Source organism: Pithys albifrons, chromosome 19 (genome assembly GCF_047495875.1).
Source record: "Pithys albifrons albifrons isolate INPA30051 chromosome 19, PitAlb_v1, whole genome shotgun sequence".
Taxonomy (NCBI): Eukaryota; Metazoa; Chordata; class Aves; order Passeriformes; family Thamnophilidae; genus Pithys; species Pithys albifrons.
Window position 1 is genome coordinate 7,649,074 of NC_092476.1, and position 139,257 is coordinate 7,788,330.

At 48.7% G+C, this 139,257-nt stretch overlaps 6 protein-coding genes across 14 annotated transcripts in view; 3 read left to right on the forward strand and 3 right to left on the reverse strand.

Annotated features, from left to right (window-relative positions):
• Nucleotides 1–608: 608 nt before the first annotated feature.
• On the reverse strand, nt 609–30,387 carry MXRA7 (matrix remodeling associated 7). 3 transcript variants are annotated; one of them, XM_071573815.1, is made up of 6 exons: nt 29,764–30,387; nt 22,760–22,855; nt 20,531–20,591; nt 16,557–16,656; nt 14,377–14,457; nt 5,726–7,441 (listed from the first exon to the last, which is right to left on the reverse strand). In XM_071573815.1, the coding sequence occupies exons 1-5, from the start codon at nt 30,235–30,237 to the stop codon at nt 14,424–14,426; spliced, it is 765 nt and encodes a 254-aa protein (XP_071429916.1). In that variant the 5' UTR covers nt 30,238–30,387; the 3' UTR covers nt 5,726–7,441; nt 14,377–14,423. The 3 variants fall into 3 exon arrangements, with proteins under 3 accessions (XP_071429914.1, XP_071429916.1, XP_071429915.1); XM_071573813.1 differs by lacking the exons at nt 5,726–7,441; nt 14,377–14,457 and adding an exon at nt 609–2,732; XM_071573814.1 differs by lacking the exon at nt 14,377–14,457 and having other exon boundaries at nt 29,764–30,385.
• A 4,285-nt stretch (nt 30,388–34,672) lies between these two features.
• Nucleotides 34,673–50,924, reverse strand: JMJD6 (jumonji domain containing 6, arginine demethylase and lysine hydroxylase). 2 transcript variants are annotated; one of them, XM_071573915.1, is made up of 7 exons: nt 50,680–50,924; nt 49,520–49,908; nt 46,468–46,754; nt 45,003–45,138; nt 44,746–44,884; nt 43,996–44,123; nt 34,673–34,862 (listed from the first exon to the last, which is right to left on the reverse strand). In XM_071573915.1, exons 1-7 carry the CDS (start codon nt 50,806–50,808, stop codon nt 34,676–34,678), a joined length of 1,395 nt encoding a protein of 464 aa, XP_071430016.1. In that variant the 5' UTR covers nt 50,809–50,924; the 3' UTR covers nt 34,673–34,675. The 2 variants fall into 2 exon arrangements, with proteins under 2 accessions (XP_071430016.1, XP_071430017.1); XM_071573916.1 differs by lacking the exon at nt 34,673–34,862 and adding an exon at nt 36,914–42,371 and having other exon boundaries at nt 50,680–50,922.
• Nucleotides 50,925–51,016: 92 nt separating this feature from the next.
• On the forward strand, nt 51,017–52,965 carry METTL23 (methyltransferase 23, arginine). The gene is made up of 5 exons (XM_071573917.1): nt 51,017–51,489; nt 51,569–51,673; nt 51,750–51,987; nt 52,238–52,322; nt 52,634–52,965. The coding sequence occupies exons 1-5, from the start codon at nt 51,412–51,414 to the stop codon at nt 52,833–52,835; spliced, it is 708 nt and encodes a 235-aa protein (XP_071430018.1). The 5' UTR covers nt 51,017–51,411; the 3' UTR covers nt 52,836–52,965.
• Nucleotides 52,966–53,696: 731 nt separating this feature from the next.
• SRSF2 (serine and arginine rich splicing factor 2) lies at nt 53,697–57,854 on the reverse strand. 5 transcript variants are annotated; one of them, XR_011699431.1, is made up of 4 exons: nt 57,614–57,851; nt 57,078–57,486; nt 55,390–56,152; nt 53,697–54,734 (listed from the first exon to the last, which is right to left on the reverse strand). XR_011699431.1 is itself a non-coding variant. In XM_071573919.1 (4 exons), the coding sequence occupies exons 2-3, from the start codon at nt 57,437–57,439 to the stop codon at nt 55,849–55,851; spliced, it is 666 nt and encodes a 221-aa protein (XP_071430020.1). In that variant the 5' UTR covers nt 57,440–57,486; nt 57,614–57,854; the 3' UTR covers nt 53,697–55,493; nt 55,842–55,848. The 5 variants fall into 5 exon arrangements, 3 of the variants coding, with proteins under 3 accessions (XP_071430020.1, XP_071430021.1, XP_071430019.1); XR_011699432.1 differs by having other exon boundaries at nt 53,697–54,129; nt 54,625–56,152; XM_071573919.1 differs by having other exon boundaries at nt 53,697–55,493; nt 55,842–56,152; nt 57,614–57,854.
• Nucleotides 57,855–60,048: 2,194 nt separating this feature from the next.
• On the forward strand, nt 60,049–77,366 carry MFSD11 (major facilitator superfamily domain containing 11). Its single transcript, XM_071573506.1, has 14 exons — nt 60,049–60,247; nt 60,450–60,620; nt 62,127–62,182; nt 63,200–63,307; nt 63,730–63,809; nt 63,907–64,003; nt 65,453–65,511; nt 67,715–67,856; nt 68,671–68,711; nt 69,792–69,857; nt 71,658–71,783; nt 72,624–72,798; nt 73,776–73,911; nt 74,374–77,366. The coding sequence occupies exons 2-14, from the start codon at nt 60,525–60,527 to the stop codon at nt 74,539–74,541; spliced, it is 1,350 nt and encodes a 449-aa protein (XP_071429607.1). The 5' UTR covers nt 60,049–60,247; nt 60,450–60,524; the 3' UTR covers nt 74,542–77,366.
• A 23,251-nt stretch (nt 77,367–100,617) lies between these two features.
• The window catches only part of MGAT5B (alpha-1,6-mannosylglycoprotein 6-beta-N-acetylglucosaminyltransferase B), a 64,354-nt gene continuing 25,714 nt past the window's right edge, over nt 100,618–139,257 (forward strand). For both annotated transcript variants that reach the window (XM_071573502.1, XM_071573503.1), the window contains exons 1-6: nt 100,618–100,831; nt 106,853–106,965; nt 124,786–124,930; nt 136,174–136,286; nt 137,273–137,346; nt 138,803–138,973. In XM_071573502.1, the coding sequence (XP_071429603.1) occupies nt 100,764–100,831; nt 106,853–106,965; nt 124,786–124,930; nt 136,174–136,286; nt 137,273–137,346; nt 138,803–138,973 (684 nt within the window). In that variant the 5' untranslated portion in view covers nt 100,618–100,763. The remainder of the gene's footprint in view (nt 100,832–106,852; nt 106,966–124,785; nt 124,931–136,173; nt 136,287–137,272; nt 137,347–138,802; nt 138,974–139,257) is intronic.

Here is a 139,257-nt window from a genome sequence, read left to right on the forward strand (position 1 = left end):
ACTGCTGCCATCCCCTCACAGGGCTTTACAGTGCTGCTGTCCCCTCATGGGGACTCTTCACTGCTGCCACCCCCTTATGGGGACCCTCCGGTGCCACCGTCCCCTCATGGGAATCCCCCAGTGCCACCGCCCCCCATGGGATCCCCCCAGTGCCACCATTTCCTCATGGAACCCCCCAGTGCCACCGCCCCCTCATGGGACCCCCCCAGTGTCACCACCCCCTCATGGAACCCCCCAGTGCCACCACCCCCTCATGGGACCCCCCCACCAGTGCCACCACCCCCTCATGGGACCCCCCCACCAGTGCCACCACCCCCTCATGGGAGGTGGGCAGAACTAGATGGTTTTTAAGGTCCCTCCAAACCCAAACCATCTGTAATTTTATCATTCTGTGATTCCTGAAAGGACAATACCCACAGGAGAAGATGCTGCTGCAGCAGCTGGTGAAATTCCCCATGTAAAGGGGAGATCCCACCATAGGAACTGGTGAAATTTCTTGCATAAATATTGAGCTCCGAAGCTGCCCAGCCATGTCTGGATGTCCCCCATGGCTGCAGGTCCCCCTGAGCAGCACGAACCCACCACCCTCACAGACTCACAGGGACGTGTCCAGCAGGCTCCTCTTTATTACAGCCTTGCCAATGCACATAGAGAAAATGTACCGTACAAACCCCACGGGCTTCACATCTGGATACCCCTTCATTTCATGTCTTGGGCAGAGGCTTTCTTACTTATCTTCATTTCTTTCTTAAATTCAAGACAGATCATTCACCACTGTCCTGTCATCAACAGGATCTAAAATTTTGGTGACACTGCTCAGAACTGGTATGGGCAGGACAGGTTGAATTCCAGCTGCTCTGCCTTAATGCAGCATTATCATTACTGGCATAATGTGAAGCTGAGGAGTTTGAGGAATTTTTTTGTTTATTCCCAAGAAATGTTTCTATTCAAAAAAGACGCAAACATAACAAACACAAAAATATTTTGGAAATAAACTGTAAAGTCTACAAGGCAAAGACTGAAAATCAACTAAACCTTAACTCTTTGGTTGCTTTCACAAAGAGCTTTGGTAAAGATCCTACTTTCAGTTTTGAACTAGGGAAAGGTCCCATAAACAAACATTCTGCATTTCTCCCTTTGCACAGCTCGACAAAGGAAATTGTGTCTTAGGGACACAGCAAGCCAGCCATGTGATGTTTCACATTTTCCCTTTTCCCACTGAATTCATTCACGTTGAATAAGAAGAGGTAATTTTCAGACACAAAATTTAGATTAAGTGATGACTGGTAGGAAAACTACTTGATCTCATTACAAATATACCATGACCTAAGTGAAAACGATTAGAAGATAAAATTCTTAGAAGTCTAATAGTCTGTTGTTATGGAATGTGCTGTAGTGGGAGACAGTGACCAGATAATGAGATATTAGGTTTCTCAGACTCAAAAGGATTACATAAAATAAAGCAAACCTAATCTTTTAAGAGATCATTCCCTAAAACTGGGTCAAAAAAATGTTGCCTTCCTTTGTCAGCAGTTATTAAAACTGAGAAAATCCTTCCTGATAAGAAAGTATTTAACAGGATTTCATAGAAGAGATAACCACATCAGAAGACATTTAGCTATAATTAGGAATGCTCATTGATTTACTCTATTCAAACCACCAGAAGCTGGTCAAGACTGTTCAAAATACTTGATAAACTCACAGAGACTTCCTAAGTATGTAGTTTCCCACATAATTTTCTATTAGAGAAGCAGGATCTGAGGGGGACACAATCACCCTGGTAATAAAGCCAGCCACCTTTCTGTGCTCATTTTTTACCAGTGTCAGGAGGTGAAGAGGTGTTTGTGTTTCCAGGTTGAAGTTTGAAGCTGCTTCCCCAGGCGTGAAGATGAACTCAACGAGGTCAGACGGAACCGACTGCGATTTGTTTGAGAAAACCAGCATGAAGGAGGATGAAGAGTTCCTTCCAAGGAGATGAGAATGGCAACACTCCCCTATTCAGAATACTAATACCTTGCCTTTGGCTGTTTGCTTTCTAACTGTAGCATTGGAAACCTCTCTGCCAAGAGAGGTTGTACAGTCTCCATCTGTGGAGGTTTTCAAGACCCAACAGGATAAAACCCTGAGTAACCCACCTTGGTCTCATAACTGATGTTGCCTTGAGCAGGAGGCTGGACTACAGACGTCCTTAGAACCCTTCCAACCTGAGTTATTCTATGATTCTACTATTTTCATCCATTTTAAATCTAATATCTTTGGCTTTCTTGAGATATCAAACTGATAAAGACTAGGCTTGAAAGTTCATTTGCATAAAGCATGGCCAGAAAAAAGTTGTGAGTTTAACTGCTTTGTATGACTGAGACATGTGACCTGGCCAGAAAGAGGTAAAAATCTCTGCATGAGATGAAAATATTGTGAGATCTCTTAAAAAAAAAAAGATAAAAAGGATGAGGAATTACAAGTCCTTTGAAATACGTATCACAGGCCTGTATGTGTTTGCAAAACAAACTGGACTGCAAAATAACTACTGAGACAGGTTTAAAGCATTACAGCCTCCTGCGTCCTGCATAATAAGGGCCGAGATAGCTTTTGGGCACAGCCTCTGCTTGCTGCAAGGTTATATATCGTACAGTCTAAGCTGCTCCTTCATGTCTCCTTCAGACATCTCTCCAAACGTGTCACTTTTTTCCTTCATCAGCCTGAAGATGGCAGCCAGCTGCTCTCTCTGAACCCTGTCAAGAAGAAAAGGAGAAGTAGGAATAGCCAGAAGACACTTGGAGCCAGAACAGCATGGTCAAATGAAACACGGAGCCAAATGCAGGTCACTGTACAAGCCTTAGTGGATTCAGGAAATCTGCCCTTGTGAGATAAGACAGAGACAGCCTCTGGTTCTCCTTCCTCCCCTTTCCCATCTTCTCCTATCATCCTGCATGTCTCTGCAGTTCTTTAAATATGGAGATAAACCAGACTGCTTTAACACCAGCTTTGGAGTTCCTCAGGGCTTATCTGTGCTCAAAGTTTCAAGATAACTCGACATGTGGAATTTCTTAAGACCAACATGTCCCAATTTAGCAGACTCCATAATGAACCTGGATCAAGATTCAACAGCACAGTGTCCTTTCATTCTGTAATGAGAGTATGTAGATACAGAGTAATTCAGGAATAGATATTAAATTTAAATGTATATCCCACCTTAAAACTAGAAACCAGACTACCTCTCAGCGTGGACACACTTTAATCAGCCAGTGGAAGATAAAATCACAGATAGGAATTTGCTTTGATTCAAGTTTGTCTGCCAGTGTCAAATAGAGAGATGGACCCAGGTGGCCAGTCCAGCAATGAGGGCATCCCTGTGTGGGCAGAGGCTGACCGACCAGTGGATCCCCCAGCTCAGATTTCCATAGCAGATGATTAACACCCTTCTCCCCATAACAAAGGAAATCCTAATTTCCCCCTACCTTGAAGCAGTTAGGCATTGTACACAAAGATTGGTGTCTGTGGCAGGGCTTTTATTTGGGGAAGCTTTATAGGAGGGCTTATATAGATCATACACCTACTGGTCATCATTCAGGGATACAGGAGAGTGGGCAGCACAGGAGTGTCATTTGCTCATAAGTAACTCATGAACTGATGTAACTGTCTACAAAATCCTCTTCTGGGTCAAAATGAACATGCATGTGGGTCCAGGCAGAGTGGGCTGTGGTGCTGGACTCCTACCTGACTGTATTGCCCAGCACATCTCACATCCGACTCTCTGTGAGATTAAAAGAACTAATGAGGTTATGGTGCTTTATGGCTGTAACAGGGGAGAAGCTTTCTATTGCTTTCTGTTACTTTAAGGCTCATTTTGTTTCTGCATGAGTGTGGGGCCAGGATTCAGTGACAGCTCAGGGCACAGATTTGCCACAATCCCAACTCCTCCTGCTTGTTTAGCATCTTTAGACCTCCTGTGGGCTAGAAAGACAGAATCTGGCTTTTACTTCCACATGATCACCCTGTCAAGAGTCCTCTTTCCTGCCACAGCCAGTTTCCCACGTAGGACTTTAAACCATTTAATTAATCCGTTTAAATACACGTCACTGGATAACCTGGAGTAGTCTTCCTGCAGGGCCTATGTGGACAAGCTGTCAGCTGTTCCAGTAACAGGAGGGGTAGCAATAACTATTGAGATGCAAACCCAGGACACAGTCTTTGCTGGAAAGAAAGGACAGCATCAACCCATCAGCAGCAACCACCTCATGAACAAGATCAGTGGAAGGAGGCAGTCAGGAGCAAGCAGAGGAACCTTTTTCATGTGCTGAGCTCCTGCTCTGCATTTTCCCCTCTCCTGGGCTGAGCCCCAGCAGAAGCAGAAACAGCAGCCTGTCCTCTCAGCACTGCTGAAGCAAACAGGGCGGGAAAAAAGCAGATCCTGGCTAAAGCAAGCTCATTTGCCAATTCTTTTCTATTGCAATTAAAAGGCAGTGGTCCTGAGGCCAAACATATCCCAATAATGATGTGGGATCTTTCAGTTATGAAAGCCTGAACTTGTCTGTCTCTTCTGTAATGGTTTGTGCTCACATGAAGAGCATCCAACTACCCTTTCCAGATGAGAGGGAGGGAATCAGGGTCATTAGTGATCAATATTTTATTTTAGATCACCGCTGGGCACCAGAGGGCACGTTGCCAGTCTGGTGTGGAGAAATTCAATACACAGCTTGGCCTCCTGTGTCTGCAATGCACATCAGCTGGGAGTGCTCCACACAGGTCTGCATCCCTCACTCCTTGTTTCACAGACATTAATGCTGCTGAAACCTCCCCAAACGCCTGTTTCCTTGTCTCCAAAAGCAGGATCACAGACAATATTCACTCTATTTTCTTTAACCACAACATCAATGCATTTTGGCTCTCCCCTCAACTTGAATTATCATGACTGTGCATTTGAAAAACAGAAAAAAGAGCTGTTACTGCTGTTACTTCTCAGTGCTACATAATCTACAACAAAGGGACAGCAAAACAAAGATAAAGAGAGAAAAGAGTCTGGGAAGGAAGAGTAAGGCATCACAAACATGAAACTGTGTTCAAAGAGGAGCTTCTATCAAAGGTGAACTTGCAAAACAACTTTGTAGTGCTCCAGGTTGGTTGTGTTTGGGTTTTTTATGAGTTCAGATCAAACCTACCATGTTCACAAGCAAAATCATCCTTTCTTCCCATAAGTGCTGCCCTCAAAACAACTGGGATTCAGGAAGTCAAACAGGATTTTACTTATTGCTGACAAAATAATTAATTAAGGATTTTCAAAGCAGCCTAATTCCTCTTGATAGGAAATTGAATGTGCACACTTATCTCCCCTTGGGCTCTTTTTAAACATTTCAGCCCAAGACTTTTACAATTAACTTGAGGTTTGGAGCAGTGAGCTGTAGGTATGTTAGAGAACTCCATTTCAAGAACTGCTTGGCACTCGTGTCCACAGCAGCTGAAATCCTGGGCAGAGCTCTGCACTGGGAATTGCCCTACAGAGAAACAAGACCAGGATGCTGTGTTGCTTCAGCAGAAATAAGGTTATATCCCTGATTTTCCTCCCATCTGACTCTATTGTTAAGGCAGCCAATGGAATCATTTATGTGGTAAAAGGCATAGGAGACCAGAATGTACCCCTAACCTAAAATCCAGATTTGCAACACAAATCTCTTGAGAAAGAAGTTACAGGCTGGTGAAGGCAGGGAGAACAGGCACAAACCAAATAAACTATTCAAAGGTTTATTGGACGAAACAAAGGCAATTTTTACAGATTCAAGCCACTAGAATTACAGTCCTTTGTATAAGAGCCACCATCAGATACAAAACAAACAAAAGTAAAAAATACCCAGACAGCCATTTGAGTTGAAGAAATAGTTGGACTTGCTGCCACTAGCAAAAATCTGGACTCAACGATAGACTTTGCTGGATGTACATATTGCCATGTAACTTAAACACAACGTATATAAGGCATTCTTTGCATAGTTGGGTGCTCGGGACACAGTCAGCCAGCCAGCACCAAGGGGAGACAGCGGCTGTACCAGCGGGATGTTGAAGCAGAGGGTCCAGATGTGCCTAAATTCATATGCAAACCACTGAACACGCTTGCAGTTGTCGGCTGGGAAGGGGCCACCCAGCCTCTTCTAAAGCTGAAGCCTCCTGCTGTTCTTTAAATGAGCCCTTTTATTAAGAGTCTGCCAACCCCAGGCGCTGGAAAGGACAACTGTGTACAAGGTTTCAAGTATTGTCTGCATAGGAATTAAAAAGGGAGCAAAAAAAGCAGCCTGTTGAGTTTCTGATATGTTTGCAGCATTAGCCAAGGGGTCATCATCCGGCAGTGAAAGAGAAACTTTGAGGGACACATCCCCACCCAGCCTGCTGTTTCTACATCATCACTTGAGGAACTCAGACCCTCTTCTGTGTCTCGCAAAGCAGCTGGGTTTGATTTAAAACCTGCCATATCTGAACCAGGAATATGTGCCCAGCCAAATTCATCTGCTGTATGTGACAGCGCTGAGGGGCTCTGGCTCCCATGGACAAGCCACAGGACTACCAAGAGAAGAGGATACTGGAACAGCAAGCAGGCAAGGAATGGGGAATGTGCCTCTCCCAGGACCCCCACTATCTCATCCTGAGCCAGAGGGAACCCCTGATGCCATAGCTACATCTTTGGGTCTCTCCTCTTGGGAACGGGAGTAGTGAAAAGTGAGGATCCAGATTATTTACAGCAGCCAAAGTGTGGTCTCCTAAACCTCCGCCACAAGCAGAACAGCTAAACTAGCAATCTTCATCACTTCTTGAGTCTCCAGTCCACCTACAGAATCAGCTCTCTGCTAAAATAACTACAGAAGCAAAATTCAAGTCAGTCCAGTCTGCCATACCTCACTTGGACTGCACTTTGTCCTTCCACCCCTCAGAGTAAAGCAGCTTTGTACAACATTTGAAATCACAGGGACTTCCCACCCCCTAGAAATAAAGAGGAGTTTGCCCCCAGGACAGAACAACTTGAGAGACTGGTACAAAGTCCAGGCAGGTCTGGGAGAAGGGTTATGGTTTGTCCACCCAAGGAAAGGGACAACACAGATTTCATGGCCTAATATATGGTAACAAACACAATGGACTCGCTGCATATTTAGTGTTCACTTTGGGTTCTGTTTGGGGGAGAGGGAGGAAGGTTCATCCCAGCCTCCAAACACAACTCAAGTCACTGCTTGGGCCCAACCCCAGTCCATGGAGCCACACAACAGGATCTCCTCAAACGTGACACCACAGGAGTTTTTGAAGAACTCAACTTCAGACCAAGAGGGGATCCCAAGTTTTGAGGGTTTATGGATTTCTCTTATGGGTGTGTTTTGGTTGGTTTTGGTATTTCTCTCAAGCCTTTAAGGATGCCAAGGGATGCCTTTAGGAGGAGGCTAGGGACAACTTCATATAGTCTTCAGGTCTGCAAAGAGAAACAGGGAGAGAAATCATTTCAGTAATTTCACCCCTCAGGTTGGTTCATTATTATTCACATAAATGAGCAGGGGGTACACTCAGTGTGTGTGTGTGTGTGTGTGTGTGTGTGTGTGTGTGTGTGTGTGTGTGTGTGTGTGTGTGTTGGGGGGAAAGCAAGGCAACTTCCCCCTTCAGGGCAGAACAAGCCACTGTTTGCAAACCTCATGCCTCTAAGAAGGGCTTTGCTTCAAAGTCAACTGCAGCAGGATAGTCAAAACCTGACTGGAAGTGTAAATCCTCTTGTCTGGCACCAATCTAAGCTACAGCCCTTCTGACCTACTAAGGAGAGCTGGAGAAGCCAAACTAATTGGAAGCTTTCATTAACTCCAGGGGTTATTGCCTCACCGTCTTGTGCAGAGCCTCCCTGGGCTCCTGGCACCCTTGTCCAGCCCAGATTCCTCTTCCCACCTGCGGTCAGACGAGCTGGGAATGAGTACCAGTTTCTCAAGGCAGTGTCAACCCTTCTTCATCTTGCTACAGATGTGTCTGTTCAAGGGAAGGAGGTAAAAACCCCAGACCCTCTGCAGGTCATGAGGCTTCTTTTTGATGGGAAGCTTTCCCAGTGTCCCAGGGAAGGAGGATAAGTTGATTAAATGTGTTTTATGTACAGGGACATCCAGGCACCCCCTCAAGATCTTGCAGCATGGTCTCAGCTTGAACCTCCTAAGACACTCTGGAGTACAGACATTCTGCCCTTACTGCCCCAGTGTCTGTCATAAATCAACATAAAACACCTGACACTCTGTGGACAGAGACCTGCACTGAGGTGGAGGGAAGCTACAACACACGTGACCTGGGACCCTAGAAACACACACAGATGCCCTCCAGCCTAATTCCTCCTGAATTCAAGAGGGTTCATTGTAACACCTAAACCCCATTTAAAAGGTTCCTACTCCCTCTAGACACAGAGCGAAGGCAACTAACAGCCTCATTTCTTCCTTTGCCTCCTGCCAAACCTCTCCTTCTCCAGCAGCCTTGCCAGTGCAGCCAGTGACCCGGATCCTGGGTGGGAGATCCCGACTGAAGCACCATGTGGGACTGGGGTTACTCGAGCAACGTTGCGGAGGTTCGGTGGCCGGAGCATCAGGACAAAGAAAGGAAATTCTCCACGGTGGATAATCGCTCTGCGGGATACGTGGTGCTGAGGATCGGATCATCCCGCTCAGGTCACGCAAGCATAATCAGATTTCATGTGTGAGGGCATAAGCTTGTTTCCATGGGAGCCCAGGAGGGGAGGTCCCCTCCAGCATGCCACAATCTGGAGCAGGGAGGGATGGAGGACCACAGTCTCAGTAGTAGCCCCTCACAGGGATGCTCACCTCCAGGACAGGGCCAGGCTGACAGCTGAGCTGAGAAGACCTCAAAACAAGCATGAGCTTAATGGAGGATGTCTATCAGAGCCATAAATTCCCATCTGCACAACAGAGTTACCCCTTTATGCTCCTGGAGCAAGCTGTGAGAGGAGTTAGACTTAAGAGTGTGAGGCAGTCCCTCACTGGGACACTGGGGCCATACAACCCCCCAGGCTGAGAAGTTCTGACACTGCTGCCACAGAACCTGAAAGTCTCAATTAGCTTGGGACGGAGGCTCTGAGATTTGAGCTACTGCCTATCCTTGGCTCTTCCATTCCGTTCTCCTTGGATCAGCATGCTTTCCCCCAGGAGCACATCAATCAAATCAGGTTAGGGTCTTTTGCCAGAAGATGTATCCTTTCTTCAGGTATAGATTATCCAAATATCTCTGCTCTGGCCCAAGCTAGAGCCAAGTCACTGAATCATATGATTTGTCAGCTGGACATGGATCTGTGCAAGGAAGAGCTGCAGAACAAGGAGCCCAGACAAAAGCAGGTTCTGGAATATGAGGGTGGCTCAGGGATTGAAGGCCTCAAAGACCATGGTTTTCCCTGAAGCATGGAAACCGTGTGTCCTTCTGGTGGCATCAAAAGCATTCCCCACACTCCAGCTCAGCCATGGCATTGGCATGAGGATTCTTGCTTTTGAGAGCAGACAGCACCCCAGCACTGACAAACTGGAGGAGGACTGATGGCATTCCTGTGTGCATTTAACTCTTGTGTGCAAATGTCTGTAGCAGGTCAGGAAATCCTGTAGCCCCCTCCATAGAATATCGTTTTCTTAAGGAGTCCTGAGTCACTCCAAGAAGATCCCAGAGCATCTTGCTGTAACCACCACTGGTGTGTGCCCTTTTCAGGAAGTTTCACTCAGAAAGATGATTTTCAGAAGAATGGAGCATTCCCAGCTCCTTTCCCTGGCTCAGCTTGTCAGGACCATCAGTTGTCAGAAATTCTGGTAAGGAGGGCAGATAGCAATCCAGACTCTTCTCACTCCAAACAAACGATTGACCCTTGAGGATCAAGATCAAAGTGAAGGAAGACCCTGACTGCTGGGCAGACCTGGCCATGGGTAGTCAAGCTCTCCCCAGGCAGTTCACTCCCATCTCACTGCTGGGGTTAGTCCCATCATTGCTGTCCCTGTTTCTTCACCATGGGGACACCTACCATCTCATTTCTGATAGTGACCATAACCCAGTCTTCTCTAGGATTGAGGTATTGCAGGAACAATATGAGGAATGACATACTAAATCTAAGCTTTCCTGGTGGTCCCAAAAACGTGGATCAGTTGCTTCAGCCAATCAGTAAAACACAGAGAGAGAGAATTTAAATGCCGAACAGGGAGACAGGGTTTAGAAAAGAGAAGAACAGGAGACTGAGACGTACCAAAGGGAGCTTCTATCAACACAAATCTGGTATTCCTCCAGTGGGACAGAGAAGTTGAAAGGTGAACCTGACTTTGGGAAATACCTCAGGAACATCAGGCAGGCAGTTGGGGCTGCCAGAGCTGGTGTGACCAGGGAGCACAAGTCCCATAGCCAGTAGGACAGGGCTGGAGAGAAGTCAGTGGGGTCAGGGGCTGAGTCACCCCCTGAGCAGACCTTGCTCAACACAATTTCAAGGCAGAAGCCTCCCACATTTTCCAACCACAGCAGCAATATCCAGAGGCCAGAGCACAGCCAGGAAGGTGGCTCAGCCTCCAGCCAGCTCAGCCAAGAGGCCATGACCACCTCCATCAGTTGTGTGCCCATTCCCTTGCAACACTCCTGACCTGCCCAGCTGATACCAGAGCAGTGGGAAAAGCCATGGATGGGCCAGCCTGCACTTTCCTCCATTGCTCAGTGCTTGTGCTCCAGCTCACTGCCTACCAGTTTGCTCCCAGCCAGGTGTGATCCCCCAGTTCCCCACAGCCCTCGGTCTCTCCTGGCTGCAGGGGAGCTGCAGGGGAGGCAGAGCCAGGCTCCCAGTGAATTAGCAGGCAGAGAATGGCCAGCTGTCCATGCTGCACAGGGTTAAGCAGAAGCAGATGAAGACAAATTGTGAGCGCTGGGTGAGGGAGACACAGAGAAGCAGCCACAAGCTACAACAATTCAGGACCCGAGCCAGAAGTAAACACCCAGGAGCTCAAGCAGAGTTGCTGTCTGAACTGAAATCTCATGCCAAGGCAGGATCAGAGACTCACACTCTGCAAAGCCTATGGGAGAGTTTGCAAAAGTTTCCTCTCTAGGACAGGAGAGGAGGAGAAGAAGAAGGGGCTTCCTGGTCTCCCTTTCCCTGGCTTTCTGAGGGAGGCATCCTGAGTTGCTCAGTTTTTAAAACTACTGGGGATTCATGATTCAATCATGACTATTAATAGGGCCAGAACTGCAGTCCACTGACTTCTTGTAGGTCAGAGGACATTTTCCCTGGGTATATGCTGTAGGCAGGGAAGAGCACCAGGCCACCAGTAGACTCTCTCCTCATACATGTGGAATCTGGGACTTATGGAGGAAGTGTCAGAGTAGGGAGAACTTAGCAGGGACCCCCAAGCACAGAATGTCCCTTCCTATAACAGGCAGATGGGAGGAAAATGCCTCTTGCACTGGGTGTTTTGTGGCTGAAAACAGCCTTGCCCATGGTGGGGGCCATCCCTGTGGCTGGTGGCTGCAGTGAAGCAGTGGCCAGCCTGACCTGCAGAGTCCCACAGCCCTGGGCTCTGCTGTCCTTTGCTGCTGCTCCTCTTCCCTCAGCCCAGGATGACTATCGTGCTGCAGAAGATGAGAAGCAAACAAATAATACCCCCCCCCAAAAGCCCAAACTTACCAGCTTCCCTCATCCAAAAGAAGCACCATGCTGAACAGGACAGAACAGGACAGCAAAACCACTGGGTGGGGGGAAGGTTAGCAAAAGAGAAGGGAGGAGAGGCCCAGATTCCATGCCATGCAGAGAGGGGAGCAAGCAAGCATGCCAGGGTTATGTGATGGCAATGCAGGGGGTGGACAGGGACAGATGCCAACAGACAGCTCTCATGAAATGCAACCTCCACCCTGTCCACCCACTTATTTTTGGAGGGCCAGTAGTGGAGATGTTTGAAATAGGTCAAGGCCTGTCCACACAGTCATTAAACCCCTGCAGCTGCTTCCTGTCCTTGTGTGCTCCAGAGTTGTCATCACCAGCATTGTCTCATTCAAAACTGAACTTCAGCACGGCTGTCTCTCAAGCCACAGCTGCATTCCCACTTTGATCCAGGATGTGTGGCAGAGCAGGGAATGGTTTCTCCCCTCTGCCATTCCCTGGCCAGCGTCTACCCAGGGTCTGCCTTGCTGGGACTCCAGGATCCAAGCCCAGTTTTATTCAGTGCCTTGTAACCAAGAGGCACTCCGAATGCAGCTGGGGAGGAGACGGGTTTCCGTTGCTAAACTACCACCAAGAAAAGGGATGAGCGTGAGATTTACAGCCATCCAATTCCCCATGCACGAATTCCAATTTGTGGTTCAGCCCCAGGCTTAAACCTAGTTTGTATTCATGCAGTGTCACCTCAACTCATCCATGGCTGACCAGGAGGTGAGAGTGGAGGACTGAGAGGCAGGAGGAGAGATTGCACCTAGAATGGGTCACCTGGCTGTGGGAACTGAGCCCATTAACCAGGGAAACTGGGCAGCCATCCCTACCTTCTCCTTGCTGTTAGAGAGACTGACTGTGGTCTGGGGGGATCACCTGCTCCATCCATGAGTGCACCTGCCAACAGCAGAGCATCTCTGAGCAGTTTGGTGCCATTCACTCAATTGATCTGCAAGGGTGCCCTAGCCAAGGCCCCATGGGGCAACTTCTGGCTCTTCACTCCCACTTCTCCCTCGATCCCAGACAAGACAGAGGATAGAGAGGTGAGACATTTCCACAGCCTCTCAGTTGGGGTCTGCTCTCCTTTCTCCAGCCAACACACCTAGTGAAGAGTGACAAGGACAGAGCACAGATTGGTCAAACCCTCAGCACCACCGAGGCCAATAAGGGCTTGGCTGGCACCTGCTCTGCCTTGTGGAAAGAGAGAACTGAAAGCAGAGACCCGAGGGGATGGATTCCCCTGATTGTTCTCTCTTTTACTATGAGGGGAGCCTTCTTGCAGATGTCAAGGCTCAGCAGAGTCCTGACCATATTCTATTCTAATGCAAAAAAAACCCCCACTAACCTCTTTGAACCTTAAGGAAGGTTTAAAGAGCAGCTGGTGAGACCACTCCAGTCTATCCATAAGAGTCAGGCCCTGAAGGCACACTGGGGAGCCCTTTCTCTTGTTCCTCTTGCACATGAGGTGCCCAGCCAGGACAGCAATACTGAACAGCCAGCATTCAGGGCTGTGTCTCACACCTACAATCTCAGCCCTGTCTGAGCAGGGGCAGCTGCACCACCACGACTCACATTTCCTGAACTAGAGCTTTGTACCATGGCAGCTACAATTGGCCACAGATGGCCAAAAGCCTCAGGTGCAGAAGAAAAAGTTTAGGGAAATACACTGTGCTGCCTTGACCAAGGGCTGCATCCTTCCCCTGCACTCTCCCCCTTCCTGCCCAGACTGTTTTTCTCCCCTGGGGGAGCAAAGGCTACGTGCTTCTGTTCCAGAAGTACTGGTGACCCACCAGGTGTGATCAAGCACAGCCACCACCCCAGCAACGTATTTGCCAACTGGATTTACTGTTCTCCTCCCTTACTGAGCACTCCCTTTATTTTTTAAGACTGAAGTCACCAGAAGCAGGAAGTTGCATCACTCAGTAAAGGTCACATTCCTACCCCTTTTAGTCCAGATTTAGCACCAGTTTGAAACCACAAGTGAATACCAGGGAGGACAACCACAACTTCTGCAGGGATGCAGGTTAAAACAGAAGTGGTTTTTTTGGCCAAATCTATTGCATGTCTATTCTCTCCTGTCTGAAGTCCCATAGCTCCTCTTGGAACAGGCAAGGGATACTTTCAGTGGCATCTCCAAAAACAAGGGGTCCCAAAATTCAGACTTGTGGTCTACTGATCAACACAACAAGTAGCCTCAAGGGAATCTGGGAGTCCCACTTGCATTTTTTGAATGTTGCTTACAAGATGCTTCACATGGGTCCATGAGAAACCTGGAGGAGTAGAAGGGCTAAAAGCAAACACTAAGCCTGTCTCAGCTCTGGTAGCACATATCAGGACTAACTACCCACTCAGCAGCCCAAATTTTCCAAATCAGTAAAAAGAAGTGGTTGTGGGATACCCAACTTCAGGCATCCAAGACGGAAGAGATGATCATCCCAGTGTGAGAGCCCTCACTCTCCCTGGAGTGCTCATGGAAAGTGAGATGGAAGCAGCAAGGAGCAGACTCATTAAACTGTTGTGAGGAGGGAAGGAGAGGGATGTGGAGGGAAGTGGGACAGGCAATCAACTGCAGCTCAGAAACAAACCCTCCCTGGAAATAAAACCAAAACAAAAACAAACCTAAAAAACCAAAAACCAAAACAGCAACCAAAAACCAACACGTGAGCAGATGTTATCAGTGGTACCACTACTTCTAAGTAGCAGCATGTCCTTACCAAAAAGATTTGCAAGAATGTTTGTGGCCGAGGACCTAAGGTACTTGCTACAGAGATGTGAGATCAGAGGTCAGCTCAATCCTGCAACACAAAGGCGGCAAATCTGGGTCACAGCAGGTCAGCAGCATGGTCAGGGTGCATGGAGTGGGGGATAGGGATGGAAGGACAAGGAGAAAGGATGCAGGACAAGGCTGAGCCACTGCGCTCAGCTCGCCCAGGAGCTTACCTGGCAGCAGCCCTGCCCCCTTGCACCACCTGCGAGGCCTGCAATGAAAAGCTGCTGATGCCGCAGTGAAGATTTGAGGGGGGGAAAAGTAAGCCAGCAACAAAGCAAGACAAAAAAAATTCACAAAGCTGCCTTAAAGAAATGAACAACACAAATATGGAAGAGAAGAAAATAAAGGAGCAGTAGGAAAAACACATCTGCCAATGGCCCTCAGTGGGGAAAGCTGTTGAGAGCCTTCAAAGGACCCAAAGCCCAAGCACTGTCCATCAGTTCTAGGTGTATTGTCCTGCCCCGGGATTGCTCCAGACAGAAGCAGTGATTCCTGGGAGCTGCCATGTGCCCAGGACAGGTCCATCACCCCCTGGAGCCTGTTCTACAGTCCCAAGCACAAAACTCCCATCCCAATGTTGTCCATAGACAATGTCCTCTCAGTGTCCCCAGGTGACAGCAGAGGCATTTGATGCCACAGAGGAACCAGCCCAAGGACCTGCAGGACTTCTGGCCCTGAAAACCTGAGCTGCCATTGCTCAGCTGGTTTGGACAGAGCTGCTGGTGCAAAGGGTTTGAATTTTCCAGCTTCAGGTATGCTTTTCCACTAGTGTTTAGTAGGATCCTGAAAAGCAATTCCCATTTTGCCCCATAGGTATCTCTGACATTCACTCAGTTCATTCCACCACCACCCTACCCAGATGAAAACTGCAGTGACACTCACAGCCCTGCTCAGTGTTTTACAGGGTGAGGACTTCAGGCACTATAGAGATATAACAAAAGGAAGAAAACAAACATTTTTTCCTGATGTCACCAATGCAGAATCATTTCTGCTGCTGACCCCAGAGCAGGGCAGGTATCTGGATTTACTCTGCCTACCAGAATGCCCTGCAAAACACCAAGGAAATAAACCTCAGCCAGCCCAGGTGCTGGCACCACAAAGATAGTTCCAAAGGCCCTCAAGGCAAGGCAGGACATGCCTGAGCCAAGGGCAAGGTGTGACCCCCTCATCTTTGCATTCAAGTTTCAGCTTGGTTATTTACACCATGCCAGCTGTGGTGGTACTTAGACCACAATATGACAGGCAAGGGGTGACAAATGCCCTTAAATCATTCTGGGAGGAGAATTGGGTCCCACAGCCCTTGGGACAGCAATGGAGAGAACACCATCTCTCAGGCTTCTCGAGCCACCACTGGGAAATCAGTTCCTTGGAGTTCACCCATGAGGGAAGGGGTGTGAGCTGCAGACACCTGTAAGGGAGCAGCCTGCTACAGAGACTTCAGCTGTGGGGTTATTCCCTTGTATAGGCTGGGCAATCTTGAGCCAGAAAGCTTGTTTTCTGTAACAAGACAGGTTTTCCTTTCTTCATGCAGGGCTCAGGGGGACAGTCCAGGAAAAAGTGCGAGATGGGCAATCCTTCATCTCTACCAGGCCCACTACATGGCAAATCCCCACCACTTACAGCTGCGGAGACAGCCCTGGGTATGGACACTTCTAGTGTCAGCCCCATCTCAGTGATCTCTAAAGCCTCACACTCACTCACTCTGCTACGGTATTTCTGAGCTATGCCCATGTCCTTGGTTTGGAGACCATGTACGGGGCAAAGGGAGGGAAAGAAGCTACAGATCAGGTCCTCAAGAGATATATATCAACAGAGTACTTATGGGTTTAGGAGAACTACACCAGGTGCATCAGCTGGAAAATTCGGTCTAAGCATCTAGGGAAGGAGTTTGAATGGCTCCAAAGGTATATAGGGTCATGGTCTCTCCATCTCCTAAATCAATGTGACTTTATTTGTTCTCGTGTCTTCCTGGGATGGGAGAGGTCTGGAACACCAGTGCAATGTCATGGTGGGACTGAGGCTACTGGGGCAGTGTGGGGGAGAGAGGTCTGAGCACACCCATATTCTCCAAGGGCATGTCAACCTCATGGGCTCGGGCAAAAAGAAAAAGGAAACTCAACTTACCTTTGTTCTTCTTCGAGTTCCTCTTTGGACATCATTGACTTGTACTGGTTTCCCCTCAGCTTTCCAGGACTGTATTTAAAAGAGAAGGTCTCATCTGCAGCTGGAGAGGGGAGACAAAGAAGAGCAAGAGATCTGTGAACCAGAGACCTCCCGAGAGCCACAATCAACATCAGTGGGGTTGTTCCCTCAGGATGCTTTCTGACCTCTGCTCCTGCACCCCAAAGGCCATGGGCACCCCAACACACTTCCTGAGTCAGCTCCAGACTCCAGAAAGCCTGAGCAGTGTCAGGGAAGCAGTGGGGATTGCAGAGGAGAGCTAAGGTGCTGCTGGCCAGAGGATGGCAGGAGTCCCAACTGCAGCCAGCACTGGAAACAGCCAGGACTGCTGCGAGCAACCAGCCTGCTTAGAAGCAGATCCAAGTAAATCCTACAGCACAGGAACCATATGCTATTGTTCTCCCTGGATTCAAAGCCTTGCAGGCCCATCTTGGCTTATCAAGACATGCTAATCCTGCCCTGATTAACTCCTGGCATTTTCCACTTCTCCTCTCCAGGCTTGCATTCCTCCTCCCTCCCTCCCTCTCCTGTCCAGGGGCCCTTTCCCATACTTGGGGCTCATGGATGGTGCCACGAAGAGCTGTACCAGGCCACATAGCCCAGCAGCTCCCTGCAGCCCTTGACAAAGCTGGTGAAGAAGGGAGATGTCACATGGCAAATCCTAGGACTGCAAACAGCACTGAGCCAGGGCAGCCCCAGGAGCACCAACACAGCTGGGTCCAAGGGCCTCTCTCACCAGCTAAAAACCTGAAGAAGAAACCAAGATTTCCTTCTCCAGGCCTGGATGCTCTCCCACCCAGCTCGCCAGCCTCAGCCCTGTGCTAATTAGAGCACCAAAGCTCACAGACTCTGAGCCAAAGCCGATCCTTTCCCAATCGGATTTTGCTCGAGCACTATTTGCTTTTAAAAACCTCTCCCCTGCTTTATCTTCCTACAGATGGGAGAAAACAACAGGAGGGGAGGTCAATCCAAAAGGCGGCCCAGGAGGAGCAGCTGCTTTGGGTTATCGGTTATCCATGGGCTGCTTATCCAAGAGCCTTTATCTCTCAAGGACTGCAGGACTCAGCTGCTTCACGTCGAGCCATCCAGCATTGCTGTTTCCACATCCACCCCAAAACATCTGCTGCTTCTCCCAACCCTTGGAGCCCTGGGAATACTTCCAAGGGGTGCACAAAAGGAAGATGTCACTCTGTCATCTGCATGGCCCTGAAGAATTGCACATTATGCACAAATCAGGTGTCAAGGATGATACGTCCCAGTGCCAGCAGGACCCCAAAAGTGGTGAAACTCCCCTGATTTCAGTAGCAGGAGAGAAATCCCCAACTTGTGCACAACCATGGATGCATCCTCTGCCCCCAGTCACTTAGGAAGCCCCTTCCAATCCTCTCTACTGCTACTGTGGCCACCACATTCATGACAGTTCTTCCTCCTCCACTTGCCCAAATGAAAAGCATCTCACAGCCTCCTCCCTTCCTCACCCAGAAGGATTCAGCATCAGCAGCTTGCCTGCTACTTGCCAATAAATACTGCCCTTAAGGATTTTTCTCCCTGATCAACTGCTTGATTTAGGCACTTCTCCAACCTCAAGCACATGCACACATTCAGCTGCTGACAGACCTTGGGGACTGCCATGTAAAAGGCAAGTCAGAGCCTCATTCTGCAGGTGAGGAAACCAGAGATCTCAGAAACAAGCAGTGCTAACATCCACATTTCCTCACTTCTTTACAACTCCATGTTCCTGATCTTGGGGAGCTTCCCTGGCAAGTCCTGGTGTCTTCCTGCTCAGGTACTGATCTGGAGTGTTTCTCTAACCCCAAAATGCCATCAGAGCTCCCAGGGGAACAATGAGGCAAAGCCTTTTCTACCATCATCACAAATGTCCTAACACAGGCAGCCCAATGCTCTGGTCCTACAGCCCCAAACATTCAGCTCGGCCATATCCCACTTCCCCCTGTGGGGAAACCCTCCCCATGGGCAGACAAACAAACTTGGCCAGATGGAAACAAGCAGTAATGCTGCAGCTTATCAGCCCCTTGGATGGCCATAAAAGTGCATGGAAAGAAAATTCAGCTGGCTGCTGCTTTGGGAGATATTAGAAAAAGGAAAAAAAGAGGGTGTAACATCCTGTTCCTTACCCTGGTGCAGAGCAGGAGCCATTCTGTTACCTTTGTATAGCTCGCATGATTTCAAGGACAATTAAGATCATTTCCCTCATGTGGTACTGTGCCAAGTAAACTGAGATTAGGGATTTTGCCTGGCCCAAAGAGGGCAGTTTAGTTGCCACCTCACCAGAAAGTAACAAGGGAAGCAGAGGAGCTCCCCATCTCCCTGCCCACACAGTGTCATTTAAAAAGGAGCCAGTTTGTGGCTCTGGAAAGCTCTGGCTGTTTTTTGAGCTCAGGAACTTTCTTTGCAGATGGAAAACAAACTTCAGGAAATGCTCAGAATAAGGGGAGGCTGGGTTTTCATGTAGACAGTGAAAACACTACAGAAATAGGAGGTGACCTACTTACTCAGAGCCATCTATGAGTTCATATTAAAGAAAACATTTGTCTTTCATTTCTGCCCTCACGCTGCCAGTGCTGTGACCCTGAGCTGGCAGGGTGAGAGCAGCCCCAAGAGTGCACCTCTCCTCTGAACATGCTTGCTCTGTGTTCCAGATGTGCTCCCTGCCAGCTCCCTGCCCAAAGGAGGGGAAGCTGCTCCAGTGGCTTTAGTCACCACAGCAGCATCCCAGGCTGGTCACAGACTGCCTGCATGATCCCCACAAGCCCAAGGGGAATCTCTGCTCGTGGGCTCACCAGGTGGCAGCTCAGTGGCTTGAGCAGGACCAGGACCAAGCTGGGGACAGTGAAGGAAGGAGAGAGGCTGATCCCAGAAAAGCCAGGGCACTGCTGCTATTCCCAGCTGCATCCCACCTGCCTCCTCATCCACTCAGCCATTGCTTTGCCCAGTTCCATTATGAACCATTTCCAAAACAGTGTGATTAATTCGGGAGAGGAGTTGGTGGCTGTCTGCAGGAGATGCTTGGGGAGGATACTGGGCTAGCCTGGACTCACAGCCAGGGGACTGTCATCTCCTGACCCCAAGTTACAGCCTCTTCAGGATCGTGTGCCGTAGTGCCAGAGCAGCCCTGAAACAGAGTGAACCCAAGGAGACAGAGCCCAGCAGAGCAGCATTACTGAGCATCCATTTGGCACGATAAATCCATCATTCCTCAAAGCAGATCTCCTGCAGCCCCATGTGGTAATATTCCCAATCACCAGCGCTGCAAGGAAGCCTAACAGGATGGAGTAAGTGTATTTTGGGAACCCTGTCTCCAAAGGCGCTTCCCCCACCTTGCAGGAATGGCACCTGGATTACAATTTGATTCTCTGTGGCATTAGGAATAATCCTCCCGAGCTGGGGGATTGCCACACAGCACTTTAAAATGGCCAAGCAGAAAGTGGGGCAGGGAAGGGGAAACACATCAAGCTCTGTTGCTGCCCCAGCTGGCCCCAACCATGCTGAGCCTGGACTCCTGGGGACATCCCAGCACCTCCAGGCCTGCTCAGGAGAGCAGAGTCCCCTTCAGACACACATTCTTGCTTGGCACCATCTGTTTCATTTTCTTAGGAGTGCAGCAGTTGCCACCCCAATTAGTCAATTAATCATTTTCCAATCAACTAATTGGCTAATCAGTTAAACATGGCTCTGACTAAAGCCCCTGGAGATTGTCCTGGATGTGAGCAAGGAGCTTTTGGGGCAGCTGCATCATGAAGCTACCCCATGGCAAACAGTCCAAGGGCATTTTGGGAAGCAAACAGGGGCAGGAATTTCTTCTACATTTCCTGGAGGAAGGAGACCATCCCAAAGCACTTGGGGCTTCAGACTGGTTTGTACCCTCCCTGCAGGGTGCTGGCTTGCTTGGCACTCACCATCCTCATCCTCTGGCTCTCTCACCACCAGCTTCTCGTTTTCTGAGTCCACCTCTTCCTCCTGGAGGAATAAAAACAGAGCAGCCATGAGGACAAAGTGCTGTGCTAAATAACTGTGCTTGCTCGAGGCACCAGAGCCCTCAGGGCTGGGAAGCAGAGCCTGGAGCTCCTGTGTGAGGGCTGGGAACCCCTTTCCTGCTTCCTCCATGAACAGGCCAAAAGGATGCTTGCTAATGAGCAAGGTCGTTAGTCTGCTATCCTCTCACTAATCAGTCAGGGGTCTGGCCCACCCAAAGCTGCAAACTGCAAGTGTCTCCTCATAATCAAGGGAATATTAAAGTTTTTAAGAAGAACCTGCTATCTCTGCATCTTCAGGCATGTGAAGAGGACTGACCCATGAGCCACAGGGACTTCTGTGTGCGCCCAGGCCAGGCTTGGACAGACTGTCCCAGAGCTAGGAAGGGTCCCCTGCCAAAGCCACCTTACAGCCATGGGCCAAACAGCTGCTCCAAAGCACAGGACCACTTGCCAGTCAGGACCAGTGGTCAGAGTCAGCACTGGGGATTTGTGCTGGGACCCCTCCAGAAGCCCTCCCAGCCTTGCCTGGCAGGAACCCCCAGAGGCAGCAGGGGCTCCTGCCCATGGACCCCCAGCCCCTACTCCTCCAAGAGGTGCCCACCCACACACACTGTGGTGGCACCAGATGAGAGTTGATCCCTAGAGCACAGACAGGAGAAGCAACAGCATATTTTGGGGTTTTGGTTTTGTTGTTGTTGACATTGTTTGTTTGTTTGGGTTTTTTTTAATTCAAAGCCATTTTGGAAGTTTTGGGGTTGCCTCCTACAAGCTTTATCAAGCCCAGATTCCTTTCCCTTGCAGAAAGTCATGCAAACTGCAAGCAGGGAGGGAGATGAGCATTCCTATTCTTGACATAAGTCAAGGACACATGGCAGAGTCTCTCCATACGTGACTTCCTCCTGCAGGGCACAGTGCCTCCAGCTGCCAACCCCTGTGAGCTGAGCCCAGGGGTCACCAGCACCCTGGGGCACCTTCTCCTGCATCCTCCTGGCCCCGTGCATCACATGGACTGGCATACAAAGGGCAAAGCACATGGGAGAGAGGGGAAAGGAGCATAAAGGGAGGCTGTTGAGCCACCATGTTATCAAGGGAAAAGTTGGGGTGAAGGAGACCCAAGGAAAACAAAGTCCATCCAAGAAGGACTAGGCACAGAGCTGAGAACCGGCTTTGGATGAGCTGCTGGTGTATGGCCCCAGCCCAGAACTAGGTTAGTTTGTCATCGGGGAGGAATGTGAATTATTCACAGCCATTTGGCTTCTTCTTGCCACTGTTCCCCAGAAGGAGATGTCACTGAGACCCCCGCCCACTGCAGCCACTGCTATTTTGGGCCACACTTCCAAACATGGGCACTTCCTGCTGGACACATGGACTTGTCCTGAGGATGGCTGGGGAGGTACCCAAAGGAGTGGCCTCAGGGAGTGTGAAGGGAAGGAATGCTCAGCCCTGGTGACTCAGCCACAAGGCCAGGGCAGCAGTTCCCCATCACATCTGTGAGCCAGGACACCCCCAGGGACACCTTTCAGGAGCCAACACAAGAAGGGAGATTTTAGCCAATTCCTTTCCTCAGCATTAGGAACTGAGCATTTCTGAGCGTTTAACAACGGAGGCAGGCAGGAAATTTGGGTGCCAAACCTCCAAGGGAGGAAAATATCTCTGCTCCAGCATAGAGAAAGAAACATTTGACGGGAGCAGAGAGGGGACAGCCAGGGAAGCAAGGCTGGCAGGTGACAGCAACATGCTGTGGCCATCTGGGAACCCCCTGCTCATGGCAGCCAGGAAGGAGATTTCTACAGCACAACATTTTTCTGCTTGGTTGGCTCAGAGGCAGATGCCAGCACCTCCCTTCCCCCCTGCCATGGCTCCAGCCTCAAGATCCCTGTCCCATTGTCATGCCAGAGCCACTCATTCCTGCAGCCATCACTGCCTCCCTGCCAGAGTCCCTGCAGCTGTCTCAGCATGACCCCACTGACTGACCTTCCCTCTCTGGGGCAAGTCAGTGCTTCCTCCACCTCTGAGAAACGCAGTAGGCAAGTTTAGCCCTCCCTATCCCCATAGCCACTGCCACCCTGGGACAATATTCCACCCCTGCAGGGACACTGGCACACTGTTTGCTGTGCCACCCTCCCCAGGCTGGATCTCCATCCCACGCACCTCTGCATGGCTGGGAAGTGTTGAGTGGCCACGCACATCCTCTGCTTGTCCTGTGTGCCCGAGGTTGGATCCAGGTGAGGCACCCAATGGTGGTATCTAGAAAAAGGCAAAAGGTTTGAGCACAAACACCCTTGAGCCCTCCCCATGCTCAACCAACCAGCTCTGGCAGCATCAGCACATGGGGACAAATCTCTGGATGCAGCCAGTAACCCATCTTGCCCCTATGCCTGAGCCTGTGCTGCCTCTGATCCATGTGCCAAGCCATGACATAGCTGTTGGAGTGAGGAACACTGTGCCTAGCCCTAGAGTTGCTCTCTGCAGCAGCCCCAGCCTGTGGGACTGGAACCAGTGCAAGGAGCCATGAGTGAGAGGGAGCAGCACTGCCAGTGTCAGGCTCGGCTGTCTGTGTGTCCTGGCAGGGCTGGGAGCAGCTTCCTGGGATGCTGATGCAGCAGACAGGACTAGCAGGAGAGGAGAGAAGAACACAGCATGTTCAGACTGTTAATGCTTGCAGGGCCTGCTCTGCCAGCTGAGTTCTCCATAATATCCCCTTGAAACACTCCCATCCCCCTGCAATCCTGGAGATGGAGCTTCCCACCCTCTCAGCCCCACACTGGCTTTGGGTGGCCCCCGCCCCTGTGCAAAGCCTGCCTTCCTCTGCCCAAACGCTTCTCAGCTGAGCCTTTTCCTGCTGCGCCAGGAGAGCGGCCATGGAGGCAGATCTGTGTGGGCAGAGAGCAGGGACATCGTGTCCATTGGCCTTGCAGGGAAATGCCAGCACTGGGCTGGGAGCAGCCTCTGGGCTGGCTGGAAAAATGGTCCACAGGGACAAAGCCCCTCCTTGAGCTGGGCTGTGCCCACAGCCCTTGCCAGACAGAGAGGAGGGGAGAGCCCTCCCTGCCTGGAGCATCCCATCACCTCCAGGGAACCCGCCCCCAATTTCAACGCTCCTCAGTCCTTCCGTGGCCAGTGGGTGCTGCTGTCCCAGCTCCCACACAGCCATGGGCAAGAACAGCTGAGCTGGGAGTTGCAGTGTCCCAGACGTGGATGCTCTGGGAGCCAAAAAATGGAAGGGAAAGGTGTTACGACAACACTGAGACTTGACAACCACACAGGACACCATGGAACCGCAGGCAATACTCTTCTACTGAAAGCACAGCCGAGGGGGAATGCAGGAAGAGTGTTTCTAGAGGTGGGGAGTGAGGGAGGTGTGGATCAGGGCCAGATGGCAACCGGAGCTGCTGGAGGAGAAGGGACCTGAGTGCTCCAGCCAACAGCCCACAAGCCAACATCTCTCCACGGTGCACGCTGACCACAAAAGTCTCCCCGCGGAAAAGAGGGGAAAAAAAAGGTGAGAAGCAGCACAACAGGGAGGCCGCGCACGTCATTATCTGGGAGCATCTGGAGGAGACTTGACAGGGCCGCCCCGTCCAGCTGCTGCGGCAAACAAAGATCTCATTGCCGCCGGCACCGGCGAGGGGACACGTTCGGCGACAGCTGCGCGGCCCCGGGGCTGGGAACGCTCCCTGCCTGCTCCTGCTTGCGGCTGGAGGGACCCAGCCCACTCCACAGCACATCCCGTGCCCGCTGACTGAATCGCACCTCTGCACAGCTTACAGAAAAGCCCAGGGTTAAAATCCAGCAAGTCATCTACCTTAAATAACAAAGCAGCGATCCATCTGCCTTGGCTTTTGGCAGCTCTTGGCTGCAGAGCCGAAGTGTTTGTTGGATCACCACAAATGTGCTTTGCCCTTTAGCTCATGGCCACGAGCGAGACGCCCACGCATGAAGCTGAATCTGTCAGTGGGGGCTTTGGACCAAAGCAGTGAGGACAAAACCTTCAGGGCTGTTTTGGACACACCACCGACCACAGACAACCCTGAGTCTCCCAGGGGAAGACAGATCAGATAGAGGAGCTTGGCACCACGTCCCCAAAATCTGCCCACATGGCTCTGCCACCACCAACCCCTCTCCCAGCCCTACAGGAGATGGAAGCCAAGCTCCCCATTGCAGCATCATCTGGTTTTCAGCTCATTTCTGGCCATTTCCTCCCCACTTCCTCCATCCCCAGCACAAACCCCTCTGAGCAACACGCTTCCCTTCTCAGAAAGGACATGAGGAGGCTGTGGGGCTGGTGTGTCCCTTTCCGTATTCAAAGGGACAGCCCTGGCACCCATGGGCAGGTCAGGGACCAATAAGTGCCCTGCTCCATCTTCAGGAAAAGGGAAGATCCTAGGCTGCAAAGAAGGAGAAAATTATCTTGGATTGGGCTCCTGGGCCCTGTGTGTTGCCATTTATGGCTGCACTTTGTGCTCCAAGCCTGATGCAAGACATTGCAAGACAGAAAGAAAGCAGACAAGAGAGAGCCAGCCAGAAACAGAAAAGCCAGGAGAAAAGGGGAAGAAAGAAGACTTTAAAAAAAGACTAAATAATAATGTTGGGCAGAGTTTAGCAAAGCAAAAGCAGCAGCTATGTAAGCAGCTCCCCTTCACCTCACCACTGGGGCTCTCCAACCTCTCGCTGGCCAGAGAAGCAGCTGCTACAGAATGAGAGCAGTTTTCCAGCCCTGGCAATGGTCCTGCCAGCTCCGGGGTGCCTGGCAGAGATGTGCCTCACATGGAGATGGCGCTTTGCAGGTCTGACCCCCACCCCCAAAGCGTGGGAGCATCTGCCCCTGCCCTGTCCCTGTCACTGTTACTGGCAAGGACAAGCCACAGAGTGGACAGAGCATTGCCAAAGTTCCAGGACCATACAGCCCTCAGAGAGGGATCTGATGAGGAAAACAATGCCATGTCCCACGGTGGGGTGAGGAGTCCCAGCCACACACTCGGACATCCCTTGCTGCCCAGATGAGGCAGATGGCATCCTTGAGAGCAGGGGTAAGAAAAGCAAGCCCTCACTTGGAAGGCTGACCTGGCAGCTGTTCATATGAATAGGCGCTCAGAAGGCAAAGGGACCTTGTGGCTTCTGCTCCAGCCGTGCCCCAACCCTGGCCCTGCTCCCAGGGCTGTACCAGCCCAGAAGGAACTGGGCAGCAGCCAGACCTTCTGCACCTGGGTAGGGGACACAACAGAGCCCCACTGCCATGGTGCCCCACAGCATGTCCCAGCACCAACCCTGTGCTCCAGCCCCATGGCACAACATGTGCTCAGGCTCCCTGAGGGGTGACACATGTCCTGTCTCACTTCCCAATTTCCAGCCACTGCAAGAGATGATGCATTCATCATTGGCACAAACTGCTCTGGGTGAGACCTGAGCACAAGGGAGGGATCAGGGGTCTGGCTGGGGAGCCCCACATTCCCCTGGCAAGGGCCTGTGCTGCTGCCAGGGCTGTGACAAAGGGGAGCACATCATTGTATCCCTTCCCAGTGCACTGTGGGGCTATGGAGCTCCTGACCTAGCCCACTGGCAGTGAATACACAGCCTACACAGATGCCAATTAAAGCCAGACTTAATTAGACACTCTCTCCCCTCCGGCACAGGGAAGAAAGCCAGGAGGTATAAGAGGGGGAGACGCTGACTTTTTAAATGTAAAGAGGGTTCCTGCTGGGAGCTGGGTGGTTTGTGCTGCCTAGAGTGCCCAGAGGGCACTGGGAGCCCCAGGAAGGCACAGATTGGGAGGGTGGGGAGCACAAGGGAAAGGTGCCAGGAACTTGGCAGAAGAGACAGATGATGCAGCCTTTGTGCCTTTGCTGTCCAGGTGACAGCCCTGCACAGCTGCCCCACTCAGGGTTTGCAGTACCCCTCTCCGGCTGTCACCCACTTGACCCTGCTCTGTTTGAAGCCCCAGTTAACCCTTGGCAAACCAGACAGGCTGCCGTGCCCAGCAGAGCCTGGCACCGCCTGTTCACCCTCCTCATCTCCAGAACATTCCAGCCAGGATGGCATCCCAGCAGTGGCTGTGGACCACCACTGAAAACCCCGCCTTGTCCCTGCCACCTGCCATTTCCAGGACAGAATTACTCATTAGAGAACTGAAGTTTCTGACGTTTCTCACAAGGACCACGCTCCGCAGCTCCAGAGACGCTGCAGTTCCCACCCAACAGCTTTTCATTAGGGGATTGCTTTGACAGCACTGCCTCATCTGTTAACAAGCTGGAGATGGGGATGAGAACAGACAACGACAGACTAATTAACTTTTTTCCAGTGATGGGAGCCAGCAGAGACAAGGGGAACCACTATTAGCAGTTAATGAAAACAAGGACTCCTTTCCCTGCTCTGCCACTGCTTCATTTTGTAGCCCTGGGCATGGTGCTGCAATGGTTTGGTCTCTACAGAGGGGCAAGGGAAGCTTCAACCCACACTGATTGCACCAGCCTTGCAGGAGAAGGGAGCAGAAGGGAGGCTGTGCCTCACAGCTGCCCCAGTAGATACTGGTTTGCACTGACAGGGAGAAGGGAAAGAAAGATGCAGAGGGATGCACAGCTCCAGCCAGTCATTGAACACACCGAGGCTGCTCTCCCTGAGCAGGTTCATCCATCAGCATTTTGGTTGAGTGGTTAATGGCTGCAGTGAATCTGAAGCAGCACAGCACAGTACGTGCTGAGCAAACAGGAGGGAGAGAAAATAAGGAATGAAAATAAGGAAAGAGAGCGCTCTGAGTGCCGAGCACAGCCCTCTGCTTGCTGATGTACTGACCAGCCCTGAGTCTGCAGCAGCCCCAGCACTGCTGGGAACCCACAGCCAGGTCTGGGAGACTCGTCTGCTGAGTCACATCAGGGGACCGCAGCCCTCAGCCCAGCCAAGGTGGGTTGGACAGGGCACAATTCCACCAGCAGCCCCATGCAAAGAACTCCCTGCTCTGCCCAGGGCCAGTCCTGTCCCTCCCTGCAATACCTGCTGGGCTTGGGCCTGAGTAGTGCTGGAGGAGGAGGAAGGGGATGAAGCAATTTTGAGGATCTTTGTAGGAGCAAAACCAGGGAACTCAGGGAGACTCTGCAGAGGTGCGGATAGTCCCCTCCACTCTGCCCATAGGACCAGCCCCTGGATCAGCACCTGGGCTTACACATGTGTGGTGCCTGCTGGAAACACACGTACTCCCTTCACTGTGCCACCCAGCCCCATGGGACGGCCAGCCCGGCCCAGCCTGCAAACAGCAGTCCTGGCAGCTGTGGGATCATGCACAGGGCAGAGCTCCCAAACACTTCCTCAGCAGTGAGAAGCATTCCTCCCGCTTCTCACTGCTGTTTTTCCCAAAGGAAAAAGGATGCTCATGCCCAGGGTGACTTGTCCTGCCTTGCTCCTACAGTGAGGTAACCATTACCCAAAAGGAAACCTCTCAGGCCACTCCAGGACCATACTCATCTCCAGTGCCCCCTTTGCTGTAGGAGGGGCTGAGGGCAGTGAGGAGACCCCAGTCACCCAGAGCCCAGCCATGGTTCTGGAGGACACAAGACTCCCTGATCCTTCAGTAAGGACTCACTTCCAGACATGCTAAGCCCTGTCAACTGCACCTGTGCTGAGCAGGGATAAGGGAGCTGAGCCCTCCTCTGAAGGCAAGCAAAGCTGCAGTGCTTGTTGAAACCAATCAGGACTGAAGGGCAGCCAGAGGGGAGAAGAACATTCCTGAGACTTTAGCTAGCAAGGCAGCAGAGGAACCCGTGAGCTCTGGCAGCACTGGATAAGGCCACCCATCCCTATGGGTGCTGCAGTGACCAGAGAGCAGTCCAAGCTTGGTGGCCAGCTTTGGTGCTGAGCTGGCCCAGCCAGGAGCTGGCTAACAGTGGCCCAAGAGCTCTCCAGAGATCCCAGTACTCAAAGGCAACAATAAATCACGTAACAGAGAAACAGATGTGGCTTCCAGAAGCCCGGGATGAGGGAGAGGGCTGCTTGAGAGCTGTAGCCATGGTCAAGGGGTGCCAGGAAGGGGAGAAGGAGAGCTCTGAGGCTCAGAAACCACCAGGGAAAGTGAGGAAGAGCACAGGGAAGCAGAGCCACGTCCTAGCCCTAAGAGCCGGTCAGGGCTTACCCCTGGGTGTTGAGGAGCATCACAGTACAGAGCAGGGTGTGCAGCCCCTGGGGCCTGCCCAAGGCCATCCAGTGAGTCAGTGGAGATGCTTTCCAAGGCGAGGGCTGTCTGCGCACTGCCCCGCAGCCTGGATACAGTTGCTGAGGATTACAAATGCTGCTAATAATAGCCAGGAGGCTCTTGGGCCTCAGGCCTCTGCTCCCTGGCTGAAACATGCTACTGGCACACGGCTGAGGCATCACTTCTGGATTCCTGAGCCACCCCACCACTCAATTGCCTCCACTGGGACAAGGGGCCATGTGGGAGAAAGCACCAAGGCAGGGAGTTCAGGCACCTTGGAGTGTCATCGAGTGCCACCCAAGCTGAAGCAACCCCAACAAGAGCAGAACAAGATCTCCCCATAGACACTGGGTTGCCCTTTTATTTTTAAACCAGATCCGGTGCTGGAACAGGATTTACCGTGCGTTTCTAGGCATCACCGCCCCCACCAGCCCCCCCAGTTCAGCCAGGGGTCAGACCTTGGGGCCAGCATCCTGCTGGGGCTGGGAGGGAGTGAGGCGGTCCCTTTCCTGGGGCAGACAAGGACAGCCAGCCAGGGACAGCGTAAGGAACCCGGCGCTGGCACGGGGACAGTTTGCTGTAACCCACAGAAAGGGGATGCGGACAGGAAGAATAAACACATGCACATTCCCCAGCACCTGGATAAGCTCTTGGGGGAAGGAAAAGACACCCAGGGGTTAGATGCGCAGACAGGAGAGGCTCACACTCTCTTCACTGAAATCTTCACTATCTTGATTATTTTTAGGAGCATTCCTTGAAGGGTCGGGGTGGGAAGGAGCCAGAAACATCCCCCCCGCAAACCTCTGCCGTCCTCGGTGACAACGGGCTTGTCCCCAGCCGAAAACAAAACCTGGGTTTTGCCGGGACCTCTCTTGTTTCAAGGGAAAGCCCCTCGCGCGTTGCTCCGGCGGGGGGTGGTGGCGGGGATACCGACTGCGGGGATCCCGGGGGAGAGTCCGCGGGGAGCCGGCCCTACCTTGCTCTCCGCATCCTCTCGGTGACCGGGCTGCCGGGGCTCTGCGGGCGGCTGCCGGGGCTCTGGGGACGGCTGCCGACGTTCTGGGGACGGCTGCCGACGTTCTGGAGGCGCCTGCTGGGGTTCTGGAGGCGGCTGCCGGGGGATGCTCTCCGCCGCCGCGGGGCTGGGCTCGGCCGCAGGGCCCGGCTCCGCCGCCTCCCGCTGCTCGGCGACCCCCTCCTTCTCCTGCTCGCCCGCCCCGACCTCCTCTACCGGCACCCGGCTCCCCTCGTCCTCCGGCCCCTCGGCCGCCTCCGCCGCTTCGTCCCCGGGGCCGCCCTCCCGGGCCGGCTCTGCCGCGGACTCCCGCGGCCGTTCCGCTGCCCGCTCCCCGCCGCCTCCCCGCAGCCTCACGAAGACGGAGGCGAGGACCAGTGCCAGGACGGTGAAGAGCAGCGGGACGGCCAGGTACAAGTCCACGGCCAGGTCCATCCTGCCGTGCCGCCGAAGCCCGCCCGACCCGACTGCGCGGCCGCGGGGGGTGCGCGGGCAGCGCTGGGCCGGCGGCGGGGCTGGGCCGGCTCTCGGACGGCTCTGCCCGGCGTCATCCACCGGCCCTGCCCACCGCCCCGGCCCCCCCGGCCCCGGCCCCCACCTCCTGCACCGCCAGAGCCAGCCCTCGCTCCGCGCTCCCCTCCCGCCGGGGATGCGCACCCGCATCCATCCGCTCCCAGGGGTGGGATTTGGGAAGGGGGCACGGGCAGAGGAAGGCTTGAAGGGCAAGCAGCGCAGCTCTGCCTCATCCGAGCGTCCAGCTTGGGACAGGGGGATCTTTCGTAAGACACTGTCCTGTATCCACAAAGTCATTTCCAGACCGGTCAGCAGTGTCTTGTATCCTAGAATCATTTAGTTTGGGAAACACCTCTAGGATCACCGTGTCCGCCGTTAACCCAGCGCTGCCATGTTCAGCACTAAACATGTCCCCAGGTGCCACATCCACACGTTTTTGAACACATCCAGGGATGGTGACTCCACCACTGCCCCGCGCAGTTCCTGACCCCTTTCTAGCAGTGAAGAATTTGTACCTAATATCCAACCTAAACCTCCCCTGGCACAACTTGAGGACATTTTCTCTTCTTCTGCCTCATTAATGAATCCCATTCATAACCATTTGACTTGGGAGAAGGTGTCCGCCCCCCGGGATGCTCCCTGAGGGCTGATAGGCACCCACAGCTTGGGGAGCTTTGTTCGGGCTGGGGTGTTAACTGGCCTCTGGGTAGTGTTTAATGGCCATTTGCACCTTGTTAGCCCTTGGCTGGGTAGTGAGGGGGCTGGCAGGGCCAGGAAGGCTGTCCTGACTCCCCTGGGTGAGAAGCATCTGGCAGCACATCCATGCCAAGCTTTAGAGCATCACTTCGCCTTCCCCAGGAGCTGCAAGTAATATCAGTGGTTCATCTGTGCCATAAACTGCTGTCTCACCCACCAGGTAAGTGGGTGCTGGGAGCAGCTGGGCTGCCAGAGCCTCCCCCGGGGCATCTTGCTGCTGGGGGGTCTGGAAAACATGAGGCTCAAAAATCGGGATGTGCCCAAAACCTACCACAAGCTGGCAAAGAGACTGGCCAAGAGGTTGTCAGGTCCTCCCAGACTCTGCCACCAAGGATTTCCTGCCTCTCAAGACTGCTGGGAGGATTAGCCAACCTTTTACAAAGCAGGCTGAAATTAGAAGGCCTAAGCTATTCCTGCCAGGGCAAAACCAGCACGGAGCTTTCTCCCAGCTGCATGCAAGGGGAGCAGACATGGGAATTCACCCCCAAAGTTTCCTCCAGGGAAAAGGCTTTGGGAATATTGCCAGAAGAGAGGTTTTTTATTGACTGTCTGAAGACAAAACACAAAGATGGGATTAAATGGGAAGGGTGGGAGGAAGGAAGTGAGGCCATGATCCTCAGTGTGTTTGTCTTTATTGGTAATCCTATCAGGCAGGCAATCGTTTGCGTATGGATAATTGTATTCTTAGTAACAACCAACCATGGTACTTATCTCCCCTTGTCCCGCAGAGCTTTCCATTCCTTGGGTCCTGATCGTCAGAGCTGCTCTAGAGCTCAGCCAAAACACCAAGAGATTGGCAGCATCACAGCACTGTTTGGTTCAGCAGCTTTTTTTGATGTATATTCGGTCTCTTCTTCCTGCTTGTCCAAATCCCAGTAACCATGAATGCATCATTCCAAATTCAGTGCATCACTTGCTTTCAGAGGCTTCCCAAGTCCTCTAGCTCATGGCTAGAGACAGAACCAGGGTGGGGAAACTCCAGGGACAGGTCCTTGTTCCTGTGTTCATGTGGACTGTCAGTCTTGGGCACAAAGAGGAATTTTGGGTGACACTGACAGAAAGTAGCTACTGTGAGCTGCTGGTAGGGTGACTTGGGGTGTTTTGGCCTTACGCACTGTTCACATTTCCAGCTGTCACAGTGCCCTCGATTGCAGTCAACATCCAGGACACCTCCTGCTCTTTCTCCCTGGCAATATAAATTTTCCATGGCTTTTGGCTGAAAGTGTATTGGAGGGTGTTTGCCTGCTCAGGAATGCAGCAGCATGTGGCTTGCATTAACCCAGCATGGAGCAAGGAGCAAGGAGCACTTCAGCAAGCTCCCTCCCAAGCAGGATTTATCACTGCCTTAAAACAAGAGACACTGACCCCAACAGCTTTTCCTGAGGTTGGGATCCCTGACAGGGGAACCAGCAGGGTCCTCAGAAATGCTCATTAGTGGCTTCTGGACCTGCAGTGATTCACTATCAAGTTGCTGGAACCTGCCAAACTCACAGGAGCTGTGAGAACTGCAGGGTTTGGATGTCTCTGAAAAACAACACTCCTGGTCTTGAGAGCAACAGCCAGGAGCAGCAAGGACACATCTGCCAGAACAGCTGCTCTGACAGAGCCTCCTGCAGTGATGAGGTGACAGGATCTGCAACATCCAGACCTGGAGTGAGACTTTGAGTCCCCTGCGGAATGTGATCTGATAGGGATGATCCCCCAGGCAGAAACTGGTCTCAGCAGGCGCCGGGTGATGTCAGCGTGTTCGCTCCGTGGCTGTCCAGAGGGAACTGGATGGAGTAAACTTGGCCTGGCCTCTGGCCAAGGCTCCCACTGGGAGCCACAGAAGATATCTGTAGGGTTCCCCTATCAACTTACAAGGCACGATTAACGCCTCCTGCATGCTCCGGGACAGAAGGGAATAGATTCACATTCCAGGTCAGCCAGGCAGACTCCCAGCCAGAGATCTCTGCCATGGGCCTGTCCTTTGGCTCTGGGAGAGACGAGCACGGAACCTGCTGGAGAGGGGGGACCTCGGGATTGGCGATCCCTTGGACACAGCACTGCCAGCCCAGCGCCATTCCCATCCCAGGGTCGGGCCGAACCCGGCGCGGGGTAGCAGCAGGAGCACGCTGCCCTCTCTTGGGAGGAGAACCGCCCTGCAGCGCCCGCCGGGCCGGGTACGGTCCCCGAGAGCCTCAGGTGGGCAAGGAATGGCTGGGAATGGTCCCCGAGGGCCTCAGGTGGGCAGGGAATGGCTGGGAATGGTCCCTGAGGGCCTCAGGTGGGCAGGGAATGGCTGGGAATGGTCCCCGAGGGTCTCAGGTGGGCAGGGAATGGCTGGGAATGGTCCCCGAGAGCCCCAAGCCCTCACAGAAGCGCCTTTCACAGCTCCAGGCCACAGTGAGCAGAGCCAAAGGCTGGGAGCAGCTGAAGAGTTTTACCAACACACACAAAGAGGGATTCAGGAGAGCTGCGGCGACAACTGCTCCGGGAAACATCCCCGGCAGATGCTGCGCTGCAAACCTGCCTGCGAGAGGCACTGAGTGGGGCTGGCTCCTGCTGCACCGCTCCCGGGATCCGGGGATAACGTGAGAGCAGCCGGGAGGGCCTCCCGAGGCCCAGAGAAGAGCTGATTCACCGCACCACACGATCGGAGCCTCCGGCAGTCAGTGAACTGCACAGGCACGCCCTGTCCCGAGGTCCTCTGCATCCCTCCCATCCAAAGCAAGAAGTCACTGGGCTCCAGTACCCCTCTCTCCACCACAGGTGTAACCCAAGCATGGCTCTACAAGACCCTGTGCAGTGAGGTGAGCAGATATTTGCTGCTTTCCGGTGGGGAAAGGCACTTTTGTGTGTTCTCAGATCCTCCAAGAACCCATTTTTCCTCACATAAAGGTAGAGCACAAACCAGTCTTACAACTGGTCCAAACTCAGATTATTTCCACAAGCACTAGTCATGCTCCCAAGTGACTGACACCATTCTTTCCCTGCCAAGATCACAGTCCTCTCAGAGAAGCTAACCCAGGAAATGCCCCTGTACTCACTGTTCTTCAGCTGACACAGGCTTGGAGGTCACTCACCTACCTGGCTGGCTGCTCGTTTGCCTTTTGACACCTGGCTGTGTGCTGGCTCTGAGGCTGCAGTGGGGCTCAGGTTCAATCCGTGAGTGGCACAGCTCAGCTCACCAGGAGCTCTGAGCCAGCACAGGGGTGGGGATGGCTCCCACCAAATGGAGTGATCCTACCCAAGCTCCTGTGAGTACTTGTTTCTAGTCTTCCCCTAAGCTTCTGTCACTAGACCCTGTTCCAGGTCACCCAACACAGCTGAAGAACTGTAAAACCAGTTAACATGATGTGCCTTTATGTGTCTTGAAGAAAAAAACATGCTGCAACTTTTAGTTCATCATGTTAAAACTCATTTTCCAGTCTAATCCCTGAGCCAGAGCAGGCTCCAAGTTGCTGTTGAGGGTCTTTTGAACCAGCTGTACAACTGGCCTTGCCCTTGACAGCAAGTTGATACAAACCGATATTCCTGACAGTGAACCAAAAGCTCCTGGATACTGGCAGCCATTCCAGCCCCAGCTGCAGCAGAACAGCTGAGAAATGACACAGCCTTGGGTCTAAACAAAGCAGTGCTGCATCAGAAAAGCAATTCCGAAATTCTTCTCCAGCCCTGGTATGCCTTTCCCTGTTAGCACAGCTGGGACACAGTGGGACCAGCTGCTGCTGCTCCAGCTGCCCTGATCCTCCTCCTCCAGGCAGGATGCACAGATTTGCTGCGGTGGCAGCCCCCAGTTCCAGGTCCTCCTGTTCAAACAGAGGACACACAGTTACAGGCATCACACAGACGTGGGAGCCACCAAGTCTCAGAGAAGGAGGGACAGGGAATGATTATTTCCCTCTGAACACATTGCCAATCATCTCTACCTGCCTTGATTCACACTTCTCTGGAACCAGAGGAGGTGCAGCCCCACAGAGGAACCTTTATGTGCCTTGAAGAAAAAAACATGCTGCAACTGTTAGTTCAACCCCAGCCTTAAACATGCAGCTGCTTAGTGCTGTGCCTGACACTCCAGTGGGAACACAGCCCTATCTGTGACTTGCCTTCCAACTGCCACAGAAGAAAAAGCAGGAGTCGTTTGCTTCTGCATTGAACTGGAGGAAAGGAGCAAGAACTTTGGCAATCCAGCCCTGTCCTGTCAGCTGCCCAGCAGTAACTGAAGTATCACTACATTGTCCTCCTTGTTGAAATGAGATTGCAACTGTCACAATAAGGAAGATGTGTACATAAATCAAGAGGAATAAAAATCAATCAAGTCCTGATTGCAAAGCCACAAAGGCACTGAAGAAGGTACCAGAAGCACCTGCAAATTACGAAGAACAACAGGATTATCTTGAAGCACCCAAAACTGCCTCTCTCAGGACTGAAGAGCAGGAGAGATGGGTTATAAAAGCATTTCTACCACGGCTCTACATGGCTTCCAGCCACCACAACTCACACCATTTTCTGGAATTGGGCCTTGTCAAATGTCAAGCACAGACACGCTTGGAGCACCCACATGGAGAGCAGGGGCTCTTTGATAACTGTGACTGCTGGGCCCCATTGAGCAGGGAAGGTGAGCAGGGCATGGGGAGAGCAGCTAAAGGGCAGCTGGAAGGGAGAAAAAAATTGGTTTTATAGGTGGCAGTGAACAAGAAGAATGTTTCCAGCAGTGTCTGGGAAGGGGAGGAAAGAGGTTTGTTATGTGGAAATGAGCAAACTGCCTGTCTGCTGCCACAAAGCCATTTACTCTTTGAGGTGTTTCATTCTACAAATGTATTGCTATAAATATTTCAAAAGCCTCCAGGCTGCTGTCCCACACTGCGTTCCAGCTTATTTACCTACAGTTACCAGTTTCAACAAAGCTCACTAGCAGAATATACAAGTTTTTCCACTTTCCCAATCCTTGTTCCACCTCACAGGCAGATCCACTCGGGCAGCTCTGGCAAACCCCCAGGTATGGGGAGGAAGTCAGTCAGCTCTGCTTGGAGTCCAGCCCTTGCACAGCCTTTCTGCACTGTGTGCAGAAACCATCATAGAATGGTTTGGGTTGGAAAGGACCTTAAGACCATCTCATTCCAAGCCCCTGCCATGGGCCAGGACACCTTCCACTAAACCAGATTGTTTCAAGCCCCATCTAACCTGGCTTTGGACACTTACAGGGATGGGGCAGCCACAGCTTCTCTGGCCAACCTGGGCCTGGGACTCACCACTCTCAAACCCAAGAATTTCCTGCTAACATCTAACCTAAACCTATTCTCTTTCAGCTTGAAGCTGTTCCCTCTTGTCCTGGCTCTCTAGGGCTTTGTAAAGTTTCTCTTCACCTTTCTTGTAGCTCCCTTCAGGCTGCTATTAGGCCACCCCAAAGCCTTCTCTTCTGGAGGAACAAACCCACTTCATTCAGCCTTTCCTCATACAAGTGCTCCACCCCTCTGATCAACCTGGTGGCCCTCCAAAAGCAGCACAACACCTGGAAGATGAATCCCCCCCCTCTTGCCAGTGTGAGGTGGCACCAGAAACACAACACAAAAGTGTCTGTAATACAGACTGGGGAGGGCAGGGCAGGGGCAAAGAGCAGGTTGTGCAGTCTGGTAACAAATCTACCCACACAAACCTTCTCCCAAAGCCACCACAGCCCCAGAAGCTTCCAAACCACCCCCCAGCACAGACATGAATCCCAAAGAGCTGAGCAAGTCCCCCACGGCTGGGACCTGAACACATTCAGCACACTGTGAGAAATACACTTTGGGAAACACAGGTACACACCTGTAGGGTTTTTCCAGATCATGATATGGAAAGAAGTGACTAGTTGACAGGATAATGCAAAATAATTGATTTTATTTAAAATAAAAAGCAAAAACACAATCATCCAAACAAGACAAGTATCCCAGCTCTGCTGGATGGGTGATAAAAGCAGCTAAGGGCAGTGGCAGGGCTTGGAGCTGACAGTGGGACTGCCACATGAATGGATAACACTTTCCTTCCCCCTCTTTGCAAGGGGGATGCCAAAAACCTCCCGTAACAATGAGCCCACACAGGCATTTCAGATCAGATTCAGCCAACAGTCTTGCTTCCAGCCCCACAATGGCTGGGGATTCAGGGAGGAGAAGGGTCAGGGTTAATTATGAAAGAGGTTTCTGTCTTTCTTCTAAACATTTGGAGAGGTTTAATGTAACTGAGAAGACAAACTGGAGCCAGGACACAGGAGCTGGAAACGAGAGGAAGGTCTGCCAGAGCTTCCTCAGTGTCACCTGCTCCCACACTTGTGCAGGGAACAGGTGCCAGGACTGGAGCCTCCTGTTCCTATCTGTGGTTCCTATGGAGTGTTTGGTCATTCCTCCTGAACTGTCGCAGTCTGTGTTGGTCACCAGACCCAAAAGCAGGGCCAGAGCTCCCAAATCCCTTCACTTCTCCCAAAGCAGGCAGGACGAAGGTCACAGTCCAAACCCAGCCCAAGGCTCTCAGCCCATCCCCAGGGAACAGGGCAGCCCCCAAAGCCCAGAGGGCTGAGGCAGAGCTGTGCTGCTGCTCTGGGGCTCAAGGAAACGAGGGGCCCACAGGGCCTGGGTGCTGGACCAGCTGCATCCAGGGGCTCTCCAGGACACATAAACAGAGGGGTTGGAACAACAGATGTGGATGCCCCAAGAAGCACAAACCTGGAGAAGTGAGAGCACAAACCCCACTGTCCCCAGCCAGCCTCCCACAAGCACAGAGCTAGGCACAAAGGGAGCATGGTTTTTAACTTTGTTCCTCACTTATCCAGCCTGGAATGAGGGCCTGGGAAGCACCAGCTTTCCCCCTTCCCATAAGGCCAGTGAGGCTGACTCCCTGATGAGACAGAATTTAATCTAGTCCTATTTAAAAACAAATCCTGATCTAACAGACCCTGCTGTTTAGAGCAGGCCATGAAACAGCAACAGTTCAACCCTGGTGAAAACAAAATGCCTTGTTCTGCTACAGTTTATGTACCACACAGCAATTCTGGAAGGGCCACCACAGAACACCACGTGGCCAAGAGTGCTGAACATCCCCATGTTTTCTGCTACAAAAAGCTACCTCAAGGCTTTTAAAGTCTCAGGTTGCTCTGGATGAATGGAACAGTTTTTGTGGGTGGATGACTTCAAAGCAACTTACACAGTAATTACAGTTCAGCCTCACAACACCCCTGTGAGGCAGGGATTTTCCTCACTACTCAAAGACAGAATCTCATCAATTTGGCCAAGGCAAAAGCCGTAAGTGGAAGAACTGGAGATCCCAAAGTGCTGATTCCCAGGTAGCCTGAACAGCTACTGTTTCACAGCAGGAAATGCCCTGTGGAGCACTCAGGATAGTGTTGCTGTATCACAATGCCTGCAGTCCATTGCAAACACGCTGCTTTTCTGTGAGGGGTGTCAAACCAACACAGGCTTCATCTGGAATTGGTTTATTTCACACCATGGAAGAATGCTCTGCACTCTGATCTTCCCACTGTGCTTCTGGAGGCAGAGGTGTGGCTTTCCCAGCAGTGCAGAGGCTTTCACACACACGTAAGATTTTATGACTGCAAAACTGAATCACACATGCCAAATGCAATTGCACCTCACTGAGGTACTGCCCACCCACCACAGAGGGCAGGGGACAGCTCTCCAAGGACTCCCCTCACCATGACAGAGCTGATCCTTGTAAGCCTTTGCCTCTCCAGGCCCCACATTCTTCCAAAAGGCAGCAGCTGCAGCCTGCTCTGAGAAGACACACATGGATTGTGAAGGCTCCCAGGCTGTCCAGCCTTGGCCATTAATGCCAGGAGTTTGAAAGTTGTTTTTTCATTTTAAATGAAGTAATCTTGTGGAAGAATGTGCACAGTCTACAAGAGCAGTGCTCTCTTATGTCTGGTCATCACAGGAAATTTGGGAATCTGGACAGCTCAAGTGTACCAAAAAACTTCCCTCTCTCCATTTCCCCAGCACCACGCTACTCCTACCCAGCTGGCACAGAAGAGTCAAAAACAGAGATCCTGACAAACATATTTAGGATTCCCTTGTACAACAGGATATGGCCATTTCTCCAAGAAGGAAGGGAGTGTTTAAATAGGATGAGACAAGGTTAAAAAAAAAGATTAAAAAACCCAGACAAGCAATGTTCTAGGTTCCATCTGACCCAACATGTAAGAAAGTCACAGCTGAGGTTGCTGATCTGCTCTTTAATCAGTGCCTGGGCATTACTGCATGTTTACAACACACACAGCACTTCTGCTGTCAAGTTTCCCAATGAAGTGAGATCCTTTAACCACCTCCTAGGGCTCAGGAGGGCAGCCTGGAAGCAGCTCAACTCAGGCAGCTTCTGCCCATGCTGTTCAGATTTCCTGGCAGCCCTCCTTGAGCCAGACAGGCACACCACTGACACCACCAGCACAACCCCGTGCTAAAAAACCAAACCAGCAGCTCCAACAGATCCCTTGGGGATGAGAGCTCTACCTGGCATAATACAAATGCACCTACAGAGACTTAAGCAACACATTGCATAAAACAACAATACACCCCCCTCCCAGTCCTTTAAAATTGGCACTGCAAGTTTCAAAAACATCTGAACCCATAACCTCAAATAAAAACCATTTAGGGATGTGAACTGCCCACAGCCCTAGAACTGCTTGGTATCTAAAACCCAGCAACTGTTGTGATCAGCAGCTGCCTTGTGCTAAACATCACACCTGCAGGATTGTAATTACTGGCAAATGCTGACCTTTTCTCCACAGTTTTTGTTGTGCAAGAAACTCCAGGATTCTCCTGCTCCATCGAGTTTCCTATCACAAGGTGCTAGTGCAGCTTTGCTACCTGTTGTAACAGACACAGAGCAAAAGTAAATGGGCTGGTGCTGGTTAAGCTGTTGCACCTCAGGTGTGTGCATGGAGCATGCAGATTAAGACCACAGAAGGTGCTTCAGGTTGGTGGCCTCCTCTGCTGAAGATGCTTCAGTGTTTGGAGCATTAATCTTCTCTTGGAAAGATGAAAAAGGAAGGTGTGTGCCCAGTGGAAGCAAGGCCAGGTGACAAGGGAAGGACACAGAGATGCTGCTCATCACTGTAGGGAGAAAAATTGTGTGGCCAAAGCTCAGCTGGAGTTGAAGCTGCCAGAAATGTGGGGGACAATAAAAAGTTTTTTCACATACATTAATGGCAAAAAGCAGTGTAGAAATAAATTGGCCTGTTCCAGGATAAGGATGGGCACCTCACAAACAAGGCAGAGGTGCTAAATGCTTTCATTGCCTCTGTCTTCAATACAGATGGTGGGCCACGGGAGTCTCAGTGCCCTGAGCTGCAAGACAAGGATGCCTGAATGATGAACTACAAGTTGACCCTGAATTTATGCAGGATCTGCTGCTCCAGCTGGATCCCTACAAATCTCTGGGGCTTGAAGGGATTCATCCCAGAATCCTCATGGAGCTCTGATGTCATCACACCACCTCTTTGATGATTTTTGAGCAGTCCTGGGAATCCAGAGAGGTCCTGGCTGACTGGGAGCTGGTGAACATTGGCCCAGTTTTCTAGAAGGGCAAGCAGGAAGACTCTGGAAACTACAGGCCTGTCAGTCTCACTTCAGTGCCTGGTAAAGGTATGGAGATTATTCTGGGAGGTATTGAAAAACTTGAAAGACAATGCAGTCACTGGTCACAGCCAGCACAGCTTCAGGAGAGGAACGTCCTGCTTGTCAAACCCAATTTCCTTGTATGACAAGGTAACCCACCTGTTTGATCAAGGGAAGTAGATGGCATCTTTTTGGACTTCAGCAAACCTTTTGATACTGTCTCTCCCAGGATCCTTCTGGACAAACTTCATTAACAACCTGGACACAGGACTCAACGGAATACCAAGCAAATTTGCTGATTACACCAGACCTTGACAAATCAGAGGGCTGGGCAGTCGCCAACCATATGAAGTTTAACAAGGGAAACTGTTGGATTCTGCAACTGGGATGGAGCAACCCTGGATGTGTGTAGAGATGGGGAATGAGAGACTGGAAAACAGTGCCAGGTAAGGGATTTGAGGGTCCTGGTGGACAGCAAGTTGGACATGAGCCAGCTGTGCCCTGGCAGCCAGGAGGGCTGACCATGGCCTGGGGGGCATCAGGACCAACATCACCAGCAGGGTGAGGGGACTGTCCCTCTCTGCTCTGCACTGGGGCAGCCTCACCTGCAATACTGGGGCATTTGGGGGCACCACAATATAAAAAAGACATTAAGCTGTTAAAGAGCATTCAAAGGAGGGCCGTGAGGATGGGAAAGGGTCTGCAGGGGAAGTCTTATGAGGAGCAGCTGAAGTCACTTGGTTTGTTCAGCCTGGGGGAGACCTCACTGGAGTCTTCAACATCCTCCTGAGGGGCAGCAGAGGAGCAGGCACCAAGGTCTTCACTCTCATGACCAGTTACAGGACTCGAGGAAACAACTGGAGCTGAGTCAATGGAGGTTTAGATTGGATATCAGAAACACGTTTTTCACCCAGAGGGTGGCTGAGCACTGAAACAGGCTCTCCAGGGAAGTGGTCACAGAACCAAGCCTGTCTGTGTTCAAGAAGCATTTGGACAATACCCTCAGGCACATGGTGTGACTCTTGGGGTGTCTGTGCAGAGCAGGAGTTGGACTCCATGATCCTGATGGGTCCTTTCCAACACAGCATATTCTATGATTCTGAGACCCGCAGTCAGAAGCACCAGCCCCAACAGCAATGTTCTCCTGCAGCAGGGTAAGATCCAAGACCCATTTTCCACAGCTCAGTTCTAGCAAAAGCTAATTTCTTTCTTCTTCTTCTTCCTGAAATTCTGGTGCAAGATCCTCTGGATGTTCCCACAGGCTGACAGGGCTGGTGTTCCTTTCCTCAAGTGTACAGGACAACATGTAAACATATGACAGTGTCAAAGCAAGGCAGGTTTTTATTTACCTGCTGGTTTTAAAAAGAGTTCTTTAAAAACTGACCGTTGTCTTCCTTGCCAGTTGCATGACCCATTAAATACTTGGCATGTCCTTACCCACAGCTGGGTTATAGTGCACTCACCCGGGGCGCAGAGGGGACAGAGCATTGCACGAGGACGGAGTCGGGGCATTCCCCTACAGCTACTCAGGAGCCAACCTTGGACAGCACATAACGAAGACAGATGTCTGGATCGAGGAAGAGTGACAGAAACGTAAGGACTGTGAGAAACAGAAGCAGGAGGGGGCAGAACAGAGCTGGCTGGCTGCTAATGGAGCTTCCATCGGGTGCTGTTATCTCTCAGGGGTAGCTGCGGCCTCCACAAGATTCCCTAATCCTGTCAAAAAAAGGTACAACTGCCTTTGAGCATTCCCCTCGTATCAGGGCACGAGATCGCAGCATGCAGATTAATGTCAGGCTTATTTCTTCCTCCAGAATTGTACAAGCAGGGTAAGATTTCATGTTTGGCAGCATTTCTATCAACTAATCCATCACACAGCTGGAACAGAACGCCCACCCACCCTCACAGACTGAAACAGTCAACATACAGGTGGAAGAACAGTGAAACCCAGAAAGCAAATGTTCAAGACAAGGTGCTAATTTTTAATATTTAAGGTACTCATTTCAAAATTTTACTGCAAACAATTTAAAAATGCATGGAATTTTCAGAACAACAGATCTGCATCTGTGATCTGCCTTTTTAGTTTTTTTTCCCTAAACCAGGGTCTGCATTGAGGTTTGTTCTCTCCTGCTGCTCACCCCCTGCCTGAAGTCACACTGGCAGCTGAAATGGGATTTGACAATGCTGGAACAAACAAACTGTGAAAACCTCCAGGGCAAAATAAGCAGTCAGTACAGTTCTCCCCAACATTTAACGATCCTCTGTACTTGCAATTCACTTGTATTCAGTTATGAGCAACTCCTGAAAACAAGAGACAAGTACAGGAGCACAGTCTTCAGGCAGTACCCTACACCAGGAATTCAGGCATAATGCTGGGAGTGTGGAATTCCTCAGGTAAATTACTGCTGCACACCTTCTTTAGCAGGCCACACAGTAAGTCACCACAACACTTGCATCCATGCCAAACCTGCAGCATCCAACAGCTCAGGAACTCGCCAGCCCCCTATTGCAGGCAGGCAGCCAATCCAGCAACCAAGCCACAAGGAATTTGCTTAAGAATTTTGGCAAGCCTCTGCTATATGAGAAAAATGCTTAATTCAGCAGAGAATGTTTTAAGTTCCTCCCTGCAGTATACCCCCAGATTCCCAGTGTCCCACTGTTTTTAACTTGGCAAGTCCAGAGAACTGCCTTCCTCAGCAAATTTACCCTGAGCATATCTGTTCTTGGTTCTGCAATATTAATGCTCCCTCCTTCCAGACTGACTGAAACTTGCTCTTTATTTATTTATTTATTTATTTATTTGCAATATAGACACAGACATTTGGAATTTGGAGTGAGTTTTGCTTTTAACAGATAAAACAGTGGATCAAATTGAAAGAATCCAGGCAACAATAAGAAAAAATGTACAACTACTTGAAGGTTTTCTGATTAAACAAAGCATCGAAATCTGAGTCCTGCCTGACCATTCCTCAGGTTTAACTGTTCACAATTCATTTGTGCTCTCTGAAGTGCACAGTTAAAACATTCGACCTCTCAGTTCATTAAGCAAGAATAAAATCAAATCCTTTCCTCTATTAAAAGAGACAACTAGGAAAAGTAATAAACTGTTTATTAAATAACCCCCCGTATTTTTAAAAAATAAAAAGAATCTTAGTTTTCCATTTGGAGCAATTAAAATAACTCATGGAGGGAGGATATCACCACTGGCCAACTGTTTTTGTCCTGTAAGGAATCCCTGGCTCTCCATCCCTCTGTCCTGAGGAATCACCTATCTGAAGTCTGCCAGCTCCACCTCGCATTGTCTTGTGCTTGTTTAAGAACAAGAGATGCCATCGGTCACCTGGAGGAGCTGCGCTCTTTGCTCACACAGTCGTCCTGGGACGTTGTGTCCCCGTTCCCCATCATGCTGCACGTCCTCCGCTTTTTCCTCCGGTGCATCATCCCCTCTGTCTCAGAGCCAGAGTCACACTGAGGAGTGAAAACATCAAACCAGAATTCAGAAGAATCTTGTGAACTGTTTGTGCCGTGGAATTCTCCACATGAGCTACCTCAGCAACCCTGAATAATCCATGTTCAAAGAACATGTTATTTCAGGTTAGACACATGGAAGAAATTTCAAATTAAGTGCTTAGAAATGAGGAACAGGAATGTTCTTAGATTTCATCACTGACTAAAGCTGACCTGGGGCTCCTAGAAGGACCTTATCTTCCTAGAGCAGGCTCAGTGGCTTCTGAAGGACTCAGGTGCCTAGAAGAGTCCCCTGGCATTACTGAGCAGTTCTGGATTTTGTTCCCCCTCCCCATTTTTAGAACATTCATTTTACACAAGCATGTCTTAGCTAAATGAGTGACAGATTCATGTGTAATATAGACATAGATCAAACAAACCAAATTCATTTGGCAATGCAGAGAGGCTGCAGCAAACAGAACCTGCTGAGACCACAGGCTCTTCCACCACATACATTTGTTTGCCTGCTTTCCATTAATTTCCTTCGTAAGACATGAACATTAGGATTAGGACACAGGATAAGGAATGGAAAAAGCAAAGTAACTGCAGAATATGGATCACCTACTGCAGTAAAAGGCATTACCTCTGAATCAGAGTCTGAGGAGCTGGAACTTGAGGAACTGGAAGAATCGCTAGAACTGTCGGAGGCAATACCAGTAGATTCCTGCAGGTCAACTGAATCAGCCAAGGCTGCCAAATCAGGGTGTTCCTGCTTTAGGATCCTAAATACAGTTGAAATTTCAGGATTAGCCTTTGAACTGTAACAACTCTGTGTAAATGAGTGTTTTTAGGGGTTGTTTTAAATAGACAATGGGAAAAGAAATCTACTGAATCTCTTACCTGTACCATTTCCGTGACAGTTTGGGTCTCCCTCTTACTGTCTTGTGCCACACCACAGGGAAGTTGGTGCAGCTGGCAAAGTTTTGTGTGATGGCAATAGTCGTGTCAAGATTGAGAACAACGTGCCACCAGCCACCTAAAACACAACACGAATGACCATTGCTGGCTACATTGCAAGAGAGCAAGTTCAACAACAGACAAGGACAGTTTTCTCATAGCACAAGTGGAAACTGGACATCATGTCCCAAACCCAGGTGAGTTTGCCAACATGTCATCTTTCCTCAGGTTAATTTCAGCTTTCACTCTTTAAGCTTGACAGTTCTGGTTACAGAAGGCTGCTCCATGCTCTGACCAAACTACCCAGCTCACAAAAAGATCTGACTCAACAGCAACACACTGGCTATTGATGGTTTATTTAACAGCAAGAGCCATTGTAACCCAGACAGCACAGAGGCCTTTTCTGTCCAGCTGGAGAGCACTTTCCACACTGATTTTGTAAGGTTCTTATAACTACAGACTAACCTTTCATTTAAAAATAGATGCAAAATCGTTTCCCCACACAGCATAAAAATAGACAGTGAAGTTCTTACAACCCACTTATAACCTCACAAAAGACTAAGGGAACAGTTTAATGGAACCTGACAGCTACAAACTCTTAACAGAAGGTACACTGAGGAGTCACTAATGGGTGCCAAGACAATCACAGAGCACCCTTCACACATGAAGTCAGCTCTATGTCAGATACAAGCAACGTGGACAGAAGTTATGGGCTGTGCTGCACTAAAATGATGCAAGATCAGAGGTTAGAATTTGGCACTGAACTCACATGCTCATCCACCACCACCTCACCCCCCAGTCAAAATGGGCACAGTGTGCAGCCACTCCAAGAGAAGAGCATCTTTAGCAGAGCTTTCTCCAGCTTTTGATTTCAAATGCAAGATGAAATATAACCACAGAGAGGTGGGTGGAAGGTGTCAGTGCCTTTAAGTAGTTCATTTCCCACAGCTAAAAAAATTCATATGCAGTCAAACCACCCAGGCTACAAAATTCAGTTGTTAATTTGTAATAGTGTGTATAAACTCAAACATTTTTTAAGAGTTACCAGTACCCAAACACCTCTTGTTTTATGCCATTATTTTATGCCCAAACAGCTCCCTATTACTGTAATTTAGACCAAGATCAGACTCCTGTGAAGCTGCAACTCAAGTCCCATTTGTTTTGTTGTCTGTACCACATACATCCCACTCCACAGGCCATGCATGTTTTGGGACATCAGAAAATAAATGGACAGTCTCAAAACAAGCACTGCACTACACATCCCTTTTGGAAGAGCTTAGGAGAGTTCCTTTTGTAAGAGATGGGTCATAAAAGAAAGTTGAAGTATTCTCTTCACATCTATAACACATGAGTATTAAAAATATGCTTTTCTCTCCCAGATTTCCTCCCTGGAGAGATTGGTACATACCTGGCACAAAGACTGTCTCTCCTGGTTTCTGTAAGACTTCCAGGGGTTTGAATTCGGGGGGCCAGGTGGGAAGCTGTGTCCGAGGATAGATGACATTGAACCAAGTGATGGCCTCATCCTGCTGGTTCCCTCCCTCTTCTCGAGTCACTTTGATCAGCTCTCTGGGAGTGCTGGTTGGGAACAGGCACCAACGCTTGTGTCCTTGGACTAAGGCATTCCACGCACTGGTTCCCAAGGGATCGATGTGAATTCCTGTTCCAGATCGAGGGGGGCCCATCACAAACCATCTGCATTAAGGGAATAAAAGGCTTTTAGTCACAGAGCAAACAAGTAGCTCCCCTTCTTCATGTTAGACAGAGAATTGCATTGCACGTTCAGTTAGAGGTCAAAGCAGTTACAGTTCTTTCATTTATGTTCTTGATTTTGTTAAATTCACACTACAGCAAAAAGATACAAGTTTAACCTAAAAACCAACATGACTGACTGTGGGACAAGACAGTGAAGGTAACTTTCTATATTTCATAGCTGTGTTTTTGTTTTAAACAGTTCTTCAGTAAAATACCTGGTGATTTCAAGGTTTATGAATGCAATGAAGTCACAGCAGCCTGTGTTAGGATTCTTGTTAGGCAGGGGGACTCTCCTACAGTTTTCTAAAATTCGCTGCTCAAACATATCCAGAACTGCAGAACAATGAGGAACAAACAAAAGGCAATACAAGGAACAGAGCAAGTTATGCAACCCTGGCCTCTCTCTGAGCCTTCTGCTCACAACAGGCTTTTCATTCCAACACTTAACTAGAAGGAGCTTGTTCTCCAGTGACCATTCAGGATTTGAGGTGTGTATCCCAATTCCCCAATTTTAAAGTTTATTTCTCCCAACAGACAACTTTATGTAACTGCAGCAGCACCTTCAGCTGCTCATTTCCCCTGCAAGAGAGCAGTAAGACCTGCTCCAGAAAAAGCAGTGTGGGGTGACAATACCATGTAGTGAGAGTTAAAAATGGTAGTAGTTGCTTGATGGGCAGCAGAGAGTATAGAAACTAAAGCACCAACAAGATCCCTCCATGGTGTGGAGATCCATCCAGGCAGGTGATGCCCAGCAAGAGAAGCACAAAAATACTGGAATTCAGCAAGTTCTCCATCACCCCTTTCCAATGTAGGTGTAAATCAAGCTGCTTTTCAAGCATCATTTGCCAGCACCAACTGCAGGACTGCAAGTTTGATTATCAAGCTGCTTTCTTCTTGCTTCACAAAGGTGTTTGCCACCTCTGCTGCCAATTCACTCTTTAGATTCCTATTAGCCTTGGAAAGGTGGTTAAACCACAGCAGAACAGTCAAGGCTTTCACTAACAAGTCAGAAGAAATCAAACACATGAAGAACTGACTGTGACAGACAAATGCACTATCAATACCATTTTTCTGACAATAACCTGAATCTACACATGTAGGTTTTAAAACCCTTATTTAGCAACACTCATTTACCAGCATCTTCCTCCAGGCAATTAACTTACAATGAACAAAACCCAATTTGCCATAAAACATCAAATTGACTGTTAAAAAACTTCACAGCTCCCAATTCTCTCTTTCCCCAACTAAAATAGCTGCTTCAGTAAATGGCTTCCAAAAATTACTGTCGTTACCTTAGAGAGGAACAACACCAATAAAAATGCTCTGGGCAGCACCAATTCTTACTTTATGGTCTACACACTATCACATGCTTCTCAATCCAGAGCTCTATCTGTACAAATCATATCCTCGTCGTAGGATTAGCCCCATTTCCTGTCAGATTTTCAATTATGTTTTAAAAATACTGGACACTCTCCATCCATTTCTGTACCAAGATGAACCCTCCAATTCCAGGAGCCATCCGTGTGCTCTTGTGAACCCCTCATCTCTCAAAACACATTAACAGCCTGAAACAAACCCACATTTTCCTGAACAAAGTACAAGAACAGTGAATACCAAGATCACAAAATGCTCAGCATGTGCCTGTAGGTGGGGAGGGTGTGGGGGAGAGACACCAACATAAATGAGTCACAAACAGATTATCTTGTTTACCCATAACTTGGATAAATGATCCCCAGTTCTGTAAGTGGATTTAGTTTCTACCAGAGACACCTGATGTGCTTTTGTGTTCAATCACAGTGTTGTATGTTCTTGGAAGAGAATTGTAAAAAGCAGCTGCTACAACACTGTAAAAACTCCCACTTCAGTGACCTTAAATGGAATTAAGTTCCTGCATCACTCCTGGACTACAGAGACGTGAGAGAGTGTAGAGGAAAGTACCATTATTCATTACCTGTTTCAGTTTATTAAATAAACCACATCACATCCTCATGTCACTCAAAGGGCAAAAGGCATTGTCTGACAATTATAATGTTGCTGTAAAGACTTTAATTACTTGGGAGGGTTCAGCTCAGGCTCAAGGAGTGTTGTATTAACATAGAAATGGCTTTTGTGCCTAACAGCCCAAATACAGGGCTGTTGATTTGAATTCATGAATGAAATATCATTTCAATCCTTTTCCAATCTGAAGCAAAAATAAAGTGGAAAAAACTACATAGATGAAAATATTGTTCTTTCAAAATCGTCTGAAGAAGAGCTGAGAACTAATCTCTACATTAGATCCTAATCTAGTTTCAGATCTTTACCTTAAAAGGACTGACTCATAATTAAACAAAATTTCACACTGCACATAAACCCAGGAGCCAGTCCTGAGGTACTTAAAATTTGAAACCCAGAAGGCACACAGGGCAAGAAATTAATCTTTGTATCTTTCAGTAAGTATCTAATTTTTAAAAAAAACTAAAAAGTGATGTAACCTGACTTAAAGAAAAGAATACCATAAACTTGTAGGAGCACTGGTGGCAGAAGGACAATTTGTTACACACAGATCTGCCCTTCTCTTCCTGTGGATTACAGATGTACCCTCGTTTTAAAAGACAACACAGAGCTGCCCCAATGTGGTTTTTTATGTGAGACAACCACAACTATGTAGGAACAGCCAATAAAATGGCAAATACCCACTTTGTCTTGCTGTCACTGCACTGTACCTGTAAGGTGGCCGCCGTTTCTCCCCTGCATACTGAAAGAGATCATCAGTGAAGAACTTGGGTACTTTGTAGTCCTCCAGGAGTTTCCTGCGCTTGGGGTGCTCCCCATAACTGCTGTCAAAGATGTACAGAGGGCTGTCATCGCGTGTGGTTTCCATGTACTCTATGTAGTACTTCATCTTCATCTTCACAGAGTACCCGTCATTGTCCTCCCCACATTTGAACTTCTGGTTCCTGTACTTGCGCTTCAGTCGCTCCAGCGTCCACTTCTCCTGGGCAGACCAGCCCACCTGGGCATTCAGCAACACCACGGGCTTGTAGGGCTTCTCATACCGCTCAACAAACTCCTCCACCGTCAGCTGGAGCGCATCTGCCCTCTCCACGTTATCCTGTGAAACCGCGGAAGGAGAGCAGAGCAGAGCAGGTATTAGGACAGGTTGATGTCCCAGGACCGCACTTTCCTGAGGGGAAGCTTCACACACACCCCCTTTGCTCCGCACAGTACGAGGGGACCGAGCTGCCCACGTGTTATTTTAAGCTCCCCGAGGCCGCTGCCCTGTTTCTCCCTGCCCGTTCCCCCCGACACGGGCAGCCCGAAGCCCTTGGCACCGCTCCCCACCGAGGCCACGCTGCCCTTTCAGCTGGCACATCCCCGGCCGCATTCCATCCCCGGGGACATCGGGGAGAGCTCCTGGGAATTACATGCCCATCCCATCCATCCCCCCCGGCGAGCCCGCACCTCCCCCGCACTCATCGCCACGTGGAGGGAGGAAAAAACGTGGGTGCTGCCAGAACCTCCCTGGGAAAGAAGCAGCCAGCTCTGAGGCAACCCCGGCCTCAGGAAAGGGCCCCTTCCCATCACACCTCCCCTTCAGACCTCCCTTCCACACCCTTCCCTTCTGTCCTCCCCAGTCTCCACGTAGTTACTGCCCTCTCCATTCCCTCAGTGCCTCCCTATTCCCCGCACGCCCCCGTTCCTATCAGGGTTCTCCAGCCCCTCAGTCGTGTCCTCCCTCAGGGCTCCCCAATCCCCTCACTGATGTGTCCCCCCAGTTCCCTCAGACCCCTCCGTTCCCCGCGGGCGTCCCCCCAAGCCCCTCAGGACCCCTCAGTCGTATTTCCCTCCCCATTCCTCCCCACGCTCTCCCCTCAGGGCGCACCTTGCAGGCGGACGGGCTCAGGGGGAAAGTCTCGCAGTAATTGTGGCGGGTCCAGTCCAGCGAGTCCTTCAGCTCGGGGCGGGCGCTGCGCTTCGCCTCGCGGATCCGCTTCTTGCTCTTGTGGTTCATGGCGACGGCGCTGGGGGCCGTCACCGCCCGCGGGCCCCGATCCCGATCCCGATCCCGATCCCGGCCCCGCTCCGGCCGCACCTTCCAGAAATTTCACCCCGTGCGGCCGCTGTCGCCGCGGCCCCGCCCCCGCCGCGCTCCCATTGGCTGGCAGTGCCGCTGCTTCCGCCGTGCCGCACCGCTGATTGGCCGAGCTGCGGAAAGCGGCCCCCCCGCGCCGCCATGTTGCGGAAGGGCAGCAGCGGGTACCGGTACCGGGCGCCCTTGCCCGCGCCGCGCCGCGCCCGCCGCTGGGGCCGCCCCGCCGGCGCCGCTTCCTTCCCGCTTCGCGCTTGCTGCTCCTCCGACAGCAGTGCCACCGGGCTTCCTACCCTCCAGCAGCACCGGCCGGCGGAGGAGCCCGCGGCGCCCCGGCGGGTCGGGCGGGAGCGGCCCGGTGTGACCGGCCCGGTGTGACCGCGGCGCCCGGGACAGGCCGTGGCGGGAGGCGCGCGCCACCATCAGCGCCCGCGGCGGCGGCGCTTCGCGTGACGTCAGGGCGGGAGGAGGCGCCGATTGGTCAGCGCGGCCTGGCGCCAACACGTGTCCGGCCGCCATTGGCCCATGGCGCAGCCGCGGCGGCGCGCGCGGCGGTTCCGCTTCGGGGAGGGCGCGGCGGCGCTGGCCGTGCGCGTGCCCGAGGTAGGGCCCGCTCGGGGCGCCCCCGGGACCTGCGGGATCCCCGCGGGCCCCGCACAGCGCCTCGGCCCGTCTGTTGCAGGTGCTGGACTCGCCGTACGGGCTGTACGCGTGGCCCTGCGCCGTGGTGCTGGCGCAGTTCGTGTGGGCACAGCGGCAGAGCCTGCCCGGCCGGCGGGTGCTGGAGGTACCGCCCCAACCGCGCCCCTCTGACCCTCCCTCCGTGCCCGCGGGCCCGGCCCCACCGCGCGCTGTGCTTGCAGATCGGAGCCGGTGTGAGCCTCCCGGGCGTGGTGGCCGCCAAGTGCGGGGCCCAGGTGACCCTGTCGGACAGCGAGGAACTGCCCCGGTGCCTGCAGAGCTGCCGCCGCAGCTGCGTCCTGAACCGCCTGCCACACGTGCCCGTGCTCGGGCTCACCTGGGGCCGCGTCTCGCCCGAGCTGCTCTCTCTCGCTCCTGTAGACATTATTTTAGGCTCAGATGTCTTTTTTGACCCCAAAGGTACGTTAATGCTCTCAGGGATCTTTGGTTGCAGAGCAGTGCTGGCACCAGTCAAGGGATCAGGTGACCCTGTGCTACTGACCTTGTTACTGGGGGGCAGTTCCCGTTGAGCTGCCAGAAATACAACTGAGGGTGGGAGGATGGAAAATGGAACGCTTCAGGCCACGTTTCTCAGTTCTCTCCTACAGACTTCACTGTTCCTGAAATCCAGACACTAACACAGACTGCTTTGTCTCCCCAAACTGTGCAGACTTTGAAGATATTTTAACTACAATTTACTTCTTGCTGGAGAAGAACCCACATGCTCAATTCTGGACTACTTACCAAGTCCGAAGGTAAACTCTTTTGCATATTTAAGACTCAAATCTTAACTCCGGGCTCAGCTCTGGGAGAGTGTTAACTTCTCAGAGACACCACTGCTCTGACTCAGAAAAGCTCCTCATCGTGAACCAGGCTGCTGTCAGCCAGGTAGATCCTGGGGGTAGCAGCCAAACCTGAAAACAATCCAAGAACCTGCAATTTGCTGTTGACTAGAAAGCTGTTACAAACCCCGCTGTGTTGCACAAGTTTGGTGACAGCCTGTTCAGTGGCTGCAGCAGTTGTAACCTTGGGTTACATTTTCACCAGCTGGTTTTTCCTCACTCAGTGCTGACTGGTCTATCGAGCCCCTGCTCTGCAAATGGAACCTGAAGACCCTCCATGTTCCCCTGGATTCCTTCGGTGCAGACAAGGAGCACCTGGCCAGCTCGTCTCTCCCAGGAAGGCACACAATTGAAATGATGATCATCTCACTAGCAGAGTCAGATGGCACTTCAGTTTATTCCACTTTAGGTTCCCGTACAAGGTGACTCTCAGCTGTTGGCTGTAGCACAGATCTGCAGAGAACAGTCCTGTTTACAGCAAACCTCGAGTGTATTTTTTGGGAAGCTGTAATTCTTAAAACATGCATTGTAAAAATAAAGCTGTTTGGTTTTTACAGCTATGGCTTTTGAGAAACTTGAGCTCCTCCCCAGAGCCCATGAAATAGTTCAGACTCAATTCCACAGTGTAAGCCACTACACAACACAGCTTCATCTGAAAATCCACAAGATCCAGCCTAAATCCAGCAATGAAAGGTAACTGTGCTCTTTCAAAATCAAAAATAGCCCCCTAAGATCAGTTTCCCAGGACAAGAAATCCTTTGTAAATGAGTGTGTGTAGTCTGTGCTACCCTGGAACATACAAACTCCTCAGTTTGTAGAAAAGTACTTTTAATCCTCAACAAAGCCACACTGCCAATGTTCAGATGTTTCCATTCCCTTTTAACATACATGCAAAAAATAACAAGGCATTACAATAACCCTTGACACAGGAAGTTGAAGTTACAATTCTTTTGGTACCAAATCAAGACAATCACCCCCCTACGATCAGCCCCTGTCAAGCATCAGCCTGGGCAAGCACAGCAATGCAATTAGTACTGCTCAGTGTGGACCTTCCACAACACCCCAGGACCTGGTTCAGTGTTCACAGCCTGGTGTGCAACACTTGCCACACAACGCTGGGTTAGTCACAATACTAATTAAGTTTACCCATAGTATTTTAAAAGCAACCCCAGTGGATAAAATTTATAAGCAGTAGAATGCATTTGGTTACTATATAGAAGTTAAACATTGACAGAAGAATTGCAGAAATCTTTTCAAGCTAAAAATAAGCTGACCCAAGACATTAAATTGAGAAAAGTTAACACAGAAAAATGTTTAATATTAACTACAGAGACAGTGGATATAGTACAGAATGTCTTAAGCAAAAGATACACCAATCAGTACTTACAGAGGAATGAACCATTTTTTTTTAACATTACATTTCTCATATGTAAGTTCATATATGCAGGTTGGTAAGTTTGACCATTCTGGAAATAATAAGGTGTGTATATCATCAGCTAGATGTGCTCACTGTATGCTCCATATTTTTTACGCAAGGCCCGGGTGACTGGAAGTGCAGTTGTCAGGCATTTTAATTAACTGGACAGCCATTTGTTTCTGCACGACAAGGCATCGTTACACAGGAGCAATCAGGAGACAACAGGAAACAGCCAAGCACTCTGCACTGCAACACGCCACCTTAACAGCTAACCAGCATTACTCAACTGCTACACAACTGCGCCTAGTGCACAAAAATACATAAGAGAAGAGATTAGAATTGAGGCTGATAAAACAATCCTTTCAAATATCAACTGTCACCTGAAAAGATTTCTACCAATTTGAAGATACTATTTTAATGCAAAGTCGGTTTGTTTTTAAAGCATTTACAGTAAGTTTCAAATTGAAGTTTTGTAGAATTTTAAGGAATGAAAACAAAATTGAGAATAGTTTCTGACAGTTACTCAGCATATAATAATGGCTGCATGATTCCTCAGTATGAAACTGGAGGCAGCAAGTTACCATCAGTTTTAATTTCCAATAGAAGTCAGCACTATATAAACAAAAACGAAGTTTTACCTCAAATATCCAAGCCAATAATGAAATCGGTAGTCGTTCACTTCACTAAATTACAAGAAATTTGAATAACAGCAACAAAATGGCACATAAAAATGTAAAATCTGCCACTTGAGGCGCAACTTAAACAAGTAAAAAGTTAGACAAAATGTTACAAATTAACCTTTTCAACAGCTGGTTGCTCGGCCAGGGTCTCTCCAATGGGCTGAAGACTCAAGCGATCATTTCCCCCCAAAGGCGTCCTTTATGTGGGTTCTCATTTAGCTGAAGCATCTAGGTTTGAAGAAAAAGAAGTTCAGCCAGGTTTCTACCTTGTCTCTTTTGGACGTGGATGACTTCAGGGATACTTCTAGGTGTGTTTCAACTGGCTTTGCCTAAGTTAATTAAGTTTTAGGAATTTCCACAGTGTTCCACCTCCCCCCTTGTGTTGCTTTACTTCAAAGGCCAATTGTAAAGTTCTCTCAGAGTATTTAGTTAAAAGCAGAATAAGCACCAGGCTGTAGATCAAGCCACCATTAACTTCAATTCAGCCTGTTCAACAATCGATTTTATTAAAAGTTACATAGAAGTTATAAAACTAGTACTTCTTCATAAAGACTTAACTAAACTCTAATTAGCATTCAAAACAGAAAACATGACTAATTTTTCTACAATTATCTAACTCCAGAGCTAGCTGAGGCCCTTTCCTTTTAAAAAACAGGACCAAACAGTTTGAAGGGTTAAAGACACACTATCCTTTCCCCACCCGGTATATCCTTAGATGCCTCTCCAAGATGTCAACCTGAGGAAAAACTAGTTTCCGTGGTTTTCTCGTTGCAAGGAATTTGCCCCTTTTCTAGGACACTTATTACCTCCAGTCAGTACAACGGCCACTGAACCGATCTTCCGTTCTAAAAGGATAGTGTATCTTTAACAGTGTAAGACAAACCTGCTCCAACACACGCCCACAGAAACTGGTCCCTGGAGGATCAGCCAAATCAGTTAAAATCTGCAATACTGGCCAATATTCTTTTAGCAAACAGGAGACCGCAGCTTTAAAGGGGAAAATGCAGATGTTGGATAAATACAGTAAGAAATAGTCATTTTCATCATAGGTTGTGTCTCATACAATATTTTAATAAAACCAAGGCATTAATCTTGCAATAAAACATTTTCTCTGTAAAAAAAAAATCTGTAGAAAACCCTTCAGTAATAATTTCCCTAAACCAATAACCAAAAAGCACTGCTCAAGAAAAAAACAAACCAAAACCAACAACTAACAGAGTGCCCCATTAGGATTCACCTGGTTCAGGCTATTAGAGCTCCAAGAACTACCCAACACCCCACCTAAGTGCTCTAACAAAGTAACATGCAACATGTGCTGATCCCGAGGTACATTACCATATTCCTAGGAGGATACAGCTCCTTCTTCTTCCGGAGACTTGGGAGGGCTCTTAGACCTGGATCTAGAGTTGGATTCCCTCTTTGAAGCAGGGGGAGGGCTTCTAGATCTGGACCGGGATCTTGACCTGGACCGGGATCTGGAGACAGATGAGGACTTTGACTTGGATCTCCTGGCAGATCTGGACTTGGAGGTGGAGCGAGACCGAGAGCGTGTGCGAGACCGGGATTTGGATCGGCTGTAGCGGGACCGACTGCGGGATCTAGAGCGGCTCCTGCTTCTAGAGCGGCTGCGACGGCGTCTTCTAGGGCTAAAATATAGCAGGAAGGGAGGGAAAACAGAAAAAAAAAGGCGCGTTTTAAGTTGCTCACGGGCGGGGCAGGTTCGAGTGAGTGCCGTGGGACAGGGAGGGCGGGACAGGACGCACGTGGGCAAGTTACGAGGGCGACACTGCTCAGAGTGAGTGGCCGGGGGCTAAATCTACCATAGGGCAAAACGCTTCCACTCCGAGAGAACCACACGTGCCTTCGCTACTAAATCCCTCCTTCCGTGAAACTGACGGGGAAAAGCATCCAGCATCACAGAATCGGTCAGGTTGGCAGAGACCACAGTGGGTCATCCCAGAGCACACAGCACGGGATTGTGTCATGTACTCAGCTTCCTGAGTATCTCCACAGAGGGAGACTCTACCACCCCTCCAGGCGAAACTACGCGGCCCCGCTTCACAGGCAGGGAATCCAAGCCTCACGTTCACGTCCCAGTTTATTCCCACAAAGTTTGCTGCCTCCCCCCGCGTTTCTCGGCGCTCACCCATTTTATTCCCACAAAGTTTGCTGCCTTCCCCTGCGTGTCTCGGCGCCCACCCCAGTTTATTCCCACATAGTTTGCTGCCTCCCCCCGCGAGTCTCGGGGCTCACCCACTTTATGCCCACAAACTTTGCTGCCTTCCCCCGCGTGTCTCGGCGCTCACTCAGTTTATTCCCACACAGTTTGCTGCCTCCCCCCGCGTGTCTCGGCGCTCACTCAGTTTACTCCCACAAAGTTTGCTGGCCCCCTCCGCGTGTCTCGGCGCTCTTTCAGTTTATTCCCATAAAATTTACTGGCCCCCCTCGCGTGTCTCGGCGCTCACTCAGTTTATTCCCACAAAGTTTGCTGGGGCCCCCCCGCGTGTCTCGGCGCTCACTCAGTTTACTCCCACAAAGTTTACTGGCCTCCCTCGCGTGTCTCGGCCTTACCTGCGGCTGCGGCGGCCGTACCCGCTGCTGCTGTACCGGCGGGGTGGCGGCCCACGCCGGCTGTGGTGCGAGTCGGGCGGGCGGCCGTACCGGGCCATCTGCACTCGGAGCTCCCGCCCGTCCAGCACCGCTCCGTCCATCGCGTCCATCGCGTCCTCCGCGTCCCGCTTGTCGTGGAAGCGCACGAAGGCGAAGCCGCGGCTCTCCTTGGTGTAGCGGTCCCGCGGGATGTAGACGTCGCCCACCCGGCCGTACTTCTCGAAGACCCTCCGCAAGGTGTCCGGGGAAGTGCGGTAGGTCAGATTGTCCACCTTGAGGGACGTCATGCCCTCCACATCGGGAGGCGGGCGGCCGTAACTCATGGCGGGAGGGAGCCCCTGAGGGGCGGCGGCGGCCGATAAGAATAAACCTGAGGGGACGAGGGGGTTCAGCGGCCGGCGCGGCCCTCAGGGCGGGCGCCGAGGCGGCGGCGCGGCAGAGCCCCAAAACTGGGAGAACCACAGCGCACAGGGAAAGCCGCGGGGAGCAAAACCCACCTCAGGGTCCGAGGGGCGGCCCGAGGCCAGAGAGAAGCGACAGTAGCGGCCGCCCCGTCCCGTCCCGCCGCGGCGAGGAAATGAGAGGGAACCGCCCGCGCGCGCGGCTTAACGCCACAAAATGGCGGCGTCGCCCCGGAAGGGATCGCGGCTGCTCCACCTCGCCCGCGGCATCGCGACACACACCCCGAGCCCTCTTTTTCCCCTTTTGCCCCGAGCTATTCCCGCAGGGAGGGCGGGGAATCCACCCCTGAATTAATAATTCGCCCCGCGGTTGGCAAGCGGCCGTTAGAACGGCACCGCCGTGACCCGGAAAAGCTCGGCGGAGGCGGGGAAAGTTTTTTGAACAATGTGGGTTGAAAGTCGTGAGGAAAACAATTAAAAAAAAAAAGGAACCAGGAGGGGCGTTGTGTTTTTGTGTGTGGAGTGGGAGAGGGGTGGGGAACCGTCGCTACGGGGGAAAAAGCGATCGTGAAGGGAATGGGTTGTGGCGGGGGCGGGAGGGGACGGTTCAAAATGGCGGACGGGGGAGCCGTGAGGGGAATCGGGTCGGGCTCGGCTCCATGAGGGGAATCGGGACAGGGCTCGGCTCCGTGAGGGAAATCGGTGCCCGGGGAAGGCTCCTCGGTCCTTGCAGCTCTGGATGTGCCTCCATGGATGCTCCTGTGGGAGCCTGGCAAGGAAATATTAAAATACTCTTTAAGCCAGGCTGTCCTGCAAACTCGTGTGGTGGAATTGGAATAAGAGAGAAGATTTGCGCACTCCTATGTAAGGAGGGCAAGCGGGTCCCCAGAGTTTTGTTTTTTTTTCAGGGAATTGTGTGGAAGCTGCTCCCCTGCCTCAAAAAGTTGTAGCTGTGTCACTTCAGGCACTGAATAAAATGCCCAAAGTCCACGTGTGAACTGTAATACTTCTTACTGCACAACAGTGTTGAAAGTTTCTAGCCATGAGTTTCATAGTACTATGTTAAAAATAGAGTAGAAATTAGACAGTTTTCTACTGATTTGTTTAGTCACACTATTGATACAAGGAAGCAATTTCAGTGTCAGTAAATACTGTATTTGTGTTTAATCTTTTTTTTTTTTGCAGTGAAGAAGTATAAAAATAAGCATGACATTCACACAAACCAGAAGCAACTGCTTTTTTCCTGCTAAAATGACTTAAGAAATCAAATAAACTAGATCTGGTTTCACATTTTTTATTGCTTCATGCTTGTCCCTTTTTTCCCCCAGAAAATACTTATATAAAAATTCTGTGATTCAGCTGCTGAAGCCCTTTTTCAAATGAGCAATTTGACATTTATCTTTACAGTGATTTTCCTAAAATGACAGTGGGAGTTTCCCGTGTCCCTTTTTCCCAGTTTCAGTCACTTTGGTACAAGTTGGTGTTGCCAAAGGAATTGCTCAGCACACCCAGCCCGTTTTGCTGTGCAACAGGATGAGATCTTGACTTGGCACAAGGGAAAGATGTGAGAGAGACTCTGCTCTGGAGGATCTTAAAATTCTGTTACTACAATAATATTAAAAAGGTAGAAGAGAGCTTGTGTTTAAACTCTCTCCCCCTGATACTCTTATTGGATCTTTGTAAAGCTCCCTCTGAATAATCACACTGACTTTCTTCCTCAAGTGAAAAATAAATGCTGTTATGGAAAACACTGACACTTTAAAAAACGAGCTTGAGAATTTAAAGAGTGTGTAATACATCTAGTAAATGTATGTAACTGTAGCTGGGGTTTATTATTTCACAGAACCACAGGATGGGTGAGGACTGGAAGGGACCACAGTGTGGCATCTGGTCCCACCTCCCTGTTCCAGCAGGGCCATCCCAGAGCACATGGCACAGGATTGTGTCCAGAGGGATCTGGAATATCCCCAGTGAGGAGACTCCAAACCCTCTCTGGGCAGCCTGTTCAGTGCTCGGTCACTGCACAGGGACAAGTTTTTCCTCATGTTCAGGTGGAACTTCCTGGGCATCAGTTCCTGCCCTTTCCTCCTGTGCCATTGCTGGGCCCCCTCTGGTCCATCCCTGCCCCTCTGGCAGGCACTGACAGACATGGGGGGGTCCCTCTCGGTGTCTCCCCTCGAGGCTGAACAGCCCCAGCTCCCTCAGCCTGTCCTGCTCACAGAGATGCTCCAGTCCCCAAAGTATCTGTCCCCCTCCAGGGACTCGCTGCAGGAGGTCTTCTTATAAGACTTTCTAACTCTTTTTATTTTCTTTTTTTAATATTGCCAGATGTTATTTAATGGATAGATATTATCCTCCTTAATAACTAACACAAATATCTTTATTGTAAGGATTGGGAGATTTTCACCATTTTAAGTAGGGGAAAAAAAAGGTGGTTTCCTAAAACTACATTTCCCATAGTGCAGAAGGGCTCTCAGGGCTGGGTCAGCTGATCGAGAGCGTGAAATCTGCTTTATTTCCTGTCCAGGGCATGGAAATGACTTGTGTGTGCAATGGCTCATCTTTCCTTCGTCAGCTGATTGAAGGGCCCTGGGCCGGATTCTGATCTCCACAATGGCAAGAAGCGGAGCTGATGCACCTGGTCGATAGTGGGAAAACTGCTCCGTGTGTGGGAAGGTGATGCCATGAAATAACAGGCTGCAGGCAGCTCTGCCAACTTCATGGGAACAGGTAGAAGGAATCTCGGTCTTTACCCTTCGTACTAGACCTTTTCTTTTTCAAGTGTCCAGTTTTGCTGTACATTATTTAAGTTACTAGATTTCTTAATTAATTGATGGTTATTTTCTAACAGCTAATAAATAGCCCTAAGTAATCATAATTTTCATAGCTTTCTTTATTTTCTTTGCACTTTCCCCGCCCCGTTTTTGAACAGAGGTTAAGAGGAAACTTTTAAAAGAAAAAAGAATTTTTCCAGACTGAAGCTGAGGACTCGGCAAGAAGACACAAAATGTCTTCTGAAGGAAAAAGGCTTTTCAACATCATTATTTTGGGAGTCTCGTTTATGTTTATATTCGCTGCTTTCCAGACATGTGGAAATATTGCGGTAGGTGTGAATTTCTAAATGTGCCACATTTCTATCACAGTTTCTTGCCCTGCCTTGTTTTTTGAGTGCTCTAATGTTGCTTTATTTGGGATTTTCTAATGTGCAAGATACTTTACCATCTTGTCTTCTTTTGGTTTAGTGTTAACTAGATTAACTTGGTTAACTAAATAATTAAGCAGTTTATTTCTTTAAGATAGCACAGCTACATATATGTCTATGCCAGATGGTTTAGAAAGTAGAAAATTAATATTATCAAATGTTTGAAGTTTAAAACAGTGTCTGCCTTGACACTTGCAATATTGAACAATTGAATTACACTGAACCTTCCATATTCTGTAGTCCATATTCTATATAGTTCCTTTCAAAATATTTGCCCAAGTTATTATTAACCATGCTATTATCAACTGTTTTTTCTAATGTAAAATATTTTTCTGTTCTGACAAACTTGACATTGAGGGGAGCATGGGGATAACACCTGACAAATAGTCAGACTTGCACAATTGCTAAACTGCCAAGTCACCTTCCAGCTGGAGAAGTTATTTACTGCTTTAGTGTTGTGTATCTCTTTGTCTGCAGAAGCAAAACTGAGCATAACATAATACAAATTTACTGTTACTACTTAAATTTTTAGACTCCTGCTATTAACAGATTAAGCCTTTAACTTCCTGAGTGTTGACATTCCTTTCAGTATCAGTTCTGTGCCTGAAGGGCAGTTGGATTTCAACATCCCTTTTGAGCCTACAGGTCTTACAGCTCTTTGCATGCAAGAAGAAGAATCCTTTCTGGGTTCAAACATATAAATGTCCCTCACTACAATATAAATAACTACTTGGGATAGTTTTGGTAAGTCAGTGCTGTGTGGTGCTGTGTGTGAGCACAGAAATACAGCCCAGTGATCATACATGTTCTGTGATGAGTTCAGCATCTCACTGAATTGGACTTCGTGGTCATGCAATCAATGTAATTGTCATAAAAGTCTTTTACAAGTTACTTTCAATAGATCTGCCTGCCAGTCCAACCAACTCCATGGTCTCATGATCACTAAAGCTGATTCAAGGGGAAAAAAAGGAACAGGGAAATAACATGAAGCCAAAAAGAATGGAAACTCTTACTTGGAATTCAGTTAGGTCAAGTTGAGTATTTTGAAACTTCTCCTTTCCCCCCTCCTACTTTTTAAATTAAGATGATCACAGAAATCTACCTAAGAGAGGTCTTTAGTGAAAGAAAAGTTTTGTGAAGTATTTTAAGGTCTCTGGTGAAATAATGATTTAATCATAAAGTACTAATTACTGCTTCAAACATAGATGTTTCCTTGCCAAGTATCTCCTGCTTCTTTGTTGTGGAGGTGGTGTGAGTAGTAATTAGCATTTGAAATTATTTTAGGTACTTTGTAGAGTCTTTTAATGATAAATTCTAACGTTTGATACTGACTTCAGACTGGTGCAAGTGTTCTCAAACTACAAGACAGATTCTAACATGTTACAATGTATGGTTTTCTCCTCACAGCAAACTGTTATCACGAATTTAAACAACACGGACTTTCACGGCAGTGGATACACAAGGTAATTTACCCATATTTTAAATATTACTTTGCTCCTTCCACAGGGTGAAGCTGGTTACAGTTTCATCCACTGGAGATACACTCCCAAGAGATTGGAGTGTTCTGCTGACTTCACAATTTATTGACATACTTAAAGCACTTTAAATAAAACAGGCTTCCCACACTCCTGCTCTGAATTATTTCTAGTTCATCTACACATCTGGTTTGCATGTTTTCTTTGTAGAGAGAAAAACCACCATCATCACATTCTCAGCACTTTATCTTAGGAGATGAAGAAGGTGGAAGTTGAAAAATAAATAAAACTGCTAACTCAGGCCCTGGTTGGTTGCCCTTGTACACCTCTGTGTGTTTGTGTAGAACAGGTGGTGTGGATCAACTTCCAGGAAACAGTGCACCATAAATGTGAAAGGAGCAGTCAGAGAGACAGAAGCAAAGCCACAAAAAGAATTTCTCTGTTCCATTGGCGGAGCCAAACTTGCCAGGCATGATCAGGAGCTTTCTGTATGCCAAATTAATTCTGTCATGTAGAAAAACCTGATTGCTGCTTTGAAAGGCTTACTGTCTTAATTTAAATTAAAAATACAACTGGCACAAAATATATCTATAAAATTTCTGTGGTGTATTTGGCAGAAAATGAAAACCTCACTTCACGGACAAACAAGGCTCTGGAACATTCTCCTCCAGAAGTACAGGGTACAAAATACAGTAACTGTTGTTAAGGCAGTTTGACAAATGCATGTTGTAAATTACCAGATGTGTTTGCCTTCAGTAGTTTGGGACTCTACTCAGTAATCCAGGAAACACTGTGCACTCCTGTGTTCCCATGTGGAGTGCAGTGGGTGAAGGGAACAGAAGAAAGGGAGGAAATGTTTGACCATGAAAGTTTTATGCAGTTATTTAAATTGTGTATGTATTCAACTGGATATTTTGAAAGCCACTGATCACTCCTAAATCAGTTGCAGTGATAACCTGTGTTTTTATTTAAGTACTTAATCGTCTGTGTTGTTTATTTATGCAGCATGTCCATTATTTATGGAGTATTCTCTGCATCAAATCTTATATCACCATCAGTGGTTGCAATAGTAGGACCTCAATTCTCCATGGTTGTTAGTGGCATATTTTATAGGTAAGTATTAATTTTGAGGTTTTATCTACTTTCTTTGAAATATTTCTTTCATTTTTTCACACCTAATGCTACTGTGTTATACATGAAATTCTGCTGGCTAAGAAAAGCATCTCATAGAGGTACTGTAGACCTGTAACTGCAGAGCACTTCATCCTACTGGAAACAGCACATATTTTTCCATGGCATTTCCAGACTTTGCTGACTGTGGAGTTCAGGTTGTGTTCTCAGATTAATGACTATATAAAAAAATCTCTGTGTGCTGAGTAGAGTAAGATGTATTTTTCACATACAACCTGACCTGTTTTCCAGTGTCCCCGAGGAGAGAGTAGCTGATTTAGAAGCAGCTAAGTGAGATGTTTGATTGTTAAAGAGCACTGTCCACTTTAAGTCTGTATTCAATAAACTGATTTGTTCTATTCTAGCCTATACATTGCAGTCTTTATCCAACCTACTACATGGGCTTTCTACACTGCTTCTGTTTTTATTGGCATTGCAGCTGCTGGTAAGCATTGTTCTTCTTCTGCTGACTGCTTTTTATGATATTGAAAATACCTCTAAAATATTTTTATTTCCTGAGCAATATATTCTGTATATTCCAGTCCTCTGGACAGCACAGGGAAATTGCTTGACTGTAAATTCTGATGAAAACACCATTGGAAGGCATAGTGGAGTATTTTGGGCACTCCTACAGTCCAGGTAAGCTTTATTTGTTAATATTTTATTTTAATTGTGTTCACATTCTACTTTCTACACATTTTTATAAGTGGAAGACTGCATCCAAAAATATTCCACTGGTGCCTTGCAGTCAGTGAAGTGGGAGATGGAAGCAACATTTCTACTGTATTGTGTGTTAGAGAGCAGTGAATGAAAGTTAAATATGCAAGTCTCTGCTCTTGGGTGCTAAAGAGATATATTTCTGTTAGGGGATCATTTGGCACCTGTAACAGTTGGTTATGGAGGGCTGTGCTAATTTGTGTCAGGTTCCTGAGTGCACTAATGAGCCCTAATTGTCCTGAACAGCCTCACCTGGAACCTCCAGCACACTCTTCCTGTGGGCTCAGGAGCACTATTTAAACTCAGCCTTGGGGTCTTGGCTTTTCTGGAGCTGGGAGGAGGATTGGGGGTCTCCAGCTCAGTTGTAGCTGTGCCTGGCTATGGATCCTGGTTGTCTGGATTCCAGGCTGACTTCCCACCTTGGTTTTGTTGTGCCTGGTCTCTGTAGACCTACATGAAAATTACTGCCAAGGTAAAGTGAAGGTTCTGAAGTTGGATCTGCCAGTCAGAAGTTGTTAAAAAGATCATATGCTTCTTGTTGGTAGTCTCTGATATTAAACTCTGAGTGCTGCATCAGCTGAAAAAGTCACCAGAAGGCTCAGCATCAAGAAGGGTAGTGAAGCAGGTGCTGTGTTTGGGCCATTAAGTTGCTTTGTACAGGTATAGTTATGTCTCTTATGAGAGTATAATGCAATTAGGTTATAGAGAAAAATAATAAAATTCTGTAAGAAGATAGAGCTGCTGGCTCAAAAAGAGACTGCAAAGGTTGGGACTCTTTGCTTTGGGGAAAAAGCACCTGAGGATGATTATAGTGATGTGTTACCAAAACATGAAGGCTGCAGGTGAGTTAAATGTAGAACCATTTCTCACCAAATGCTACTGTGATGGAACTCAAGTCTCTTGATGAGACTAAAGAGGAGTGGTTTGAAGCAGACGAAGTGCTTCTTTTTGTAATGAATGATTAAATTTGCAAAGCTTGTTGCCCTAGGAGGGTGTAGAGTTGGATGGTGTCAGCAAGATCAAAAAGGAATCAGGAAATTTCAGGGCACAGGTCATAAATGATTCCTGAAGAGGGATCCCTTTTACCTCCCTTGATACAGCAATTCTGGATATTGGGAGATAATGAGGGGAATGAATTGTAGGAATGCCTGGGCTGGTGATCCTGCACTAGGTGGCATTGCTAGTGCTGCTGTGGGGACAGAACACTGGGTTGTGGGACATCTGCCTGAACCAGTGGCACACTGGTTGTGTTCCTTAAGTTTTCACTGCCTGAATTAATATACTTAATTCAGAGTAGCAGTTTCCACAAACCCAATCTTAATCTTACTACAGAAAGTGCTGCTCACCTTTGTTGTTCTTTTTTGTTTACAGCTTATTTTTTGGAAACCTCTATATATACTTTGCGTGGCAAGGAAAAACTCACATATCAGGTGGGTACTGCTTGTTTATATGGGAGGCCAACCTTTAAAATATGGTAGCATCAATAAACAGATGAAATGATGAACTAAAAAGTGTCAAGAAGCTTATACAAGAACAAACATTTTTCCCCCCAATTTAAGATACTCTTTTTGGATTTTGATTCAGTGTTTTGTGACTCTTATAGCCCTTGTGTTATATATACCATTTTCCTGCCTGCAATGCACTCGGAGTACCTTCTTTTAGCGTATTGTCTTTGAATTTCTTCAGAATGCTGGTTGAGAATAAGATTTCCCCAGTAGCTACTCTGGGATTTTTCCCTTTGCAGGCCAAAATACATATATTTTTTGGGGGGGAGTTATAGTTATTCTAACTGTTTAATATTACACATACTATCCCATTCCAAAGTAAGTTCTTTGTGTAGGGTGTCCTTCTAAATTGTGTTGGAGATTGATTAAATTATGAAATAAAGGGAGACCATCCCAGCTTGGTGCTGGCACAGAGCAGTGAGAGAAGGAGAGGCTGAGCTGTGCAGTTGCTGCCTAAACTGGCAGCATTGCTGGCAGAGGGGATAAAGAACTCACCCTTCCATTCTTGGCATAGTTTATGAAGACTGACTTCCAGATGGGATTGTAATTAATACTATAGTTTTTCCATTTGACATTTTGCTAGACTGGTAAAGAGCAGTAATTAAAAAATAGAGGGTTTAGTAATATTATTGAGAAACTGGATAGTGGTTGAGGCTGAATGTTACTAAAGCAAAGATTTCTGCCAACTGTATAAGCCAGGCAAAGTATGTGAGGGTATTCACTAAGAAAACTGCAAAGGGCAAAAATAGAGCAAAGGCTAAGATTTTAATTACCAAAAATGAGCACTTCCAGGAAAGCAATGTTTTGTGAACAAATAAGTTTTGAGTGTCCTGTTCTATAATGACTGAGAATTTTCCTTATTGGAGTCTTAAAGTAAAATATCTACTAGAGTGGTGAATTCTTTTAACTTTTATCAGATGAGGATACTTCTGCTCCAATCAATCAGGAATGAACTGTTGACTTTTAAATGATAATTACTGGGCTTCAAAAGTAACTGCCCTGTTGAGATGAACAGTCCACTTCTTGCTTCTATTAGGTCCATCTTTTCAGGTTCTTCATGGACACAAGGCTCAGTAGCAGGTTAATTTTACAGGTCATCTTCTGCATTCCCTCACCTTTAACACAAAGGTTTAAGTGTTATTGAAAGTGTTGGAGATACTTTGAACCTGGGGGGGCCTGAAATTCTGTCCATTCTAAAGTTCATTGCTCACTAAGCACAGAATAGAGCAATTACCTTTAAGGCAGTTCTGCTGTTACATTCTCCTTCATCTTGAAATGTCTTGAGAGATTCCTCTTTGTTGAAAAACTTGATATCAAAAGGTTTAACAGCATTCAAAAATCAATTCTTCCTTTTACTACCTATAATATAAAAATATTACAGGCATTTCAAGGTGAGAAGAACTTTCTCTTTTTAATCTGTATTCATACACAAGTTATTTTTAGATCAATTTTGCATTTGCCATTAAGCTCAAGGGAAATAGATGCAAACATAGGCAATATCTTTAGAGTGATATACTAGTTAAATCACTACTATTTGCTGTTTCTTGGCTTTTTTCCCCTGCTTAATATTGGTAAAAAGGGAGTGACTTCTGTGTTAGATGTGTCTGTGCCAAAAAAGTTGGTTAATGCAACAGAGCATCAGTTGCTTTGCCCCTCCAGCTGCTCTGGCAGTTACTGAGGTTTTGGTGGCTTTAAGGCCTCGGTAGTTTCCAAGCCTCATAGTTTGATATCATGGTGCTGATATATCTGATGCTGTTAGAGAGCTTTTTTGAGAGCTCTGAAAGGGTTTAGGTTGTTTATGTCCACTCTGAATTATGTAAGTCTTCAAAGATGTACTTTATTCTGCTAGTAATTTATACACTTCCTTTAATTGGCCCCTCCTTGTTTTGCCTTTGCATGGCAGAAAATGCAAGGGACCCTTTTTAATATGCCGGTATTTTATTAGCATCATAAAACTGAGGCAGGAATTTACCAGCAGCTGGGTACCTTTTTCTCCATGTGGAAGGTAAGTTAGAAAATTAGAGTGTGTTAAACACTGTAGTGTGTCTGTGTTGTTGTCTGAGGGCAGTTGAACTGGTTGGATTTGCTTTTGCACATCTGGTTACAGCTCTTGTTTGTTTTCCCGCAGAGAGTGATCGCAGAACTGTCTTCATTGCTCTGACTGTTATCAGTCTTGTGGGCACAGTTCTGTTCTTTCTGATTAGGAAACAAGAGGACACAAAAGCTCCAGGGGATGAAGATTCTGCTAATGAAATCCTGGGGGAGAGCTCGTAAGTGCTTATGGCAATAACATGTCACATTTCCTTGGTTGTGCTCCTGCTCTGCAGTGGAACATTGTGCATTGACTTTCCCCTCTGTGCTGGAAACATGAATGTTATCAACAACCTGTAGAATTTACAGATTTATTAGAAAAGTGTCTGTCTTTAACAAGTGAGAATCCTGTTCTTTATACGATATTCTCAAGGGTGGAGTGCAGTACTGCACATTAAGTTTTTCCCTTAATAAGTGCCTTGGGAAAGATACCTTTCACTTCTCAACTCATTATTATTAAACACTTATCTACCTTTCATAGTCTGTCTTCCCTTCATCAGACCACTTTAAAGGCTGGAATAAGCAGAAATTACTCCCTTTTTATATGTTCTTTTACAAACTGGAGCAAGTTTTTCCTGTCCTCTCTAAATATATATATGCCACCCAGATAAATACATTAGAAATGACAAGTACACAGACAGATCCAGTGGAGTTTTGCCTGCGGCATCAATTTAAATATTTTGCTTTATTTAAAGAACAAGGAAAAAGTTAGAAAAACATCAGTAAGTATACCCATGGAAAAAAATGTTGGAAGCTTGAAAATGCTCAGAAGAAATATTCCGTTAAGCAGGAAATTCACTAGTGCAGACAGCAAATATATTTTGTGGTTAGTAGCTTAGATCTCAAACTTTTAAGAATATATTGGTATATTCCAGAATATAGTGCTGGGCTAGAGAATGTGCAGAAGGTTTAAAAATATGAAGGTGCCTTCCAGCATAGAAGTGCAGTGTGGTTATTCTTTTTCCATTTTGACTCAGTAATTTGTTTACCCAGGTCTGCACGAAACACAATGATGAGAGCAGTGGCTGCCTTCAGTAAGTACATTTCCACATAAAATACTGGCATATCCTTCCCAGATGTCGACGATTCTGCTGATAGTGTGATCATGGACAAATCTTTGTGAACAAGCAATGTTCAATTTCAGTTGTTCTACTTTGAATTTGGACCTTCAGGGATGGTCTGCTGGGAAAAAGGACTCCCAGATGGCAGAGATGGCAGTTCACACAGGGACACAGGATGAGTTCTGAGCCTGACAGGAATTCAGGTGTCTCTGTGAGCATCTTGTGGATTTGAACGTATCCAAAATGGAGCTTGGAAGTGGAGAAGCTTGGGAACCACTGAACTAATGTGTTGGCAGATTAGTGCTGATGTGGGGTCAGTGTGAGCTGGGTCTCTGAGCTCCTTTGAGGTCACCGTGCCTTGCAAACAAACTTGACTGAAAGCAAAGCATGTGAGGTGGATTTCACTTCAGTTACCTACTGGCATAGTCCAGGATGAATTTAGAGTGTTCCTCCTTTGATGTGGTTTCAGGTCCAAGCTGTTTTTCAACAACTTTGTTCTGTATATGAGCACAAAAAGGACAGATCACCACTTGGGAAGGCAGTGTGTGAAAGATGGAAAAATAAAAATGAACAAATGTAACAAGATAAAAAGAAGTTACAGGTTGTTTTATTTTGTCACCAATTGATAACAGTTAACAACAATTTAGATCCAGAGCATCTGCTGTTTCCTTTGAAGTGTTCTGCCTATGACTGTGAAGTTTCATTTGGGAATGTGGGGATCTTCACTGAGAGTTTATTTATCCTTTCAGGAGACAATTGCCATGAGCTGAGAGTACAGAAATACAATGAGCAGAAAGTTGTCTGTTAATTGAAGACTGTATCTCCTCTTTAATGTTTCCCCAGTTGCATTTCTTATAAAAATGATTTTTGGTTGGCACATTTCATCTAGATCAGGATTGGTTTATTTAGCACTCTGATTACTGTAATAAACAGTAAATAATATACAATTTATATAATTTTAACCTATTTTTAAACAAAAGGCAAAACAATGTGTAGGTTATTGTAATGGTATTATCAGAAGTTATATTAACTTCCATTATTATTTCTTTACAGAGAACTCTATTACACTGAGCTTCACCAAAAAGATGATGCTTCTCAGTGTCACAACAGGCTACACAGGTATGAAGCCATCAGTGTATCATCGTGGAGCTGTGTCAGGGCATTGGTTGGAATTTTAGGGAAAATTTGCACAGCTGGCTTTAATGGGATTTGATATTACACTAGCAATAGCTTGTATGTTGTTTAATGCAATTATATTTGAATTAAAATAGTGTTTGTATATCTTCGTTAAGGTGTGGGATGTTCCTAATGACCTTCATTTTAATCTTGGTTCTATTGGAACAGGCTTAGTCATTTTTCACTATTTTTGTCATTAGTATTTCCTGTAGCAAGAGTTCTCTTTTTTAGCACCTTTTAGTTAAATTTGATCTGCCATTATTAGACCAAGGTATGAGTTGTAAATGGAAAATGAAGTTATTTTTGCCATAAACTAAACCAGTTCTTCCACAAAAATACTGTAAAATGTTCAAAGTATTTCTGAAATCCTTGAATTGATTTTTGGGAGGTTTCTTGCTCCTTATTTGGCTTTAGATATAGTTTTGTTCATGATCAAATTAAGTTTTTGGAGGAATAGATACATTTTCAGACTTTCAGCTGAGTCACTTATGAAAAATGGTTAGCTCATGTAGGTGAAGAGAAGAACTTAGTTATGAAAAAACTATAAGCAGTGTCAAAACATCTGCTGAAGTTTCCAGTCAGCTCCTGGAAGAGAAATAGCAGCTCTGGAGTGGCTCCAGCCATTAATCTAAGTTACAGATTATTTCACAGCACCTCTAGTGTTGTGTTAACCCAGAATAACTCTCTTGAATTCCCCTTGGGTGTTTAGTGCAGTGGGAATGGGCAGCAAGATGTCAGGGAAAGGGAGTCACTCAGGGCTTGCCTGAGTATTCTGAAATTCAGTTTTACGGGTGGCATAAAAATGAATCAGTCCAGGTTGGGGAAGAAAAGCTGCTGCCATCTGGTGGCTCAATATTGCCAACATTGCCACTTTTTGTAGCAAAATACAAACTCCCAAAAGGCCAACAAAGGCTTTTATTCCAGAATTGATGGTTGGGTTAAGACTGCTCCAAGTCCACCCAAATTCTGGAGCCATGTAGTTCATCTGCCATGTTGGGTGGCCAGGAGATGCAGACCAGGGTATGCTGTGCCACAGTTTTGCTGTAGAAAAAGGCAGAGGAGATAAATTAGAAACAGAGTTTTTTGCTCTATGTAGGGAGAACACTTTGCATTGTTTTAAATACACCTTTTATTAAGGAGCTGGTGCTTTTATACTGATGGTTGCTTATACTTATGTTAGTTGGACTCCTTCACTTTTCCTCACATTAATGACAATAAAAAAAGGAAGTATTTTAAACAAATAGTTGTTCTTTCTTAGTTTAAGTTCATTCTGAATGGATAGACAAGTTCATCTTAGGAATCTTACTCCTTTTTGGTGTTTGGGGATGCAGGATCTTACTTAGAGATATCACTTAGGGAGGGGGAATCTTATCCTAAAGCTGTGCTTTATTTCTTCAATTACCTTAAGTGTTATTTCATGTGGCACTTTTGATTTGGATGAAATTCCAAAGTTCTTGAAATGTAGAAATATAAACTGTTTATAGTGTTTGTGTCAAAGGCACTGGGTACTGAACCTGAGTGACAACAGTTAGGGACACTTTTTTCTAATGAGGTTTTTGTAACTGGCATTGGAGAATATAATAATTACATAGTTTAAAATTCTCTGTTTGCTCCTATGACAGACTTCATTAAACTTTATTATTTGAAAAATACCTTAGGGGGGAAAGAGCCTTTAGCCAAAAAGATTTTTGTCATGACTTTCATATTAGTTTATCTATCAATTCTGTTTGGTTTCCTTCAAAGGTTTGGTATTAACATTCTTTTCTGGAGTGTATGGGACATGCATTGGTGCTGTGAACAGATTTGGCAATGAAGAGAAAAGCCTTATTGGTCTCTCTGGTATTTTTATTGGTGTTGGAGAAATCTTGGGTGAGTCTAAATTTGCTGCCTTTCTACAAAAAAAGGATTAGAGGGATGTAGTTATTAAATTTTTTTTATATTTAACTGAATAGTGTATTTCAAGCTTCCAGCAATGGGTATGTGAACAAAAAATGAAATAGCAGAAATATAATTGGCAATGTGGCTCCTTATTTATACCTTACACTGTGTAAAGTGGGTGTAGACCAGCATGTGAAATATTGCTGCCTATGAATCCTAACATTCTTTTTGGATTAGTGTGGAGAAATACAAAGACTTAAAATGCAAGAAACACCAGGCTGCAGTGTTATCAGGGAGTTGACATTATATATGACATTATGTTTACATTTTTATTACTTGAGTGATATAGTAAGTTCTAATTTTTTAAATTGCTGCACTAGGATTTTTTCTTTAAAAAATGAGCTTGTGTTAAATAAGGTGTGACATTTAAATAAAATTGGATACAGGGAATGTTCATTAAGTGATTTTTTCCCCCCCCTGTAAACTCAAGAACTATGGTGTTTAACAAAAAACCACTGTATACCAGCAGCTTAAATCCATAGAGTGGCAAGTTTTTTGCAATTAGGAGCTAAGCAGAAGTCCATTTTCACTTAGTACTGTTGCAGTACTGGAGTAAAATGCTGGTTAAAAGGTGAAGGATCTTCATCAGCAACCATCAGATAAACATTTCTAATCTCTTAGGGCTGGGACAGCTGGCAGAGTCCTTGGGGCTGATTTCATATTATCCAGTAGGGGGATATTTATACCTTAAGCTGTCAGTACTTAACATTTTGTTGTCTTCTTTAAATCTTTGGTTCTTATTTAATTTTCCAATCTTTTCTGCTCCTACAGGTGGAGGAGTCTTTGGTTTGCTGAGCAAGAACAGTCGCTTTGGCAGGAACCCAGTTGTGATGCTGGGCATCCTTGTCCACTTCATAGCCTTTTATTTAATCTTTTTCAACATGCCAAATGATGCCCCTGTTGCTCCCATGGAAGGAACAGATCAAGTTGCTTATATGATTCCAAGGTATGAAAGCTTTTCCTTGGGCTGGTGTGACTCAGGTTGTGTATGAACAGCTTGTTCCTCTGCAGAAAATTCCTTGAAGCTGCTTTTCTGTGTAGTGACTCCCTCCATAGAAAAAGCTTTCAGGAAGTTGGGGTTTTATAAGAGATATTCTACCAGTGTGCATCCAATTTAGGAACTTAAATACCATAAGAATAAAAAGCCTGAGGAGGATTGGCAGCAGTTCTGTCACTTGACAACTGATGGTTCTGACATGTAGCACAATAGTGAGACCAGCAACTATTGTAGTAGGTGTTGAGAATTCAGTCTATTTTAAAGCAGTCTTGGACTCAGTTTTATTACATCAGGGAGCACCAGCCTTGCACTATTGCACCTGTTTCCAAAGTCTTTCAGTGTTTATTGTCAAATTCCACTTGATCTAACTGGAGCCACACTATGCCTGTCTCATATAATAATTGGGGAAGAATGAGGAACTTTATTACGTCACCATTGCAACTGCCTTTTGGGGTGTATTTTTGCCAATTCATGTGAAAATACAGCGTTGTCAGTTTGTGCAGACCCAGCTGTTAACTTCCAATTCTAAGCATTTGTGCAGGTGACTAGTCTTATCTGGAGTATTTTTCTGCAAAATGAATTGGTATTTCTCTAATATTTCTGCAGTTTTTAAGAATTCACCATGTAGCTCAGCTTTTAATCATTGCTGTGTGTGTTTTGTGGTTCCAGGCACCAAAATGAGTTTTTACTCATTCTCATTCAATGTAGAATTGACTGCAGGTAACAGTAACAGAAGTCTTGGCATTCCAGAAAGCTGATGAAACAATCTTTCTGCCAAGCCAGCCATTCCCAGTTCCTTTCCAGCAAAATTAAAAGTTTGATACCTTTCCATTCTCGAATTCCAAATTAATCTGCCAAAAGTAGCTCATAGATATGTGAGCTGTTTGAATCTATGGCTTTTAAACTGGATTCACTTTCTCCTTCAGCAAAGAGGTGGCCATGCTCTGCAGCTTCCTGCTGGGGCTGGGGGACAGCTGCTTCAACACCCAGCTCCTCAGTATTTTGGGATTCCTGTATTCAGAAGACAGTGCTCCTGCCTTTGCCATCTTTAAGTTTGTTCAGGTAATTATTAATAATATTTTGGAATCTTTTGAACCATTGCTGGGCTTGTTAATGAGCTGAGAAAAATGATGTTTCTGCAAATGATTTTATCCTGAATTTTGGTGTAGAACAGTTTGTGATGCTGGAAACAGCTTTGTGGACTGTGCTTTAAAGGCTGTGTTGTTTCTAGACAAACTGATCTGAAATACCAGAGAGCTGCACTTGTAATGCTCCAAACACTTCTGAGTTTGGTGTTCATTTTCTACAGAGAACACTGTTTAAACAACAAGTGAAAACTAAATCTGTTGTGTATCACATCAAGACATATGTTGAGGTATAATGAAGCTTGAAGATTGTTCTCCTGCAGAAGAATCCTACTGAGAGCTGCTTATTAAACCCTTGTCAGTTTGATAATCCTTGTGTAGCAACATCAGCCTGGAAATCTCCACTGATAATCTTTTCACTTGGTGTTTTTTCTCTCAGTCCATCTGTGCTGCAGTTGCCTATTTCTACAGCAACTACTTCCTCCTGCAGTGGCAGCTCCTGATCATGGTGATCGTGGGATTCTTTGGAACAATCACCTTCTTCATGGTGGAGTGGGAAGCAGCAGCAGCTCTGGCTGCCCGTGGCTCAGAGTACAGCAGCATTTGATCTGAGCCCATGGCTGGCCTGATCCAGGGAACAACACAGACCTGCTTTTCAAGAAGTGATGGGAGAAGGTGGAAAAGGTCAAGTTGCTGCAGAGGTTGAGATGGAAGAAGCTGCTGCTAAATCGCCATCAGTCCACCTGAATGTGAAACAGAAAAAAATGCCAAATTTGAAAGGCTTTTTTTCTTGCTTTACTCAACCAAGCATGGTGTAATTGTTCTTAAAACTCTGGTATTAGAAATGGAAGGAAATGTGAAGGTTCATGTATTGAACAATTCTGCTCTGAGATGTACCTTTCAGAATGTAATTGCCTAACTTCACTCCACCATGCACTACAGAATTAGTTTTGGGTTTTGCCCCCTAAATTATGATCCCTGTATTCTAGTTCTGCAGACACATGAATTCTGGTATTGAATGAGTGATGTTTTTATAAGGTAGATTGTCACAGATTGTCTACACAACTGAGAAATCAATTTGGCATTGACTTTTTCAGCAATTAGAGATGCTGAAGTATTTCTGTGGGAAATGTTGCCTTATTTTGTATCACTCAGCTTCTTGTTTCCCAACAGTTTGTTTATTAATCTATTTCATGGGCCTAAGTTTTCAAATCCATGGGGAGTTTTGTTTGTTGTGGGTTGGTTTTTTTGTTTGTTTTTGTTTTGTTTTGGGCCTTTTTGTTCTGGTTTGGGTTCTTTTTGTAAGCAAATGAATTGGATCATAGTGTGACATGAAAGATTTTGCAAGAATTTGAAGAAATTACCCCTGGCCATCTTAAGGATGGGATCCCAAGGCCTGTGAATTACTGAAAATTGAGAACAGCCTCAGCATCTCAGAATTGAGCTCTGCTGGGAAAGGTGCTGAAACTTCCTCAGGGCAGTGCTATATGAAGGACCATAATCCATGGCTTCCCTCACAGACTCCCAAAGAGTTCTTTTGAGTTCAGTGGAATTTTCATCATAAAATGATGAAAGTCTGTGAAGGGAGCATTGTCTGAGGTAACTTTTACAAGTACAAATAGAATGTGAACTGTCAGAATAATCTTGCAATTATTCTACTGCATAGTCTGAAAACACCTGAAATTCTTGTGCTAAATTGTTTTATTCAGTGTATTTTGGCAAGATTGTATTGTAATCTTTCTCCACCAAATATGAAAACAAGGTTAATATCATAGTAACTAAATTGTAGTGTTATAGATGATACAACAGGCAGTGAATGCAGCTCCCCTTGACTTTGTCTACATGACTGTAGTGCTTGCAGTGATGTTTCAGTCTAATGGGCAAACAAGATGCACCTGAGAGCAGGGGAGGAACACTGAGAAGGTGTTTATAGACACTCCATGTAGCTATCTTTAGAAAAGTACCATTCACCAACCTTTTTTTATGCACAGTCAGGATGTTAATGTCTTTAAAGACAAGTTGAAGTCGACTCATGTGTCAGTAGCTCCCATGTGTCATAACTACGTAGGAGTACCCAAGGTTAAACTTGGTGAGGGAGGGGGGCATCTCCTGTGACATTTGCTGTCACTTTTGCTCTCAAAGGGCAGTGACACAACTGCTGTGAGGCACAGCCCTCCCTGTGCACAGCAAAACAGCCAGAGGGGGGATCATTTTACAGGGATACACAAAGGGATTTTTAAATTCACTGCAGGTTTTTTTTGCTGTGAGATCAGTAAGGTGTTAATGGGAGGACGAGAGGGCACCTGAACATCCAGCAAGCCAAAGCAATCTTTGAGGACAGCCAGCAGAGAAAGCCTTTGTGTATTCCTGGGAGATCTAATGAATGATGTAAAAGAGAATGAGACAGAACACGCATGGGAGTGAGGGGTTACTGAAGCCATTCCAATTTGTCAGACAAACTGAAAAAGCATTCAGAATTGAATCAATATCTGATTAATGTGACCAGGAGCACACTGAAGCCTCTCTCACCCACTCCCATTATCCTGTAATTTGAAGTATACTATTTTCATATACTGAGCACTAGAAAGGCATAGATGATGGGATGCTGCCAGTGATTGAAATTCTCCTGTTGCTACACATTTATATTTTCTCCAAAGCATCAAAAGGGATAAATAGGGGTTTTTTTAAATAGGGAATTACTGACTTTTTTCTGGTACCTGTTTTCCCTTATATGGCAATGAGAGCAGAAGGACTTGAAAGTTCTCGAGGACCAGTTTTATTTTACAGTATATTTGGGGGAAAATGATTCTTAGGTCTTGTGGTGATGGGTAATTTAAATGCTTTTAAAATAATGCCATTTAATTTTAAGTAGGTTATGGCTCTCAGGAGGTTGCTTTTAAATTGATTCATTTTAATTATCAACTTTTGTGATGTTCATTTGCCATATAAGAATTATATGAAGTATTTTTTTAGAAATTTAAAAGTTGCCAAGTTTATGTAGTTTCAAAAAGCATTTTGAAACCAACTTAGAGATATTAATGACCTAGAAATGTGGGGGTTTAGTACCTTTGTGACTCTGATGCTTTACTTTTTTTAAAATTATTTTTCTCTTCTAGTCTGGCTCAGTATCAGATAATGTTAAAAGACTGCTCAGAACTATTGGGTCATTAAAGGGAAGTGTTATTGTTCTGTGACAAGTTTTACAAGAAGTCATGAAATTCTCAAAAGTGTATCATGGATAGCTTTTCTTTTTTACTATTAATTTTATAAGTATTGCTTTTTACATTTGATCTGAAGAGACAGGTCTGAATTATTCACGATTGCTTTTCACTTATTTCTTTGATTTGTCAGGAGGTGAAAAATTCTCTCAAATGTTAAGTTTGGTTGAAATTTTTGGTGTAGCAATATAAAGAATAGCAATTCTGACATCCATTTCTGATTCCATCTCTGAATCTGTTTATCAGCATTTACCAACCACGAGGCTGCACCCCCTTCATTTCACCTCAGTGGCCTTTGAACAATTTCTTGTTAATCTTAATTGGGAGCTTACTGTTAAATTAAGTGGGATTTGAAAAAAAAAAAGGTTTTGTTGTATTTGTGCTATCGTGGGTTTGTTTTATATTAGAGATTTTAAAATTTTAAGCAAAATTACACATTTAAGTTGTTTGGTTTACCAAAAAAATCTTCTTTTTTTTTTAGCTCATAGTTTCAGGTTGTTACTAAGGTTTAATATCTTCTGTTCACATCCCCAGTGTTTCAAACAAATGCTAAAGAGGAAATGAAAACTGCTATTCTTGACATTTCAGTGCCAAAGAAGCTGCTATAAATTAGTCTTTAATGAATATGATATAAACATATCTATATGTTTGTCATGCCAGTTTGGTTTCATTTTGATACATGAATATGGAAAAAGAATTTCTACAACTGTAGACCTTGTTCATAATCAGTGATGTGCTTTACTTCTGTTGTGTTAATTTCATTAGGTACAATCTATGTTGGCAAATTGAGGTAAGGAAAAGAATCATTGATAAAAATCTTCTTTATAAATAATTCTATTCTATAATTTTCTGCAGATACTGCTCAACTCATAGGAGATATTAAAAAAACAATCAAAACAATCAGAACCCTCCCAAACCCTTAAGCTTTACCAAGGTCCCTGTCTTAGCAGAAACCCTCCTGTGGTACATTTATTAAAAACAAGAAGGTAAATTCTGCTGGTAAATTCTTTGAATTTTTGTGACCATTTTAATGTATACTGAAGAGGGAACCTCCTGCTGGTGTTGGGTATAACTTTATGGAAAATAAGTGTAGAAACTCATAAATTCAGGGCAATGTCAGTTAATCAGAGAGACAAAGCCCCACTGGACTTGTTTTAATTCCACAAGTTTGCTTCAGCTGGGGAATGTGGTTCCCTGGACACCAACCTAAGTGACAATAATTAATGCTACAGAAGTGCCCCAACAGTTGACCCCTGAGGACTTGGGGGTGTATAGAGAGAACCCCAAAGATTGTGTTTTAGGGCAGAGATTGTATAAACAGGAAACATGATGCTCAGTGTCATGCCAGGAGACACAATACTCAACTTGGACTCAATTTGTGCAAGTGTATTAAGACAGGACCATTCATTTTTCTAGCAAAATGAGTTTTCAGGGGTTTTATCCACATCACTATTTACCTTGGAAGTCTTGTAGCCCCACTGATGGGCACTGAATCGCAGCAGCAGCAGCATTTAATAACCATGTTTTCCTTGATCCCTGTCTGACATGGAGGCAGAAATATTAAAATATGGGAAAATTCAGATGGAGCTGAAGTTGCAAAATTTGCTGCTTAACAAGGTCCCTGCCCTTCTGATGTGACCATGCCTGTTCAGAGGTGAAGGTTGAGTCCCCTGTGGCGTTCTTGGATAAATTCAGAATCGTGCCTTGCTAAGTTTAACTTCAGAGGTTGATGTGTTAGTACCACAGAAAAGCACTAATGGGGGAGCGGGGGAAACATCCTTAAAGAGCAATGGAGAGCAAACCTGGAAGTGAGAATTAGTCTCAGTGGGCACATGAAGAGGGTTCTTTGCTCAGCTGAGTTTGAGCATTGGCTCAGTTTCTAGTTAGGGTTAGGATACTTGCTCTGTTAAGTTGGTTATTTCAGCTGCTGAATGTGTTCCCCCAAGCTCTCCTTTTGTTTACATTTTGACACTGTGCAGAAGTCTAAATGATTGAAACTTTTTACTTCAATAAAAGGTGTCTTTGGGTTCGAATTGGTGGTAATTGAGAACAGGCTCACACACTGATTATCCCTAATGAAAGCGCTGGTTTCAAGCGAGTGTACAGACTGTTTCTTTTCACGGTCACAGCCATGCAAATAAAAGTGAATTACAGACATTGTTTTTGTTAATAGGCTTGTTAAGCTGTCGGAATTGCTCTTGTCACTGTTTTAAACAGTTATGCCAGAGGCTTTGGAAAAAGGAGACTGAGTCTGAACTGATGGCTCTTGTTAGTGCTTTGTAAGGGACTGCTTAGGAAAAGGGAAATGTTCAGTTTAGTGCTAAGTAGCCCTTAGGAAGTGCTTAATTCTAGTCGTGGTGTAGACTAATTAGGTGTCTCAGGGAAATCAGGGTGGCTGCTTCAGCCTGTTTTCTTTCTCTGTTGGAAAGCCCATCTTAAGGAAACTGCTGCTGCTATGGAGAGGAGAATGTGTCTCATTTTAGTTTCGGATTTTTTTTAAATTTCTTTTCTAGTATCCTTTTCCATGACTTCAGTTATTTTTCTCTTAACTCAAGTGTTTTATGTCTGAAAGCCACAAAGTGAATCAGAGCCATGGAGTGCTTGGGTCCTATTTATCTAAAATTAAAAGTAGATGTGGAGGGGCATTGTCCAGGCAGACACTGTGAGGCTGAAAGTCAGAATTCAGTCCAGGCTTTATCCTGTGATTGAAGGGCATGGAGGGAGCAGCAGGGAGCAGCTTTGCTGTGTCTCATTTGTCTGGATAATACATGAAAGAATGTGATTGCAGAAGTGAAGATGCTGAGGGAAGGTAACAAGGAGGCCAGTACAGACTTATTCATGCTACTGCATTTTTCCCTGGAGATTCAGTAATTTGCAGATTCATCAAAATCCGCTGTGGTTCTGCTGGTGTGATCTTTGGATGGCCTTGGCATTCTGATTTCTGGGAGAAAGAAATCTGTATTCAATACCTGACTGTACAATCCTTTATGTGAACAAATAGAAAAGAACCTTGCAGGTTAACTTTTGCTGCGCACAGCCCTTTGAATCTTGGATAAAAGGACATTTAGGAGTTTGCACTTCAAAGTTAACCATAAAGGGGGGAAAAAAATTAGAAGGTTTATGCCGTAAGTGAAAAAAAAATGAGTCATTCTGTCATATGAAAGGGAAATTGCTATTTTAGGTCACTTAGTGAAATTAGCTTCAATTAAGCATCTTTACTAAATGCAGTGGTGACTGCTTATTGTCAGAGCCACTCATCTTGTAATGCCTGACCTGCAGAGTTTATGATTATTAATCTGTGTAAAGAACCTGAAACACCTAAAAGCCAACAGCCAATTACACAGATAATAACCTGTTTAAAAGAGCTTCACCACCATACATCATTATTTGTTTTGTGCTCACTAAAGTGTAACTGTGGTGCAGAGCATTTGTTTCACAGCCCAGAGCTGAGTGATGGTGCTAAAGGAAGCATTTCCTCTGGAGTGGGATCTGTGCCGAGCTCTGCCCTGGGACTGTCCTGGGTACTGAAAGCAGGGGCAGGGGGAGGAATCAGAGGCTGCTGGAGTGCCTTTTGCCCTGATGGGAGCACAGCAGTGAGTGCTCAGCTCTTTCCCTTGCTGAAATTTCCACAAATGCTTGTCTAAAATTTGCAGGCCAAGCTTCAAAAATTGCTTTTCTTCCCTTTATACATATTCCTGTGAAATAGGAAATAAAGTATCCTGTCTTATAGGATATCAATGACCACTGTCATGTATTCCTGGGCTCAGCTTGATGCAGGGCAAACCCAACCCACTCAGCTGGTGCTTCCCTTTTGATGTGTCCTCTGTGTGCAGGTGACCCAGCCATGGCAGTACCTCCCCTTCCTCCCCTCAGGGCTGGGATTCAACAGCCACTTGTGCTGTAATTGGAAGTTTTGGAGAAAATAGGCCATGAGTGAGCCTGAAAAATGAGCGTTCCGGCATTCACATTCCTCTGCTGCCCTTACCTCATTGCAGAGTGAAACAGAACAGCAATCACAGGCACATCTCGGTGACATTTATGAATAATTACAATAATTATACTTTGTAAGAGCTTAATTCTATGGATTCGGTCATGTTGGTAAGACATGAAGTGCTGCCCTTCTGCAGGGAGCGGCAGAGAACAGGGCTCAGCACCCTGTGGGTGTTCATCAGGATCAGTGTGGGACAGCACTTTGCCTACACTTTGTGCTTTCATCCCAGCACTGCGATTTGATATACACATTAAAAAAAGTAACTGTAGGGGAAGGAAAAGGGCATTATGCACACTGGTTTTCATTTCATGCAGAAAGCAATTGGATTTAAAGTTTGCTAGCGGGTAAAAATATTTATGATGTTCTGCAGCAAACAAACCACCAATTGCAGGGATTGGGAGGGAAGGATGGCTTGAAATGCTGCAAGACTGGAAGCCTCATGTTCAGGATTTCATGCTTCTGGGATAAAACACCTTTGTGCTGAGGGAGATCCTGGTGTGTTGTGTAATGCTCTTAGTTCAGGTCCTTGTTTGGGTACTGGTGGTGGCACTGCCTTGCCTTGCAGGGTTGTCACTTCTGCTGCTCCTGGACATTGAGCAGCTCAGCCTGCCTTGATAACCAGTGGGTCTGCTGTGGATGGAGCTCTGGGCTCATGGATGCACCCCTGGGGCTGTCACAAGGCCATGGACAACCAGACTTTTTTTTTTTCCCATTATAAGCATTTTTCCTTTCAGCAGGCAGGGAGGTATTGTTTGGTATTTGTGACTGGGCAAAGGGTTCCTGGGGCATAAACTGCTTCTGTTTGGGCAGTTCCAGACACTCCACTTCAGACTCTGGGGAACAAATATGTATTATATGGGTCTTGCTTGGGTCTGGATTCACTGCAGGATCAAAGCCAAAGATTTCAGCTTGTAAGGGAACCAAAGGCTGTAGCAGCACATAGCCAGGTGAGGCTGGTAACAAGACAGGTGAGAAGCAGAGAAGTCTTTAATAAGTAGAAGGAAGATGAGGATTATTTTTCATATTCAAGCAACTGGGAGTTTCAAAATGATGTGTTGATAGGTAGTGACAACAAGGGATCAGTAAAGCTCAGGTTCTGCTTGTCTGTGAAACTGAACCTGTGAGCCAGCCTTGTGCACAGCACAGAAAGAGTTCTCTGTGTCTCTTCACTGGCTTTTGAACTCACAGCATGCTGTGGTGTGGTTTGGTTTTACTCAGTGTGAACATGTGTCACTTCGTTTTGAGGAGAGTGAAAGGTCATGTTGCTCCATTAAAAATTAAACTTCTCTTCAGGTGGTGATGAAGCCCTAAAGTGGCAGGTGGTTAGGCTGGGGAATAAAGGAATGGGAATTGCCTGCTTAGTTCTAAACAGCTGAAAGTGCAATTTGATGGTCAATATTTTCCTGAGGGGCTATATTTAGCAAGAAGGGTAACATTTCTGAATCACTGGCTGAAACTCTCAAGTCTACTTGTTTTGTTTCTTATGGAATTAAAGGCTTAGTATATCAATAATACTTAGATATAGAAACTGGTCAATATTTTCTACTGGGAAGTACTGCTGGAGAATATTTAATTTGTTTTCCCTCTATTAGTATATTCCTCTCTCCAAAAAAACTTCATGCAGGAGATAAATATTGCAATAGAGGAGAATTTGGAAGCGGAAAGGCAATGGAATGCCTAAGGCAACAGGCAGCCTCAGTGGAGGAGCTGGGATTAGCTGTTGATCGCTCCCAGCTAATCCAGTTTGCAAAGCCCCATTCAGCATTGCTTTCCTGGGAGCTGCTTGTAGCTGTAAACAGCCCAGGGCTCTCCAGCCCAAGCCCTCTCCAGATCCAGGCTCTGGCTGGCCTTGGCGTGGCTGCAGAGGGTGCTCTCTGCTCGCCTGGTGACTGGTCTGTCCTCTGCTGCTCTCCACGAAGCCTCCCCAAGGTGCCCTTTGGGTCTTGTTCCCACCACCAGCAACTGATTTTCAATTAAATCCATCTCAGGTCAGCTTTTGACAAGCAGCCTCCCTTGTAACTCGAGGAGGTCACCAGCCAGCAGATTCTTGAAATACATCTTAAAAAGAGAAAAGCTTGGGCTGGGAGCCAAGGTAATTTTATTTTTTTTCCCCTCCCCTTTCTCTGACTTGCTTCTCTGTAGCAAGTCTTGGCAGAGCTGTGGCTTGGCTGGGAGGTCGTGCAGACCAAGAACATAATGTTAATTAGGTGTTGTACCTGCAGCACTTCCAGCTTGTAAAACCCTGATAGACACCCAGTTGTCATAATTAATGACCACAGAAATAGAAAAAGGGCTCTTAGACCTTGTGCTGGGGGATTTGAGCCAACTTTTAAGTACTAAAACCAGGAAGAGACTTGAGCAAGTTGTCCTGTGTTTTTGCAAAGGGTGTCTTGCATCCACCTGAAATTGCCAGGACATACCTGGTGGTTCAGGATGTGGGAAACAGCTGCTCCCAAATGTGTATGCCCTGATGGTGTTTCTGCAGTTACCCCTGTGTCAGTAATTATACCTGTTCTTCATTAAGAAGTTGTTTGGTACAGCTGGAATGGAAGATGTTTTTAATTTATAATTGAGTCCTCTGTACTGTCTTCTGTACAGAGCAAAAGGAAAGGAATGAAGTGATTTTGTTTGCTTTGAGGCACTAAATGTGAGCAGTCCCATTCCCCTGCTGTCACACGACATAAAACCCCAGGAATTTCTAATGGAGTGGGAGAGGAGCTGGGACCCCTCTGTAGCTGCATCAGCACCCAGGTATGAAGGTAATTCCTTGCTCCAGCCAAGAGTCAGCAGGAACTGCTGTCCCTGCTTGAATGGATGCAGAGGGTGCAGGCTCAGCTGCAGTGGGAAACCCAGGGAGGAATTGAGAAAACTGTGGGGCTGTGACCTCCTCTCTACTGGGAAGGACTGGATTTTGCAGCCAATCCTTGTAGCTGTGGAGGAGAGAGGTTTGGAGGGGGGAAGTGTAAGAAGAACACAGGAAATTATGGGAACATGCTGTGGCATTGGTGGGAAACTCATGGACAGGATACTGCTCTGGTTGGGCATTTGAAGATGACGCTCATCCTGGAAAATTCCTCTGTTCTTTATGTTATGGCAGCTTCATCCTGTTGGTTCAGGAAGGTGAGTAAGAGCCTCTGAGTACTATCCTTTGAGGATATTGTGTGGAATGGGAGGCACTTTGTGATATTTTTGCAGTTAAGTGAATCATCAGAAGCCTGGCTGGAGCAGGTGTTGTGTGTGACCTCTATAGTCCCTTCACCCTCACACTGTGATGGCACAGCCAGCCTTGGAGCAAAGGAGTTGCAGGGTCTGTGCTGAGCCTTGGAAGCAGGAGGTGAGGTCCCACCAACCTGCCCTGCTTTGGGGATGAGTCACAGCTGCATGGTGGGAATTGGTGCTGTCCCTGTGACTGCGGGCTGACCATGGACACCGTGCCTCTGGGATCTCCTGACCTCCTTTGCAAAGAACCTGCAGCTGAGTAGGTGGGAATTAGCAGCTGCAAAGAGCCCGAGGGGAGTGGAGAAGCCTCTTCTCGCTGGTTACAGCTGGCAATAAAGTCCTAAGTGTGGCAGCATCTCCTCCCCAAGGCATCGTATTCCACCCACCAAGCAAGGCCTGTAGCTGGGGCAGCCTTGACTGGGGTTTAGCTGAGCACTCAGCACTCATGTCCCTGCTGGTCTAGTTTGTAGCAGTCCTGTTGGGCATCTCCTGCTCCTGACCTGCCTCTGGTTCCCTCTTATCTGGTGGAGAGACAATCCCAGCCTCAGTAATTAATGGCTCTGTTCTGTCGGGGTCTTGGGTGAAGCATCAGCACAGGAAACTGGCCAGGCTAAGTGGTGCCTGTGCTGGACTCCTGGCTGCAAAGGCAGAGCTCAGCCAGCTGAGATGAATTGTGGCTGAGTTGCTGAATTCATTTGTCATCTTTGGGTCTGAAGGCAGACACAAGAATAGCTCCTGTGCAGCCTGGGCTGTAACTTACCACAGTCCTCTGGCTGTGGCCTCATTTGTTGCAAATATCCCATGTGCTGATGGAGAACCAAGGCTTGTTGGGCTGTATCCCTGTATACCTGTGCTGGGGTTTTCCAATGGCATTCAGGGACCAGACAGTCCACCACCAGCCCCCAGGGAGACAGGGTTACAAGACAAGGGGTTAATTCTCATGGAGCAATCAAGCTGCTAAAAGGCAGCACGACTGCTCTGATCTGACCTGGCATTTGTTAATCTCACAGCTCACCCTGGACATTGGTTCTGAGGTGCTGTCAGGCTCCCAGGCATGGTGATTGTGTGCACTGTATCCACCCTTACGGAAAAAGGCAATTTATTTCACTTGTAGTGAAGCATAAGATTAACCACACAGCAGGGAGACTCCTGTTCCTGTATCCCTGTGCTCACTTAGCTCCCTGCTTTGCTTCCTCTTCTTTACTTTCCCTGCTCCTTGTCTGCCTCTCCCTTCACTTCATCTCATGTTTCCTCGCTCCCTCCTTCCCCTGTAGCCCCTGCTGGTAGGGAGCTGTGGTCACCTCTGTCTCCAAGGCTCAGCAGTGTCACCTCAGACCATGTCCATGTGTGGTACAGGTGAGATAGTCTAGCAAGCTGAGCTTTGGATTTCTAATCCTGGCTCCTTTGCTGGCCTTACACAGGTGCCTTAGGGTAGGTCTTGACTTCCTCTCCTGCAGGATGGGATTGTTGCTAGAACAGCCCTCACCTGGGGCAGTGTGAAATGTGCTTGGTGAATCAGGTTCAAGGGAAAACAGGGAAAATTAATTACTCAGACTTGCTGGCCAGCAGCACTGTAGCTTCAGTTTGCTCTTCCCTGGGCTGGGAATGATCCCTGCAGGAACAGCTGTGTTTGGGCTGTGCGTGGGCACTCTGGGGGCCAGGTAGGGCTTCCAGATGAGACACCTGCCTTCAGGCAGCCCAAATAAGCTGCCTTGCACTCAGGAGGGGTCTGTGTGTCTATATCCCCTCTGCCTGAAGGACAGCTGGGAGCAGGTGATGCTGCTGGAAGAACGCATTTCTGGAGGCTGTAAGGTAAGCGAGGAGCATCCACCTCTTCTGCAGAAGCTGAGCCAAGAGTCTGGCCTGCCAATCAGGTCCAGCTCCCCAGCACCTTCCTAAGGGCAGGGCATCTTTGGAGAAGCTGCCTGTTCCCCAGCCCTGGGAAGAGCTGGGAGCCTGTGCCCTGTTGGCAGAGCAGCCAAGAGGAGTTTGGCCCTGGGAAAATGCTGTGGTGGTGCTGGGGATGCACCACCTCTACCCACAGGTTCTTCTGTCATTTTAATTTACTTTTGTGGGCAAATAAGGACATTTTGAATGTTGGATGGCTGGGCAAGATGTGCAGCATCTTCCCATTGCCTTGGTGAAACTGCCAGCTGTGAGGGAAGGAGCAGATCTGCTGGAGTTCCCCAGAGGAGAGAGGATTCTGAATGCTTTCAGATGAGGTGGGTTTAAGCCTCTGTACATGTGAGAGGGAAAGTGCATTTTGCAGAAGTAGGTTTTCCTGGCATTGCAGTTCATCTTGTTAATAAATCTCTTGTAACACCTCCCTGCAGAGCCCCTCAAGGAACTGGCTGAGCAGGAGAAAGTGGAGATCCAAGAAAAGCCTCCTAATCCATTATCAGCAAATGCAATCAGACTCTCCATCTGCTATCACAGGCCCCTGCAGCCCCACAACTGGGAGCCAGCCACCCACTGCCTCCTGCACAGATGCTTGGTCACCACGTGCCTTCACTGCCTCTCTCTGGATTCTGCCTCATGTCATCTCAGATTAGTGGGTTTGTGTTCAGAGTCTGTGTGTGCTCTCAAAAAGAGCCAGGTAAAGCTGACAGGCTGAGGGAAGCACACACACCTTGGCTGAAAAGCAAGCATGGGGTGGCTTATAGAGCCCTGTTAAATTTAGTGCTGTGTGCTCTGGTATGAAAGTAAGAGCCCTATCTTGGCCAGGATTGCTCTGGAGAGTGTCTGCAGGTGGGAGGAGACAGGGAGAAACTCTTGTGATGGGTATTTATTAATGGTATTTATTATGGGTATTTATTAATGACACAGGTGCTTGGTTTCCATCCCCCCCTCCCCTCCCTCTGTTTGAATCATAGAATCACAGAAAGGTTTGGGTTGGAAAATACCTTAAATATCATCTAGTTCTAACCCTGTGCCGTGGGCAGGGACACCTTCCACCAGACCAGGTTGTTAAGGGCCCCATTCAACTTGGCCTTGAATATATTGACCTCAAACCTGTTCAGAGTGGAACACTGGCAGTGTCTGGGGAGTGCTGGGATGTGTGGCTCCAGCATGACAGGTCTGCAGATGGTCCCCAAGGGGACAGTCCTGCCTTGGAAGAATTCATGGTCTAGGCTGAGGACCCTATTTTGCAGGGAGGGCACAAAGATGTAACCTGAATTCTTAGTTGCACCTGAGCAGGAAGCCAAGATTTTCAGGCAGAGCCATGGTGTGGCCCTACAGACCATCTTTTCCTACTCCTTTACTCCTCAGGGTGCTCATCAAAGAATCTCAGAGTGTCTGAGGCTTGAAGGGGCCTTTGGATGTCGGCTGGTCCAACCCCCTGCTCAAGCAGGACCACCCACTGCAGGTTGACCAGGTCTTTTCCAATTGGCTTTTGGATATCTCCAAGAATGGAAACCACCACCTCTCTCCTCCTCAGGTGATGAGCAGAGTCCATGATGACTCCATGAACAGCACAGCAGTCTGGCTCAGAGGGCTGCCCCATGTTTGTGTCAGAGCAGTGGGGGCTGTGCCCCTGCTGGTGACCCTCACTTGTCAGGGTGGCAGTGGTGGAGCAGCAGTGGGATGGTGTGATGGAGAACTGTCAGCAGAGCACCAGGTGTTTTGGTCTGTTCCTACCATGTCGTATTTTCCCCACCAGCCACGTATTACCATTTGGGGACCCACTAACAGTTCCTACTCATCTTCTTTTTTCCTGTTTCCTTTGAAGTACTCATTAGCCAGGATAAAAATCTGTCCCAGGTAGTTTCTGCACAAAAATGAGAAAAGGAGCCAAAGTAACAGCGGGTAAAGAATGGTTTAATTTAGTAACTAATTTTCTATAAAGTAATTATTTCTTTAAAAACCTTGGATTTTCTCAAGGTACTCCAATTACTTTTTTCATTATGGCTACAGAATGAAGTGCTCATTTAATTAGTAAACATTTGGCATGCCTTTAAATACGTTTTTAATTACATTAAAGGGACACTGTCGAGGTGTCTTTCATCAGTTTTAATAGACCTGGATTTCTTTTTTCCCCTTGCAGTCAGATGCAACTCTTTGGGTTTGATTGACTGCTCTAGACAAAAACTGGAGAATCCATTTCTGTGCAAAAGATTGAAAAGAAAGGCTCATTTGTACGTTTGGAGCTGAACTGTGGCTTCCCTGCCTCCTGTTTCTCAGCTTGCTGCCACCAGCTCTCCTTCCTCAGCCAGCCCCGAGGGTGACCCTGTGTTGTGTAAACCCAATGCTAAACCAGCAGCTTTTGCCCCAGAAATCACCCTGTGTTGCTCACAGCCCCTCCCTGGTGCAGGAGATTCCTGCACTGCAGCCTCATGGCTTGCAGCTGCTCCCAGGAGTAGCTCTCCTAATAAATCACTTGTGCTTTAACCCAGCTTGATGTGAGCTCCTGGAGGAAATTCAGTTCTGGGTGAGTCCCCATGCTCCTATTTGCCTTTGGATCCACAGCATGCTCCTTCCCTGGGCTCTGGGATGCTGCTGGCAGAGGCCAGACATGATTAACCTGCTAGTGCTGGGGTGCTGCTTGTCCCCTGCCCAGCGAGGCTGGAATTGCCCATGGGGTCAGCAGATGATGAATGAGGCTCAGAGCAGCAGCCCAAGCGTGGCAGAGGCTGTTTGTCTCTGTGTCCCCCCCCTTTCTGCCTCACAGGAGCTGGAGTCTCTGGTCACTTTTTAGGGAAGATTCTCTAATTGAAATAGATGGAAGTTGCTGCAGGCAGAGGCAGCCAGGCTTGAGCAAAAGCTTCCTGGGGTGTTCCCAAAGGGAAAGAAAACAGCAAACCCCAGAGTGTGGTGGTGTGTGACATGGGGGCCAGTCCTTCCTGCCTTCTGAGCCACGTCTGTGCTGTGCTCCTCAAATCTTTTACAGGCTGAACAAGCAGACTGAGGGCACCTCTTGTTTAATTTCTGCTTGCATTTCAGACATCCTCGCTCTCCTTTGAGGAGAAGGAGCTGCAGGGAATGAAAGTATCCAGTGTCTTTGCTTTAATATTGTCAACTTTCTGCCCTGCTGGGTGATGGCAGGCTTTCCTGTGGCCACATTCTCCAGTGTGCTCTGAGCACCCCTTCTTGGTTTTGTCCAGTTTTCCCCTTATTCCCATCTTTTTTTCCTCCACCCTATCCATGTCCCTTCCTTCTTCTGCTCTATTGGCTCCCCACAGTCCTTTGCAGTCACCATCACTCCCTCCCTTATGTGGCTTTGAGTCAAGGCACTGAGTCTTCCTGACCCCAAAACAGATAGAGATGTGAAGCAATGGGGAGGTGTGAGGGTGGTTTGTGCCCTTCCACAGCCTTGGGGAGCACCAGAAAGGAAGGATCCTGCTGGGCAGCAGAGGAGCCGTGGCCTTTCATCCAACCCCCTTGCTGGAAGGGCTTACTATGCAGCTTGTCCACCCACCTTTCCTAAAGGGAAGAAATGCCCCTTCCTGCTTCCCACCTCTGCTCCAGTTTCCAGGGAGACAGCCACTGGGAAAGCAGTGGAAGTGCTGGAGCTGGCAGGAATGAACAGGTAGATGGTATCCCAAGGGCCTGTGTCCCACCCATCAGGGGACAGAAGGACCCCTGGGAGAAGCTCCTGTCTGTTTGTCCTGCACAGCATTGCTGTGTGGTAACTTCCTGGGCAGAGGGGACGGGTCTCTGGGAAGTGAGCCTTTCCCAGGTCCTTCCCTGGGACTGTAGATCCTCTTTGCTTTGTGAGATCAGGGCTTGGAAGGGCTGTAGGATGGGAGTGGGGTTGTGGTGTCACCTGTCCCCTCTGCCCTGGGCTGGCTGTCCCCTGGACATACTGGGGGGATGGATTCTGGGATGGAGGAGCACAACCCAGCCTTGGGAATGTGGCTGCCCTGATGCAGCTCCATGCCCTGTCCCCAGTGCCATGGGGAGCTGAGGTCCCTGAGGTGTAACTTGCACTCCAGCTTCCCACACCCACCGCTGATGGAGATTTCTGGAAGGGAGGGAATGGTTGTGAATAACCGCGATCACAGCTTTGCAAGACGTCCATAAAATATGAATGCATGATAGCATCTGCATAAATTATTCAAGACAATCAGCACGGGGGATATTTCCCCGGCAATTTCATGTGGGCTCCTGGAGCTTGATTGTCCCACCCGTTGGGTGTGTGCCACCCCCCTCCTTGCAGCAGAAAGGGAAGGTCATGAACACCCCAGGTCTCCCAGCTCCTCCTCTTGCTCTCCTTAGACTACCCGCTGCCCTCCCTCCTGCCTCGATGCGGTTTCCCCCAGCTCCCAGCGCTATTAACACCTCTAATTAGGGCTGCTTATTGATGTACTGCTGTTTACTTAAGTGCAGCTGATCAAGGCAGGGAAGCCGTGGAGCCCGAGTGAACCGCAGCTCCTGCAGCCTGCATGGCCAGCGCGGCGCTTCCCGGCTCTGAACAACGAGAAGAGAATCCAGCCAGGAAAAACCAGCGCAGAGTGAGTGTGTGCTGCTGGCTGTGCCTGGGCTCTGTGCAGTGACTCCAGGTACCGGCATTTCCCTCTCTGGTCCTCACATGAGTGTGCTGTGTGTACAGCATCCCTCGGGAGAGGAGTGTCTCTTGTGTCCATGCCCAGGAAACACCCGTTGGAATAGTGAGTGCTCCAAAGGAGGAGATGTCTTCTTTGGAATCACCCTCCCAGTGGGGTCACCCAGAGAGCAGACTCAGCACCGAGAGGGAGGGAGGGAGGAGGGTGGGTGCTTGCTGCAGGACACCCATGAGCACAGGGTGGGTCTGAGCACTGAGGCAGGATCAAAATCCCTGAAATCAGCTGCGTTTTACACAGGGTTTTAGTCCTCCACCTGGGTACTGGGGGCCATAATCCTGCTCCCTCCTTCCAGTGCAGGTGCTTGGGAGAGGCCTGGCTATTTGCATTCCATAATGCCATCCTGTGAGCAATTCCTGGTGCCAAGACAGTGCTCCAAGGATGTGGCAGCTACTGGTGTAAGGAGAGAAAGAAAGAATTAAAGTAGCGCTGTGAAAACACATGCTTGGACTCTGCCTCCTGCCAGCAGCTGGACAAGAGGCTGTGCAGTGACCTGTGTGTGCTGGGGTGGCTTTCCTGATGATCTCACCTTGTTTTGAACCTGGCATCTCCTCCTGGCCCACAGGCACTGACAGAGGATGGTGGCACTTGGCTGCAGGACCAAGCACCTGGGAGCTGCAGGAGGCAGGATGTTGGCTCTCTCTAAACCTCCTGGCAGCCCTAAGCGTTGGAAGTCACATCCCAGGAACAAGGTAGAGAGGGTGATGTGCTCCAAAAGTGTTTCCCTTCCCCCTTGCCATCGGGTTTTATTAATTCCTCACTCGGTGAAGTCTCTATTAATAATGGCTCTAGGATCTGGCTGGGAAGCTGGGTAATGAGATTCTCTGCCTGCTGTTCCTGGGCTGCTGTGATTGTGTTTGGAGGACAAAATTCTATGTGGATTAATTAAAATGAAAAACAAAAGGAAAGAAAAAAAAAGAGAGAGAGAGAGTTGTTTGAATTATTTACTAGTTTCCAGGAGACAAAGCAGTAATTGCAAGTGTCTTATTGCAGGTGTTCGGAGGGGGATGTTCCCTTCTCTGGGCAAGGAGCAAAGTCTGGTTATTTACTAGTGTTGGAAGAGATTTATCACTCCTCATGAAGGCCAAGTGCAGCTCCTACTGCTGCTCAGTTTGCTAATTCTGATTTTCTCCTCTTCATTTTGAAAATTGGGAAGACATGGACTCAAAGACAGCTTTGATGGGGGTAAATGTGGGAACAAGCTCTGCCAGCAACGTGCTCTTCCTCCTGAGTAAGGAAATGTAGAGGGGAAAACCCACACCCTCCTGCCTTGAGGAACTGCCTGTTCTTGGTTGACTTCCCATCCCTGCCAGGGCCCCCCTGGGTCACACAAATGCTTTGTGGTGTCACTTTTTGGGTACTTGTCATTCCAGGGGGATGCTAAGCCTGAAGCACAGGCAGGATGGGGACAAGTGCCCTTAGGGGTTGCCTGAGGTCTCGTCCCTAATGAACACATCTGGTTCCCTAATCCATGGCTGGATCCAACCCCAGGGAAACCCACTGTGTGCTGTGGCACAGCTGTCCCACCCCACTGGGGTCCCAAGGCCAGGGTGGCTTCAGCAGCATGTCCCAACCCTGCTCTGGGAAGGAGGGCTGGTATAAAACCAGCTGTTAAAATCCTGTCTTCCTTCACAGACCTCTTACCTGATGGATCAGCAGCATTTTAGGGAATTGCTCTATGCTTTTACTGTTCTTTTACTCAAGTGCTTCTCCCCTTGATTGCCTCCGTCTGTCTCCTTTCAACCAAAGGCCTCAGGAGTCGCCTAATTGATTTCAAAGGGAACAGGACTTGCTTAAAATTGAGTTTTGCATTCTTTCCTGCCTCTGTGACAGAGCACCTGGTGACTCCATCCTCAGCTCCTGCAGCAGTTCACCTTCACTGGCTTGCCTGTAGGAGAAGAACAATAGAAAAAAAGAAAAATGAAGGAAAAAGGTACAAAAAATTCTATTTAGCAATATGGGGTGTGATCAATATTCCTTTGTCTCCATATTCAAATTCTATTCCAGTCCTACTGAGGAGAAACAAGTGGAGCTGTCTCATTGGAGATGAGAAGTTAATCTTCAAAATCAGTTAAGATTTAGGGCGGAGCAATTGCTTTAAGATTTGATACTTAAGTCCATTCAAACTTTAAATTTTCAACCCAGTGACCTTGATCCTTGGCAATGGAGATGCTTTGAGATGAGGAGCAGTGACACTTTGGCACCCTGGAGAGAACCCGTGGGGACACCACGTGCACTGAGATGGGGACCCTTGGGGTCACTCATGGCCCAGTGGTGGTTGGGTGATATGGGAGAGCTGGATGGTGCCTGTCCCCAAAAACATCAGCAGTGAGTAGAGCAGATGAAGAAGGGTAGGATGGGAACAGTAGGTGCTCTCTAGGAGATGGGGACCAGCCCTAACAGGGGTTAGCAAAGCACAGCACCCCTTTCCCTTTCCTGCTGGATGGAGGGCAGAATTAAATCCCAATCTTTTCCACTGTTGTGATTTTACAGTGTTTATATGGGAAGGGAGCACATTAGTGGTGAGGTAGATCATTATGTGCTTATATTATCAGCAGCAAAGCAAAGTTGCCTTTAATCCCTAATTCCACCATTGTCTGACACATTTCTTTGTGAGTTTCCTATTCATCAGTATTTTTTTTCCCTGGGTCTCCACTAATAGAAATTGCTTTGTTGTTAAACTCAATTTCACTCTTGACTGGATTGAAATATGCTTATTTCCCTTTTAAAATAATAATAATAAAAATCTAAAATGATTTCCACTCATTGTATATGAAAAGTAAACATTTTTCTTCATCTGGCCTCTCAGGTTTGATAGTCTGAGGGTTTCAGAGGTTTATTTTTTAACAGTCTAATTGCATGATCTCAGCCCATAGCTCGGGGCTTCCCATTTGTTGTTCCACAAATTTGAATAAGTCAGGACAATATATGTTTTCCTGGGTGATTTTTGAAGTCTTTTGGCAGAGATGGGGCTACAAAATGAGACTTCTCTCAGTTTCTGCCTGAGAAACTGTAGCCAGGGCTGGTAGGTACTCAGAGGAATCACTTTGAGTACCCCCTCTGTGCTGGCTGGAGAGGTCCATGGGTTGATGCCTCCTCAGCCCCCAGCTGCCCCATGCTCAAAAAATCCCGAGCACCACCAACCCCTGGGGGTGTGCCCTGTGACAGGAGCAGGGATCACTTTCTGAGCAGGGCTGAGAGGGTGATGGTGTGCTTGTGTGTCACAGGAGAAGAGCTTTGCCTGGGGTACACCAGTGTTTGGGGAGAGCTGAGACAACTGTGCTTCTCTCCCCTCTGGTGCGATGCAAAGGATGGGGTGGGGGGGGACATAGACCCTCAGCTCCCCTTGGGCTGTGGCTGGGGGGCTCAGGGACACCCTGCACGTGGGTCAGAGGCAGCAAACGCCTTACAAACCCCAGCAGGAAGGGCTGTGAGCACTGTGCAACAGTGGTGACTCTTCTGCAGTAATTAATAGGCTGGAGAGGTCTTCCTTTTCTAACCCCTGACATGACTTTCTTTAATTACAGCTGAAGCATGACATGTCTTCTTCCTCTTAATTTGGCTAAAGCTGGTGCCAGCCTTTCCCCAGCATCCCACTGCTGACTGTGGTGGTTCCCAGCTGTGGTGCTTCCCCGGCACATTGCAGGGAGTGTGTCCTGCCAGACTCACTTTGGGATGCTGTAAGTCCGTGTGCACATGGGAGCCTGTCAGGGGGGTTATAACCTCTCCCTTCCTCCTGGCTCTTGTGGTGCAGCACTTTTCATCTTGAGCTCACACACATCTCTACATCATGGACTTTGATGCCTCTAGGTCAGTGAGCTTGCTTGGCTGAGCCTTGGGCCATGGGGAATATAAAATCCAGCCAGTGGGATGGATAGGGGGACACCTGGACCCTCCCGGTCTGGGGAAGGCAGCACTTGCTGGAGGAGCTCAGGATAACGTGCTAACAAGCCGGGGTGGCTCCTCCTGCTGATTTTTCTTGCCCTTTCAGTGCTAATTTGGTGGCTGAGCAACTGAGTGTCCTCCTGGGACTGCGCCAGGCTGGGAAATGCTGCTCAGCTGAGTGTGACAGCAAGGCAGAGAGAGAGGTAAACCTGAACTGGCACCTCTGAGAAGTCTGCCTGGCAAAGGGACAGATCCAGCCCTCGGGGCTTACTGTCTTTTTTCCTGGTCCCCTTCCTGGCTGGGGCTCTCTGGGGGATTAGCCTCAAATATCCTCACCCACAGGGAGGAAGGATTCTCTCTTCCCTTCAGGGGCAGTGGCCCAGCATCTCCCACCCTGCCCTGCTGCTTTCCTTTACCCCGAGCTCGGTCCCTTCTTTGTTCCCTCCTCCCTGCATGGATTGAGGTGGGCAGAGCTGCCCCTGAGGGACTGTGTTTCCCGAGGGGTCACGATTTACCCCCTTAATGCACTGCAGCAATACAAATGCATCTCCATTCTCTGCTGCACAGACCTTCCTCTCTCTTTAATTTTTAATTGCTGCTCTTGTTTCCTCTGAGCGTCTCCCTTTGCAGCAGGGCAGCCAGGAGCCCTTTCTGACTGATAAAGCTGGTTCAGGCTTTCCTTTCACCTTTTGTGTTTTCTTCTTGCTGAAGCCAGGGTCGTTGCTGGGTTTAATTAACACGGTAAGAAAAATGCACTAGTTTCTTTAACCAAGAAGAGAAAGGGAAATTCAGCTTCCCTGCTGCTCTCAAAACACATAATCCTATTGGGAGCTGAGGAGTGATTCTTACCTCGATTATTTTCCTTTGCTTTAAGTGAATTAGCAGCTAATGGAAGCAAAGGATTCACAGTGCTGACAGGCTTGCAAGGGCAAGAGCTTCCCAAATTCCCTAGGAAAGGCTGTGATGACATGGCCCTGTGCTGATGGGAGCTGTAGAATCCCATGTTTGACACCTGACTTGGCTGTGCACGTCCAGCAGGTACCTGAGCACTGGAACCATGTGTCCTGTGCTGTGCTGCCAGCACCATGGGCTGCAGCATCCCTGGTGATCCGAGGGCTGGAATGCTCCTCCTGCTCCCCAGGCACCATGGATGATCCAGAGAGCTTGGAGAATCCAGCCTGGCTGCTGAGACTTCAGCCACGTAGACAGCCCCAAGGACCGGGAGCAGCTTCAGGGGCCAGAGAACAGCTCTGGGGACCCCTGCCATGGGTAAAACACTTCTCAGGGTAGTGCCAGGTGTCCTCTTTTAGCATCTCCTAGAGGCTGCAGTCGCAGGGACTCTAAACCAATGGATGAGTCTCCAGTACCTGCTGGTTCAGTGCTCTGGCAGCAGCAAGGCCATCCACCTGCTTGCTGCTGGAGATGTCCCATCAGCCAGAGTCCCTCCTGGTTTTTCTTGATCCCTTTCTGCAGCCTTGGAGAGCTCCTGAGCATCCTGTGCATAGGGATGCAAAGGTGGCTTTAGAACACTGCCATCCCCTCCCTGTCCTTTGATTGGTGCTCCCTCCAAACACTGACACATGAGCAAATTTAGGGTTGTTTTTGCTGCTTCTGGGAACAGGCAGAAAACGGGTGGAGCAGAGCTACCTGTACCAGCCCTCCAGTGCCTGTGGGAGCCCCTGGCAAAGCCCAAGTGGCTGGTGATGCTCAGCAGTGCGGGAGGTCAGTACCAGGCTTGGAGCTTTTCTGCCTCGTTGCTACAGAGATGGGCAGAGGCGTGAATGCAGTAATTAAGGGCGAGCCAGTGATGGAGAGAAGTTGTTTTATATCAATAAAGAGCTCCTTGTCCCCAGCAATGTCACTTGAGGGGGGACAGAGAAGTTGGAGTGACTAAGTGATCTTATGCCCAGAGCATTTGGGCATTGCAGCTCCTGCAATCAAATTATATCTCTTATCTCAAGGGCAGGATTGTGTGTAGGGAAAGCTTAAGGAAGTAGCTTGTCATAGAACATTACAGCTCAGTCATTTGCTGTGATTCTCTCCCCTGGGATCATTATTTTTCCATGGAGACCCAGTAGCTTGAGGCTTCAAAGGAGGCTCCAAGAAGAAACATGGGCATGTCCAAGTCCCAGGCTTTGGAAAGCACTGAAGAAGGGTCCCAGGCTGGAGTGGGGAGTCTCTGGAGGGTCCTGGGTTGCCTTTGGATCCCTGGCACAGGGGCATCACTCACCAAGAGCCAACAAAAATCCTGTCACTGTGGCTTGTCTGGAGGTGCCCACAGCTGAGCAGTGATGAATGTCTGTCTATGCCCTTTGCAGGAATATGGTATTTTAAATTTTATTTCTGGTGGGTTACAGTCCACCTGGCATTTATAACCTTTTTTCTCCATCTGTAGTGATCTAAACCTTTGTGATCTGCCCAGAGATATCTCCTTATGGAGCTTTGGGTCTCATGGTAATGTGGCTACTCAAGATCAGTTGCAAACTCCCCAGGTCTTTTGCTGAGTGGCTGGTGCAGGGTGAGTCCCAGCAGCCAGAGGATGCTCCAGTGCCAGAGCTGGAACTCTGGCCCTGCCCTAATTACAGGCAGTGCTGTGGAGTGGCTGGCTGGCCCCATCCTGGAGATGCTCCATGTGTGCCTCTGGCTGGTCAGGGGCTTTAACTGGTGGAACAACTGGTTTCTTTTGTACCAGCTGTCTGCTGAGCTGGTTCTCTCCATTCCCTGCTGTGGTTGGATTCAGAATAACAAACATACGTGTGTGTGTGTTTGTGTGTGTATGGTATAACTTCAGCATATTGATTTTTGGGGCCATTGCTTCTCAGCTGCTGAAGAAGATAATTCACCGCTTTATTACCATTCTTGGATTTTAGATTTATTCCTCTAAACAGACAGTGAGCTGGTAGTTAATTAAGCTTTTGTTTTGAGCAGCAGCACAGGAAAAGAACTGTCTGCTGCAGTGCTTCTCCTCAGGGATGAGGGCCCTGGGGGGACAGTGAATGTCACATTCCCATCCATGGGGTGGTGGATCCTGCATGGATGATTGTGGCTGGAGTTGGGCATGGCAGAGGTAATTCTGTCTGGCTCCCTGGCCAGCACTGCAAGTGCAATTGCTCCCTGCTGACCCCAGCACCCTGCCTGGAGATTGCCAAGAGCAGATTTCTGTATTTTATTTTACTTTATTTTAGATTGTTTCCTGGCTGATGGTGCAGCAGGCGCTTGAAGGAAGCCAAGGTGGCTGAGCTGCCTTCTGCTGCCAAGAAACAGCCAGACCCTCAGAGGGCCGTTTCCAGCCCAGGATCGGCCCAGGAGGGAAGAATGGACACCACCTCCTCCCTGGACCCTTCTCCCCCTCAGTGTCACTCACCCTTAAGTCTTACAAAACTAATGTGTGCTGTCTCTCCATACCCCAGCCTTTTCCTGCAATTGGCCTCAAGGAAGATCTGCTGCTTGGCACAATCCAGAGCTTGTGGGATGTACAGGAGGATTTCAGCATTATCCTTATGGAGGTGAGGTGAGGGGTCCCATCCCACAGAATTCACCTCACACTGGAACTCTGGTAGCCCCCTGCTCTGCATTCCCTGGGATGGGATGATCTCTTTTGCTCACAGCCTGTTGGAAAGTTGCAGCTGGCTCCTGGCAAATTGGAGGCAGCAATTTGGCTGCTCCATTGACCACTCCATGCAGTGTGTTTATGTTCATTTGGAAGATTTCCAGCCCCATTGAGCTGATCTTGGAATGAAGGGCTTTGCCTCCCACTGCCAGCTGGGGCTGGGCTCTTGGGAGCAGGAAGTGGGGAAACACCAGGTTTTAAGGTAGTTTTACAGCTCAGATGAGCACTAAGGGTCTCCTGTTGGAGCAGCAGGAGCTGGAAAGCAGGGGAGCAGTCAGGAGCAAGGAGATTGGGGTGGCAGGATTCCCACAGCCCTTCATTAGCCTGCTGCTCTTCTCTTTGCCCAATGGCCAGATGAAAAAAACCAGGTGGTTTCTCCACAGAAGGCCAGATGCTCCCAACTGCACCTAAAAATGGCAAAGACTGAGCACCCCAGCTGGAGTTAGGGATCTGTGGGTGTCATGGTCATATCCATAAGTTCCACATAGGACGGGCTTCAGAGAAGGGTGTCCTTGCCAAGGTGTTGGGCTGTCTGTATTGAAGCTCAGGGAGAGCTGACCTGAGGGTTTGGGTTTGACCAGCTGCTGCTCCTGAGCCACACTTTCTGCAAATCTTCAATCTGTGTGTCTGTCTGCCTCAGACCCAGTATGGCAATGATTCCTTCCCTGTGGATGAACACAAAAATCCTCCCGTACTTATGAAGCCCTAAAGAACATGGTTTTGGTTCTCACTTCAGCTTGGGAAAAAAAGTGCTGTTTCATGGGGATAAAGTGCTGTTTCATGGTAGATTTCCAGCTGTCTCATCTCTGAGCTCGCCTGTGGCTGATGCTGTTGCAACATATGCTCCCTAGAGCTCTGCTGACCGAAGCCACCCCTGGTTTCCATCAGGGAGAAGAAAGCAGTGTGAGTGTCTGGGATCCCTATGGAAATCAGAGTATCATGGCAGCATTTCCTCTTCTTCAGCCTCATGGGAAAACACTGGCACAAGCAAGGGAGCCCATGCTTAGTTTATAATGGAGGGGGTGGTTGGAGATGGGAGGGTGTTGAAATTGCTTGGCACTTGGAGGGTAGATTGCTGAGCCATTCCAGGCATTTGGGGCTGGAGAAATGCTTCTTAACCTGGAAGAATGGATGGAGAAGTGCTGGGAAAGACCATGGGAGAAGAGTCTCCCACAACAGGGAAAGCACAGGTGCAGCTTTCCCTCAGTGTCAGCCTATGCTTTGTGGTGGCAAGGTGGTGGGCAGAGGGGGACAGCCAGCCATGGGGCCAGCGTGGCATGGGGGCTCCTGTTGGCACCACAGCACCTCCAGATACCAGCCTTACCTCCATCCTGTCCTGGATCCTGCCCCAGTGTGCACACCAGGAATAGTGTTCTTCTTTTAGCTTTCTGCAATCCTGTGCTCACCCCAAGGTGATGCATCCCCTTCCTCACCCCTGCTGGGGTGGACATGTGCCGGCTGGGGCTGGAAATGGGGCTCCTTTAAGTCTCAGGCTTTGGGAGGCTTTTTGTGCCTGTCACCTCTCACAGGAGAGCTGGGAATACCTCTGCTGAGCTCAGCAGCTGCTTCTCCTGCCTCAGCTCTCACGGCGCCTTTGTCTTTCCCAAGGACACCACCCTGGTTCTTTTGGCAGCACCCAGGAGTGCCCAGGAACTTTGGGAAGGCACATCATAGGCTATAACTGTGCCCCCATGAAAGAAAACAGGGTGACGGGGCTGCAAAGCCACTGGCTGGTGCAGTCAGAGCCAGACTCCGAACCCCATCTTTTGCCAGAAAGGAGGTTTGCCCGTCTCAAAACCCCATAAGAGCAAATAGCACCTGCCGGCTGGCATTTCTGCCTTGACTTCCCCACCCCATTTTGCCAAAAAGGGTCATCTGTACCTCCCGAGGTCCCCACGCCGTGGGCCACCTGCACTGGAATGGGGCCACCTGCATGGGGATGGGGTCACCAGCACGGGGATGTGGCCGCGCTCTCCGCCGAGAATCCCCTCCCCTGAATGCCATCCCCTCTCCTCGGGGAGCATCCCCCCACGCCGGCCCCCCCCTCCGCGGGGCCGCGTTGCCGCTAGATGGCACGCGGAGCCCGGCGGAGCCTCCGCGGGGCGGCGCGGGCGGTGCGGGGCGGAGCGGGGCTGCGGCGCGGGGAGCGCGGAGCGGAGCGGCCCGGCCATGGGCACGGCCGGCCCCGGGCAGGGGCAGGGGTAGGGCGGGCGGGGAGGTGCCCCCCACCCGCACCCCGCCATGCGCCCCCGCGGAGCCCCGCGCTGCGCCCGCTGAGCCCCGGCCGCCGCCTCCCTCGGAGCGTGTCGGGGGTGCGGGGGCCGCCCCTCCCCGCAACTTTGAACGATGATCACAGTCAACGCGGATGGGAAGATAATGGTCAGAAGATGCCTCGTCACCTTGAGACCCTTTAGGTAAAGTTGGTGCTTCCTTCCCTCTTCCTCTCGCCTCTCCCGGCCCCTGCGGGTGGGAATCGGGTGGCGGAGCGTAGGGGGCTGCGGCTGGACGGGTGTGTGTGTGTGGGCTGAGCACAGATGAGGATGTCAGGGCTCCGGCAGGTTTGCCCGCGGGTCAGCCTGCGGGTTCTGCAGCCCTCACTGGCTGGCGGACCCCGGTTCACCTCTCCCGACTGTGTCTTTGGGGTTATCACAGGGCTTTTCGCCGCTGGCTTTTTAAATACCGTTCCCAGAGATGTTAGTGCTCGGGAGAATTCGGTTCCTCTGGCTTAAACCTGCTGGTGCTGATAAGGATTTTGAAACCCACTCTGAACTGGCAGTGGGGCTGGGCTTGATGTTCAAACCTGAAATCCTTCAGCTCTAACCTATTGCTTTTTTTGGCTTAGTGAGACTCCCCGTATTTCCCTCTATGCATTTGCTTCCTCTCTTCAGTTCTTGCTCTCCAGCTTCCTTGCTTCAGTGGAGATTCTTTTGGGTTACTCTTAGGCTTGAGACACATGGGAGATGATGCTGGTTACTTGGTTTTTTCTATGGGGAGAGGCACCAAAAAACCCACAGAGGGGAAGGTGCCATGGGATGAAGCTCAAGGTGGGGTCAGCCTAACCCAGCAGTTACCGACAGTCCCTCCTGTATCTGAAGGTCTGAGATCACCAGAGGGATCTGCTCGCTGCCTTTTTATCCTGAGCCCAGTTCACCACCTGGAGCTGGGAGAGAGGACAGGCTGTGCTTGTGCCCCTCACTTGCACTCTGGTTTGAGGGTGTTGTCTGGCCGGTTCTGCAGTGCTTGTCTGGAGGGATTCCTGCTGCTGGATCCCTCAGCAGCACCCTGGAACTGGGGAACTTGGCCAATGGGATGTCAGAAAGTGATGGCAGAGGCATGAGGGTCGTCCCCAGGGCTCAGGCTTGCTCTGAACATGGAGTGGGGAATGACTGAGAGAGATGAGAAGTGCACATACACTCCAGGCTATGCTCTTGCTTGGCTATTTGCTTTCTTAACTGGATTTGAAATCCATAGTGAAGAAGTGACTGGCTTGTGTATCCCTGTGCCCTGGTCATCACCCCTGGGACAGGGGAAACCCATCTTCAGCAGAGACCTGGCAGCAGGGTGAGGGAGCACAAGGAGTGTATTGGAGATTGATCACAGAGTCCCATTGGAGATGAGGACATCTGTGGACGAGGGTTTTGTGGTGGCTGGAAGGTCCCTGGTGTCTGTAGCAGTGTGGAGCTCTTGCACCATCATGTATGTGTGCCCTGGGCTGGCTTCTACTCTCAAACCAGTACAAACCAGTATCAGTTCCATGGGAACCAGCAGGGTTGCCTTTGTTAACAGACTTTCCCTGTGTAAGAGGAGAAATTCCCAGGACCCTCTCCTGCTATCCTACAATGTCCAGGACCTTTGCACCTCCTCCATGCTGCTGTAATGCTGAATGTGGCCCCCCCATGCCACAGTTCTGTGTCACCTTGATCTCAGCCCAGCGTGGGCAAGTATAAGCTGGTGCAAATCAACACCCCTACCCTAAAATCAGCACCCCGCATTCTCAGCTGATGTAGATCACCTACAGGAGTCGGTGTAGCTTGTGACAATCAGGATGTAAATCAGTTCCTTGGCTGGGCAAAGCCTCTCTGCTCCAGGGAATCCTGTGGTGTGATCCCCTGCCTGTGCAGACTCCTGGTGGTGGTATTGTCGTCAAACAACGAACAGGAAACCTGATCCTTTGCACCAAAACAGTTCATTAACCACCGTCCAGACATGCTTAGCAAAGCAATGCAAAGCTCTGAGCTATGAGAGCTCCTGCGGCAAGGAGAAGGGGAGAGAGAACAGATCTCTGTATGTTTCATGGTGCCAGATTTAGTCCAGAATTCACCATGGAGCCCTGGTCTAGCTTGCTCACCTCTTGGCTTTGTAGAACTTGGGGAGTTTGCCAGCTGGAAACCAAAACTGGGCTTTCTGAGAGATACAACATTGGTAAGAGAGTTCACTCTGGTCCCTTTTGGGGAGGATGATGCCCATGGATGAGGATCAGTTCAGCAGTGCTGGGATGGTGTTGGGCTCTGAGCAAAAAAAGTTTGCAGGAGAGGGATTGTCTTTTATGAACCTGACTGCTGCTGCTGGTAGGAATGACCAGCTTTCAGTTCCATAGGCCAAAATCTGCCATGACTGGGGCATCGCTTCCAATTTTCACTAAAGACTGAGGGAATTTGGCTTCCTTCTCTTTTGGCACCAAGCCAGAACCCAGAACTGTGAACATTTCAGTTTGGGGAGGATGTGGAGAGGAACTTGGCACCAGAACCGTGCCTGGGAGATGAATTAAATGGGACGTGGGATGACAGGCAAAGCCAGCATGCAGGATAGATGTTACTTGTTCATTGGAGCTCCACAGTCTTCAGAGAGTTAGACTTGATTTTGAGGCAGAGGACCCAGTGCCATTTGACAATTTGAAATATCTGGGGACTTGTGTGTTTTACCTACTTCAAGGTATTTGTTTTCTGCATAAGGAGTTTGCTTAGTTAAGGCTGGACCAAGTATTTTTAATCACCTAGAGATGATCAGCAAAAGTGAAAGAGATGGGGTCCTCAGGCTAAGATCTAATCTCTGTACCCTCTCTTCTTCCTGGTGCACTGCTGCTGGGCTGGATCCACTTCTCTCCCAAACACAGCAATTCCATTGAGGATCTGATCCCTCTCTTTTTTAAGGAAAAAGGCACCTTGCATTTCCCCTACTCTGTAATCCAGTCAAAATGAAAAAGGTTTTGTCTCCTTGTGAGATAGTAGAGCACCTTTGTACATTTTTATTCCCTTCCCCTTTTTGTTTACTTCCCCTTTTGCTTTCCTTCCCCTTTCTCCTTCTGCTTGGTGTTTAACTATCACTCCTTGCCAGGGTATAATTTTACAAAGATTAAAAAGCGTAAACAAGGTCTTGCATAATGATGAAGATATTGTCAATAAGGAGGGGTGAGAGTGAAGAGCAGAATCAGATCTGAGTATTTAATCAGGTGATGCTTAGGGTTAAACTGTCCCTTGAGGGAGGGGGCAGCTGGCAGCAGGACAGGGCTTTGGATGGGTTTTGTGCCACAGTGGGCTCCCAGGGAGGACCCTCAGTTATAGGGCATTGCTGGGCTTTGACCCCCTTCAGCTTGTTTCTTCTCCACTGTGCTGTTGTCCTCTCCTGCCACAGAAGTGCCATGGCAGACAGTGTTACCCCCCTCCTTCTCTAAGGACAAATTCAGCCCTCCAAAGCCAAGCTGGGTGCTGCAAACCCCTCCATCGTGTTTCTGAGAGCCTTTTCCAGACCCAGCACTGCGCTGCATGACTAGGAACAGGGTGTGAGAATGGGAATGCACTAATGTCCCCAAATCACCCCCTCTCCAAGCTATTTATGGGACACCACGTTGCTTTGCAGCATCAGGAATGCTCTGCTGCCTCCACAATCACCTCCTTGCTGGAGCTGGACCACAGCTCTCTGGAAATGCTTCTCTGGTCTGCTTTGGGAGCAGGGCTGAGGTCAGTGGGCATCTCTGAATGCAGATGCTGCAGCTCGATGGTTTATCAGCATCTGCTGGGGAGGGGATGGCTGTGCTCTACTGGTTTCTGCTTGTAGGGCACTCCAGCCGTGCCTGTAGCCTGGCCTTTAGGGATGGGAGTCCAGATTAGCAGAGTGTATGATGCTTTATGGAGCTTGTTTAAACTGCTTTCCACCCTTCCAGGGCAGGCTCATTCAGAAATAAAAGGGAGCTGAGCTGCCTCACTCCTGGAGTGCCTGCACAGGGGTGTCAGGCAGTTTTAGTGATGTGCTTGAGCATCCCCTCTCCCAGGTGGGTCAGCTCTCCCAGCCTGGCTGTCAGGGAGCGTTTGTGCTGAGTCTGCTGCTGGCAGTGCTTGTTAATGCTTAGGAGCCCAAGGTATTGCTATTAATCTTGATTAGGTCGGAGGTGAGAAGAGGGTGGGGAGCTGTGCAGTGCTGCTCCTCCAGAGCCCATGGCCTGGAGCCCCTGAACTGCTGGGGTTGGGGCAGGGCTCACCCATGGGAGCAGGGGGATGGCTTAGATGCCTGTCTGCTGTGAGCAAGGCTGATCCTCCTTGGAGCAGGCAGAGGAAGCCCTTTGTTTTTGCACTGCCTGATTCTGAGAGTGAATCTGCCCCAGGTCTGGAGCTCATGTGTGTGTTGTCTGTGTGACAGCAGCGTCAGAGCTGGTGGGATGGAGACAGGGAGCTCGTGGGATCCTGTGGCGTCCTTCCAGGCAAGGCTGTGCTGGGACAGCAGGGAGCTGCCCTGGGAGCTCCTCCAGTAGATCTCTGTGGGGAAGCCCAGTCCTTCTTTGAGCTGCTTGACCCTGTACTTCAGCTCTCCACAACATCTCCTGTTGCTAACAAGGGCTTTGAAACAGGTCACTTTATTTGCCAGCCCTTTTCAGCTGCAGATAATTGCAATTCTGGTGTGTTGTAGCTCAGAGTTAATGACTGGTTCCTATTGCTCTACCTTTTACCTGTGTAGTAATGCTTAGATGGAGAGCAGGGGAGTCTCCTCTGCAAGTCTTTCTCTGAAAAAGCCTGGTGTTGGTGTTGGGTGGCCGTGCTGTGGGTCTGTGTGCACAGCTCCTGAGCCCTGTGGATAATGCTGTGAGCTTTTAAAGAAGAGTTGCTGATTCCTGTCCTTAGTGGTTTGCTTCAATGTGCACCCCTAAGGGCTTCCTCAGCTCCCCATCCCACATATGATTTATTTATTGGACAACAAAATGTTGTTTCACAAGGCTGGCTGGCAGTTGTCTTTTCTTCTTCTCCTCCTTGAAATTTTCCCTGGATTTAGTGGCTGAGATCCCTGGTACCCTGTGGCTCTGGGAGCTGTTGTCCACAGCACCTGGTAGTGGCTCTGCCAGGGCTTTTCCCATGTGTCTGTTGAAGGATCCTGCACCTCCATGGAGTCTTGGAGATGATGGCAGCATCTCCGAGCAGTGGAAGGAGGCCAGGCATCCATCCTTTGGCACAGCATGCTCTGCTCCCTGGTGCACAATAACCCTCCTGCTGGCACACAGGTCTTGCCTCCAGCCTTTTCACCCCCCAAAACGTTCCTGGCCTGAATTTGGCCTGAACAGGAGCAGTGTTGAGAGCTCCTGCTTCTTGTGCAGCTGGAGGTGACCATGAGCTCAGCTGGGAGTGACGTGCAGGTTGACATCCTGCCTGGAATGTCCCCGTGGGAGCGGCTTTCCTGCCAGCCCAGATGAACAAAGCAGTGATGGGATGGTCCCAGGCCACATGTGTGCTGCCAGTGTGTCTCTCCTCATCCCTCTGTGCACAGGGCTGCCTGTGCTGCACGGACCATACCGGACACAATGGCAAATGCTGGTGGCCTAGTTACAGGGGAACAAAAGATCTTATTAATAAAAAAAAGAAAAAGGGCTTTTTTTAGATCCTTTGGGAGGAAGGGAAGGTACAAGGCTTCTCTTTACTCTGGACTCTCCCAGGAGGAACATGAATATTGTTCATTGTAGTGGTTCCTGTGGTCAAGGTTACTGGGCTGGATCTAGTGGAGCATTGTATGGGCAGTGGTGGTCTGGCTCAGCTTCCCTGCTGAAGATGCAAGTCCTCCAGTCCCCCTTGAGGCCAGTCTGTCAGAGCAGGCTGCAGGGATTGTGGAGAGTGTTCTTGGGCAAAACTCGATTGCTCAGTGGCAGGGTTTGGGCAGAAGCCCCCTGGGGCTCTTTGGGAAGTGTATGTAGGTTTTCCCATGATTGGAGTGAGGTGCTGGTGCGCTCTCATGGGGCTGGGGCTGGTGCTGCAGAGACACTCCTTACCCAGGGTGAATGGGATGGGCCATGGGGGTGAAGCAGATGGGAAGCTAGGATTGTCCCAGACACCCCTAAACAAAGTGGCTTCTGCTGCTGTGCCATGGGGCTACCCCAGGGATGAAGAGTGGTGGGGTTGTCCCAGAAGAGAGCTGGTTCCTCATCACCTTTTGCTCCAATTCTGCTTTCTCTCCCACAGGATTTTTGTGCTGGGCATTGGATTTTTCACCCTGTGCTTCCTGATGACTTCACTGGGAGGGCAGTTCTCGGCCAAGCGCCTGGGGGACTCGCCCTTCACCATCCGGACCGAAGGTAAGCGCAGCTCCATGTCCAGCCTGTCCCGTGGGATGCTCCATAACCCCCTGTGCATGGCGCCAAGGATGCAGGAGGATGGTGCTTGGATCCTCCTGGCCCCTTCCAGGGATGTCAGGATGGCTCAGGGTCCTGTTGACTCTTCTTGCCATGGTGTGGTGCACTTTGCAGCCATGTGGCTAAAACTTGGCTGAATTCACACCCAGAGGTGTGACACAGTGGGGACAAATACTGGAGTGTGGGTACTAACCCTGGCTCACAGCAGAAGGATGGAGCAACAGTGGGATTAGATTTCAGCTCTTGTGTGGGCTGCACCTGGTCTGACCTGTGGAGGATTTGGCTCAGATGCTTGGAGGAGTTTTGAGCAGTTTTGGTCTGCAGGGAATGGAAATTTTTCCTTAGGGAAGGGAAAATAAAAGGGCTTTGTGGTTTCATGGATGTACAGAAACGTAGAAGAGAAATATTCTAATTTTTAGCAAGTGTGTGTTCTGTTGCATTTTTAAAACACCTCTTTTGGTGAGGCATCAAGTCAGCTCCACAGACACCTTCCGTGGTGGGAGAGTCACGTCCTGCCCTTGCCCTGGGAGGATATTGCTCTAGGAAATGAACTTCCCCCTGACTTTTCCTCTGTGATTCCAGTTGACCGAACTACACAGAGGGAAATTCCCAGCTTAAACTCTGCTGAGCAGGGTGAGATAGGCTTGATCAGACCACCATGGTCTTATCTTCCTCTGTACCAAAACCATGGAGGGGTCTGAGCTCCACAGTCTCACATAGAATGTTATTTTGGGGTATTAAATCCTTTCCTTTTGGTGCTGAAAGAAATGCTGGTTTCTTCCCTGCAGAAGGAGATGACTAAAGTGGTGGTTTCCAGCAGCTGGATGGTGCTTGTTGAACTGGTTAGTTGACTTTCAGAGAGATGAATGTGCAGCCCATGGCAGCTAGTTTGTGTTCTCCCTATGGATAGAGCACATGGTGGCTGATGTTCTTCCCTCTCTGGGATAGAGCACATGGTGACTGATGTTCTTCCCTCTCTGCTCACCTAATCCCATCACCAGCTCCATTAAACCCCTTCTTCGAGGGACTGGTGTTTTCCTGGTGACCTTGGCCTGAGCTGGAGCAGGTTGTAGGATCAGTGTTTTCCAGTGTTTCTGCATGTCTTGCCACAGTTAAGGTACATGACCCTGTGAGGAAGGTGGGTGCTGTGTTAATGTCCCTGTCCCCATGCCAAGAACAGCTCTCAGGATGGCTGGTGAGGGAAACCTGAATACAGGGAATTTCTTCCTTCTTGGGATGAAAAGAGGCACATGTGGAAGGTGGGCCAAAGCCCCCAGGCCACCTCCTTCTCCAGACCTGGCTTTTGAGGAGATGGGTCCTGAAAAGATTCCTGAGTTTGAAATTAAAACTGTCACTGTTACAGCTGCTCCCTCTCCCAGGAGACCTCCGGTGTCCCCAAGAAGTTTGCAGAGAACTAAAAGAAAGGCAAAGAGGGACAGATTAACTGTGGGACCAGTGGAAGCTGAGAGATGGCACAGGTCATGCTGCAAAGAGCAGAAAAGGTTTCCAGAAACCTGCAGAAGCACCTGGTGTCACCCCAAAGGACTTTAAAGCTGGGGTGAAATGATGGCAAACCCACAATTATTTATCTCTTTATCCCTTTTCTGGATGCCCTGAAGTGGGGTAGTTTTCCCATCTTTATTCTTGTCCTCAGTTTAACCCAGACCTTTGAGTCCACTGATTCCATCCTCGTGTGTGTTTGGTTTACTGGGCACAATGTCAGGGCAGTGCTGGAGCTGGATCAAAAGAAACCTCCTTTTTCAGGCTCTCACCTTTGAGTTCTCCAGGCCTACTGCTTCAGGTGATTAAATCAAGATGTGTAAAGAGGTTCACTTTCTTGTATTGAGCCCTTTCAGCTCAGCTGAGCTCTGTGAGCACCAGCCGGGCTGCTTGGGAGAGAAGCTGCTTTGCTCTGAGGTGCTGGAGGTTGAATGTTCCTTCTGATAATGCCTGGTTGGTCTAATTTAAGGAAGAAAAGACATAAATTATGATCTAGGTCCTTTAGTTTTTCAAGGTTTTGGTCTTTTAGGTTTCTAACTGGCTGAGGCAAGTCCTGCTTTGTTAGAAAGCTCAAAAATTCAATGTAAAACCAATTTTTTTTCCTTTATTGTGTGGATTTGCCAAGCAAAGTGTTGCTTCCAGATAAATTGCTGCACATTTGGCTGTTGCTGTGTTTCTTATTAGAGACGATATGGTTCATTCATGGTCTCACACACTGTTTTTAAACACAAAGCATCCTCTCTTCTGTCTCTGGAGGAGGGATGCCAAATTGGAGGAGGGTTATATTCTTTGTCCCCAGGCCTTGGCAGGTACAACCTGAGAGGCTTTTTCTAGCTCTTTAACACTGTGTTCAGCCTTTCCTGTGACACTGGTACATTGGGCCTGGCTGTCCCACAGGGTGATAAAGCTGTTCCCAGCAGGGCTCCCTGCAAACAACTCTACATGGGGTGAGCACCCTCCAAACCAGAGCGGGACCAAGGCATGTGCACGACAGGAGCTGTCCAGTGTCAGTGCAGACCCTTCTCTGTCACCTGTGAAAGGTTGTGGCTGATGGGGGAGACTCTGATGGCTGGAAAAGCCACCTATCACACCCATGGAAAAAGGCATGAAGGATGATGCATACTGGGCAGCCTCACTGGTGCACTGGGAAATGAGGAGTCAAAGCCTCTGGGAAGCTGGTGGGGTGGGGCAACTCCATCCTTGGGGGCTCTGAGAACACATCTGGCTGTTGTGAGGCTGTGGGCAGGTCTGACCCCCTCTCTTTGGAGCAGAAAACTGGGGAAGGGGCTCTAGAGGTCCCTCCTGGCTGCAGGGGTGCAGAGATCACATGGAGGAGAGTGGAAAGCACGTGGAAGTCAGGAGGATTGAAATAGATACAGATATGCTGCTTTATTAGTGCTGTGAAGTCTCAAAAGGTCTGTTTGAATAACGAACTGCCTTTTAATTAACATGTGTTATGGATTCCAAGAAAACCCAGGAAATATTCCTGGTGGTTACTGTTGCTGTTTAAGTGCACAGTGCTGAACTGAACGTGAGCTCAGAGGAGGGATTAATTTTGCTGGGCTGATCAGCCCTTGGTGCGAAGAGTGATGGGACCTGAGCTGGTGTTTCCACAAACCTGGACATCTTCAAGGCAGGCAGTTTTGGAGGGGTTCCTGGGGTGTGTGGCCTCAGGTGTGCTGTGCCCAGGGTTGAGTATCTCCAGACTGGGCTCCTGGGGCGGAAGGGACGTGGTCCCTCCTGCTGTTTCCCTCTTCTCCAGGACTGAAAGCTCTGGGTCTGTGGACCCTTTTGAGCATTATTCATTATGTGATGGATGTTGAAGGGAAGCTGACAGCATCCTCTCCCAGGCACTCTGAGGTGGGATACTCTAACAGCAGAACCAGTGTATTTGCAGTGTAGGCTTATGACCAGTGAGTGTCAGATCCTGTGGCCCTTCCTGGGGCTGATCCTGGTTTTGTGGCTGTTTGTGCTGCTCCTTGTTTTCCTGTGTCCTGCCAGGCTCAGCAGTGATGCTGCTCGTGTGCCTGCAGGACTGGGGTGGTTGCAGAGAGCTGGGCGGTGTCAAAAAATCACTTGCTTAAAAATAATTTTCGTCCAAGAGATTCCTAGTGGATAAATGGTCCTGTTTAGACTGGGGCAGTTCCTTTTTCTGCCTGGTATCCTGACCAACCCAACCCTGACCCTCAGATACTGCAATCCAAGGGGAAACATGAAAATGCCCGGTCCTGCCCGGAGCTTTCCTGGCTTCTGAACTGTGCAAGCAGCTGATCATAACCAAAATAAAGATAGATGTGAGGCAAGAGCATGAAAAGGAGAAATGGATAATGTCACAGTCCAAAAGTTAATCCCATTTAAAATTTGATTTTTGTATGTGAATCCCTTTCTGGGTGGTTGTCTCCAAAAGCCAAGTTTCTCGGTGTGTGCCAGAAATCATTCCTCAGATGGATTCTCTGCTTGGTGATTCGATGCAGCAGAGGCTTTGCATCTTAACAATAAATAAAAAAACCCCTTCTGAAATGCAAGTTATTTTATCCTAATCCGCTGCTGTCAAGTAAACACAGACAAAGGTTCCTTTGTTTTGAAATGGTCACTGAGAGAATTTGTTCTGCAAACAAAGATGTAGATAAAAAAGAGAACAGAGAGGTCTATAAATTTTGAATGTGGGAGATGCTTTGGGAAGGGCTCTAGACTCAAGAGATTCAGTTTTGTGTGCCCTCTTCTCTCCTGCACTTTAGAATTTAAGATGTTTGGTGTTTATTTCTTTTCCCAAGCATCTTTTTTTGAGTGGTTTTACTGCTGGAGTCAAGGGATGGGGGTCTGATTCTGAAAAAGTACCAGAATCTGTGAGCCTGGTGCTGGCAGTGCATCCAGGAGGGATTTGGCAGTGGTCCCTCTGCCCGTGGCTGTGCTCTGGGCTGGATTTGGTGGGGATGTATATCCTGCTGGTGGAGTTTGCTGCTGCAGGGGATTAGTGGAGGAAAATAGGTTATTAAGTGTTAAAACATGATTAGATGTGGCTGGAATATTGCCTGGAACTGCTGCAGCTGGTTCAAAAAAATCAAAAGCCTCTTGATTCCCCTTGTTGATTTCTGTGTGGTTGGGTATGAGGTGCTGGAGGAATTTGCTGCAGACCCAGGGGAGATGTGTAGGACAGGTCCTGATATCCTGAACTGGCTGGAGCTGAGCTCTGCTCTCCTGTTGGGCTTCTGATTCTTGCAAGAAGAATCTGGTTTAACTTCAGCTGACCTTGGTGGTATTTTGATAGAAGGGCTTTGAGTAGTTCATAGAAATACAGGTGTTTGGGGTCTGTGAGAACTGCAGCAGCAGTTCCCACTCTGAGGTCCTTGAATCCTGATGCCTTTGGAAAGTGGTGGTTTGCTGAGCAACTGGAGTTGTGTGTTTACTGTTCCTGTAACTGTCCTTTTGACGTGTTTTCAAATGTTTCCTGCTTCTCAGCTTGAGCTCAGCACCTGCCTTTTCCCACCCCAAAACAAGCTTCCCAGCAGCATCTCCAGCTGTTTTCCTGTCAGTGACCACAATTGGGCTCCTGTGTTGTGTTTCCTCAACTGTCTTGGGAAAGGGGTCAGTGGGGACGGGATGAAGGAAGGACAAGTGTAGGGAAGAGCTGATTTTAGAGCATAAGCTGGAAAATATAAGCAAGCAGGGGTGAAGCACATCCTCTGCAAGGCTGTTGCACTTTTTCCTAGGTTGACAAAAAGTCTTTTGGGGTCTGATCTCCCCAGGGCTGCACGATATGGGCCCTGATGGGATGATAAATAGCTTGTGGACTGGGTCGAGGTGTTTCCCAGTCCTCCACCACTAGGACTTTCTGCAGCTGGGCAATGGTAAGCCAAACTGGAATCTGTCTGGAGGTGGCCAGTGCACCACCAACTTCCCTTGGCCTGTGACACAGCAGAAGTGCAGGTGGCCAGAGAACAACCTCTGCTGCAAAAACCGCTGAGGTTTGATCATTCATTTTTGAGAGAATAAAAATAAATCTGGAAAAGTTGTGGAGAAAACTTGCTGGGGAAGTCACCCTTAGTGTCCTGGGGTGCCTTGTCCTGCATGCAGCCCATGGGGGAAGCTGAGCTCTGTGGCTTTCTTGGGGTGCCAGAATGGCTCTGGTTTGCCATATTGGGCTACAGGACTCTCAGGAGAGGTCCAGAGACAGCAACCAAGACGTGTTGTGCTGTGTTTAACATCACCTGACAGAAATCCTGCCCTGTTCTCCCCAAACCCAGCATCCCTCCAGTGTTCCAGCTACAAATGCTCTGCTTCTCCTGCAGCTGTTGCCTGCTCCAGTTCCTGGAATCTTACCTGCTTAAAGTGATTTCTTCAATCAGTGAACTCAGAAGTGGGAGATGGTTCAGGGCAGTGCAGCACAGCTGTGTGCTTTGGCGTTTGTGGCTTTTGTTTCTCTCCAAAGCAGGGATGTTGGTGGAGGGGTAGGAATGCTGCAGCAAAAGGGAATGTTGAAGGTTGCTTGGGGTTGTGTAGGGCATCTTCATCTTTTCAGAGCCATAGTGCTGTGAAGCAATGGGGTCTCATGTTATTTCAATCCCTTGAATTGCTCCCTGGGGAGTGGAGCAAACAGGCCAAATGGAAATGTGAGAACCTGCATGATCTCCTCAGAGGGGTCCTTTGCTCCTGCTCCTGTCTCTGCTGCTTTTCCTTCTGCTCCAGCAGCTTCCCAGCTGGGTTAGCATGGCCAGGTAACGTTGCCATTTTTTCTCACAGAAGATGCAGAAAGGTCAAGCTCAGATTTGCCAATGTTCAGAGTGAGCTTGAATAACTCACTGTCCTCCCTCACAGTCAGCTGTGCTGGGAGAGGAGGAGGAGGAGGAGGAGGAGAAGGAGGTCTGTGTCCATGATCCTGACCTGCTGTGTATCCTCCCATCATGAGGGATGACAACAGAGGAGGGCACAGATTGCTCCAGCTCTGTCCTGGCTGCAGTGAGAAGCTGCTCAGCCTGAAGGAGGTTTAAAGCAAAACACAGATGTGTTCACCCTCCCTCCCAAGTTTCCTCTCTCTCGGGAAAGGTAATTTCAGGACCCATTTGCAAACTTGGGTCACTGCCACTTGTGACAGATCCCACTCTGCTTCTCGGCAGAGCACACAGTTCTGACAAGAGCTTGTGTTGGGCAAAACACCCAAAAGTTGCTTTGTGTCTTTGAGAATCCCTTTTCTTACCTGACTTGGCTGCAGAGAGCACCCAGGAGGGAGGACTTGCTTCCTTAAGACATGGTGCACAGACCTGTGGTTCCAGGGATGCTCATGTTTCCTTTGCTTTCAAAAAGCCATGTGAGTTATAAATTTATCATGCTGCCTTTAATGCACAGCGAAGGTGACAGGAGAACCAGTTGTGAAGACTCATGTAAGCAAGTGGCAGTGACGGGGGGCATGGGAGGGAGCTGGGCAGACTCCACTCGGCAGACTAAGCTCTAATTATTCCCAGTTTCTTCCTGAGTGAGTTATAACCCTCTCCCGGGCTGCTTGTGTCATGTTTTGATGTTGTCTGCTGAGCAGCCCTGGGTAACTGCAGCGGTTTGTAAGCAGCTTGTCAGGATCAGCGGATGCTGGAGCGTGTCTTGCTGGATGGTGCAGGCAGTGCCTGGGATGCTGCTCCAGGCAGGGGGATGAGGCTGTTTTCAGGTCTGAATCCAGAATTTGCTTGTGCAAAACTCTCTCAAAAGGCAGCAGGAGTTTCCCTTCTCTCATCACCTCTTCCTGCAGTGCCTGTGGGGCTGTTACCTGGACCATTTTCCCAGGAATGGAGAGGGTGTGGATCAGCAAGTGTGTGTCACTTCCATGTCACCAGCTGGGACATGCAGATCCTGCATGTTCCCAGTGCTTCATTTTCCTGCTGCTGCATCCAGAGCTCCTGAAGCCTGTGGGTGTCAGCCAGGGGGAACCCATGGGGAGGAGTGTGCTGGGCATCTTTTCAGTGCCTGGGGCTCGTTTCCAGCTTCTCTGCATCCATCCCTTCCAAAGCCACTCCAAGCAGCCTTGGAGGCTGGAGCAGCCAGTTGATGCTGTGAGAAGTTATTTGGTTGGTGCCAAGTGGAGCTGGTTGGTACAGGGAGCATCTCCTTGGTGAGGAGCTGTGCTGAGATCTGATGGGCTTTTGATTTTTCCTGTGGAAGTTGCAGCTCCCAATGCTTGGAACTGTTCTCTCCCCCTCATTGCCCAGGCATTGGTGGAGAGAAGGGAGTTAACAGAGAGCCCAAATGCAGGGTAAGGGCTTTGTGCCTCAAACATTGCCTTTGGCTGGCTCATGCTGGATGCTTGGTTGCTCCAAGGACTCTTTTAAGTGGGTAACACAGCACCTGCAAGTGCCATTGGCTCTACCATGCTGGGGGTTGCACCCACATGGCCAACACAGGAGTGTCCTTAATCTGTATTCTTTTGGGAGCAGACCACTGTTTTACCTGGGTGGAAAAAGTGGGGGTTTATTAAAAGCCATGTGTCCTCTCCTGCTTCATGGTGTCCCCTTGGGCCAATCCATTTCGGTCCTGGAGTGCTGCATCTCCCATGGGATATGCACTGTGCTCCCATCCCCATCCCACGCTTGGAAAGGGAGTTACCAGTAGAAGTGTAAAACTTTAATGCTCTTATTAAATTGCTATTGCAGACAAGAAAATCAGTGCTGTTAAAATAAGGAAAATAAAGGCATTTGTGGGGTCCCATGTGGCCCTGGGGGGTTTTGCCCCCTTCTGTGGGATATACTGGGGAAGCAGAACGCATATTGAGGGGGGCAAAAAGGGGTAAAAAAGTGTCAGGGCTGCTGTTGTAGTGGTTAAGACTTAATCCACCCTATGAACTTGTCTGTTACTGAAGAAGTGCCTGTTTGGTAGAATTGCTGCTCAGAATTGAATGCCTGCAGGCTTGAAGGGAAGAAAAAATATGAAAATTATGTCACCAAATTTATTGGAAGATGGAAGTGTGAATCCATGAGGGTGGGGAGCAGAGGTGAAGACCTCGGTGCAGGGATGTGCACTGGCCTGTTCCCTGCTACCCCTGTGTCAGAGGAGGCAGGAGCAGCATCCTGCTGTCCTGGCACTCTGTTATCTCCATAAGCAGTGACTCCCAGGGAATGATTAAATCAATTAATTGATTTTCTATAGCTCATAAGGAAGTCAAATGGCATTTTCATCAATGTGTGATGAGCCAACACCCCACCATGGCCAGGAGGAATGTTAATGACTTTTTATGCTTTTATTACCCCTTTTCACTCCTAAATCAAAATGCATCTGGAGCCCGGGAGGCAGCAGGTACTTCAGACAATAAAACTAGCACAGTGGGAACCATAGCAGCCTCTGTAAAAGCTGGGTTTTCCCATTGATTTATTTGTTTCTCTGGCTTAAATGAGAGTCCAGGGCTCAGTTCAGCTTGAGCAGAGATTAGCTGAGGCTCCTACTGTGGCTCTGCCAATGCCCCCCAGCTCCTGTGGGCTCTGCTTGGGGCTGCTGCCCCACTCTGCTGCTGCTGGAAGGATCCAGCCACTGGACTCCGTGCAGATGGATGGGCTTGGAGGAAGGGGATGATTTATTCACCTCCTGGAAGCACAGTGGCAGGATGCCCAGCACTGTTTGGCCAATATTTTTAGCTGAAGGAGAAATGGTAATCATTTTGGAAATGTTAAATGAGTGAGTTCTGCTGTTTCTGAAGCAGAACATTTTGGGACAGCTGTAGATATGGCTGTGGGTTTGAGTGCTGGATGTGCAGAGCTGGAGGAGTGATGGTGGTGCTGAGCCTCCTGAAACCTTCCCCTGGCTGGTTTTGGAGTGTGGAAATGCTGGATGGAATCCTTTCCTGCAATTCTTAGGGCATTGGATCCTTATAGTACAATTTTCCCTGGACCAGCAAAGGGGACTGTTAGAAGAAGAACCAGTTGAGTTAAATGCTGATGCCTTTGGAGAGAAACCTCTCCTGTAAAGACCAAGAACCCAAATTAAAGTTTGTCCCTGGCTCATGGGTTTGTGGAGCCACTCTGGGGCTCTCCCTGTCCTATGGGACCAGTGTATGCTGCTCCTCACCTGGAACTGGGTGTTCCAGCTGAAAACCAGGAGCTGGTTTTGCTCCTGATGCCAACAGCATCCAACCTGGCGTGGGGTCCAGCCATGCCCCATGAGCTCCCATGTCCTCTGGGCTTTGCTTCAGCAGCTGCCCTTGATCCATCCCTGCACTGGAGCCCTTGTGTTTTAGGAAGCAATTTAAAATCGATGTTAATCTTGTAATTTGGAAGCCTCTCCTGCAGTGTGAGGTGTTTGAAGCACTGCAGAACAGCTTAAAATGCAATTTAAAATAGTGCTGGCTGGCAATAGAGAAGTAACTGAAAATTCCCTGCTGTTACTTTTTTAAAAGAAAAGGAGGTAGAAGATGGGCTAAAAAAGAAAATTAAATAAAAGCTGAACTGTGGCTTGTGCTGAGGTTGTGTGTTTTCATCTCCTCTTCCCCAGCTCCCCAACTCTCCCAGCCCATCTCCTGTGGCTGCTGGGGAGATCAGAAGATGATCCAGCTCATTTTACTTGCAGAGTGATGGCTTGTGAACTGTCCCCATGTCCCAGAAGGGACACCAGATCTCTGGTGTGTGTGGGGAGGTAAGAAGTAGTAAAAGCTGGGGGAAACAGCCCTGTGCTATTCTTTGCAGCAATGGAACACTTGTGGCTGGGAGTGTAAGAGTCTGTATTGTTCAGCTTTTTGTGCCTTTTCTTATTTGTATGGAAATAGGGAGAGAAGGTGTTTGGGTGGAGGTAGAGCTGCAGGCTGCTCCTACAGGCCTTTCCATTTGGATGTGGGGACAGTGAGAGCTGGTTGGGTTAGAGAAGCATCAAGACCCTGTTCTGCAGGCTCAGCTTGGGATTGTGCAGCTGAAGGGCTTCCCCAAGGGAGGAATGAGACCCCAGACCCAGTGGGGTTGGTACAGGAACACCAGGCTGGCACTCCCCTCCATGCTCTGTGCAGGCTTGAAGGAGGCTGATGGGACCTTGGGTGGAGGCTGAGGTGTGTTCAGGACCTCTCTGTGCTTTCCTCTAATCCACCTCCATGAAACCTTGTGGGGTATCGTCCTGTGGGACATCACCATTCAGGGAGAACCTGCAGCGTGCTGAGGTGGGGGAGGCTGACATCAGAAGGAGCTGAAACCCTTCAGGAGAACAAAAATAGCACTGTGGGGACATTGTTCTCATTAGCCACTTGGATGATTCAAACCTGCCTGCCCTGCAGGTGGGAAATGGAGGTACAGCTCATTGCTCATGAAGCCATTGCCAGTGTGGGATAATGGATGTGGCTTTGCTGTGGCAGTCCAGGAGCAGGATGGGCAGAGCAGTGCCAGACTGTAGGGTGGCATGATGCCCCCTGAAGAGATTTATGGTACCAAACACGGTTGTTTCCCATCTGCTGGTGCTGCTTTGGGTGCTGTGTGTGCCATGGCATGGCTGAGTCTCCCTTTCAGCTGGGGAACCTCTGCAGCACATCAGTCCCCCCACGCAGTGTCTTAGCCCCAGGCACTGCTGGTGTGGGGAGGCTGTAGGAAAGCCAGGAGGGCTCTTGAACCCACAGAAAGGTTGTGATTGCTGCTATCACATTAACGGAGCCCTCTGTCAGCTCCTGCCTGGCTCAGTTGTGGCACACGGTGCTGGAACCAGCCATGCAGGGTATAGAAGGTCCTGATAGTCTCTGTCTACCCATAGATGTGAGAGTGAGTGAAAACACCCCCGAGGCTGCACATTTGCATGGCAGTGGATGAGGGGATGGGTAAATCCAGGAGCAGGTGATAGCAGGCAGGTGGGACATAATCTACTTTACCAGCCAGTGACTTAAGGCTGCTAAATTTGGCTGACTAGCAGGGAACCATTTTGCCTCTGGTGTTTCCAGCAGCTGATCGATGGTACAGCTGGAGCTGTACTGAAGTGTCCACTTCCCTGGCAGCCCCCAAGCTGCTTTGTGGGCACCTCCAGGTGTGTGGCAGCTCCTGGTGCTTTTTTCTATTGGGGAATTGGCTAAGCAGGTCCGTATTTTCTCTGTGTTAAGTTAAGAAATCCATAGTAGTTTAATGGCAGGTGTGGGTGGATTTACTGCTGCCAGTAACTGACTGGGAGCCCATGCTGGTGAATGGATGCCCTTGAGGGGTACAGCCACCCAGTGGGACCTTGTTCATCCCTGAAACAGCATTCTCAAAGGGATGGAGTTGGGAAGTGGCCACCACTGCTAGCCTGAGCCTGGTCTTGGGCTTTCTTGTTTCCAGTTAGTGCTGGTTCTCTGGGCTGTGATTGTAATGGATTATATGTCAGGGTTAGCCCTTGGGTAGCTGGCTCTTTGGTCTTTCAATCTGCTTGAATCAAAATCAATAGTGGAAGTAAATAGAGGAACATGAGAGGGGCAGAGAACTGAAGGGCTGGGGCTTTGCTCCCTGGGAAGATGCCGGGATGGGTGCCCTCCTGGGAGGATGGGCTGGGGACAGCCCTGGGTACCACCACCTGAGGAGGTGGGCAGTGAGGTCTGGATCTGGTTGCACTGTGTTTGGGATCCTCCAGTTTCTTCTCCAATAAATCCTTAAAGATAGCTTTGTCCTTTTGAGGGGTTTAAGTAGCCTGGAGTTGTTCTTTAAAGGAGAAAACTAAAGCAAAGCAAATAATACTTTAGATTGAAATTAATTCAGCTGATATTTTCAATGGACATAAGTAATGACTTACCATCTCTGAGCAAATTTCCTTCTTGGACCAGAGCATTTGGCTGTTGGGAGATGGCCAGGCAAGATGTGACTGATGTCTGAGAAGAGGGGGGGAACCAAGAGCAAACCAGTGATGTTATGGACTGTGGGGCTACAGTGTGGAATTGCATTCTAAATGTCAGGGAGATGCTTTGGTGCCACTCACATGTGACTGTGGAGATGTGGGTCAAGGCTGTGCCTTGGTCTCCCCAGTCAGTAATGGTTCAGGAGGCTTTTGCTGCCCTTGGAATTACTTGGCCTTGGATAGAAATGTTTTTCTTTCCCGTCTTCTCAGCATGAAGCTGATGCTGAACATTGTGGTTCCTCCAGAGCAGGATGAGGCTGAGTGACACAGGGATAGGGAACTGCCATCAGGGTCCAGCAGCTCTGCAGGGCAAGGAAGTTTGAATCAGTCAAAGTGGCTAAACATGCCCCTAAACTTCTGAGGGTTTTTAGCTCCTTTTGAAAATCTCAGCCTAAGCATCCAAAAAGCCCCACATAAACCTGTGTGACAGAGGGACATCCTGCATGCTCCACCCATGATCATGAAGTGGGGACGGCTCCCAGACTGAGCAACAGTGGGATGGCATGGGGAGGATGCTCAGGATCCCAAATCACGGTGTCTGAGAAAGGAAACTTCTTCCCATTTATTCCTTCCCCTGTGGCACAACCTGGACTTTGCCAATGTCACTTCACATCATCCCCACTGGTCCCAGCCCAGTGCTGGGCTGTCCAGCAGGGAGTCCCTGTGCCAGAGATGCTCCATGAAATGCTGCTTTCCCAGCTGCTCCCTGTTCCCGCAGTCACAGAATCACAGAATATCCAGAGTTGGAAGGGACCCACAAGGACCAGTGAGTCCTTGAGGCATCTGACATTGCAGTTCACCCTTGCATTCAGGTCGGCACATGCAGCAAAACTCCCCTGCACACTCATCCTGGCTCCCGTTCCTGGAGGTTCCAGTGGCAGGTTGTGGCGGGGGAGTGATGTCTGCCCACGGCTGTATTCACTCCAGGAAGGTATTTTAAAGAGAAGTGCATCATTAGTGAATTCCCTTGGGTTTCAAGCCATCCAAATTTGAGCATATTGGCTGTTGACTATTCCACTGGTTTCACAGAGAAACTATTCCTTTTTCCACAAGACATCACCCTTAGGGGCTGCTTTCCCTTTTTTCCCCTGATTTCATCCAATTACTTAGCTGTATGCTCTTCTGAAGCACCATAAATAATTCTCCTCCCTCTGCTGTGTTTACCAGCATGTCTCATGAAATCCGGTAAGATATGATTGATTGCAATCATTATTTCCTAGTGCTGCTATGAAAACCTCTGTCAGTTCAGTGATTGCCTTGAAAGCGTGGCTGCCACTCAGCAAAACTGTCAAAACCCTGTCATACTTTAGCAAACTCCAATTAATCTGTTGATCTGGTTTACTTGTATTTTCTTTCCCATCGTTGCTGATTATCAAGGGAAATTAGATTATTTTTTCTTTGTAATTAGCAATTTGGTTGCCTTTTTTTTTTAAAGAAAGTGGTCTGCAGGACTGTTTTACTGGGTTGAGTCAGGTTTGGATTTATCCTGGTTGCCTGTAGTGCTGTTTGTAAGTCCCTTTTTTTAGGGATCTTCATGCCTGGCTTCAGGAGAAGCCAAGGGTCCTGGCTGGGCTTGCTTCCATCCTCTGAATCCCTGTGGATGGCTCGGGCAGCTGAGCAGCCCTTTGGCAGGTGTCTGTGTCTCTGCTTCAGGTTAACAAATTAATCCTGGCTCTTGCATTTTTAAAAGAGTCGCTTCAGCACTTTTCCTCCTTTCTTTTGGTTTTAATGAGACACACTTTCCAAGAGATGTAATAATCAGTGCCAAAAATGTCAGGTCGTTGTTAGCCTTCTTCAGCTGCTGGAACAACAACAACAACAACAGCAACAAGGACCAGGAACAGAAAGAGAGAGGTGTTGATGAGGAAAAGCTTCGACTTCATCTCCAAATGCCAGGAGAGGGCTGGGGGAGATGTGCCCCACCACAGCTCTGCTTACTGGCAGGGTGCCCCAAAAGATAACACAGGGAAGGCTGGGATTATTTTTTATTACTATTTTTACTTAGGATTTATGGGTTTTTTATTTCTTTATTGGAGAAGGAGTGTTTCAGCTCACTGTTGACAGCAAAGCTCAGAGCTTTGCTGTTGAAAAGCATCCTAGAATCTCTCAAAACCAGCTGGGAAATTGGATGGTGGCAGTGACATGAGGGGAAATCTCAGGGAAAGCTCAGCAAAGCCAGTGAGAGCACTGGGGAGTGGGGCAGGCTGGTTGGGGGCCTCAGCACTGGGGCTGGAGCTTGCAGCTCCACTTGCTGCTGGCCTCTCTGGCATGCAGGGGGAGACTGTTTTTTCCCAGTGGGAATATCCTTGTCCCACATCAGTGATTTGGGAGCAGAACTGTCTTGTTAGCTGTTCTTCTGTGGTGAAGACTCAGATCAGGCATCCTTGTCTGGCTTGCCTGGAGTGTGGATGTGTCCTGAGCAGCAGGAAATCTCCATCTCCAGGTGATCCCTGGGGAGCTTAGTCTGTGCAGTGGGAACTTGGCACTGAGCACCTTTGGGTGCCTGCTACAGAAATCAGTTCACTGCTGCCTCCTGGAAATGTGAGTTCTGTGCCTCAGTTTCCCTGTCCCCCTGCCCAGGGTGGCATTAGGCTCTCTGAGCAGGGCTGGAGAGGCCCTGGGACCCATCCCAAACCCCTCAGGACTGCCCAGGTCTCCTCTACAGGGACCAGCTCTGCTCAGGCTTTTAGAGCAGCTGTTTAAAATTCAAATGAGCTGCACCACTAAACAGGGCTCTGTAATCAACAGAATGCGGCCTGGCTACAGGCTGGGGTGACAGCTCAATTTGAGCTGCAAAGGCAGCTCTTGGTCATCCCCATTGCCTTCCCAGGTATGATTCTTGTGCCCTCCCAGCAAATCATCACAACCTGATCACCCCCCACCCTAACAAGCTGAGATCCAAATCCTTGAACGAGGTGTACTACTCTGTTCATGGAACCCTGATGGTTGTGGTTTCAGCCTTTTTGGCCAGCTGTAGAAGTTTTGTTGGGTCCCTTTCTTGACCTCCAGCTTCACCCACTGACACAGGAGCATCCCAGAAGGATGAGCAATCTCTGTCTTGCTCAAAATCTCTGTCTTCCTCAAAAACCGAGGTCTAAGCTCTGACCTGCTGGCCATGCTGGGATGTCAGAGCAGGAGCAAATTCGGAGTAGAAATTCCCATTTGGTGAGTAATCAGTCCTAGGGTGGGCAGAGAGTGCCAAGAGTTGTGATCCATGCACACAGCCTGGCTGTGGGAAGGATGTCACTTAGTCTGTGGGCAAATAAGTCATGTGGATTTTCTGACTTAAGCCCATCTTGGAACTTTTCTATTTTCTTTGGCCATGCCTTTGCCTGATTTGCTCAGCTGTTTTTGGGGTGACTTTGGTCAAAATGGAACTCCAGGGTCCAATTTTCCATGATTTTTCCCCCTGTAGCATCTTTTTATTCCAAGTTCATTAGTGCTGCTGCTCTTCAGTAGGACAGTCTGTGACTTGTCTCTCAACTAGTGGACTGGTGGGATGGGCAAAGGTGGCTCCTGCATTCCCAGACCTGTCCAGGGAGGTCTGGGCACCCACCAGTTCAAGTAGAAGCCGCCAACTTCCTGACATGGAACTGGAGGGATGTTTGAGGAAGAGCCCAGTTTTGGTCTCCATGAATGGTGATGAGTTTTTTATTTTTTTGAGGAATTGTTTTTGCTCTCAGTGTTTCTTCCATTCCGTTAGATAGCGTCAGGAAAGATAATGTGTTGCTGATAATCTCAGCCAAGCGTGGGAGACAGCCTTGGGCGAGGTCTGGCTGGCCTGGTGTCAGCTTCTGGAGGGGTTAAGGGTTGGCTCCTGAGCCTGTGTTCAAATGCCACGCATCTGACAGCGACACAGCCGCAGTGATCCGATGCTTTCCCAGTGCCTGCCGGGGTGAGAATCAGAGGGGGAGTGTGGGTGCTGGATGCCAATGCAGCCTTCTTCCATCAGAGCTGGAAACTAACCCCTGGCAGCTCTGGCTCCAGCAGCACAGCATCTGGAGCTGGAGTTAGCGGGTAAATTACTGGGGCAGTGGAGATGGAGCCAGGGCTGCAGTTCTGCAGCAGCAGGAGCTGTAACGATGAGCAGGATCCCACTGCAGTCATACACCACTCTCATCCCAAACCCAAACATCCAGCACTTGCATTCAGACCTTTGTACTCTTTGATGTGCTCAGCAGCTTGAATCAGCTCCTGTGGTGAGGAGAAGCCCATGCCAGGGTTGTCCCTGGCACACAATGCCATTGGGATGCCCCACTTCATCCCACCACCCTGGCTGAGCTGGGTGCAGGGTGCTGTGCCAGGGTGGGGCATCTCAGGGATGCACCAACACAGCCACACCCTGGCTTTGCAAGGCTGGTTGTGTATCTGTTTGGGGATGCAGGAGGTGTCCCTAAGTCCTGAGAGCCACCCAAGGTGTCCAGCAGGCACTCGCCTTCCCAGCACCTCCCGCCCAGCTCCTGCTGCTCCCTAAATTAAATATGTGCTCCCTCTTGAAAAGCACATGTGAGTGGTGTGGCAGAGATAAGCTAAACGGGAGAGGTTCAGGGGATTATGCACTGATTAAGTTATTACCAACGTGAAATGAGCCGCACTGAGATGAAACAGGAGCTTTATTTTCTGTTCCCTGGCTCCAGGCTCAGGCTGCCTGTCACTAGATGGCAAATCAAACTGGGAGCCAGGAGCTCCTCTGTATATCCCCAGTGCTTTCAGAGCAGCAGCAGGTCAGCGCTGTGCAAACCCATAGGAACCAGAGTGCTAAATGGGGCTGGGAATTGGGGGCCTTCCCTGCTGTGGGGGATTTGCTGAGATGCAGCATTTGAGACAGAGCTATTTCCACTGCTGGACTATCCAGCCCATAGCAGATTTTGAAAGAAAATAAATTTTCTGTAACAGGAAAATCCGGTGCTGCTGGGAGGATGTATTGGGGGAGGACCACCTATTTGCTTAGTTTCCCATGTTTTTCCTTAAGCATTCCCTGCAGGCTGCTGTCGAAGGCAGGATGCTGGGCTAGGTGGGTCTTGGAGAGTGAAAAATAGAAGTGCAAAATGAAAGGCTGTTTGGTTAGTGTTTGGGAATAAAGTTAGTTTCTCATAAGCCCTCAAGACAGGCTGAATAATTCAGGAGTTCATGACTGGAGAGGCAGGTGAGGAGGCTGGATGCAGAGCTGGTATAACTGCTGGCTGTTGGGAGCTGGAGTAACCCAGCTGGATTTGGGCACAGGGATTCACCCTGCCTGGGCAGCTTGATGGGGCTGTGGATCTGTTGGCAGAGCCAGGGAGGGGATATTGGGGACAGCAGAGCACTGAGATGGCCCAGGTGCCACCAAGCCCACCTGTAGGGCTGAGGAGCACAGGACCATGGGCAGCTTTGGGGCTGAGGCTGTGGGGAGGGGGATTTTCTGGGTGGGACACAGCAGTGCCCGTTGTGACTGTATCTCACTTGCCCTTTGTGTGCCTGCAGTGATGGGCGCGCTGGAGTCCCGAGGGGTGCTGCGGCGGATGAGTGACATGCTGGAGATGCTGATGAAGAGGATGGATATCCTGGCCAGGCTGGAGAATAGTACTGATTTCCACAAAGGGGATGAAGCACGATTCCCTCTGGACAGGTCAGTTGGCTGTGCTGATGCCCCCTGATGACCCTGTGGAGCAAAACACCCCCGTGTGCTGCACAGAGAGTGTGGGGCCCACTGGGACATGGGGCTTGGACAGATCTTGTGTATTGTTGTTTTCCACTTATGGAACCCTTTTCCTTTGGCATTTCTGAACTTACTGTGATTTTTGATGTTTCTTGTCCTGGCTGCTAGTGCTGCAGTGTGGGAGGGTGTCCTGCACTGCTGTGCTGTGGTGGAGCTGAAGGTGGGATTCTCTGAGGGCTGAGCAGCACCTGGTACATGGGCTGTGTTTCCTCTCTCATTAAATCCAGAGCAAGTTCAGGACACTGTCTTTGTGCCCTTATTCCTGGGGTAGCTGTGGAGGTGATTGTTATTTAAAATCCAGAGCTGAGGTGTTTGGCTCTGGAGTTGAGCAAGGCTTAAAATGTGCAGAAGGTCTTATAGTGGTGCCCTGGCTCCCCTTGATGCACATCTCAGTTGGCAGCTTGAGAAATGCCATCAGACCTTCCCGTTGTAACTTGTGGATTTGCTAAAGAGTCATTTCTCTGTGCTTTGGGAGCCTTTAAACATTTATTGATACAATTTGAGTGTCATGCCAAGACCTGCAAAAATGGTGGCTGGAAGGGCAGAAGAGCAAAGATGAAAAGAACAAGGTGAGCAGCACTTGGGACAAACTTTGCAATATGGAAAAGATGGATTTTGTTCAGGTGGAGTCACAGGTGATACATGAGAGGTGGGTGGTAGGCATGCAATGGTCACTGCTGCCCCCTGTTATATGTCACCAGTGCAGGAGCTGTGGTGCATCCTGATGGCTCTCACCTGGCATTGCCACCTCCACCTCTGCCATTGCTGTGCTCAACAGTCTTCCTGTGCCTCCCTTTTCCCATCATCATTTCCATTTCTCTCCCTCCCTTTCCGTACTAGTCTCTTCTGCGCCTGTAGTGGAAAATAGAGTAAGCGAGCCTGTAATTAAGGGCTGAGCTCTGCCATCTGCCTGCACACCTGAGTTAGAGCTGCACAGGCAGCCATGGAGTGCCTGGTCTTGCCTTTTATGTAGCATCATTTCAGCCACTAAAAAACATAATTTACCTTGGTAATGGCAGGCACTGGGGATTTTGTCGTTATGAGCCTGGCTGGTACCCAAGTGTACGAGATCACTGGAGAGCAATGGGCAGGACTGTTAATGCCAGCCACTGGAAGGTGCTTGCTCACACTTAATGATTTTCTTGACCAATCTTGTGTTAAAAGAGCTAGTAATTTCAGGTGGGGGTAATTTCTGTGGACTACAGCAGTTGCTGGCGGATGGGGATTTGGTGTTTCAGATCTACCTTGTGGCTGGTCACTCCAAGGCCATCACCTGGGGAGACCAGAGAGGGTGGGACCTTATGGACCCCCATCAAAACAGCCTCAGGTTTTGTGTGTGTGCTCAGATGGGCCTGAGTGGTTGAGATTACACATCTTAAATTTCAGGAGTAGAAAATCAGAAAGTGATTTATCACCCTTTGCTCCTTATAAATAATGTTTTGCTTCTTAAAAATCAATTGAATTCAAGTACCTTCACTTGATCCTGTGTCAGAACAGATCTGTCACCTCTCTTTTTTCTTCCCTGGCCTGTGAAGGTCAGATTCTGGTGATGGGACAGAGCATCTGCAGGTGAAGAAACGATTGAATGGGGGTTTTGTTGCAGGTGGGTTCTTGCTGTGGTGGTCTGTAAAGCACTGGCAGCATTTGCAAACACTTGTGAAGCCTTTCCCAAGTGCTTCCCTCCTTCCCTGCAGGCCTGGGTTTGCCTGTGGTCAGAAGACACGTGTTGGAAATGTAAGACCTGCACTGGGTCTTGACAGGTTTGAGTGGCTCCATCTCTGCTCCCACTTGTGCTGCCTCATCCGTAGTGCCCTTTCTTGGCTTGTCCCAGTCCTTGCCACCCTTTCCACGGTACAAAAGGCAGCTGAAAGGGTGTAGAGCCAATACACCCTGTCTGCCACCCTGCTCTGAGCAGAGCCTGGCTCCATGCTGACCCTGCTGCTCTGATGGATGCTCTCCAGAGCTGAGTGGAGCATCCCAGGAGGAATCAAATAGCATCTGTTGCAAAACCTGGGCTGAGACCCTGTGGAATAGGCATGCTGAGGTCCCTCATTCTTTGGGGGTAACCTGGAGGTCCCCTGTGCTGAGGAGGAATGCACACCACCCTGGCACTAAGCAGTATCTCCTGGTCCCAGATCTGCCCCACGGAGACATCTGGGTGCTGTTCGTCATTAGGACCCCAGGATTCCACCAAGGGCTTTTTCCCTTCCCTCCCTGTCTCTGTCTCTTTGATCACCAGTGACCGACTTGAAGCTGTCAGTGAAAGATAATAGAATTAAAGGGTACTAATTTCAAAGGGATTTTAGTCTTCAAAGCATCTGTGGTTTGCAGGGCGGCCGCCTCGGCTCCTTCCCGCTCAGCAAAGCCGCGAGCGGGGGCTTTGTGGTTCCACTTGCACAAAAGTGGATTAATTCTTGTTTTTACAAAGTGCTCTCCTGCTTAACGATGGATCTCTGAAAAAATTGGGAGGGCTTGGCTGTGCAGAGCCCCAGCTGAGAGGAAGGAGGTGGAGGCTTTGGTGGGCTTTGTGGAGTAGTCTGTGAGCTCTGTACCTCTCCAGCAGAGACCTGGGATGGCTTTACCCTTGGAAAGTGCAAGGAGGAATTTACAGGGTGGAATTAATGACCTGCCTGGGAAAACCTCCCAGCTGCCAGGGCAGGCAGCTTTATGTGGCTGAACATTGCTCCAAAAGCTTTCTTGCTCCGTAGGGGCTGTCTGATGGAATACCACACAGGTGCTCCTTATGTAGCCCACCAGCCTCTTAAAATCCTTTAGGTAAAACACTTGGAAAACTCGAATGGTCAACATCCTCCGTAGAAGAGCTGCCCAGGGGTTTTGTGGGATGTGAAGCTGCACCTGTGAACCCCGGGTGTTCCTGGATCCCTTCTCCAGCCCTCCCTGGGCTTCCTGCTGCCTGCATCCTGCCCACACCCTGCCCGTGCTGGGAAGGGAAGCGATGAATTCCCTAACGAGGGTGAGCAGCCTGCCAGTCAGCTGCAGAAAAATCAATACTGCTGTTAATTGAATACAACCCTCGTAAATCAACAGAGGGGAAGGAAATTAGGAGTACTTATGGAAGCCTCCTGGAGAGCTGTTTACTGGGCAAGGGAAATATTAGTTTGTAGTGTAAGTGTTGATCTCTCAGTGGAAAGTGCTTGGGAGGGAGGGAGGAAGGCAAGGAGGGGTTGTGAAGTGTCTGACCCAAGCTGGCACCATAACCTGACAATGTTGGGTCTCAGAGAAGCCCTTTTCCAGGAGTTGGGCTGCCCTTGCCCACCTCATCCCATAGGGACATGGCAGAGGGGAAGGCTGAGGTCTGCAGTGTTGCCATCCCTGGTCATCCCTCTTCCCCACATGGTGGTTAGCCTGCAAAGGGTGTTATTTGCTAACGACTGATTAATCTTCAAGCTTAATTACTGCCAAGGCTCAGTTAATTTCCACACACTTTAAGTATTTGTTCTTGTAATCATTACATGACTCCATATTCCCCCAGTAATTAAAAGTCTCGCAATATGACACTAAATGGATGATGTTCCTGCATCCTGCCAGCCTGGCTCTATTAATTCCTGAATTGTTGCCATTGGTAAGCTGGCTGGAGTGAAATCACTGCCAGATGCCATGGTCCCTGACCACCCAGGTGAGCCTGGAGTGGTCTTGGACCCCTCTGTGCATCTTCTCCCCATCTGTGGGGCTTGGGGAGGGCATTAGCAAGGAGAGGTGGTGCTACAGGGTGGAGCAGCCCATGAGGAAAGTAAGACCTGTGCTGTGATAAAAGTCCAGCTTTGCTGGGTATTTGTTCTGCTGAGCAACATCAGAGGTGCATTAAAGGGCAGGAGCCCTCCCTGGCACTCACCTTCCTCACAGGTTCCACAACCCATTCCATCCTGGCAGAGGCTGTGAATTGTTCCTTGCCAGCTCCTGAGGACACCTCCAGCCTAGTCCTGGATGATTTCAGTGTCATCTTGGAGGGGTTGGGCACAGCACAGGGGGTCACTGAGGGTCTGGGGTCCCCATCAGGGTCAGGAACGGACATATGTGGGGAAATTCGTGGCTGGGCAGCTGAGATAAATGGCTTTGCTCTCTAAGGCAGGATGGAGAGGTGGCTGTGTGCTGCTAGCAGGGGAAACTGGGTCCATCCACACACTCCCAACCTTACAGGGGGGCTGTGGCCTCATGAGAGTGCCCCACAGCCAGAGGGTGATGGGCGCCACCAGCACAGTGGGGGTACAGGTGTCCAGGTATGCCCAGGTCACTCACACCTTCCCTTCCTGCTCCCAGACTTGTACCTCCCCAGCACCTCCAGCTTGATTTGCTGAACCTGCCTCAGGCTTTGCTCTCTGTGTGTTTTCTGCCTTTCCAGGCCAAAGCATTGACACATCAGGGACTGTTTTATCACAGGGATTGCAAATGAGTCTTCTTGATGCATTAATACCTGGAGGCAAAGTGCAGTCACTGGTGTTTTTGTGCCATGGCTGGTTGTGTTGTCTGGGGTGGCTTGTACTGGGATAGCTCTTGGCCCTAGTCCCATTGGGACAGTGCTGAGGGACTGGGGATGTGGGGTGGGAAGGAGTGTGGCCCCAGTGTGTTTTTTCCAGGCTGTGTCTGCTTTACACTACAAGGAAAATCAGATCCTGCTAACCCTCCATCAGATGTCCCTGATTGTGAAGCAGCTGGGAGCAAACAAACCCCTTCAGAGGGATGAGCTTGGGGGTTTCCCAGCTGGAGGACACAGACATGATGGAGGAGGGGTGCCTGAGGAGGCTGCTGTGCTGGCAGAGGGAGCAAAAGCTGCCGAAATAACGCTGCTAAAATGAAGCAGAGCATGACCATGAAATAGCTGGCAAAGGAAGTGTGAGGCTGAGGGCTGGATCTTACCCAGGGGATCCCCTGCCCTAGGGATCACAATTAAAGCTGATGGGTTTGGTCTAACTTTTGGGCAGGTCCCTCTTTAGTCAAGACTGCCAATGCCTTCCCAGCTCACTGAAGGTGGTCTCTCACAGCCTGCATCAGGCTACCCAAGCCTGTATCCGAATTATGCCCCAACAAGGTGATGGTCCCATACCCCTCTTGTTCATGATCCATAGGTTCCATAAATAAAACCACTGCTGTTCAGGTGTGTGGCTCAGTTTGGTTCTGCCTTTGGAATCAGGAGGAAAACAAAGGTTTGGGTGTGTGGCTTCAGTTTCGTGTTTTGCTTGGGAGGGATCTGTGACCACTTTGTCACATTCCTAAAATATTTTAATTAATAATGTTGATTATACTTTGCTGGCAAATTCTCCCTGTGTTGGTGAGCTACAGGGTTTGTTTGGAAAGTTCGTTTTCATAGTTTTTTTCATGGAATTTACTGTCAACTTACTAAAATGTCTGTGTCTTCCCATGGGTTGTGCAGCTGTGGGCTTTGGGTTAGCTCAATTCTGGTCGTCTGTAAAAGTATTTGTGTGAGAAAATTCACCCATGATCAACTGAAATGAAAATAAATGGAAGTACTTCAGTGAGTTAAACGCTCTGGTATTTATTAAGTGATTTATTATGGAACTTGGTGTTGGAGCAGTTCAGGCAGGACTTTGCCTATGCATCATCTGGTCTTTGCTTCCAATGAGTTTCCAAGGAATGCTCTCATCCCAAATCATGCTCTCTGGGATATTTTCCCTGCAAGCACAAACATGGCCAGAGCAAACTCAGGTCCTCGTTTAGGTGGTTGTGGAGGGAAGATTGAACTGTTTATGTCATTCCTGAGCTGGAAAACATTGTAGTCTACAGACATTCCAGAAATTACACTGGAAGCAAACTCTGTTCTGATTCTTTACAAATATTTTTATTTAATTTTAATTTTTCATCCAGTTGACTGGCTGGAGCTGCCTGTGAAGAATAAACCCACTTCTCAGTGATACAGGCATGTGGCTCCTGGGGAAGTTGCAAAGCCAAGTGCTGCATCCCTGTCCTTGTTTGATGTCAGAAAAGGCACTGAGGATCTGAGCAACCTGGCAGAGCCCACTCCAGGGGGTAGCAAAGCAGGGAGTCCTGTGCCTCAGCCACAGCACTTCCCCTGATGTTACTATAAATTTGTAGCAGGCTGATAGCAGAGCTTTGGACTGTTGCTCTGCTCCTTGTGGAGCTGAGCCTTTCCCAAGTAGAGCAGAGCTTGGAGCCCTCCCTGCACTCCCCATCATGGCCCCTGGTGTGCTGCCCTCCCCACATGGACCACCAGCTCAAACCAAGCTTAGGGTAAAGCTCCAGCACCAGAGAGAGATGAGGAGTAAAACCAGGATTGCAAGTCCAATAGACACAAACTGCACAGCAGAGCCTGTTGAGTGGGTCACCTGCCACAGCCACTGCTGCCTTTCCCACTACACCCGTCCTTGGGGTCAGGGAACTGTGACCCAAATTTTAGGAAGAGCGTCATCCATTCAATAACCCCCTGTGTCTGTGTCTTGCCCTGTCCCACATGTGCAGCCCTGGCCCCTGGACTTTTGGATGAAACCATCTGAGAGAGGACGCAGAGATACGCACAAGGGCATAGACCTCCCCAAAAAATTTACCTCCAGCATTGACAAGATTTACTTGGATTGCCTTTCTTCAGATGACCAAAGCTTTTAATTTCTCCTTCATGTTGGAGATGTAAATAATTTTTTTTAATTATCCAGGACTTGGATGAGGGCTTTTCCTCTCATCCCTGGGGCACCTCAGCTTTTCAGCCACCTGTTGGGTGACCCTGAGCTTGTTCTGCTGTGAGGGGGTGGGGATGGATGGATGGATGGATGGATGGATGGATGGATGGATGGATGGATGGATGGATAGATGGGGAGAGAAACCTGAGCCCTCAGAATTACCTGCTGGAGATGCCTTTGGGGTTCATTTCCCTGGGAGATATCCCAGCCCAAGGGCTGCAGCAGGTACCAGAAGGATGGAGAAGTCCCTTTTCCCATGGCCATCAGTGCTGCCTGTGGGATTTCAGCTCCCTGTCCTGGGAGAGTGAGGCTGTTGTGGGTCTGGATGTCAGGGGGTGATTACTGGTCCCCAGAGGTGGGGAAACAGCATGAGCTCAGCACCAGCCCTGGGCACCCTCCCCTGCTGCTTTCTGCTCTGCTTTGGGTCTTTGGGCAAAAAATTTTAACATCCTTAGAGAGGCAAATGGCAGCGCAGACGGTGTAATGAGCAAGTTGAAATCCTTTGGTAAACTGCTCTGTGTGAATATTGAATTTGTTGAGGTATTATCTTCAGAACATCTGCTTTTCTCCATCTATATTGGTCTTCCCAAAGCCATGGTTTCACTGGTGAATAACAAGAAATATTGGATGAGCAAGCAGATATGTTTAGGGCTTGTATTATGAAGACAACACACAAATAGAAAGAGATTCATCTTTTTATAATGCCACTTTTATAAAAGGCCATAAAAACACAGTGGCTTGTAAAGGGATAAACAGGATGAATCTGAGCTGGTTCTGCGGGGTTGGGGACAAGAGGCAAAGTGAAGGGAACCAAATTAATGCATAAAAAAGTGAAGGAAAACTCAGCCTCCGGTGATATTATATGGCAAATGATCTGCCAGTGGGGAAAGATACATCTTAATAGCAGTTTTTGAAATGAGATGAATACTGTATACAGAGCATTATAAGGCACAGTGTGATCTGAATCTTAATCAACACAGGGAAATATAAATCTGAAAATAATAAAGATGAAATCAATATTGATGGTTAGGAGTAAAAGTACTGTATTTGCTGTAGTAAATGGTTTTAAGGTCCCAGGGAAAAAATTGTTCTAGAAAAGCTGTAGTAATTTAGTGTAGTTTCAATAGCTGACACAGTGCCAGCATGTTTTGGTGGCATTTAAACTGTTGCTATGGAAAAATTTAAAAAGCAAGAAAGGAAAAAGCAAAAATCTGCTCCCTGGGCAGAGGTGGTACTGGAAGGGAGGAGTCCTTTCTGCTGGGATGGCAGTGGCCGTGCTTGGATGGAACCACCTGGTGGGATATTTGCCTTCTGCTTAGCTATCACTGAGCAGAATAAACCTCTTACCTTGTCCTTCCCAGTGTCTCTGGTTGCTAAGAATAAGGCATCAAATTCCTACAAGGCAGAGAAAACCTTTTTGCGTTTGAGATTTTGCTTTAAATGTCTTATTTCCTTGTCCTCTGCCCGGGTGACAAATCGCTGTACTGATAGGTGATGTAACTTATGCTTAACCTGCTTGTCACCTCCTTAATGCATTACACGAAATTTGCTGCTCAAGTGATAGCCTTGTTACCCGGCAGATCCAAACACCGAGGCCTGTCAGTGCTCCTGACGTGGGAGCTCTTCACCCCAGGCATGAAATCCCCTGCTCAAAGTCACAGCAGTTTGGAGATAGTGAGTTTAGCAAGCAAGGGTGATGAGCATACAAGTGCGGGGAGAATTGAGCTTGGCTCCCCTCCTTTTGAAGGGACACTTTCAACCTTTTTTCCATCTTCTTTAATTATGTGCTGAGAGCCATGGTGGACTTTCTTTGTGTCACTTTGCAGTAACCCTCTGTGTGTCAGGGAAAGCCCCGCAGAGCTGTCTTTTTGGGAGAAGCAGAAGTGCTGACTGATGCTCAGACATACAATTTTAAACCTAAGGGCTCTGAGGTGAAACCTTTGTCTTTGGGCATCAGCTTTAGCTTTACAAGAGCTGGGCAAGCTGTCCTGGATCCTGGGCAAGATTCACACCCGGTGGAAAACAGCACTGTGGCCGGAGCTCTGGCAGGATTTGTGCTGGCTGTGAGACTGGGCCTGGAAGGAAGCCATTTGTTTAGGATAACAATCCTAATTTGAGCATGTTCATGGGTGCCCAGTGCTCAGCCCTGGCTGAGCTGAGGTCTGAGGTCATCAGTGAGGAGGTGGGGACTAAGGTTGCTATCAACTTTTGAGATTCACCTGATTAGTTGGGTCTTTGGGAGCAGGTTTGGACACAGGTTAGAACTGGGAATTTTGGGAAGAGATAGAACCTGAATTTTGGGCTAATCTGGGTGGTCTGAAGTGTGGGAGCAAAGTTGCCTTGGCTGTGGTCATTCTCCCTCATTGCCATGAGTGTTGGAGAAACCTGGGAAGCATCTTCACCAAGCCAACACCCCTCTCCTATTGGAAGCAGGAGTTTGGGCTCACTGGCTCTAAATTTGCTGCATCCATGCAATGTTTGCTCTTAAATTGCCCATCCCAGCCATTTACTGAGTGCCTCTGCATCACCTGGCAGCTGTTTGCTGGTGGAAAAAAGGGTTGCAGAAATGGGAGTTTGTGAACTTTCAGGCCTGGCTGAACCACACAGCCCTCAGAGCAGGATAATTTTGTCTCCGTGAAGCCATGCTGGAAAGCAGAGCTTATCTCAGGTTATTTTTGTGCCCATATTTTCCCAGGGCCTCATGAGCAACCTCCCTGCTGCAGTGGTTACAGCAAGATACCAGTGGGATACCTGGGGTTTATTCTCTGCAAAGGTTAGAAGTGACTTGGGGGCAATGGTGTCCTCTGCATTTAATTATTATTTCTTAAAAGCCCAAGATTGGTGGCTCCCTGTGGAGTTATGCAGCCTGAATATTGATGGTCGTAAACCACGCCAGAAGGAAAAATGTGGGCTGCCTGCTGCTGGCAAATGGACTTTAAATCAACAACCGAAGCAGTGTCGGTTCATAAAACCAGGATTTTTTTAGCCTTGAGGACAGAGGTACTTTAAATCCCAGCCTTCGGGTTCACTGATCTGCTGGAGAACAAACATAAAACTCCACCACGAAGGACCTGACATCAGCACATATTTTTCGTGCCATGAGTATTCAAGGTAGCCCTTTTGGTTTTGCTCACTGCATATGACATTTCCTTGTATTATAATGATCTCGGCAGCAGCAGGAGACAAAACTTACGACCCAAATGCTGCAGAAGGGGAAATTATTTACTGTGATATCCATGCTTGTTGAGATGTGGTGGCTGTTTGTGGTGGAAGTGGCAGGAGAGGAGCTGGAGGGGAAGAGCTCACTCCTTGTCAAGCCTGGCAGGACACTGCTGCTGATGGATAGAGTTCTCTTTGCCCTTTTACATATTACACCAGGTTTTAATTGACACCTGGCCTCGTCACAGTGCTCTGTCATTGTCTCTACACAGTGTGTTATGTAGATGAGTTTAATGGGGCTATTTAGCCAAGACGGTATTGACTGCCAGGTTTAATTCCATAGAGGCACACACAGCTATTCAAACTGGTGGAGCCTGATCTGAAGCCTTGGTGGGAAGGTGCTTGTTGGCTTTGCTGGGGCTGTGATCCCCAGCCCAGCCCTGGCTCCTCCTGTGCTGCCCTGGTACCCTGTCCCTGCACAGCCCTCGCTGTTGCTCCTTGATGGGCTCCTGCAAATCCACTACAGAATCATTAAGGTTGGAAAAGACCTCTAACACCATTGAGTCCAACCATTAACCCAGCACTGCCAAACCCACCATTAAACTATGTCCCTAAACACATCTGCATGTTTTTGGGGCACTTCTATGGACAGTGATTCCACCATTTCCATCAGCAGCCTGTTCCAATGCCTGACCACACTTCCACTGAAGAAATTTTTCCTGATACCCAATCTGAACCTGCCTTGGTGCAACTTGAAGCTACTTCCTCTTGTACTATCTCTGTTACCTGGGAGAAAAAACTGACACCCAGCTCTGGTGGATGGGCTGGCTTAGGCCATCCACATGTCCTGTGTGTTTTGCATCAGTCTTCTCCAGGCCTATGAGCTTCCTCAGCCCTTCTTGGTTTTCCCTTCTTTTCTCAGTATTTTTATTCTTTTTCTCCAGTTTTTGTTTTCCCATCATGGTTTCCTACGTGCACCACAACGCCAATTGCAGTGGAGGATTTTCAAACATAGCACATCTGAAACATGAAAAACACTTTTTTTTGCAGTCTATTTAATATTTTCCCACATAAAATGCATGGGCACATCCGTGTTTATCAGCACGCTGTGAAAAATGGCAAAATTTATATATAAATACTGATTTACGTGTGTTTTAAATCAAACCTCTTGGATGGCAGTGATTTCTTTGCCCAGTATATGCTGGACCAGGTGTTGTGGTGTTGCATCCTGGAGCCATCCTGCTGGCACCTTCCAAGGGCTTGAATTTTGCTCTAAGCACCTTTGGAGACATCAGATTTCCAGGGTCAGTTTGGTTTCATTCCCAGGTTCCAGCCAGCAGCCGGGTTGATGGAGAGGATCCAAGCTATAGCTCAGAACGTCTCAGACATCGCAATAAAAGTCGACCAGATCCTCCGGAACAGCCTCCTAAATGGCAAAGGTGAGTGTCCCTGGGGGTGCCCATGCTCCAAACCTCTGTTTTGCTGTTGCAATAGGAAGATATGGCCAAGCCTGCCATGAAAGATTTGGTAAAAATGCCAGGAATGGATGCAGATCTGAGTTTGCCTTCCTTGGGAAACTCATCCCTGCAGGGGGGAGGAGTGGTGACAAATCTGAATGGCTGTCAGGTAGAAATGCCAGGAAATTAAATGCAAAATTAAAGGTGAGGAACAGTGCCAGCACAAACACCTGGCTGGAAAAATGTAGTGGTTTGGATCCAAATTCCTAGGGACTGATGGGATTCGGCACCAGGAGAGACATTCCCATCCCACTCTGGCACTGTTGGGAGGGCAGCTGGGCTTTCCAGGTGTTTCTGCACATGACTTCTTGGCTCCAGGGGTTTAGGTAGAAGATCTTTCTGTTGCCTCTTCCACCTCAAGCTTTTTCAGTTATGAGCAAAGGAGGATTTATAGGAGGGGTGGTGGCTTCTATTAACCCAACCGTAGAGGAAGGAAAGATTCTATTACATTTTTAGCCACTTTATGCCTTTTTCTGAAGCTGACCCTGGGAGCTGAGTCAGCTTTCAACAGCTCAGCAGGACAATTTTTATTGCAAGTTTACAGCATAAAGGCTGTTAAAAGCATCCTTAGGTCCTGCTTACAGAAATATGGCTAGGTGGGATCTGGGGTCTGGACCAGGCTGAGGGCATCAGGGAGGTGCTGTAAATGGACCTCCTGAGATTTATGAAAGAGGGACACACTCTCAGCATGGAAGCAAAGTGGATTTCCTCGTTTCTTCCCTGATTTGGGGGAAGATGCTTGATATCTTGGTGTCCTGCGCCACTCGGTGGCATGGGGCTGGCAGCTGTGGTGCTGATGAACATGCCTGGGGGCTGCCAGACCCATCCCATCCCCTCCCCTCACAGCATTTCTAGCTGCTCCACTGCCACATTCCAGCTTTCCCCATGCCCGGTTTGTCTCTCTGCAGTGATGGAAGGCAGGAGGGACCAGTGCGAGGTGCCCAGGGACCCCAAGTACCCTGACTGTGCTGGAAAGGTGGAGGTGAGTCGGGGTTCTCTGTCTGGGAGAAGGTCTTGACCTGGCCTGGAAGCTCCCAGGAAGGGCAGAAAGCAACTGCCCCTGGGGTTAAACTGGGAAGGGCAGTGGGAAGGGGGATGCTTTCCAGAATAAAACTGTTTAGTGTGGGAATGGTACAGTAGGAGGAGCAGAGCTAAAGATGAGGAAAGCAAAGCAGGGCTGTAAGGGAGAAGACACAGGGAAGGTGTCCAGCCTCCTCTGGGAGGCTTTACTGTAGAAATGTAACTGTTTTCCCCCAGTAATAAGCCTTGTTCCTTTGGTTTGAGTCATACAAAGCACTGAGGCAGTAGTACCCAGAGGTGTTCAGGTGGCAGCACAGTCAGCTCTGTAAGACCACCACTGCCTGCAGCCCTCCCTGCCTGCAGTTTCTGTTTAAGACCAGAAGCACAGTGAGGAGAAAGCACCGTCCCATCATCTCTAAATGTCTGGAGCCTTCACTGGTGTCTGGGGAATAACCTCAGCACCTCACAGGGCAGCATCTTGTTCAGGTGGGCAGGACCTCCATCTCAAGTAGGATGTCCTGCCTGACCCAGCCTGCTCTTTACACCTGAGTGCAGCCTGGCATTTGGCCCATACCATGATGGCTTTGTCAGAGGGTGTATTTACATGAACTAATTAAAAGCATCTCCCTTTCCCCTCCCCTTCCCAACCTCCTGCTTCAAGCTCAGGCTTCTGCAGGGCTGAATCTCCCTGAAAAGATGTTGAAGGGGATATGAAAATTATGGGAAGGGGGCTGTACTTTTCTCTTCCCCTGGTGCTAGACATCCTCTCCTTCCATGATTTGAGTAACTTCAGAATGTAACGTAATTGTGGAAGGCTGTAATCCCATCTCCTCTCCTGGTGATTGCTGTGCTTTACATGTTGGTCGCAGTGACTTGTCTCTGAGTAGATTTGTTTTTGTAGTTGAATTAGAAAGAGGCTGGCAAGAGCCATTGTGGGGAATGATAAATTGCTGCTCCAGTCTCTGGTTCTTCTCTTCCATGTGAAATCATCCTTGGGGACCAACAGCAGTTCTGTCTCCTTGCCCCACAGTGCCCAGGGGGATGAAATCAGCAGCTCATCTTGCTCCCCAGCAAAACTAGTGAAGAGAAATCCTTGTGGTGTATCATTTCCTGGGGATTAATGGCTATGCCCCCAAGTAAGGCACGTTTTGGTGCTGGAATCAGTGCTAGAGACTCAGGCAACTCCCAGCAAACCTTTCTGGCTGTTCCTCTGCCCCGTGTGCCCTGAAGACACTGGTGGGGTGAACATCTACACTGCCGGGTTTGCAGCCCTTTATACCCCCTCTGCCCTTCATTTCCATCTCCCAGATAACAGGGATGGAGAACAGAGGTTTTCCATAGCAGGGACACCTGGCAGGGCTGCCACATCCTCTCCTGGGCAGAGCATGAGCCCTATGTGTTTCTTTGTCCCCTTGCAGTGGATGAGGGCCAGGTGGACCTCTGACCCCTGCTATGCGTTCTTTGGCGTGGACGGCACCGAGTGCTCGTTCCTCATCTACCTCAGTGAGGTCGAGTGGTTCTGCCCTCCCCTGCCCTGGCGCAACCAGACGGCGGCTGCACCTTCGCCCCCGCCACTGCCACGGGTGCAGGTAAGGTGGGAACAGCCTGTGTTCTGCCAGTCTGGGGGTTGTTGGGGGGAAACATCAGCTGGAGATAAATGTTCCTAGATCAGCAGTGTCAGCAGGGCCATGATGCCTCTCATGGGTTTTCATGGAATCTCAGGATAGTTTGGATTAGAAGGGACCTTTAAAGGTCAGCTTGTCCAGCCTCCTATCATGGGGAGGGACACCTTCCACTAGGGCAGGTTGCTCCAAGCCCCATCCAACTTGGCCTTGAATGTTTCCAGGAGTGGAACATCTACCACCTCTCTGGG

What these genes read in the sequence shown, in the direction of transcription:
- METTL23 (XM_071573917.1), top strand. Translation starts at nt 51,412, where the DNA reads ATGGCGCAGCCGCGGCGGCGCGCGCGGCGGTTCCGCTTCGGGGAGGGC. An exon ending in CCGGCCGGCGGGTGCTGGAG is followed by an intron (nt 51,674 to 51,749) that starts GTACCGCCCCAA and finishes CTGTGCTTGCAG; the next exon opens with ATCGGAGCCGGTGTGAGCCT. An exon ending in TGTCTTTTTTGACCCCAAAG is followed by an intron (nt 51,988 to 52,237) that starts GTACGTTAATGC and finishes CAAACTGTGCAG; the next exon opens with ACTTTGAAGATATTTTAACT.
- SRSF2 (XM_071573919.1), bottom strand. Translation starts at nt 57,439, where the DNA reads ATGAGTTACGGCCGCCCGCCTCCCGATGTGGAGGGCATGACGTCCCTC. An exon ending in TACGGCCGCCGCAGCCGCAG is followed by an intron (nt 56,153 to 57,077) that starts GTAAGGCCGAGA and finishes GCTATATTTTAG; the next exon opens with CCCTAGAAGACGCCGTCGCA.
- MFSD11 (XM_071573506.1), top strand. Translation starts at nt 60,525, where the DNA reads ATGTCTTCTGAAGGAAAAAGGCTTTTCAACATCATTATTTTGGGAGTC. An exon ending in GAAATCCTGGGGGAGAGCTC is followed by an intron (nt 67,857 to 68,670) that starts GTAAGTGCTTAT and finishes TTGTTTACCCAG; the next exon opens with GTCTGCACGAAACACAATGA. An exon ending in GAGAGCAGTGGCTGCCTTCA is followed by an intron (nt 68,712 to 69,791) that starts GTAAGTACATTT and finishes ATTTCTTTACAG; the next exon opens with AGAACTCTATTACACTGAGC.
- MXRA7 (XM_071573813.1), bottom strand. Translation starts at nt 30,237, where the DNA reads ATGGACCTGGCCGTGGACTTGTACCTGGCCGTCCCGCTGCTCTTCACC. An exon ending in CACTTCCCAGCCATGCAGAG is followed by an intron (nt 20,592 to 22,759) that starts GTGCGTGGGATG and finishes TTATTCCTCCAG; the next exon opens with GAGGAAGAGGTGGACTCAGA. An exon ending in AGAGCCAGAGGATGAGGATG is followed by an intron (nt 16,657 to 20,530) that starts GTGAGTGCCAAG and finishes TCCCCTCTCCAG; the next exon opens with CTGCAGATGAGACCTTCTCT.
- JMJD6 (XM_071573915.1), bottom strand. Translation starts at nt 50,808, where the DNA reads ATGAACCACAAGAGCAAGAAGCGGATCCGCGAGGCGAAGCGCAGCGCC. An exon ending in TGAGCCCGTCCGCCTGCAAG is followed by an intron (nt 49,909 to 50,679) that starts GTGCGCCCTGAG and finishes GCGGTTTCACAG; the next exon opens with GATAACGTGGAGAGGGCAGA. An exon ending in AGAGACAGTCTTTGTGCCAG is followed by an intron (nt 45,139 to 46,467) that starts GTATGTACCAAT and finishes GTTGTGTTTTAG; the next exon opens with GTGGCTGGTGGCACGTTGTT.